Below are 144,179 nucleotides of genomic sequence, written 5' to 3'. Positions count from 1 at the left end.
AAACAACTGTAACAAAATATTATGAAAACCTATATGCCAACAAATTGGACAAGTTAGAAGAAATGTATAAATTCCTAGAAACAAATGACCTATCAAAATTAAAGTAGGAAGATATAAAAAATTTGAACAAACTAATTACCAGCAATAAGATTGAATTAGTAATCAAAAAAACTCCCAGCAGCATTGTCCACAATAGCTAAATCGTGGAAGGAGCCGAGATGACCTTCAACAGATGACTGGATTAAGAAGTTGTGGTCCATATATACAATGGAATATTACTCAGCTATCAGAAAGAACGAGTTCTCAACATTTGCTGCAACATGGACGGCACTGGAGGAGATAATGCTAAGTGAAATAAGTCAAGCAGAGAAAGACAATTATCATATGATTTCTCTCATCTATGGAACATAAGAACTAGGAAGATCGGTAGGGGAAGAAAGGGATAAAGAAAGGGGGGGTAATCAGAAGGGGGAATGAAACATGAGAGACTATGGACTATGAGAAACAAACTGAGGGCTTCAGAGGGGAGGGGAGTGGGGGAATGGGATAGACTGGTGATGGGTAGTAAGGAGGGCACACATTGCATGGTGCACTGGGTGTTATACGCAACTAATGAATCATCGAACTTTACATCAGAAACCAGGGATGTACTGTATGGTGACTAACATAATATAATAAAAAACATTAAAATTAAAAAAAAATAAAGATTAAAAAAAAAACTCCCAACAAAGAAAAGCCCAGAATCAGACAGTTTTACATGCAAATTCTACCACACATTTAAAGAAGAGCTAATAACTATTTTCAAACTTTTCCAAAAAAATACAAGAGGGAGGAAAACTTACAAATTTATTCTATGAGGTTAATATTACCCTGATACCAAAACCAGATAAAGATACCACAAAAAAAGAAAACATCGATAAGAGAAAGATAAAAACCATATGATCATTTCAATAGTTGCAGAAAAGGCATTTGAAAAAGTACAACATGTATTCTTGATAAAAAAAAATAAAACACACACACACACACACACACAAAACCCTCAACAAAGTAGGTCTAGAGGGAACCTACTTCAACATAATAAAGGCCTTTTGTGAAAAACCAATAGCTAACATCATACTCAATGGTGAAAAACTGAGTGCTTTTCCCCTAAGGTCAGAAGCAAGACAAGGATGTTCACTCTCACCACTCTTCTTCAGCATAATACTGGAAGTCCTAGCCACAGCAATCAGACAACATAAAGAACTAAAATGTATCCAAATTAGTAAAGAAGTAAAACTCTTTTATTATTTGCAGACAACATAATACTATACATAGAAAACACTAAAGTCTCCATCAAAAAACTACTAGAACTGATAAATAAGTTCAGTAAAGTTGTAGAATACAAAATCAATGTATAGAGATCTGTTGAATTCCTATATACTAATAATGAAGCAGCACAAAGAGAAATTTAAAAACAATGCCATTTACAACTGCACCAGAAACAATAATCTAGAAATAAACTTAACTAAAGAGGTGAAAGACCTGTATTCTGAAAACTATAAAGCACTGATGAAAGAAATTCAAGACGATGCAAAGAAATGGAAAGACATTCCATGTTCATGGATTGGAAGGAAAAATATTGTTAAAATGTCTATACCATCCAAAACAATCTACAGATTTAATGCAATCTCTATCAAAATACTGACATTATTTTTCACAGAACTAGAACAAACAAACCTAAAATTTGTATGAAACCACAATAGACTTCATATAGCCAAAGCAATCTTAAAAAAGAAAAAGAAAATTGGAGGTATTACAATACCAGACTTCAAGTTATATTATAAGGTAGTTGTAATTAAAACAACATGTTACTGACATATAAACAGACACAGAAATCAATAGAATAAAAAACCCAGAATTAAACCCACAATTATATGGTCAATCAATCTTCAACAAAGGAGAAATGAATATACAATGGGGAAAAGTCTCTTCAACAAATGGTGTTGGGAAAACTGGACAGCAACATGCAAAAGAATGAAACTGGACCACTTTCTTTTACCATACACAAAAATAAACTCAAAAATTATTAAAGACCAAAATGTGAGGCCTGAATCCATAAAATCCTTGAAGAGAGCACAGGTAGTAATCTCTCTTACATCAGGTGTAGCAACATTTTCCTAGATATGCCCCCTGAGGCAAGGAAAATAAAAGCAAAAATAAACTACTGGGACTACAGCAAAATAAAAAGCTTCTGCACGGTGAAGGAAACAATCAATAAAACTAAAAGGCAACCTACTGAATGGAAGAAGATATTTGCAATTGACATCTCTGATAAAGGGTTAGTATCCAAATGTATAAAGAACTGATACAACACAAGACCCAAAAGATAAAAAAAAAAAATCAGAAGACATGAACAGATATTTGTCCAAAAAGACACCCAGATGGTCAATGGACACACGAAGAGACGCTGAGCATCACTCATCACGAGGGAAATGCAAATCAAAAGTACAATGAAATACCACCTCACGGCTGTCAGAATGGCTAAAATCAATAACACAAGAAACAACAGGTGTTGGTGAGGATGTGGAGAAAAAGGAACTCTAGTGTATTGTTGGTGGGAATGCTAACTAGTACAGCCACTGTGGAAAACAGTATGGAGGTCCCTTAAAAGTTAAAAATAGAACTACCTACCCTATGATCCAGCAATCACACTACTGGGTATTTACCCAAAGAATACAAAACATGAATTCAAAGGGAAACATGCATCCCTATGCTTATGGCAGCACTATTTACAATAGCCAAACTATGGAAACAGCCCCAGTGTCCATCAATTGATAAATTATCCAAATAAAGAAGATGTGTACACACACACACACACACACACACGCACGCACGCACACGCACAGACTGGAATATTATTCAGCCATAAAAAAGAATAAAATCTTGCCTTTGCAACAATATGGATGGAGCTAGAAATTATAATGCTAAGTGAAATAAGTCAGTCAGAGAAAGACAAATACCGTATGATTTCACTCATGTGGAATTTAAGAAACAAAACAGAGCAAAGAAAAGAAAGAGAGAGAGAGACAAACCAAGAAACAGACTCTCAACCATAAAGAATAAACTGATGGTATTCAGCCAGGCAGTGGGTTGGAGGATGAGTGAGATAGGGGATTAAAGAGTACAATTATTATGAAGAAAGAAAGGAAAGGAAAGGAATGGAAAGGAAAGGAAAGGAAATTAAAATAAAATAAAATATAAAATGAAAAAAATCAGGAAGCTAGTAGTCATTGACCAAGTACTGACCATTCTGGGACAATTGGTGCAGAGGCTATGATTTAGCTTCCTGGACTGGTTATTGCAGACTTCTCTCCTATTATGTGGTCTGGTCATTGTCCATGTATGTATTCAGTCTCCCCATGTTTAACCACCGCATTTTGTCTGATCTTACAGCTACTCGGGGCCCCCCCTCAGGAGCCTTTGTGTCCCCAGGTTCTAGACCTCCATGGAGGACTCCCATCATCAACTTCGTGTAGTTATCTACAGCTGTGTAACAAACTACTACCAAAATTTAGTGGCTTAAATCAATATTCACGATCACAGTTTCTGTGTATCAAGAATCCAGGTGTGGCTTAGCTGGTCCTCTGGTTTAGGGTCTCTTACAAGTATGCAATTAAGATATCACCTGTGTCTTGTCTGTTTGGGTTACTATTAACAGGATACCTGGACTGGGTGGCTTATAAATAACTGGGATTTATTTTTCACAGTTCCAAGGGAACTTGGCTGGGAAGTCCGAGATCAAGGTGCCAGCGCATTTGGTGTCCAGGAAGAATGTGTTTCCTGGCTCATAGACTTAGGTCTTTTTGCTGTAACTTCACATGCCAGAAGGGGTGAGGGCTTTCTAGAGTCTCTTCTATAAGGGTACGAATCCCATTCATGAGTGCTCCATGACCGCATTACCTCCCAGAGGCCCCACCTGCTAATACCATCATATTGGGGGTTCAGATTTCAACATATAAATTTGGTGGGGAGGAGACACAAATATTTAGTCCCTGGCATCCCAGTTCTGTAGTCATCTTAAGGATCAACTGGGGAAGGATCCACTGCCAAGTCCACTCACAACTATCCCACTTACACGGTTGTTGGCAGGATTCCGTTTTTTAAGGCTCATTGGACTGAGGGCATCAGCTCCTCACTGGCTGTTGGTTAGAGGCCACTTTCTGTTCCTTGCCTTGCCCTTTGTTTCTCTCCATGGGTCTCCTTAGTCCACACCATGGCAATTGTTTCATCGGAGCCAGGAAACCAAGAAGAGCCAGAAAAAGAATGCAAGCCAGACAGAAATCAGAGTCTTTTGCAACCTAATCTTAGGAGTGACATCCGATTGCTTTGGCCATGTATTCTATTCACTGTAAGTGCCAACTTTAAACCATCAGGAGGCAATAGTTAAGCCAAAGCATTTATTTAGGATCAAAGAATTGCAATTCAGGGTACACAGATTTGGGCAGCAACCCAAATAGCAAAAGTCAGAGGCTTTTAAAGACAAAAAGGTAATGCATGTATAAGTTGTTTACAAAGAATTTTGCTTGGTGTTGGCGGCAGAAAACTATCTGGGCTCACCATAGTTGGTTGCTAAGCCTATCGCTAAGCAAAAGTCTGTTACTGTAGCAAGTGGCAAGCCTTCTTGCTTGCACAGTCCTTGAAGCATTTGCAGTTGGGCCCTGTTCAAAAGTTCATGGTTCCCCCCGTGAGGATATGCATAAGACCCATCTCTTTAATGGCCTCCCACTTTCATTTTAAAATCCCTTGTCATAAATGACTCCCTTTTATTTTACCGTTCTCAGAAGCAAAGTACTAGGTCCAGCTCACACTCAAGGGGAAGGATGATGCAAGAAAATGAACATGGGGATCATTGGGGGCCCTCTTGGAAGCGATCATAAAACTCTGTCAAATAAAGATCAGACCCAGATGAGTAAGAGACTTCATTGGTAGGGATTATTGTAAGGGGAGAGAAAGATTATTGCAATAAGGAGGACACTGACCAAAAAATGAGCAGGCATCTCACGTTTGGGAAGTTTTCTTTTATAAAGCAGAGTATACAAGGCTAGAAAGAACCCACGTCGTGAAACGGGATGAAAGGAGCTACTACCTGTATGAAGGTATGGCAGTTCAGAGAATGTCTTACCCTGAGGCCAGCCTCTCTTCCAAAAGGCCCTTTAAGGAAAGGCTATATGCTGGCTGAAGTGGAGGGTGGGCCAAAGTTCTGGGCCTGAGAGAACCAGAGAATTGTATCCTAGGGTCAGTTATCAGCGTTTTGTTCCTATTGTTCAGTGGGGACAAAACCAGTTCATTTGATCATTTATGAGGCCAAGAATGGGAATTTGGATAATAAAGAGGGTACCCAGGAGCCTTATCCAACTCATACCAGAAGGATGGTTCTTTGCTGGATGGTTCTTTGCCGTTAGGTCATTTCCAGGAACACAAAGGGTGAGGAGATGTCTTAAGCTTCCCTGCTTTCCCTGCTCAGGTCAAATTCAGTATTTTCTTTCCCATCCCTCCTGCTCCCAGCATGGGGTGCTCCCACAGAGGCCAGCCAACCTTGGTTTGGCTCTGCGCCTCAGTTCTTTGCTCAATGGGCTGCTTCAGGCAGGATGGGGAGGAAGAAGGCCAAGAAGAGGAAAGACAGGGAGACATCTACTGAGCAGTTGCAGGTGTCAGGAGTGTCTTAAATGCCTTTTCCACATTGCCTCATAAAGTTCCTCTTTAGCCACTTCTGGTTCTCTCTCACCCGTCCTCCAGGCCCCAGCCCTGACACGCCCCACTTCCCAGTCATGAACTCAAGCTGCCCCTCACTACTCAGGATGCCGCTGCCATTCACCCCCTTCACTGCCTTACTATTATTTATAAATAATTCCTAGACTGAAGGTTGAGTGACCCACGCCCTTTTGCCAGTTCCTGGGCCTTCCATTTTTTTTTTTTTTATCTGTAAAAACTGAGACTGGAGAAGAAAACACCATGTTGGGTTTATAGAATCTTAGATTTTCTGATTCTCAGGTGACCACCAACCACTGGAAAACAGCCAACTCTCAAATCCATCTCAGAGAAGGAAATTTTCTTAACAATGGCACTTATCAGGCGCTTCTCATTGTAACAGAATCTTCTGCAACATTCTACCAAGGCCATCCCTCCTCTGATCCCACCACAAATAGAGCTCCCTCCTGCCCCATAGCAAATGCTGCCTGAGGAGTTTCTTATCTCCTTTCCACAGTATTCAAGAATTCCTTGACATTCAAATTACTTCTTTGTTTCTCCAACTATACCCAACTTCCTGGCACCTACCATAGTGTTTTATTTTATTTTATTTTATTTTAAATTCAACCTATCCAACAAGGAAGTCATTTCCTACAAAGAAAGCCACGAAACACTATAGATGAGAGGAAATGCAGAATGTAACAAAGGAAGGTAATCCCATAATAATGCTAAGAGCTGCTTGGCCTCGGGGAGAGTGAAGCTCACTATCTGCAAAATCACTGCTTAGAATACAGAAGTGGAAAGCAAGCACATCCTAAACCCTTTTGTTTTTTAGAGCTGTAAAAATCTATTGTGTTAGGAAATAGGCTTCTGTAAAGATTAACCCTCAGCTTCCACGTCAGTAGAGGCAAACCTTGTTTCATTGTGCTTTGCAGATAAATTTTTTACAGATTGAAGGTGTGTGGTAACCCTGTGTCAAGCACGTCTGTTGGTACCATTTTTTCCAACAGCATTTTCTTACTTTGTGTCTCTGTGTCACATTTTGGTAATTCTCATAATATTCCAAACTTTTTCATTATTATATTTGGTATGGTGATCTGTGATCAGTGATCTTGGATGTATTGAAATTATTTGGGGGTACCACAAACCTTGCCCACATAAGACGGTGAATTTAATTGATAAGTGTTGTGTGTTTTGACTGCTCCACTGACCAGTCATTTCCTGCTTACATCCTATCTCTCTTCCCTCTCCTCGGGCTTCCCTATTCCCTGAGACACAACAATATTGATTTAGGCCAGTTAATAACCCTACAATGATCTCTAACTGTTCAAGTGAAAGGAAGAGTCGATCTTTACAGCAAATTTCACTGTTGTCTTACTTTACGAAATTGCCACAGCCATCCCAGCCTTCAGTAACCACCTCCCTGATCGGTCAGCAGTCATCAGCATCAAGGCAAGATTCTCCCCCAGCCGAAAGATTACAATTCACTGAAAGCTCAGATGATTGTTAGCATTTTACAGCAACAAAGGTATTTTTAAATTAAGGAATGTACATTGTTTTTTAGACATAATGGTATTATCTCAAGCTAAATAGACTACAATATAGTGTCAACATACTGTTTAAATGCACCAGGAAACCAAAATATGTATTCAACTGATCTTGCTGTAATATTCACTTTTTTATGGTGGCTGGAGCCAAACCTGCGATATCTCCAAGGGATGCCCATACACAGTAACAAATGCATTATTGTCTCCATTGTGTGAATGAGATTACCAAGTCTGGGAGCACACTCAAGGTTACAGAGCCTGTAAGTGGCACAGTGGTTTACAAGCCAGCCTGACTCCAAAACGTGTGCAATGAGCCCATGTACCCTGAGTGCTTCTCCCCTCTGCTACCCCCCCCACCCACCCAGTGCTGTGTATTCCTGGAAGGCATGACGATATTTAACAATTATTTGTGCAACTTACATAGTGCTTTGTACATTATCAATCTTCAATAAGTGTTTAGAATTCTAGACCTATGGAAACCTATCAGTTGGAAATGGTTTCAAGAGCATGTAACAGAAAATCCAAGTAACAGGGGATCAGTTAAGTAGGGCCTTGTTTTGGTCACGTAACAATGTTTTGCTCACCTGGAGGTAGATAGCTGGCTTAGGTTCAGCAGTTTAGGACAACATCTCTGGAATGCTCTTGAACTTTCAGAATGGGTGTTGGGTCAGACAATAGGCAGCGTTGGACACAGGCCTTTAGAAGGCATCTGGTCCCAAACCTTCATGTAACTGGTGAGGGACTGCAGCACACAGAAGTTAACTAACTTGCTCAAGATCTCACAGCGAAGTGGCCAAGCTCAGGTTTAAACCCAGACTCCCTAAACCATGGTCTTTTCTGCTTCCAAGAATTGATCCCCCTGGGATCCTGCTATCTACTAGAACTAACCTGATAGTGGATTTTAAATTGGTCTTTGATCACCCATATCCTCACCAGATTAATGGATTTATTTATAACCTAACCTGAGATTTCAATGACTCATTCCCAAGCAGTGGTCATAATGATGGAAACCACACTTCCTGTGTCATGCAGAGTGAGGAGAGGTCATTTGGAGGCCAGGGTTGGCTGTGTCTCCTCAGTCATATAAAAAATTGGTGACTCACTCAGGATGTCCATCTACTGAACTTCTGTTCAATCTTCTAAATCCAAGTGTGCTATAATAAAGAATTTGTCTCATTTATACCCAAGGTTCCTGGCATGGAGCCCCCAAAACCCTTGGAATTCCATGATTGATAGCAATGTTTTGTTATGCTACTGAAGTGACTCATGGTCGGCCCCTTGATAGCTTCAGGCTGGGGCTGATCACCATAAAGTCCAACTCATGATTAGGGGTTTGGAACTTTGGGCCATCCTAACCTCTGAGGAAGTGAGGGGGGCTGGAGATGGAGTTCAGTCACATGCCAATGATGTAACCAACCATGCCTCTATAAGAAAACCTCAATAAAAACTCTGGACACCAAAGTTCGGTGGAGCTTCCTTGTTGTTGACACTGATATGCCAGAGGGTGATACACCCCGACTTCATGGGGAGAGGGCACAGAAGCCCTGCATTCCTCCCATACCTCACCCTATGTATATCCTTTATATTAAACTATAATCATAAATATAGTGTCTTCACTAGGTTCTAGTGAATTATCCTACCTGAGGGAGCATGGGCACCTGTGAATCTGTACCCAGATAGTCAGAAGTGTCGGTGGCCTGGAGGCCCCTGGAACTTGTGGCTGATGAGGGCAGTCTTATGGAGGAGTTTGCCCTGAACCTGCAGGATCTGTGCTCACTCTGGGTAGTTGGTGTCAGAACTGAATGGTAGTGTACCCATTGTTGTTAAACAGGTTGGGGTGGAAATGGAATACCAACTCAGAGTCACCCCCTCCTGGATGCCTTTCCCTCTCCAGACAGGCATCCAGGAGGACAGCCAACCCTCGCTCTCCTGTGCTACCTTAAAATAAGCTGTATTTATCACACTGTATAGTGATATATTTATATCTTTGTTAATGCCCTCCAACAAGATCATTAGCTCCTAAAAGAAAAAGATTCTACTCTATCAATTTTTACCTGTGTTTTTTTTTAAGATTTTATTTATTTATTTATTTATTTGGAAGAGAAAGAGTGAGGAAGTGAGAGAGAGAGCACAAGTAGCGGGGAGAGGCAGAGGGAGAGGGAGAAGCAGACTCCCCACTGAGCAGGGAGCCTGACATGGGGCTCAATCCCAGGACCTCGGGATAATGACCAGAGATGAAGGCAGACACTTAACCCACTGAGTCATGCAGGTACCCCTTACATGTGTTTCTATAGTACTTGGCAAATATGAGTGCTCAGTCCATTTTTAATGACCTAATGGATAAATGGATGAGTGTGTGACACTCTCTATTCAGCACCCCTATCTCTCTGCCCTTGCTTTGTTCCTCATGCTGTCCCGCTTCACTCTTTCTTGCACACACCAGGATAATTGTTCCACATAAGCACCACTTTATCATAGCTGCTCTTTGTTTTCTGCTGAAGAACAGAGGCTGCCTGCCACACAGGACGTTAATTTGTTTGTGTCTCAGGCGCCTCAGTGGCTCAGTCAGTTAAGCGTCTGCATTCCACTCAGGTCATGATCCCAGGGGCCTGGGATCAAGTGTTGCATCGGGGTCCCTGCTCCATAGGGAGTCTGTTTCTCTCTCTGTCTCTTCCCTCACCCGTTTTGTCTCTCTCTCAAATAAATAAATAAAATCTTTAAAAAAATGTGTTTGTGTCTCTGAGCCCTATGCCCAAATGACAAGTGACTGGCAGGACATGGCTAGCTGAAGAGCTGGTGGGTTCACAGGTTCTGAGCATCTCTCAGGCACTGTTCCCTGCTCAGTCCCCACCCTCACTGCCCTGAAAATGGAATGGTGTTGTTTATAATGATATCAGTTACTGTAAGAAGTAGGTGCCACCCATGAAACATCTGGAGCACAATAAGAAATAATTAAATAATCATATCCTAATCTCACCAAGACCCCCTCACCCCACCTTGACTGCTCTTCTGCTCCCTTGCCATATTTGACTTGGCCCATACCTCTCTATGAAGTTCTAAGTCTCCTCAATCCACATCTGAGAAAGCAGGACACCAGCCTAGGTTCCTCAATCTCTTCCACACCCATGTGCGTGTATCTAGCATCAGCCCCTCCAAGGCTTGGGGAGGGAATCATGGGCTGGAAGAACTCTTGTTCTTTTCTCTCCCCTTCTCCATCTTCACAGCATGACAGAAGTTTCTCCTTCCTTTTCCTATGTGACAGGAGCTCACTCTTGTGTCATTTCTTCTTTCTTCCTTGCTCTGTGGTCTTCTTTCATCTAGGTGATGTTTACAACGCCTTCTCTAAAGCAATAAGTCTTATGGCCAAAGCTTAATGCCTTTTTTTTTTTTAAGATTTTATTTATTTATTTGACAGAGATAGAGACAGCCAGTGAGAGAGGGAACACAAGCAGGGGGAGTGGGAGAGGAAGAAGCAGGCTCACAGGAAGGAGCCTGATGTGGGGCTCGATCCCATAATGCGGAGATCACGCCCTGAGCCAAAGGCAGACGCTTAACCGCTGTGCCACCCAGGTGCCCCAAAGCTTAATGTCTTTTTAAATAAAGATTTTATTTATTTGTTTATTTGAGAAAGAGAGAGAAAGAACGAGTGGGGAAAGGGGCAGAAGAAGAAGGAGAAGCAGACTCCCTGGTGAGCAGGGACCCTGACGCATGGCTCAATTCCAGGACCATGAGATCATGACATGAGCTGAAGGCAGGTGCTTAACCAACTAAGCCATCCAGGTGCTCCCCCCACCCCCCCGCCGCAAATCTTAACGTCTTAAGGGCCTTTGAGGATGGAAATAATATCTCTAAGAGGAGAAATACAGAAGTCTTTGTAAAATATTATCTGTGTTATATAGACATCTAACCAACATTTATTTCTAGTTACTCTGTGCTGGGCAATCAAGAGAAGTCTAACCGAAAGGTAAGACATAATTTCCTCCCTCAGGCAGCAACGAGTAAATGGGAGAGACAGACAAGTAAAGAAGTGAATACAATCCAGAGAGTTTGAGGAAGACCAGAGTTCTGAGCTTTCACAGAAGAGGGAATCCTAACCCAGACTTTGGGGTCATAAGGCAAGGGGCATGATCCTGAGCTGATTTGTGAAAGACATGTAGAAGTTCAAAAAAAAACCTTTGGTAAATAAGGGATAAAAGCAGGAGCATCTGTCTGTGCAGAGGTCCAGAACGTTAAGGAACTTCAAGTCAGTAGTTTGGCCTAGCAGGAGCTGAGGCAGGAAGAGAGGGAAGAGGTGAGACTCTGTGAGCAGGTAGGCTTTTGTAGGCAATGAGGGCCAGCAAAATGTTTTAGTCAGGAGATGACAGGCTTAGGGTTTGACTGCTTAGGATGAGGCTCTTGAGAAAGGGAGAGAAAGATGTTTTTTCTTCTAATGTGGGAGCAACTTCATCAAAAAAGCAATGGGGGCTCTTCAGTGTAGTTTTAAGAGCCAAGGTGATGTTGAGGCAGGCAGTGTCCATCCATGCCCAAGGCAGCCTCACAAAAGAATCTAAATCCCTTGGTACCCACAGTTTGCTCCAAGGCAATGGCCTTCAAACACATTTAGGGCAGATGCCCCTACACAAATCAATCACAAACTAAAACAAAAGCCTCGAGAATGGGAACAAACAGAGATGCAGAATGGGAAGAATAAAGCTTCAAGGTAATTGTCAAGAGTAAGTGAGTGAATAGAAAGTCCTGGCAGCATGGTCTCCTCCAGAGTCTTTGTTCCATCAATGTTAATTCACGTCTCCTTCCTTTCTGAGCTATACTAGGAATCTTATAAGTGATAACAAGAGTCGCCATGTAACCAACATTTATTGAACATTTATCGAATTACAAAAGAATAAACACTTTACATGCATTATTTCATCCTTACAACCCATTTCACAGGTAATGAAATCGAGGTTCAGAGAAGTTAATTGAGTTGCCTAAAAGCACACATGGGTGAAATGGATTTAAGCCCATTTGTCTAACCCTAGCAGAGCTGTGGCATTAACCACTACACCCTCCTGTCCCTCCTGGCTTCAGAGTCACAGGATGAGACAAATCCCCAGCAAAGAACTCTTCACTGAGCCCTACTTCCCCAACAAGCACCTCTGAGGAAAGAGATTTCTCAGCCTTCCTGAGAAAACGATCCCATGTCCTCAAGCCTCACATTCACTACTCAGAGAACTCTCCTCTGTCAGAGCCTAATGGCTTCTTGCTCTAATTTCAACTCATTGTTTCTTCTTTCGTTTAGTTGGTAAAGCTTAGAATAAAATGGAATTGAAGTGTTATTTCAAAATACTTGTGTCTCCATCCTTCGTAAAAAACCACTCCATCCTTTTTCGGACTTGTTGGCAACAGTGATTTATTTCTTACTTTCAAGACCATGCTCTAGCTAGTAAAAATAAAAAAAAAAATTTTTTTTTTGGCTGGCAGGGGGTGGGGGTAGCAAAAATAAAAATTATTCATTGCCAAGGGAAAGAAGCTCGAAAATCATTTTTCTTTGAAGAGAATTTGGGAAAAAAAGAAAAAAGATCTAGAATGCTGTCCAAGCTATTGGTTTCTTCTTTGAACTTTTTTTTTTTTTTTTATATAAGTGCTGTGCTTTTTTTCTCATGCTGAGGTTTGAGGGCAACTTCACATCCTACATATGCTCAGATTAGTCTATTTCTAGCCCCCTACAGTTCTAATGACAAACATTCACCAAACAACATATACTGAACCTTCACTACTTTACCTGAAAAAGAAGGGAAAAAAAGCAAGCTGTTCAGGTCTCCTTCTCACAGGACAGCAGATCCTTGATATTTTCAAAGGGGTGTTTCCAAGACTTTGGCAAACTCCTAGCAATGACTTTTGTGAGAATGTTTAGACTGGTACCTAACTGCCCTTTAAATTAGTTTAGTCAAAAGTCACATGTCTCTTATATACAACCACACAATCTATGTTAATTAAAAGTTTTTATTTTTCATTCAAATTTTATCTTCCACCTAATAAACAAATTAGGGCTAACTGGACACTCACTGAAAATGCCATAAAATCCCCTTTACCTTGGCCCCCCCACCCTTTTCTTAGAGAAAGAGAGTGCACAAGTGGGGAGGGGAGGAGCAGAGAGAAAGGGAAAGAGAGAACCGCAAGCAGACCCCACACTCAGCACGGAGCCTGACGTAGACCTCGACCTCATGACCCTGAGATCATGACCTGAGCCAAAATCAAGAGTCGGATGCCTAACCAACTGAACCACCCAGGCGTCCCCCACCCTTTGCCTTTTTTTATGGATTGGTCCTGTTCACATTAAAAACCTGAGTCCTTCCTAAGGCATCCCTCCTTAAAGTAGCCTGAACTTCTAATCTCTGGACAATCACAACTACTTTCTCTTAGAATAAGTGTAGGAAGCTATTTTGGTCATTTTTCGAGGTAAGTAATCAAAATAAGTGGTATAAATGTAACAGAACAAGAAAGGGACATTTAAGCAGATCATTCATAATAATACTTGTTATGGACTGAATTGTGTTCTCCCAAATTCATATGTTGAAGCCCTAATCCCCAGTGTGACTAGATGGAGATAGGGCCTTTAGGGAGGCAATTCAGGTTAAATGAGCCATAAGGGGGGTAACCCAATCTAATAGGACTGGTATGTTTATAAGAAGAGGATGAGACACCAGAAAGCATCCACGCTCTCTTCCCCCCACCCCTAGCTGGAGCATACAAAAGAAAGGCCATAGAAGGGCACAGTGGGAAGGGGGCTATCTGCAAGCCAGGAGGGGAGGCCTCACTAGAACTTTGGTGGCACCTTGGCCTTGGACTTGTAGCCTCCTGAACTGTCATAAAATAAACTTCTGCTGCTTAATGCACCCAGTCTGTGGTGTTTTATTATGGCAGCCCTAGGAGACTCATACAATACCGCTCGAGGGAATGAAAATGATTATGCAAGCAACAAAAGAAGGAAGCGTCCAGGAGAAGTGAGGAGGTGCAGAATTGTGAGCTGATTACTCGTGTCTTATGACAGGGAATCAATAGATATTGGAGCAAACTGATAATCAAGAAAGGGGAATTTTGAATACATTATTTAAAGTTACAGAGGTGAAACATTGAAGAATGCTTCTGCTTCAGTTAATAGAAAATTGCACATTGAGGGTTGAATAAATAGTTGTTTTTTCTCCCCATCCCTCATAACAAGCAGTGCAGGGGCAAGTAGTTGCTGGTATTAGTTCAGAAATACCCATTGTCAGGGCCAACATCACCATAATTCTCCTGGCCTTCTCTTCATTTTTTTTTTTAAGATTTTATTTATTTATTCGACAGAGATAGAGACAGCCAGCGAGAGAGGGAACACAAGCAGGGGGAGTGGGAGAGGAAGAAGCAGGCTCATAGCAGAGGAGCCTGATGTGGGGCTCGATCCCACAACGCCGGGATCACGCCCTGAGCCGAAGGCAGACGCTTAACCGCTGTGCCACCCAGGCGCCCCTGGCCTTCTCTTCATGATCACAAGTTGGGTGTTGCAGCTCCAGCCATTAAGACCTCATTCCAGACAGGATTAGGAAGTGAGGGAGAAGGGATTGCACCAGCAGACTAGCTTACATTTTTGGCCAGAACTGTAACATGGTTACCCTTAGCTGAAAGAAAGAAGGGGCTTAGAAATGGGTATTGCATTAACCTTACCTACACATCTGTTACCAGAATGGTTAAAAGTAGTGTCCTCTAAAGTGTGAGGCCATGGGTAGATGGTCAGAGACTTTTGTTTCTATTTTGATCTTTTTCACGTTCAAAAATTTTTAAAACTTTAAAATTTTGAAAGCTTTGGAGGATGAAAAGAAATCATGCCTCAGGTTTGTAAATTACCACATGTCATGGACAACTTGGGGTGTGATCGTTGAAGCCACAAATTTAAAGCAAGGACTGCCAAGAATCTACTTGGTGTGATGTTTCCTGGGGTAGCTCAGGGAGGTTCCAAATTCATTTAGCACCTCTGAGGGTCTCATAGCCAGGTATTGAAGCCAGCCTCCTTGAACTGTCTACTCCGGGCCTGCATCATGGCTACTAGGTAATTTTTGGCAAGACCACAACTACATAGAATAGTGGTCAAAAGCATGGCCAGTGGAATTAGAAATATTTGGGTCTGACACCCACTACATACTTCTTACCAGTTGTGAAATTAGACAAATCACTTCAGCCTCAATTTTCTGCGTCTGTTTCCCTGCTTTCAAAATAGAGATGATAACACTTCCTAACACTGTTTACAGTGAGAATTCACTACTGTTTTGCTAGCACTTAGAATGCCTGAAACAATAAATATTTGTTGAATACTTCCTGAACCTTTTCATTCACAATTTTCCTAAGAATTATCATAACGTCTGAAATGGGCACATCATGTTCAGTTTATGGTGACTCTCAAGTAAGTTTTTAACCTTCAGTGGACTAAATTGCATATTAAATTGCATCTCTCAAGTTGTTAATGCATAACACATAGAAGCTGGTTTTAAAACACATTTTAAGAAATTCTTATGCAAAGTGAATGATTGAACTTTCTGTTCAAAATGTGTGCCTGGGCTGATGCAGGTTGCTCTCTGCCTACTACAAACACCTAGCAAAGTTGTTCAAGACTAAGAAATGGAAAAATCCAAATTCTGTAAAGAGGGAGTAAACTGAAAGCTAAGCTGGTAAGAAGGAGTTGATATCAGAACTGCCCATGAGAAGGGCGCCTGGGTGGCACAGCGGTTAAACGTCTGCCTTCGGCTCAGGGCGTGATCCCGGCGTTGTGGGATCGAGCCCCACATCAGGCTCCTCTGCTATGAGCCTGCTTCTTCCTCTCCCACTCCCCGTGCTTGTGTTCCCTCTCTCACTGGCTGTCTCTCTCTGTCAAATAAATAAATAAAATCTTAAAAAAAAAAAAAAAAAGAACTGCCCATGAGAATATCAGGATTGACTACATATTTTAGATGCTGAGGTTATACTGGGGTCAGGGCTGGAATTTCCTGCCTGAAGCCGGAAGCCTATGAGTGGCTGCGCTCTCAGACTAAATGGTGGAAGTGGAACTAGGAGATGGAAAGCCAGGGGAAGTGACATGGAAACTTCCCACTCATTCTGGGCCAAGGGTTGAAAATAGAGTTCCCCACAAGAAATTGGAAATCTAAGCCAACTCTACGCTTGGATGTGGGGCCAAATTCACACTACTCGTGGGGTTTGGAAAGCCTATGCTGAAAATGACCTTACAAACTCATTCAGAGTGGTAATAACAGAAAATCTAGGTTGGATTAATCTTTTTGTATTAACAACTAAAAATCTGGAAAAATATTTTAAAGCAACTTTAGAAAGGCATTGGAGAGGGAAAAAAAAGCAGGTAGAAATGGGAAAGAGCTCACTCTTGATATACAATGACAACTGGTGTGATTTGGGAGTCAGAGGCTTTTGTCTACAGACATTCCTCAATTTGCATGAAGCTCAGGGTGGCAGAAAGCCAGAACCTTCCTCCTTGAGATAGCACAAAACAAAGTTCAGGGCTTAACGGTGTGACCAGAAATTTATGGGCAGAAATTGTGGAGAAGAAGAGTTGCAGAAGGAGTAAAACACAAAATCCTAATGTAAACTGAGCCCAAATCCTTGGCAGATCACTAAGCCATGCATGTGTTGGGGAAGCCCTGCAAAGCCCAGCTGTTAAGCAGCAGGTGGACATTGAGGGGGTTGAGAAGAGATTTTTTTCTGCTGGACACCACAGGGGGTATCAAGGTTACTGCCTGCTGGACCAAAATAAGAGAAACAAAACTCTTCAGAGAAACATAAAATCCAGAATCTGTTCAACATATCATTGTAATATTCATAATGCAGTCAATCAAGAAAAAAAATCACTAAACATGCAAAGAAACAGAAATACATGACCCATTCTCTAAAGAAAAATCAGGCAATAGAAACCAATTCTGAGATGACCTAGAAGTTGTGCTCAGCAGACAAGAAACTTATTTAAAACAGCTACTATTGGAACTACTCAAATATTTTACAGGAAAATATACTCATTGTGAATGAACAGAGTGTTAATCTCAGCAAAGAAATAAAAATTATAAAAAATAATCAAATAGGGGAAGGACAGGACCTCTGTAATGGTGGCATAAAAAGTTCAATTTCTTTTGAAGATAAAAGTTATAAAATGGGACATTATTTAAAATAATTTCTGTTCTATGAAAGATAATGTCAAGAGAATGAGAAGACAAGCCACAGACTGGGAGAAAATGTTTGAAAAAGACACACCTGGCAAAGAACTGTTACAAAAGCCTCTTTAAATATAATAATAAGCAAAGAAACAACCCCATAGAAAAATGGGCCAAAGACCTTAACAGACACCTCACCAAAGAAGATACACAGGTGGCAAATAAGCATATGAAAAGATGTTTCACCTTGTCAACAGGGCAATGCAGTCAAACAAGAATGAGTTACCACTACACACTTAGAATAGCCTAATCTGGAACCAATTAAAAATTTTAAAACTGAAAAATACAACATCTAAAGTCCATGCCCAACACTTTAATTCACTATGGCAGAAGAAAATCTAGTTAGTATAAGAAGACAAGAAAATGATATGATAGTCATGTATATTACAAAGAAGAAGTAAAGCTGTCTTTATTTGCAAATGACATGATCATGTACACAGACAATTCTAAAGAATCTACAAAAAAAAATCTACCAGAATGAATTATTGATTTAGCACAGTTGCAGGAGAAGAGTTCGATATAAAAAGAAAAGTTTTCTGTATCTTGAATCAACAGAAAGGAATGAGAATTCCAGAAGTGATGGCCTAACAAATGCCTTTCGGGCCCAACAGAGGCAGGGAACTTTAATGAAACATAAAATTAGGTGGGAAAAGTGCTTCAGCAAAACTTTGTATGATAAGGAAAAGAAGAGGTTCCAATATCCCCCAGAAAGAAAATCACGCCTCTCACTGATAAAATTGCTTTGGATGGATAAGGACTGAAAATGTATCCAGGATTTCTGAAGCACAGAGCTAGGTAATTCTTCCTTTGAAGTGACTATGTCTGGGTTGAGTACCTGTACTCTTTCAACAGCTCTGCAGAGACTTCCCAAGGGCCCTCCCATGCTTTAAATCCCATGCCTGGAATGCTTTAAATTTTTGCATATTCCATAACTTGCAGCTAGCTATCCTTATGTGTCCCAGGTTCTGGCAGACACAGTCACAGAAGTGAGCTATGCAAAGGCGACTTCAGTAGACCTGGGAAGACCAGTGGGCTGAGTGAAGGTCAATGAGTTCTTCTCAGAAACACTGAGCTTGAGGCATTTGGTTGATTTGTGGCAACTGCAGCAGAGATTCTACAATGCTGGGTGGTGAATGATTGTCAGTTGCCTCGGTGGGTTTCTTCTAGCCTTGTCCCATGGAGTAATGGAGCATTTCTCTTGGCTGCTGTGCTTCTGCTTTTAAAACATCCCAACTAGGTTCCCTAGTGTTCCTGAAAATCTTCTCTCTCTGATATCCTGTAAAAATGGCACTTAGATTTAAACTAGCTAGCGTGGGTTCTGTTTTCTGTAACAAAGACATTGATTACTGAAGAATTTGTTCCAGAACTGGTGGCAGGCTATAGACTTTCAAAGAAATGGGGATCTGGAATTAGTTATCTTACTTCATGGAGTTTGAAGGCAGTGGGGATTGGGCTAGCATTACAGGATGAGGCACAGGTGTTCTAGAACATGTTTTGGCTGAGCAGTCAAATGATCCACCGTGGTCACTTGGAATGAAATGCATATTGAAAGCAAAGCTTTGGTGGCCACAGCAATTGACCCTTATCATGGACATAAGAAATATATGAGTTGTGGGGACCTGGGTGGCTCAGCTGGTTAAGGGTCCAACTCCTGGTTTTGGCTCAGGTCATGATCTCATGGTCGTGAGATCAAGCCTTAGGTCAGGCTCTGCATTCAGCATGGAGTCTGCTTCAGATTCTCCCGCCCCACCCCCTGCTTCTCCCCCTGCTTATGCTCATTCTTTTAAATAAATAAATAAATAAATTTTAAAAATCTTTAAAAAAAAGAGAAATATATATGAGTTCTAATCTGGGATGGATGCTTCTAACTAAGTTATAGTAGTTTTGTTTTTTGGGTTTTTTTAAATTACAATAATTTTAAAAAGAAAACAATACGCTGAGAATTTTACATCAGAGAATGAGGGATATTCTACCATTGTCCTGAAAGACTTTCCTGTATCTCAGAACTGCAGGACCAATGTAGCTAATAATAGTGGTTAATCAGACACAGTGGGCTGCCAAATTACAACAGAGTTTCAATTCACAGCCTTGTTTTGTCTCTAATGTGAGAGTTAAGGCATTAATAGGGGAAGTATGGCATCCTGAAAATTGGAATGGGAATATTTGTGGGTATTCACATGACTCCAATACCCCCACAATTCACTGAGCCTTTCTTGCTAAAGAAGCAGTTGCTCCTCTCCATCGATGAGGCCAGCCCACCCTGATTACAGACCTACAGTAACCTCATCAGAGAACACCAGAAATGAAATGTCAGGCCTCTTCAAGTTCCAGTGCTAATGCTAGGGCCCAGGGTGCCATAAGGGGCCATTTACAACAACAAACCCAGAGGTGATATTACACACCAAACAAACTGTATGATTTAAATAATTGAAATACATAAACATGGAAGTAACATACATTAGAATGGATGATCAGAGTGCTAGAACAGGGAGGAAAGAATAAAAATGTAAATTAGGCTGAATTTATCAAATTGGGAAAACACACCAGAGATTCTGGAGTCAGCGGGTTAAGTTTGGGCTGCTGTGAATAGCTATTTGTTTTTGATATGCAATTTACATTCTTTTTTTAAAAATTGTGATTAAGGGGCATAGGTGGCTCAGTCAGTTAAGCATCTGCTTTCAGCTCAGGTCACAATCCCAGGGTTCTGGGATTGAGCCCCACATAGGGCTCCCTGCTCAGTGGGGAGCCTGCTTCTCCCTCTGCCTGCTGCTTCCCCTACTTGTGCTCTCTCTCTCTGTCAAATAATAAATAAATCCTTAAAAAAAGAAAAGAAATTTTAAAAATTGTAGTTAAAATACATATCATGTTTATATGTATAATGATATTCTAAAATATTTATAATACTTATAAATACAGATACTTACCATCTTAAGCTTTTTTTAAAGTAATATAAGACCAAAAAAAAAAAAAAGAGCACATGGTTCTTTTTTTTATTATTCTATTTACCACGGTAAGTGATGTTTACCATCTTAATCATTTTTAAGTGTACAGTTCAGTAGTGTTAAATACATTTATATTGTTGTGCAACTAATCTCCAGTACTCCTTTCACCTTGCAGAACACCAAACTCTATACCCATTAAACAATTACATATTCTTTCCTCCCCCAGCCACTGGAAACCACCATTTTACTTTCTGTTTCTATGAATTTGACTACTCTAGGTACCTCAGAGAAGTAAAACCATACAGTATTTGTCTTTTTGTTACTGACTAATTCACAGAGCATTATGTCCTCAAGGTTCATCCATGTTGTAGCATGTGTCAGAATTTCCCTCATTTTTAAGGCTGAATAATATTCCAGTGTGGGTATATATACCACATTTGTTTATCCATTCATAGACTGAGGGACACTTGAGTTGCTTCCACCTTCCAGCTCGTGAATAATGCTGCTATGAAGATGGGTGAACAAATATCTCTTCAAGACTCTACTTTCAAATCCGTTGGATTTTAAACCAAAAGTGGGATCTCTGAATCATATGGCAATCTATTTTTAATGTTTTGAGGAATTCTCATACTAGTTTCCCTAGCAGCTGTTCCCTTTTGTATTCCCATCAACCATGTATAAAAGTTCGAATTTCCCTACATTCTCTCCAAACTGGTTATTTTCTGGTTCTCTGATACTAGCCAGCCAAGGGTGGTATCTCACTGTGATTTAGATTTGCATCTCCCCTAATGATTTGTGATGTTGAGCATCTTTTCATATGTTTCTTGGTATATTTTCCCTGGAGTAATTTCTATGCTAATCCTTTGCCCATTTTTTAAAAGATTTTATTTATTTATTATTTGAGAAAGAGAGAGAGATAGTAAGAGAGAGCACAAGCAGGGGGACTGGCAGAGGGAGAGGAAGAAGCAGTCTTCCCGATGAACAGGGAGCCTGACCTGGACTTGATCCCAGAACCCTGGGATCATGACCTGAGCAGAAGGCAGACTCTTAACCGACTGAGCCACCCAGGTGCCCCTCCTTTGCCCATTTTTAATTGGATTTTTTTGTTGTTCTTGTTGAATTGTAGGAGTTCTTTATATATTCTGACTATTATCTCCTTATCGAATATTTGATTTGCAATTATTTTCTCCCATTGCATAGGTTGCCTTTTTACTCTTGTCGATTATTTCCTTTGATGCACTGAAGTTTTAAATCTTGATGTAGTCAAATTTATCTTTTATTTTTATTGCCTGTGCTATTGGTGTCCTATCCAAGAAATTACTGCCAAATCCAATGTCATGAAGATTTGTTCCCTATGTTTTTTTTAAGAGTTTTATTGTTTTAGCTCTTATATTTAGGTCTTTGATCCATTTTGCATTGATTTTTGTATAAAGTATGCGGTAAGGGTCCAACTTCATTCTTTTGCATATGGATATCTAATTTACCTAACATCATTTATTAAAAAGACTCCTTTCCCCCATTGGTCTTTGCACCCTGGTTGAAAATCATTTGACCATATATGTGAGGGTCTATGCCTGGCCTTTCTGTTCTATTCCATTGGTCTTTATGGCTGTCTTTTCGCCAGTATCACACTGTGTTGATTACCACAGATTTATAATAAGTTTTGAAATCAGGAAGTGTGAATCCTCCAACCTTGTTCTTCTTTTTTCAAGATTATTTTAGCTATTTAGGGTCTTGAGAACGGTTTTAACTAATTTAATAAGCAATAATAATTTTATAATTAATTTAATGATCTGCTAGGTTTCTATTGTCTCTGGGCTCAGTACTGGTCTATGCCAAACAAGCTTGAGATGTCATAAATTCCTTTACAAGTTAGGAGAAGTAATGCAAAGACTTTGAGAAATAGGAATAGTGCGGTGGATTTATTAGGTATGGCCCATGCATCTACCCTTAAATATGTCCTCTGAGAGGGGCCAGACCTTTCCAAGTCATAGAGAAACATACTACTGAGAGAAATGCAGACATATGTAAAGGTGCTAGAGTGGATCTTTGCCATGTATCAGAAATGATTATGAGGATGCTGTCTTTGAAATGGACTTCCTAATGTGAGTGAGGTTGATGGGATTGGATTCTGGGGTGGCAGAAGCCAAGTAGTAGTACTCACCTCTAGCGACACAGAGAGTATGGTTACTATGAGAATCAGCAGGGTCAGCTCATTAATCAATGATTTGGCCCACAGGAACTTCATAGTGACTACATTATCAGAGGGACCTTGAATAAACAGAAGGACATTCTACTAAGGTACTACTTGATTTGTGTAACAAAATAAAACAAAAAACATCTGTAGGTCTGGCAAATGGAGACCTAACTTTAGCTACCACATTTGAAATCAGAGCCCCTCATTTAATTTCCATACCCAAGTTAGTTTACAGATCATGGATCCCTTGAATAAAGAAAAGACTATGACAGTATCACTATAAGTGCTATAGTTCTCCCAATCAGCTTCTCCAAAGGGGCTTATGGAATGATCAATCTGGGGATAACTGGACTGGCTTTTCATTCACACCAACTCTTAGAGATGAAAAAAGCCACTGTGGTCCACAGGTGAAAGTAAGAACTTGTAAAGGTCAAGTGATAAATGGAATTTTGGCTTGTGTCACACTCATATGGGGTCCATGGGTCTATCCTGTGGCTAATTCCTGAGTTCCAAAGTGTAGAGTTGGAATACTTAGCAACCGACAGAATCTACACATGAGGTCAGTTACAGTAGAATCAAATGGAAGCCCCCGAAGCTCCTCTTCCCAGTGAAAATATAAACCAAAAGCAATGTCATCTGTCTGAAGGAATCACAGAGGTTGTGCCAATATTAAATACTTCATAGGGGCAGAGGCAATGATTCTTATTATAGCCATTCAACTCACCTGCTTGGTCTCTACCTAAAATAGATCATCAGGTTACGTACATAGGACAAGGAATCAGAAAGTATTCAATTTCTCAGCAGAAGTGCTGGAAAGTAGGTGAGCAATGCTGGTAGGCAGAAAAATGGCCCCCCACATCCTGATTCCCAGAACCTAGGAATATGCTCAGGCAAAGGAGAGATAAGGTTGCAGATGGAATTATGGTTGCTAGTCACTGGTTTTAAAATAGGAAGATTATCCTGGATTATTCAGGTGGATGTGATGTAATCACAAAGGTTTACAAATTACATCCTTGTAATCACCTTTGAAAAGCGGAGGGAATGAGCAGAAGAAGAGAGAAGGAAATGTGACTTTAGAAGGTCAGAGAGATGTCATGTTACTGGCTTTTAACATGGAAGAAGTGGTCCACGATCCAAGGAATGTGGGTGGTCTCTAGAGGCTGGACAAGACATGGAAATGGATCCAACCCAGAGCCTACAGAAGAGAATGCAGCCCTGAAGACACCTTAATTTTAACCCCATGAGACCTGTGTCAGATTCTGACCTACCTACAGAAGTGTAAGATAATAAATTTGTGTTGTTTAAGCCACTAAGACTGTGGTCATTTGTTATGGCAGCAATAGAAAACTAACAGAATGTCTTCAAAATTCAGTTAGTTTCTATGTACCTTTTCTTGGGCAACTGCTAGAGAATGTGGTCTTTCAAAATAAAGGAGTAAAGTTAAAAAAAAAAAAAGAGGAAGACAGGGATCTAGGAAACTGCAAGACCTAGCCACTGGGTAGAGGTGAAGGGGGATCCTGGGAAAGCAGGTGTTCTACAGACAGAAAGAGCTGCTAGTCCCGGGAGGAGCAGCTGACAGCCCAGAAGGTATGGAGGAGAGGGGTTGGCAGACACTCCATGTGCATGGTCAGGTCACAAAGGGGCTTTTAACTCTTCTGAAAAATTGGGAAGGAATTAGTGATAGTGACATCAAAAAGTAAGCCAGAAACGAAGAGGAAGTTTTAACTCCAGAAGTGCAAGGTTGTTTGTAAAAAGGAAATATAATTGTCATACCCTACTTGTCTTGGAAGCGAACTCTATTTGTGTGTTTTAATAATACAGACATAGGGGTAACTTGATTGGAAGGATACAGGGAAGAAAAATAAAGGCTTGGACCTCTAGATCTCCATTTTTATTGGTTTACTGCTTGCTTGTTTGTTTATAGACTACAGAGGCACAGAACTGAATTAATCATAATCCTTGGTTTATGGCTCCCTCTTAATGTTGCTCCAAAAGAAAGCTAGAACCTCGACAATTACTTATAACCCATCACCGACATGTCAACCCACACCACTTCTCCTCCTCTCAAGTAACCAACAGCCTAAATCCTGTATTCATGATCCCTTTGCCTTCTTCACTTTTAATCTGAGCGCTTTACATTCATGACGAGTCTGAGGATAAGGTTCCTGCCAGGCTAGAAACAGGAGGAGAGAAGAAGCTATTAACATCAACCTCTTTGTACCCATAAAGCAGCAAAGAGCTTATTCTCAGCAAGAGAGGCTACAAAGTCTCAGAAAGGAGAGTGAACTCCAGGGCTTTCTCACATTAGAATATTCTTTAAGTGCCATCCAGCATTGCACGTACCTTATTGGTTCCCTCTTTAGCTACTCCTTGAAATGAGAGAGAATGGCGGGGGCAGCTACACAGAGATGCCAAAGGAAGATGCTAATGACCTGATCTCAGCACTACGAGCATCTTTTACCACCTACAGGCAAAACTCTAAGACGAGCTTATTTTCCCAGTAGATGTTCCCCTGACATCTTCCAGATTTGCCCCTAGCCCCAGACACTCTGGTATGCCTCCTATTATCCTAGAGCCTGTACCTTGGAGAGCTGCACAGAGGCCCTGGAGGCATGCACATCATACCAGTTTGGAGCAGTGAGGGTTTTAGCTGAGTTCTGCCTGTGCCATCTGAGGACCCCGAGGCTAAAAGACAACTGTTTGCCTTGGCAACCTACCATGGTCGGTCAAGCAGGGCACCAGCAATCTGGAAGTCACTTACAGTCTGTTTGGAAGATATTTCTAACTAGAATTGAGTTCTCAAGGCAGCATGAGATCCTGCCTGTACTAGAACCAAGAACTCATTGGCCATGGAGCTGTGAGGGCCTCAGGGTCCGCCTAGTCAAGCATTTCCAAAACATGTAACTCAAGCACTTATTTTTAGGATGGCTAACAGGTTTTACCCCCAAAGTGTCTCAAAATCAAGGAAATTTGTAGAATGTTGAATTAAAAACAAATCAAAATTCTTTTTCTACATGCTTTCTCAAAATCTAATTTCCCAGAAGGTAGCGTTTTCCCAATTTTGCTGTGTGATCTATAGCTGAGCCTGTCTCCTCAACCGCAATATAGAAATGATACCCTAGAGGATTGCTGTGAGGGTGAATGAGATCATGAGCTGAGAACCATTTAGCATAGTATCTCTCATATTAGGTGTCAGCAAATCTTACTTCCCTTCTCCTTTTCATTTTTCTTTCAAGTCTTCTCCTAGATGCAGTAAATTACCTCTATATACAACCTTCCGTGATATTATGTGATGCTGATTTCCTGGGCTCTGGGTGGCATCAGAGTAATTATGTATACCACGAAGGCCCCTACCCAGCTTACCTGGTAGGACAAGGGGACCCCAGGCCCAAGGGGGCAGAAATCCTGGTCAACACAGGAATGTGGCATCCATTGCACACTGTGAGTGGCAGAACCAATCCCAAAGCTCCAGGGGCAGCTCCGCCTCCTCCCGAATCACCAAGGACTCATGAGTGGAGTCCTGGGTCCTCAGCACAGATTCATAATCACCAAAGAGGGGACGTGGCAGCCAGCTCAATGGAAGAAGCCCTAGACTGAGATCAGAGGTTTCCAGCTGGCTATTTACCCTAGCCAAATCATGTCTGTGCTTCCTCAGTTGTAACACGCAGCGGTGTGGGCAGATGGTCTTCATGCTCTCTTTGTGATCCACATGGACCCCCATTTTAAAGGTTACCAACTGTGGTTTAATCAGAAGTCCAAGAAGCATAGTCCATGCATCCTAAATATATTTTATTGAGACTGGAGCATTTACAGTAAAGTACTCATTATGACACATCAGAAAGACTCAAGTTCAACAACTTTTACATTCACAAATACAAATTGCCTTTTGCTCTGAGGCACACAGAGAACAAGGGGAATGGGGGAAGACAAGGTACTGATGGGAGACCCAGACCTAATGGGCCATCTGTGGGTCTTCCCCTGCAGAGAAGGGCCTCCTCTGACTTGGCAGCATTTCTAGATGCCCTCAGCAAGAGGAAAAGTGACGCTTTCCCCATGAGTCCAGAGCAGGACAAATTATCTGTAGTCTTGCTGATTTCCTTTCTGGTTCAAAGAATTTCTATGGCAGCATTAAGATGAAACCATTAGCTACTTGACATCACAGAGACAGTAGGCACAGGCCTGGAAGCATTCAACCTGAAAAATCCATCTTGGGATCCATATGGCTTAGAAGCCTCTCTGTCCCATGAAAGTCAAACATTTCAAACATTCTCATAAATAGAGAGAGTAGGAAGCAGATGATATGACCAAGTTCAGTTTCAATGAGCAGTCAAGAGACCTAAGTGAACCTTGGACAAAGCCCTTCTCCCCAGACCTCGGTTTCCCACTCAGCTCCATATCCATGTTTGCTTTCAAGATCTATCTGGTGCTAGAAAGAAACCTAAAACCAGTGTGCAAATGGCAATTGTTTAGGGTGGGTGAATTTAGTTCTATTCTGCCTGTGTCTCCTGGGTGACAGTGAGTCACTCAGGACCAGACGGAAGGTGATGAAAACAGTCTCCGGAATGAGATTTCTCTGGCATGTTGAGTCCTTAAGGACTATCACGGTGTCATAGGTTTCTGAAGGTGACATGTGAGCCGCCAGGGTGATGTTGACAAGTGAGTCGTCTTTGGGGAACTGGCATGAAGAAGCCTTTTTATTCAGACAACACAGAAAAGTGGCCTGTCTAGACAGCTTGGGAGGATTTGAAGTGTCTAAGTGCAATTATTTCCGGCATGTTGGAGAGCCTGCCCCATCATCTCCTGTAAAGGCAGGGCAATGTTTTACCACCTCTTGTTCCATGTGAGTGCAGGAGAGAAGGAATTATGCCTCTGAGATGAGTTTTGTTCCCCGGCTCATCACGATGGCCGCCATCCGAGACGAGGTACTTCATCCAGGCCTTTCCCACCACTGGCTACAAGATGAGGGCAGTCTGTTGGCTCCATGACAGCCTTCTCCTTGGGTTCCTCTCCCACCTCTTCTTCCACTTCTTCTGGTGGACACCACTCCTGGGTAACAGTTCTCTGTTATGCCCTGTTTCTTGCTTATCTCTACATGGAAAACTGTAATTCAGAATGGAAGGAAGAGTGCGCACACACACGCACACAAAGGAAGAAGTTGCAGATAAATCCACAGCATATTAACGAAACTCATCACCGTTGGTGGCAGAAGGGGGTGATTTTTGTTTTCTTCTTTGTGCTTTCCTAATTTTCCCAAGTTTTAATAATAATTCTTCTTTAAGAGAACTCAGTAATTCCTCTTTATTTTAAGGGACCAAATTGGTTCTTTCTTGTCATCTATCCAGCCAGATGCCACACCATTGTGATTCATCCTGGCACAGGTCTTCAGAAAGTGAGGCAAAATAAACCTTCCATGTCAGCGGTGGCTCCCTCACTTTTCACTGGCCAATGAACCTTGTTCAAGTACAGTTCTGTGCATTGGGGTCACACTCAAAGTATGACTCAGTTATCCTTTATGAACATTCGGTGGCAGGGAGGATTGTTAGGCAGCTGGCTGAGTCAGCCCTCATGTGGGCTGAAGCTGTCCTGGGTTTGCTGGCTCAGGGAACCAGGGTGATACACCTCACAGCATTTCTTAGACAGGAATTCATAAACACATGTCTAATTGGTATTTGTCTTTTAGTTTTCACATCAAATGGGGTAGGAGGCTAGACAGTGTTTCCTAGGCAATCAAGGGTCCTATGGCTTCTATAGGACCTTGTTTCCGGCACTGTGAAGGTCATGTGTGAGAGGACAGGCTTTTTTCCAGGCTCTGTCCTCAGGCCCTTTTACAACCTCAGCTGGAGACAGAGCCCTCCCCCTGCCTCTTCCCACCACCCTCTAACTCATTGCCACAGTGGGCTCCACAGAAGACAGGTCTGTCTTCCCAGACTGGAGTTGGGAGGAGGGCAAGAGGTTGCTGGCTAGTGGAACCCTCCGGCCACTGCTCTTCTCTGTCCAAGCCACCCTGAAGGAAGGGACTGGGGAGGGCGGCCTTTCCTCCTGGGGCTTGGGCAGCCTTTGGCACATGCTCAGTAATGCCTTCAGCTCAACCCTAAAGTTCTCGTTGAGCCAGCAGTAGATAAACGGGTTGTAGCAAGTGCTGCTCGTGGCAAGCCAGTGGAAGGCGAAATAGAGGGCATTGTTGGTGTGGATGACCTTGCTGGACAGGAGGAGGACATAGCAGTTGAGGGGGAACCAGCAGAGGGCAAAGAGGACCACCACCAGCATCAGCATCTTGATGGTCTTCTTCTTCTTACGCCGTAGGGCCAGGTACTGCTCTGTGGTCACATCCCCAATTGTGTTGCACAACCACAGCTTCTTGGCCACTCGGGCGTAGGCCACGGAGATGATGAGGAGGGGTAGGATGTAAAGCAGGATGAAGGTGGCCAAGTCCAGGTACTTCCAGAAGAGGTCAGCTGGCTCAGGGAAGTCTGGCAGGCACAGGGAGCGGACAATGTCCTCACTGGTGGCAGGGGAGAGAGGGAGAGACAGAGACAGAGAAACAGAAAGAGGCAGAGAGAGAGAGAGAAAGAAAGAGGAGGGTTTGCCATTAGCGTGGAAAGGCCTCATCCCAAGAAGCACTGCCCTTTCTCCCCCTTGGGCTCCTGGCACATCCCTTAGAGTGCTTTTGCTATAGTGCAATTATTTGATACATTTCTGGCTCTCCGACTAGGCTGGGAGTTCTATAAAGATAAGGAAAACACCTGCTCTCTCTGTGTCCTCTTAACCTTATATTATTCTTGGCCTATAACACAGACCCAGTAAATATTTGTTCAATGAATGAATGTAACAGTGGTATTCCTAGTCTTAGAACTCAACCTGAGAGTACAATGTACTCAGGAAATCTTGGAATTCCTCATTTTACTACCTACTTTCATTCCAGAGGGGAATTAAGGAGTGGGGCAAAGACATGATGGGTTTTAAGAACGTGAGTGGCAAAGCCTGAACTAACATACCTTCAGCCATTCATGTAACAAGTATTTATTTTTTATGGAATGCACCTGGTCCTCTTTGAGGAACCCCCAGAGCAGGGTTAAGAGTGTTAAGAGTGTTAAGACTCTGCAGATTATGACCTGCTGATTGAGGAGGCACGAGCCACCCATGCAGGGTTGGCAAGTACCTCCCTTGGCATCCAACCTCCCACTTTGGCGAAGTGAAAACCCTAGGGCCATTTTGATGGAAGGTGCAGTTTCAATACACTCACACAAAGGAAGCAAAGTCACAAGATTTATTACTTACAAATACAAGAATGGAGGCACAGGGAGCTGGGGAAAGGGCAGTGCTCTGTCCCGGGGTCATGAGCAAGCAGGAGACAGAGGGCAGGGTTGCAAGCACCTATGCGTGGAAGGTGGTTGGGGCGGCGGTCACTCATTTTTCACAGCCTCGACTCTGAGTGGTCATTTTAGGAGGTGACCCGGGAAAAACAAGGCAGGGACTTGTGGTGGGAATCCTAACCCCGTGTCCTAATCTAAATGTCCAGACTATGGGTATGAACAGGGTTGTCATATTGCAAAACGTCTGAGCAGCAACTCAAAATGGCTGCTTTCTCCTCACACCATGTGGCTTGTTGCTCTTGTCGTATGTGCTGGTGGCCATCACTACTAAAAGAGAGAGAATTCTCTTTGCTTTTGTTAGCAGGAAAAAAACACAAAAGCCCAGCTCCCCATGTGTACGGGCAGATGGGAGTCTGAGTGCTCGGGGATTTGGGTATGTGATTCATTTCAGTATCGTAGAATTTGGGAAGGGAGCCTTTATAAATTACAGTTGACCCTTGAGCAACATAGAGGTTAGGGGTACCGACCCCTGCACAGTTGAAAACCCATGTATGACTTTCGACTCCCCCCAAATTAAACTACCAATAGCCGACTATTGACCGGAAGCCATATTGAAAACATAAAGTTGATTAACACATATTTTGTATATGTATTATATACTGTATTCTTCCAATAAAGTAAGAAAAAGAAAATGTTATTAAAAGCAGAAGGAAGAGGAAATACATTTATAGAGCTGGGCTGCATCAATTGCAAAACCCACACCGTTCAAACGAGTGTTGTTCAAGGGTCAACTGTGGCTGAACCAGCCTTCAGGGCTTACTCTCTTGACCCTGCCTGTGTCACAGAAATGTGTGTTTTTAACTGCACCCCTCAGGAGGAGCAGCACATGGCTACCACACCAGCACTGTACCCCCCTCATCCCCTCAGATCCCCTCTACTGGTCTGGAGCGCCAGGCCGCTAGCTCCCGGCCAACCCTGTGATCTTGTAGGTGCCGAGCTTCAGGGGCCACTGAAATCATTTCCTACAGATCCCCTAAGAGCCAGAATAAGAGCCAGAAGGGGCTGGGAGTTTCCATTTTCCCCAGGGAAGCCTGGAATAGGAAAGCCCCGCTCCCTTGCCTCAAGGCCGAATGCACTCTGTTACCTTTGCTCTAGAGTACCCTGTGCAGCTGGCTGTGGCTACCCAAGCCATCCCTCCAACCCCCAAGTTCCCCCTTCCCTTCATCTCTCTCCACTTGCTATCCTGCGTCACCACTCCCTCAGCCATGACCCCTGTGAGCACTTCCTTAAAATCACAAAGCATGACCTGTATCTCAGGGTCTGTTTCTAAGGAACCTCATCGAAAACACCTATGGAACTGATGAAAATCACTCAAAGCTCATTCATTCATCCATTCATTTATTCAGTAAGTAAGTATGTGCTGAGGGCTTGTTATGTGGAGACAGTAAGTCAGGTATTAGGTGACAGGAGGGCAGCAAAATCAGACATGGCGCCAGCTCTCCCCAGCCTTACAGTCGAGCCGGGGACAGCACCTTCAGTGAACTAGTAGCACACACGAGTGTTTAAGTAAAAAAAAAAAAAAAAAAAAAAAAAATGAAGTGCTTTGAAAGAAATTCTCGTTCTGTGAGAGCATATGACACAGAAGCCAGAACGGGACGTAGGGGAAGTGGAGCTTCCTGCCTCGGACACACGGACACGGGCATGTTTCGTCCACAGGTCGGGCGAGGGAATTCAAACATCGCCACTTTAGACAAGGCCCGCGTGACCTTGAATCTCAGTCTGTGTGCGTACACTTCCCCAGGGAAAGAAATTGTTCGCTACTGCCTCGACCTTGCAGATAAACTGGGTGGAGAACAAGGAGGGAGCTAAAGTTGTTGAGAGGAAAAGAGGAGAAAGAGCGGAAGGAATGCCGCAGATAGGCCCGGGCTTGGAAGCAGGAGGTCGGGAGAGAGACAGAGCCAACAGCGGCGGGCAGCACGTACTGGGGAGCTCGCAGGCAGAGGGGCTCAAACTCCCCTCTGTCAAAGTCCTTGGAGGCCCCAGGCTGCTCCTTGCTAGTTAACTCACCTGTACTTTTTTTCTTTTGAATTTTTTTTATTTTTATGTTAGTCACCATACAGTACAGCATTAGTTTTTCATATAATGTTCTTTTTTTATAATAATTTTTTATTATGTTAGTCACCATACAGTACATCCCTAGTTTTTGATGCAATGTTCCATGATTCGTTAGTTGCGTATAACACCCAGTGCACTATGCAATACGTGCCCTCCTTACTACCCATCACCAGCCTATCCCATTCCCCCACCCCCCTCCCCTCTGAAGCCCTCAGTTTGTAACTCACCTGTACTTGAAGGTAAATAATTTCTGGCAGATGGCGTGTGGGAGTGAAAAAAACGTAGCCATGGTCCAGATGACTGTGACGTAGATGACACCTTTTGTGATGGAGATCCGGGGTTTTAACGGATGCATGATGACCTGGAAAACAAGGAAAGTGTGCATCGCCGGCTGAAGAAGTTCTGAAGCAGACGGAATCCTGTGTGGCATCGCAGTAAGGCAGGTAAGTCCTATTTCTCAAGAGGCACCCCTTCTTTCAGGATGAAGCCCCTGGGCTGCCCCGGCCCCACAGCTCCCCTCCAGGGTGTCGGCTGGACTCAGAGGTCTCCTGTCGCTCATATGTGGCAGAACCAGGGTGCAGCGAGGGGACGGGGCAGGGGTGGAGTAGGAGGTCCGCTTGTGTGACAGCCACAAGGCCAGCAGAGGAAAAAGCCATGGTCAACTCCACCTTGGGATCTGATCACGCCCTGCCCCCCCCCCCAATTAGGTTATGGAGGGCTCTGAGAGGGTCTGAGGTGACAAACGTGGAGAGGAGACTCTCCCCACCTGTCATGCGAAGTTGCACTGACATTTATTTAAGGGTTCACAACACTGGTGATAAAATTCTTTGATTTCTTTATTTAAACTATTGCATTTATTGCTAAAATTGCAGTGGGGTCCGGTTTTCCCATGCCTATAGTAAAGCTGGGTTGTAGGCTTTGGGCTGAAAGGCATCTTGGAATTTCTACAGTATGACAATCCATCCTCCTGAAAGGTTAAAGTCAAGACTTGGGAATTTCAAGGCATCCTCATTTTAAGAGTAAGAGCATTATTTCTTGAAAAAGGCATCCTGAGACGGGTGACTCCAAGGTCAGGGGGAGAGGTCATGAAGAGCTGCCACCACCAAAGATGTCGTCCAAGGATACAGTGAACACTCTGGCTGCATCCCCCCAAATTTTTCTCGTTTTTTTCTAGGTTTTATGGGAGGAAATGACTAGGCTTTAGAAGCTGCTCAGCACATCCCCCTTCTGGATTTTGCCATCTCTGCCCCTCACGCTCCCTCCTTGTTCGGATTGCTGAAGGAAGTGAGAGCCTGGGTCCGAGGCCTCGACATCACTCGAAGATTTCAATGGCTTTGGGACAGGGCCCTATTTCTTGGGTTTATGTCACAGCAATGTAGTCAATGTGGGCAAGACTTATCCCCTTGTTCCTCAGACTGACCCGTCTTTGGCCCAAGGGTCAACTGTCCCTTAGCTATGTTAAATGGGTGTAAGCACAGGCCAGGTAAAGGTGATCCAGAGTCCCTCTTGTTGAATGAGGGGAGAAGGTTAAGAAAAGGCAGAAAAATATTTGTATGCAGCCTTTTCAGATTTTCCCCAAAGCATTTGCAATATAAATGCCAAAATGATGGAATTTCAGGGCCAAAGAAATCTCATAGTTTGCCAACCCCAGATCCCTACCAGATGATGAATGTCCTCTAAAACACCCCTATCAAGTGTCACCCAGCCCTTGCTTAAAAGGGGCCAGGAAATGAAACTCATTACCTCCACAGGCAGCTTTGTTGTGTTAGAAAATTCGTTCTCATACTGAGCTGTGTCTTTGAATCTGCATCTTTGAAGCCTCTCTCCCTTGGTCTTTGTTTGCACCTCTTGGAGCTACTGAGAATAAATCCTTTGTCCTGCTGGCTCTTATGATGCTGGCCTTGTAGGTGCCCCTGAGCCTTCTCAGAGTAGCGGGGGCTAGTGATCAGAGCAGAGGCTTGAAGCCAGACAGACCTCAATGCTAATCCTAGCTGCATCATTCACCAGGCAGGTGATCTTGGGAAAGCTATGCATGCACTCTTCTGAGCTTCCATTCCTCGATTCAGCACAGACCTAAGGCTGCAACATGGATTTACTATGTTAGCACCTGCGAGGTTCTTGCCACGGAGCCATCCTCTTCCAGGATAGGCACGCCCAGGCCCTCGTTGGTTTCCTTAACCATATCCACCCATGTGCGTCTGATGGGGCAGGACAGTGAGCAGGGCCTTCCTGCCCTACCCTGAGGCCTGCTCCTGCCGCCTGGACACCCGAGCTTGTCCTCCTCAATAACTGGGAACAGGGAGTATCTATCTCCCTTGTCTCTTCCCTGCAATGATTTGCCAATCTCCTTCCATCTGCGATTTTCAGGTTTGCTTTTCTACCCCTCAAACAAGCTCATTAACTTCTGAGACACAAAATGGAAGCAATGAGCCTTTGTTGGAACAAACTGGGAATAATGACTTTTTGTAGCACTCAGCACACATGTTTTAAAATGCCTCATCTAAGTGCTCTTACTGGCCAATAAGAAGACAAATACACTTAGTGGAAAATGTGCTAAACAGTGTCGTGAGGGACCCTGCAGTTCCCTGAGAAGCAAAGCCTGAGGGGGAAGGAGAGGGTGTAGGGGGTAGGTGCCCTCACCTGGTGGCGATCAACAGCAATGGCCGTCAACGTCAGTGCTGAGACGTGCAGGGAGCAGTACTGGGCAAAGCGGCTGACATGGCACATGCCTTTCCCGAACACCCATGTGCTGTTCACAAAGCGGACCTGGAAACCAGCCCACAGAGTCAGAAGACAAACAGGCCTTGACCCTGACACCCACCCCCCGTGGCCTCTGAGGAGTATCCCTCAGGAGGCTTCTTCCAGCTCCTCCCTTCTTCCATTCTACCTACTCAGTTGTGGGTCACCCATGATGTTCTCCAGTGTGACTCACTTTCAACCACTCGATTCAACAAAACCTAATCATATTGCTGGAGCCAAACCTTGTGAGGTGTCAGGAGAGCATGGGAATCCGTGGACTTTGGACTTGGACTTGCTGCCTCTGCTAGTTTCTAGCTGTGTGACTTTGGGCAAGGTATATAGTCTCTCTGAACCTCAGTTTCCTTATTTGCAAAACAAGGCTTAAAAATCTCTACCTTGTAGGCTTATTGTAAGGATGAAGGTTTTAAAAAGTCTATAAAGGGTAGAACACCATGTCCGGCAGATTGGTAGAAAGATATTATTAGAAATAAATAGTAGCTATTTTTCTGGTAATAATAAAATCCATTCTTAGCCCACATGAGTTCAGACTTAATAGGGGAGACACATCTGAAAAATCATAACACAGTGTGGGGGCTGTGCTCTCTAATGTTGACTAAGCAAACCTTGCAATTTCATCGGGGAAGGGGATCGAGGGGCCTGGAGAGGGGGTGGGCAGGGTGGGGAGAAGACAAGCTCCAGGACAGCGCGGGGCCATGGGAGCAGGCCCAGGCCTCGTCCCACATCACCCATGGCTGCCTGTTCACTCCCTCAGCGCTCCAGCCTCTCCTGAGTGATGCCCCACACCCAAGAAAGATCAAGCGCTGATTCTGAACGAGTCTGGGGAGAGCACTCAGCTATCTCAGGCTGCAAGAAGGAAAGCATTCAATGCCCTACAGAAGGCCTGCACGAAGGGCATGGGGGCCACAAGGTGGGGTGGGAGGGGGCTGACATAGAGAGGAAAAATGATAGAGAAAGAAACAGAGCAAGTCAGTTGGACAGAAAGAATGTCATGCGGTGATTTACAACAGAGGATTTGCCCCTTACGACTGTCACCCGGGACAAGGCTCTTAGGCTCTATGAGCTTCGCTGTCCTCATGGGTAAAATGGGCGAACCATTGTCACGAAAATCAAACAAGAGGTAACACGCGGAAAGTAGGTAGATCAGTGCTTTGTACAGAGGAAGCACTTACCACGATGAACTACCCTTGTTATGATATATGCGACACTTGAGAGGAGCTTTCAAGAGTAAGTAGCCTTTGTAGCTGGGGCGGTACTTGGCCCGCAGTCGGAAATCCCAGGCCCTGTCTGAGGAATAAGCAGTGGGATGGTTTAGCCGGACCGTGTGGAAGAGAGTCGTGAGGGACGATGAGTGTGGCCAGATGCTGAACTAGGACAGCAGACCGTAGCTTTACTCTCTCTGGGGTTGGCGGGTAGCAGCCATACAAGGCTTTCGAGCAGTCCGTTAACATTATGGAGCTAGACATCCTTAGCGACTCCTACTTCTCACCTCCCACATTCCATACATTACAGAGCCAACCAGGGCTGCCTCTCAATGGCTTTCAAATCCATTTCCTCTTCCCCAGTCCCAAGGCCCCGGCCCTCGTGGAGTGCCCCACCATTTCTCACTCGGACCGTTTACAGCCTCCTAGCGGCTTCCCCTGCCCTCCGGTCTTGTCCACTTGCCATTCAGCCTTCACACCACTGATGGTAATTTTCTTAACTAAAAATCAGATTATTGTCACCTTCCCACTTAGCATCACCTTGGCCCTCAGGACAGACCCAGATGCCTCTGGAGTATCCAGGCCCATTCCCAAGCTGGCCACAGCCTTCCTTTGTGGCCCATCTCCACCTGTCTCCAACTCCCGCACACACCCCCACTGCGCTTCCTGCCTCACTCCTCACTCCAGCTGCCACCGCTCCTGCCTCACTGCTCCAGATCCATCGAGCCACTCAACATCCCCTCAACACACCATGAGCTTTGATGCCCTTTGCCTTTGTTCTCCGGGTCCCTCTGTCTGCATGGAACGTTCACCTCGACCTGGAAAACTGCCCTTCCAGGCCCCTTTGAAATGTCACGTTCTTTGTACAGTCTCCTTTGACCCTCTCCTGGGCCTCTGGCAGGATGGAGTAAGTGATTCTCTCCTCCAGCTCCCACCACACTCCGTGCACGCCTCTGCCATGGGAATTGTAACTGTTTGCTTTTCTCTCAATGACCAGAGCTGAACTTCATGCTCACCGTCGTGTGTAAAGCGGACAGGAAAGGAGACCAGGGAGGAAGAATATTGTCACCAGCTTGCAGGAAGACGGGATGCCTTACATTAGAAGACCCTTCCCCAACCCTTTCATCATCCCTGCTGGCCAGCACCTTGTAAGCTCTGACAAGAGTTTAGATTGGGGCAGTTCCACGGGTCAGGTTCAAAGCCAAGCTGTGCTGGGTTATCTTGGGAGGAGTTCTGGGTTCTCAGGACCCTGCCACTTCCTCTCTTGCAGAATCATCCAACGCAGGACTTGTCAGGTCTCAGTGACAGCCTAGGCTGGGGTCCATGGCTTCTCTCCCTCCCCTCTTGTGTCTGCTGAAGATTCATTCTGCATCCTTCTCTGGGCAGCATTTCTCATCCTGGGTGGCCCAGCCCAACCCCAGCATTGCAGACTGTCAGGATAGAAACCAAGGGTTGGGGGGGAAGCCAAGGGGAGCCAGGGATAAACTCTCTTGTGCTTCAAGGTAACAGGGGATAGGGGATGGGGTAGGTATTGGAAGCCCTTTTGTCCTTGGTTAGTGACGAGAAGATTCTGAGTAGCCAGGAGTCGATACATATTAGCTGGCCAGAGAGCAGGAAAAGTCCATGGTTTGGAGTAGTGGAAGCTTAACATGGTCCTCATGAGGTGGCTTAGTGGACAGACCCCTGGACTTGAGTCAGGAAAGTAATTCTTATCCTGGCTCTGCCAATTACTAGCTAAGTGACTTTGGACAAGGGACTGAACCTCTGTCTGTGCCTTAGTTTCCTCATCTGCAAAATGCAATGTTCTCATAAGTGAGGACAAAAGAGAGACTGTAGTTTTAAAATGTGAGATTCGGCAGGATGTTCACACAGGTGGATGGACTCGTGGGAGTTCACGCTCTTCCTTTGGCGTGTCTATTATTTCTAATTGAGAGTGTGTGTGAGACAGACAGAGGTGTGAACAGATACTACTTTGGTAATAACTCACATAACAATAAGGTTATTCCATAAAGTGAAAAAACATAACTCATGCTACAGAACCCTAAGGGATAACGAACCGTCATTAGACTGTTCAGTCCTAGCCCTCACATCCCACACTACCCGGGAGCACCACACTCCCAGGTCACGGAGGGACGGAAATGACACCACTAAGCCGAGCAGCCAGCATGTGGAGGGGAGCCTCATCTGCCGCCCACGTGCACGTGCCCCCAGCCTGGTCCTGGGACCCAAGCCCACCTCATCCCCATCTCTTCCCCAACACACACTTCCTACCACAGGCTCACAGTCAAACCACAAAAGAGAAAGGCAATTTAAGTGGTCCAAGAAAATGCACGTGAGTTTCCATTAACAATTAGTAGTTGTTTGATATTGCAGCTGTGGCACAAAGCAGCATCTTAGGGTGGCGGTGAAGGGGGGCACTGAATGGGCTGGACTTCGGGGATGAGGGGTGACTTAGCAATCCCTGCCAACATTTCCAGGAGCTTCCATATACTGCTTGATATCAAATAGCCCAGTGCCCAATGATATTAAATAGGAAGTGGTCATTCGCTCCTGGGTGACTGCAGACACTCCAGTCATTGACCCCAGTGCTCCCAGCTGCAGAAGCTCAGGCTCAGAAGGTGATGAGACAGAGACAGAAGAGAGAGAGAGAGAGGACAGAAAAACAAAACCACAGACAAGGACAGGAAGAGAGGGAAAGGGGAGGATAGAGACTGGGAGGGAAGGACAGTCACAGGGAGGGAAAAAGATGCAGGCACAAAGAGAAAGAGACAGCAAGGAGGGACAGAAAGTCTGCGAGACAGAACAGAGGAGAGAGTTGAGACTTGAGCGAGGAGGGCAGAGGGGAAGGAGCCGGAGAGGCGCAGCCAGCCAGCCCCAGGGAAGCCGGAGGAGGAGAACTGTGTGGCCCGAGGAGAGGGGCCGGGGGAGCCGGACGGGAGGGCACGGAGGGCCGAGGAAGTAGAGCCGCGCCCGCCGAGGCAGGCGCGAGCCGGGGCCTCACCAAGGTGAAGGGCGTGTTGAGCAGCGTGATCATGATGTCGGCGACCGCCAGGTTGACGATGAAGAGGCTGGTGGCCGAGTGCATTCGCTGGTTCTTGAAGATGACATGACAGACCAGGACGTTGCCGAAGAGCGAGAAGACGATGATGAAGGAGTAAGCCACGATGAGCAGGGCTTTCACCGTGGGGTTCTGGGACTCGGCCCCGTAGCGCCTCCGGCCCACAAAGTTCTGCCAGTCGGAGAAGCTGTAGTTGCTCCAGAAGAAGTGCGAGGCGTTGGGCACGGCCAGGGCCGCCTCCAGGCCCGGCTCGTCGGCCCGGCCCTGGGGGCGCTCGGCGGCTCGCACCAAGGGGAGCAGGCAAAGCAGCACCCCGCGCGGGCCCATCCTGCGGGAGCCCCGCCGCCCGAGCCCGAGCCCGCGCCGACGTCCGCGGGGAGGGGAGGGCGCGCGGCTGCGCTCCGGGCCGCTGGCCGCACCTGTCCGGCTCTGCGCAACACCGCGGCTCCGGCTCCCGCTCCCACTCCCGCCCAGGCTCCCGCTCCCGCCCCGGCTCCCGCCCCGGCTCCCGCCCCGGCTCCGGCTCCGGCTTCGGCGGTGGCGCGCGCCCGCTCCGCCAGCTCCCGGCCGGCCGGATGCCCCTGCGGGAATGCAACCCCGCGGGGCTTGCAAGGCTCTTTACCCGGCGCGCCCTTTCTGGCGCTGCACCCCGCCCGCTCCCACGCCGGGAATGCAACCCCGCGGGGCTTGCAAGGCTCTTTCCCCCGCGCGCGCTCGCCCGCTGCCTTCCTGGCGCTCCGCACCCCGCCCGCTCCCACGCCGGGACTCAAACTCTGCCCGGCTTCCAGGGCTCTTCCCCGAAGTCACACTCGCCGCTCCATCCCGCCTCAGCCTCGTTACTGTCAAAGGAGCAGGGGCGGGCGGAAGCCGCCCCCGGGGGTGCCTGGCGACCGTGGCGGGCACGCTGTCAGGCTGGGTGTGCGGGCTCCAGGCGGCTCCCCGAAACCGGGATGCGTTCCACCCGTTTCCGTCTGAGCCTCAGCCGGGCGCGATTTCCACACGGCGGCGGATCCCTGAGTCTGGCCGTTTTCGAAACAGGGCGAGCTTCTCCAAGCCCCTTCACGGACCAGACTTCAGATTTGCTGGAGCGCTTCCTAGGTTTTGTGTCCCTACATGTATTAAAACAAGGAGGGGGGGGGGTTCCAAGGAAACTCTTCAAAGCGGGGCAATCTGCTGACAGGATCAAAGAATCAAAGGAGATAGTAGCTCTGTGCCTCTTCTTGCCACAGAAGCTTTGAAGCTGTAGTTAGGGGTATATTACCCCTGTGTTCGTTCTCTGCCTGCTTCACAGGAAATCTTGGTATCTTGCTCACCCGTTTTCATTCCCACTGTGTAGCGTCTCCCAGTCACCCCAGCCCGGCCACCCACCGACCCCATCCTGTGGAGTCAGGTTCAAATCACAACTTCGTCACTTCTGAGCTATGAAATCCTGGGCAAGTTTTTTAACTTTCCTGGCCTTGGTGAAAAGCTTTCCGGGACACCTGGGGGGCTCAGTTGGTGAAGTGTCTGCCTTCAGCTCAGGTCATGATCCCGGGGTCCTGGGATTGAGCCTGGTTTAGGGCTCCCTGCTCAGCGGGGAATCTGCTTCTCCCTTTGCCCGCCACCGCCCCGCCCCCGCTTGTGCTCGCTCTCTCTCCCAAAAAAAATAAAATCTTTACAAGAAAAAAAAGCTTTCCTTTCCTTGCATGTGAGGTTTCCAGAGACCCCTGTAGGGATCTCGCTCTCTGGTGCTAGATATGCAGTATTCCATTGACTACTTGAAACTGCGGGCCTCACCCCCATTCAAATGGTAAAGGTCAGGTAGACTGTTATTGTAGCATTCACCCTGTTGGGACTCCAACAAATGACTTAAGCCCAGGTTCCTTCTGAGAATTCCACTTGGCCCAGAGGAAAGCCTGCTCCTTTGTCCCACGGGAACCCTGGAGAATGGGCCCCTTGCCCCAAAGTCTTCTTTTCTCACGAGGTCATGAGGAGAGGCCCCAGCCACCTCTCACTTTGGAACTTTTCCGGGAAAGTTAGATGTCAGCTTCTGTACCCTCGTCAAGCTTCAGGGATGCAGTTCAAGCTCACCTCCTAATAAGCAGCTAGGAAATGGTTTAAGTGTCATCATAATAAAATACAGGTGCACTTATCCAGGTGGGAGGGAGTTTGGGAAGTCTTCCCAGAAAAGTGATACTTTGGCTCAATCCTAAGGCACCAGCAAGAGATAGGTCACAGAGGAGGAGGCAGAGGGAAGAAGATGGAGTATTCCGTGAGGAAGGAACCATGGTACACGCAAAGACATGGAGGTGAGTATGCTTGTGGCACATTCAGGAACTGCAGGAGTGATTTGAACGCTTTCCCGAGGGCATTGGAAATTCACAGAAAGGCTGTAAGTACAAAACTAACAAGATCAGGTCTGCATTTTAGAAAGAACACTGTAGTGACTTCCTGGGAAATAGAGGGGCTGTAGCCAGAGACAGGAGGTTTGGAGGCTATTCAAGTGATGCAGGAGCAGAGGTGAGACCTGAATCAAGGTGCTGGCAAGGGGAGGAGCAAGGGTGACAGAGATAGGAGGGACAAAGCATAGCTGATTCCCAAGTTTTCAGTTTGAAATCAAACACAAAAAACACAAAAGATCCTCCTGTGACCTCACCCTCTCCTGGAGCTTTGAGCCTATCTTTCTCCATTATTTTATCAGCAAGTTCAAAGGAGTCCACTCCTGTCTCCAGTTTTCATTTCCCATTCACTCTTTAGGCTACTATGTGTAGGGGAGAGGATGGCGAGCAGATATCCTTCAATTCTGCTGATGGACCTGGTGGGTCCTGCAGGATTAGGTGGTCAGAGGGATTAGGTGACTGGTCCTAGGAGAAGGGACAGGGGTGCCAAGCAGATGAAGTAATGGGTATTTAGCTCTAGAAAAGAAACCAAGAAACTGCCTGTAGCATGTAATTCAAGAGCTTGGGTAGACTTGATATTCTACTGAGGTGACTTGGCAAGAGTCAGGGAGGCAAGGCTGGACTGTGCTGGTAATTTAGAGAACAGAAGCCTACTTAATCACACTGTGCGCACTGTTGAGAAAGAATGAATGCACAGACTAAAGCTAGTCAGCATCGAGCGCAGAGAAAGGAATCAAAGGTAGGCAGTGTCCTTCCAAGCACTGTCTTGCAAGTACCCTGCTCGGTGGTCTGCGACGGGCGCACTAAGCTAACGCCTTCGCTTTGATTCCTTGCTCCCCATGCCCACCTTGTAGATGTGAGGGCATTTATGCCAGGTGCCTGAAACCTTGTCCCCAAAAGACCGGGTGGCATGTTTTAGCTCTTAGCTTTCCACAGAAGCAAACCCTGAGACAAAGATTCTAGAGCAAGGGTTTATTTGGGAAGTGAAGGCAAATACCAGTAGGGAAGTGGAAAAGCAAGACAAGGATGGGAAGGTGGCCAAGAAAGAGTCTATTGTCAGGCCAGCTACTACTGTGAGCGACTGGAGCTTCATCCTGTTGGGAAATCCATTGTAAAGCATACAGGTCAGCTCGCGGAACCAGTGGACAAGAGCTGGATACCCACCCACCAACTCCTGTCAGTCAGCGGTTAAGGCCGCTCCCAGGGGTGTGATAATTCTCTTGTACTCCTGGCCATCAAGTAGGCAAGTAAACACCGGTGCTGGTAGTTGGAAGTTGGACTGATGAGCTCTGAAGGGGTGGAGGCCACTCACAATATCCAAGGTTAAGCACAAACTCTAGAATCACTTCCTCTTCCTCTTCTCTGGGCATTTGGCTCTCCACTCAGCCTCCTAAGTTCCCAGCGCCCAGCTCTCCTGGCCCCAATTTACCCTCAACTGTAGCAACAGCCCAGTGCTTAATGAAAGAAGAGCATCCCCCCACCCACCCCACATCAAGACTAGGTTTTAAAAAGAAGTTCCTTCCTCGGGGACTTTAATGGTTCTGTAACATTATCATTTGCTATTATGAAGAAGATTTGGGAAGACACAAAGGTGCTCTTACAGAATGAGACAGCTCCTTCCTTTGTGCATTCTGAATAAAACTGAGGACACCGTGTGTAGTCAGGATGTGCCAAATAGTAATTATATTTCTGTCTCTAATAATAGTCACACGTATTAAATATACTGAAAAGCAGAGAGTTTAACTCTTTCAAAAGGACTTGAGACAAGAAAAATAGTAAATCAGCTCCCCAGCATTCACAAGACAAAGAATTATAGAATAATAATACCGCACAGAGGACTCAGAAGGAAGCGTTTGTGCGCCTCACTACATCAACAGTGCCCGCATCGCAAGCAATTGCTCCTTTAACCCCAGTGTCACTTCCTAAAAAGGTCCTACTTGAGTTAAAAACTCCCCACACCCACAATTCTTTTCTGGTGCCAATCATAGTGGCAGAGGGGAAGAAAGAACAATTAGCATCATGTCAGGCACATGACAGTCACTCGAAGTTGACCTGTTTTAATGGCAAAGGTGGGATGTCATCATAGTGTAGTTACAAATGAATCAAGCAGACCTGAAATATGAAGTATGGCTTAAGAAATTCCCAATAAAAACACGGTGTGTGGGCATGTTACCCTCGGTTTCCAAGTACACTGGAAATATTCCAGTACACTGGAGCCATAGGCTAAAATGACGTATTTCAGTGACGCCTGGGTGGCTCAGTCGGTTAAACGTCTGCCTTCGGTTCCGGTCATGATCCCAGGGTCCTGGGATGGAGCTCCCACATCGGGCTCCCTGCTCAGCGGAGAGTCTGCTTCTTCTTCTTCTCCCTCTGCCTGCTGCTCCCCATGCTTGTGCTCTCTCTCTGATAAATAAAATCTTTTAAAAAATGATCTATTTGGGATAAGTAAAAGGAAGTACACCCAAATTCCACAATTCGTGGCTCCAAATACTTCTGTAAGTTGTTTGAACTTACTCTGCACTTTTACATAGGAAGTTTTATAAATGATGGAGTGGGTACTGGGCCAACTCACAACAGCCCATTTAATCCATACAGTAGACAAATGGTAGCATTAGTTGTACCACCACAGAACTCCTACTACTGTTGGTGCTCCAGAGTGCCATTCTCCATTGTCTGGTCCTCTTGAATTAAATGTGCCCCTGGGTGACCTCAACCATCTCCATTGGTTGAACCATCACTCACAAGTGACTGCAAGATCTGTATCTCTACTTACCAATCCTCTTGAAAGTTCCAGGTTATTATACATTCAACTGTTGCCTGGACATTCCCACTTGGAATACCCCCACACACTTAAAATTCAACATGCTCCAAACTAAACTCATTATGTCCTCTTCTTCCCTCACTTTCTTACACTTGCTCCTTTTCTTGTTCCCCTTTTCACCGTGGTTAGAATCTTGAGGTCATCTCACAGCCTGTCCCCCGTTCATGATGCTATTGCATTCGAAGATGCTATTTCTGTCTAGAATCATCCTGATTCCAGGGCCAGAAAGACTCCTCTTCACTGAAGACCTAGCTGAAGTGTTCTCTCTCCTGTGAAGACTCACTGACCCCCTTGATTTCCACAACCCGAGAACAAGCGGTGTTGCTCTATCTATTCAGTTAAAAGTGCTCTTGTAACTTGACATCCATTCTCTGATGTGCATTTCCCTTGTGGTACTCTATTTGTGACTTATCTGTCAGCTCTTCCAGGCCAGGATGGTGTTATTCCCAATGTCACATCTTAGAGCCTTGCACAGTGCCCAGACAGGGAAAATGGTAGTATATATTGTGGTAGACATTGGACCTGGAGTCAGACAACCCAAGAAGCAAGACTTAGTTTTTCTGGGTATGCCTTTTGCTATCTAGTAGGATCCTGGGGCATATCTAAGTTTTCATCATAGAAAATTACATAAACCTTCATCTTCTAAACTCAATATAAAACCTAACTTCTGTGAAAATATCTCCTGATTCTGTTGCTAGTTAACAACTTAAAATGAGGATTCCTTCGTTAGATCTCTGAGAAGGCAAAGAGAAGATAAGATTCCTCTAACAGGTGGAGCCATGGAGTTCATGTTTCAAAGAGGTTTTCTGTAATCCTACAGGTTGAGTCATATTTCCTAGCACAAGCTCTAAGTCTATGCTCTTAATTGCTATTGAGCTATTTTTTCTACTTCTCTTTTATTTCTGCTGTGTGCTTTGTTTCAAATCAGATCCTTAGAAAGTGAAAGAAAATTAAGCATGGTATCTAAACTATTTGGTTAACACTGTATCTTATGGAGGGAGGAAGGATGTTTTCTGTTTTTTTGTTTTTTAAATAATGCCAAGTAAAAATATTTCTAGAATGCATCACTGGATCTGCAACTCATTTTCATAGGATGTAAGTAACAACTATCGTCGATCTTACACTCTTGAAAAGTGTTTTTTTTTTTTTTAATTGTCACTTGAGGTCATTAGCTTTGAAAAAAAGTTGTCTTTTCTCATATTAATTTTGTGATTTCTATTTTAGAAAGTTAGTACAACAATAAAGACAAATTCTAGCAATTACGGTTGAAAATTCAGCTTGCGGGCAGTGGAATCAAGGAAGTCTGTGGTGTTTGAAATATGACGATCACAGAGGAAGAGTTATACACAGTGAAGTAAACAAGTTGGATCTAAATGTAAAAGTCAGATCTCGACCAGCCTGGAATTAAGGGCTTACCAGTAATAAAATCTACTTTAAATTGTGTGGGGAAGATGACCACACTACTTATACGACACCTAGAAAGTTACTTGCTAAATAAAGGATCTTAGCAGCAAGTGACTTGAAACTATAAGCATACAAAAAGAGTATGAGCAAATTCCTCTGTAACTTGGGTATAAAGACAGACTTTCTAACTAAGTCCAGATGACGGGGAAAAAAGAAAAAAAGAAAGAAGAAAGAAAAAAAAATAGGACTACATTAAAAATAAACTAGTGCATTACAAAAAATACTATAAGCAAAATCAAAATACAAATAACAAATTGGAAAAAATTGGCATTATTAGACAAAGGGCTAATATCCTTAATATAAATTTTTTTTAATCAAAAAAGAAAAGGGAACTAAAAACCTTAGAAAAATGGACAAAACACATGAACAGGCAATTCACCAAAAATGGATACAAAAATGGCCCTTAAACATGTTTTTGCAAGTTCTTCATTCATAATAACAAAACTGCAAACTAAAAGTCCAGTGAGATACTCATCCATTAGATTGGCAAAAAATCAAACGCTTGACAATAAATTCTGATGGCAAGGCTGTGGAGAAACAGGCAGTCTCACACATTGCTGGCAGAACTACAAAATGGTGCAATCTCTAGAATAGAGAATTTGGCAATGTTTAATAGAACTACATATACATTTACTCTTTGACCTAGTTACTCCAACTTCTAGGAATCTACTCTTGAAGATATACTTCCAAAAACATCAAAATACTAACACATGAGATGAGTATTACTGCATTATTTGTGTAATTGTAAATGTTGGAACTACTTAAATGCCCAAATATGAGAGAATGATAGTGTAAACTATGGTATTTAAACGCATTTGCATACTATGTGGCTATGAAAAAGAGGATCTTTGTAAAATGACATGATTTCCAGCACAGATTATTCAGGGAGGAAAAAAAGAGTGCGCGTGCGCACAGACACACACACATTTTTGTGTAAGAAAGAAGGGAAAATTTAAAAATACACAAAACTGCTTATTTTAGCAAAAAGAAATGCAGAAAGAGTAAACAGAATGGAATTGCTTACCTACAGTTGGTAGAGCAGAAAGGAGTGAAAGGGTTAGGGAAGGGAGATTCTGAGTACACATTTTGAATGGTTAGACTTCTGGAAGCATGTAAAAGTTCTAGGTATGAAAAAATAAAATTAAATCCTGGATTAAAGGGAAAAAACGTACTATGTAAGGAAATTATTGGGACAACTGACAAAATTGGAATATGGACTATAAAGTATTAAAAAATAAATAAAATTTTGGGCACCTGGGTGGCTGTTAAGAGTCTGCTTTTGGCTCAGGTCATGATCCCAGGGTTCTGAGATCGAGCCCCAAGTTGGGCTCCCTGCTCAGCAGGAAGCCTGCTTCTCCCTCTCCCACTCTCTCTGCTGGTGTTCCCTCTCTCGCTGTGTCTCTATCTGTCCAATAAATAAATAAAATCTTTCAAAAATAAAATAAAATAAATAAAAATTTAGTGTTAAATCAATGTTAAATTTTCTGAAAGTCTAACTGTATTGATGTCATGTAAGATAATATCCTTACTCCTAGGGAATATACATTAAGTATGAGGGGTAAAGAAAGGAGCATTACTCCTTGAAACCTACTCTCAAAAGACTGAAAAAAAATTGTATTTATGTGTGTGCATATTCACGTATGCATATGAATGTGTATGTATGTAATATACACACATATATGAATAATTTTTTAAATGACAAAATGTTAAAAATTAGTAAATCTGAGTAAAAGTTAAAAAACTTCTCTATTATTCTTGCAAATCTTCCACAAAATTCAGTATTATTTTAAAATAAAAATTAAAAAAACATGATCTAGGGGTGCTTGGGTGGCTTACTGGTTAAGTGTCTGTCTTCAGCTCAGGTCATGATCTCAGGGTCCTGGCACTGAGCCCCAAATGGGCTCCCTGCTCAGCAGGGAGTCTGCTTCTCCTTCTCCCTCTGCTCTTCCCCCACCCCGCTTGTGCTCTCTCTCTCTCAAATACATATAAAATGTTTTTTAAAATTAAAAAAAAAAAAACCATGATATAGCTTTAAACCATTACTAAAAAACTCTGTATCGAGACTGGGATGCTAAATCATTGGGGGCTTTTGTCTATGATGGATGGATAGATGGACTGACTGATTTCAATATTTATAGTAAGGCATTTTAATAAATGCAAAATGGATACCTTCATTTCAGGCATCCTATTTCCAGACTGTCATAGGACCAACAGAAACACAGTTGTGCCTCTCACCCTATTAAGCAATGGCTTTTTGCCTTTGGCAATTTGCTCCATGTCCAGATACACCCTGTAATCAATTCAAATGCACTAATAGGTAGACTGGAGTTATATTTATAAGCTTACAGTTGAGCAAATACTGATTTTTAAATACAATAAACACGAAACCTTTGAAACTAAACAGGAGATGTGATCAAGGGTACTTAATGCAGTAACGCTGGTACGTCCACGTGAATCATCGGGACTGCAGAGTGGCTCTAAGCAGCAGAAGAGTGTGGCGCAGGTCAACCTGCCTAATACCCACTGTGCTTCTTTCAGTTAATCAACTATCACGTGCCAAGAGCCCTTTGAAAATCATCTTACCACTTTTGATAGCAAGGCACACAGATTAAACATTCTTGCATTTGACCCAAATGGAGTGCTAACATTTCAGTCCTGCGTTGAAAAGCAGCAGTTAGTCCTCAAAACAGACAATGGTGGTTTAACTAAAAGAGGTTGACAAAGCAGATGTGGAAACATCAGCATGTCAAGCACCAAGCTGAAAATACACCTTGATACAGGGACTAAAATATTTGAATACATAATTGGGGGTTCTAATTCAACAATTTTTGTCAGTAATCATGCTAAAGTAATTGGAGAAATATGTACCTAATTGTTGGGAGTTAAGTCTGGGGAGAGGATTACAGGGAAATACACAATTTTTAATACATATTCCGATTTTTGAATTTTAAAGAATATACATTGCCTTTATAATTTAAGAACAGCTAAAACTGGATCTAGTGAACGAACAGTAATGTTCAAGATTCAACTGGCTTTACAGAGATCAAACTAAAATTCTAGTGTCTTCAGACCCAGCTAATGAACATTGAGTTAAAGAGGATTAAAAGGGATAAGCAAATGACAAAATACAGACATTTTTCATTCAAGAATATGGAAGCTCGTTGGACTTAGAACACAAATCTTTATTCTATAAAACTTTTACAATAATCTTAATGGTAATTAGCTTTAAAAGCTACAGAACACCATGAGTTAAATGCATGATAGATTTAAAAAATCAGAGTACATTGGGGAAAAGTTATTTTTAAATATAGTACATTTCAAAAGACAAATTTTACAATGGGAGACTTTTTGATTTAATTTTCCTAATAAAGGGGTTTTCTCTTTGTTTATTAAAACATAAAATAGTTTCTTCTTGAACTGATACTTGCAAAATTGATCAAACGGGCAATTTCCTTAGTTACGGGCGGAGCCAGGTGAAATCTGTAAAGCAATTTACATCTAAGATTAGAAGGCTAATCTGGTATTACTGCATAGGCTCAGTATTAGTGCATAGGTTCCAAATGTGCTGCAAAACTATACCAACCTCCTCCTTTCAGATTTGCTGCTGCACCATCCCATTTGCCATCTAACGGGGGAAGCACCACCTTGTGGCAAAAATAAAAGCTTCTCAATGACAGAAGTCAAGACTGGTTAGCTGGAGAGAACACTCAGTGGGCTTCCGGGGCACTAGTGAGTCTATTTCTTGACCTGCATAGAGATGCCATGAGTGCTCACTCAGTAATTCTTTATTAAACCACGTGACTTGTCTGTTTTTGTACTCTGTAATTTTAAAACTTTAGGGAGAAAAAAACGATTTCTATGTACCTGAATTAAGTCATATGCCTAACTGCTTGAACTTTCTAAGCACCAGTCCTATTTCCTAAAATTTCCTAGAACTACAATGCATTCTTAACCTTGTAAATGCACTGCTATATTTTTATGATAGGAACAAAACACCAGAAAGAGGCATATTCTTTGGTAAATGAAGGAAGGATTTTTCCCTCGGAATGTTTTCATCGCTGCTCTCTCGGCCTCCCAGAGCAACTGCACGTGCTCTGCGATCGTCTGGAATCACCTACACACACCTGTACTAACGTGTCTGAAAACCCAGAAAACCCTAGATTTTATGGCATAGATACAGAACAGCAAAGCTGTATGGCATATTTATGTTAACAATATTCAATCAGAAAGGATTTTCTTTCATGTTTTATTTACCATATTGAAGTGACACAAACTGTTAACAAAATGACTTGGATTTGCTGAGAATTTCACTTCTCTAACTGCCATGGAATCACCTTTCTTAGGAGCTATCGACACGACATTTAGTACCTTTGTCATACCATGGAGCAATTTTTCGAGAAAAAGTCGTCTTTCTTCACAAGAACCTGTCAGCACGCTTTCGTGACTGTCTGCTCTGCGATGACCCTCAGGCAAGCACATCTTGGTGGCAGGAGAGAAGAGCCATGAGCTGACACTGCCCTGCATGCGGGCAGCGCTACATTGCCCAGATGCCGCCACCCAGACCGTCTTCCACTCCACATGGAAAGCAACTCTCATTCCTGGCTTCACTTCTGTGGGGAATAGTAAAGATGTCGGGACATGTACCTGAGAATATTTCACAGGACAACGCTTTCACTTAGTTAATGCTGTCTGCTCACCTAATCTTTATGATCAAGTTGGGTACAGAAAATGTTTTTTAAAAAATATTTAAAACAGATGTTTTATCCCAACATCCCACAGAATGTTATATCCCAGTTCTTGACCAAGGCCATTTCAAAGGGCTATAATATGGAGAAAGCCACATGCAAATGTTCTTTTATAATTTGACATAGTCCAGGTGTGACCATGCCAGTAATCATGAATATTGCTCAGTCAAGTATTTAATTCTACAAGTGAAGAAATGTCAGGCTGTTGGACCACCACGATCTGTGACTTCCCTAAGGAGTCTTTAAATACAGCTACCTCAGAGATGAAAAGAAGAACTTAAATCTGAAGAGGTCAAATTGTTATGTCCTCCCCTGAACATCAGTGAAGAAACACAAGCTTGCCCACGGCCATACCCCCTCAATGTGCCTGATCGTGGAAGCTAAGCAGGATTGGGCCTGGTCAGTACTTGGATGGGAGAAAAAAAATGGACTTAACAAGGCTGCTTCATTAAGATTTCCGGAACTGGCCATGTCTGATGTTAAGATAAAATATTATTAATATGAAATTCTGGCACAGATAGTCCACAGAAGTTATATTTCAATATTTTAATCTAATCCAATGTTCAACTAATTACTCTATCTGAAAAAGTTCTACAATATTTTCTAAGAAAAATAAAGTTAAGAATTAGGTTGGTTTTTTTTTTAAACTTTTCCTTGTAGAAATAGATGAGAGAGCGCTAGAATAAGAGAAAGAGAGAACCATGAAGAATGAAGAAAATGACTAATGGGAACCCGATGGGAACACAATATTTTAAAAACCTTTAAAACAACTAAAACACAATCTTTTAAAACATAATCTTTAAGAAACCTTTAAAAACAACTAAAATCAAAAACAATAAATCTGAGATTTTTCTCTTTTTTAATACAAATATATCTAATTCTTCAAAGCATAAGGTGCCTCTAACATTCTAAAGTCTCAGTGGTGGACACTATCACAAGCTTTAGAAAAAAAACAATACATAGTAATGAACAGCGAGCTTAGGCACAGTTTCACAAAGACTGTTTTACCTTCAGGAAATCCAGAATCTCTAGAAATTATTAAAATTATAAAGAGGTCAAATTTTATAAGGTGTTTTCCTCAACTGTGGCTAAACTTAACTACATTAAAATACTCATAGTCTTTGATCATGAAGCAGAAACATATAGTGATAGATTTCTTTTAATCCTTACTCTCAAGAATGGTATTTAAGCAAAGCCCTCATTCCATAAGACGTTCACTAATATATGTGAAGAAAATAACATTCTGATTTTATAGAGCAGCCCCAGGTAATGTTAACAACTAGATTAAGAAATAAGGAGAACCAGTATTATCCTGTATGTCCTTGAGCTAGGAAGCTTCTCAATTAAAGGAGTCATGTTCAGGAAATGATACTCAAAAACACAAGTCTTTACATTAAATTTCCCTGTTAAGTAAGTCTCTTTCAAATTCTTTAGTTAACAGCAATACTTTAAAAATCGTCAACTGTAAACTCTTAGCTTGCAATGTTTTGATTCTTCCTGAATCTTGAAAACTTCCAAGTTATATTAAATATATTATCTTCTGTTTCTTCTTAAAGAACTCATGTTCATAAAAGGATCGTCATCGTCATCCTGAAATGACATACAAATGTTATGTGAGTGACTGCTCCATGCTTCACTCAGACAAGACAGATATGCTCACGGGTAAACAACAATACCCATAAAAGCCATTTCCTCCTTTCACAAGAAGACTTTCATTATTCTATTACCTTTATAAATATGAATAGTCTGTTCATTTAGCTTTCCTCCCTTCCCTAGTAGCTATTTCACCATGGAAATAAGTCAATTAAATTCTTAGCAAGCACTGAAAATAATTCATCCTGATATGTGTGTGTGTGTGTGTGTGTGTGTGTGTGTGTGTGTGTGTATCCCTACAATATATACCATATGTATTTCTCTCAATTATTAACCTTAATAAAGGCAAATAAGGTATGGGTAAGCCAGGAAAATTAATACTCTTCAAGTCATTTCTGTTTGCTTTTTGAACAGGTTTTTTTCCAATTACATTTTATTACTGGTGTTACCTAATGTTCTGGAAACTCACCCCCCAAAATAATGAAGGCACATGACCTAACTCAGAAATAGCTATAATTCTTATTTCCTGTTACTCATTTCATGCCAGCAGTAAACAGCTACTCTCAGGCTGCTGCAAAAAACCACCCAGCAAATCAATCTTCCAAATATCTTTCTGGAAAAAGATGCAGTATGAAGAGTTCTCATGCTGGAATGAGGCTGAAGATTATATGCATAGTAAGAGCAGACAGGAATACCAGATATTAGAATTAGTAATTTGCTTAAAGAGTAGGAAAACTAACAAACCTCAGGTAAGCCCAAATTATAAAATTTGATGAGGATAACTTAGAATTGATTCTTACATATTCTCTAGCTAAATATTCAGAAGAAAGCAAATCTGCCTGTAAATTTTTTTTCTTTTTTAATTAATTAATTAATTAATTTGAGAGGGAGAGTGAGCGATGAGAGTACAAGCAGGGGGAGTGGCAGAGGGAGAGGGAGAAGCAGGCTCCCCAATGAGCAGGGAGACCGATGTGGAACCGAGATTATGACCTGAGCCGAAGGCAGATGCTTAATCGACTGAGGCACTCAGGCACCCCTGATTTATGATTCTTTTAAGACATTAATAAAAAGGGATAATTATTTGGTATTAGGATTTGTTGGTGATATCACCATCAACAAATTCAAATGTTAGCTAAGTTAGCTATCTCTAGTGAGAAATGAATGCCTTGAAAAATACAAACTCACATTTATTGATTCATTTTCTGCTATTAACAAAGGCAGAACTTATTAAAAACCAGAGATAAATCCAACTTAAGGCATAATAATTTGCTAATTGTTCTTCTTTGCAGTTAACATGAACTATATACAAATCTTTAACATTTAACATGTCTATCTAGACGCTTGGAATGAACAAATGGGTCCACAACTGCTTGCTTCCCTCCTGGAGGCAACACAGTAGGTATTTCACAGGGAGCCTGAGCTTATGCTGCCATTTTTCTCTGCAGCCTACTGCTGGTGAGTCCTCTCCTCAAGCTGGCTCAAAACCACAGCTGGATACAGGAACATGACAGCAACAGTTGAAGTTCAAAATGAAAGGTGTGAGTCACATGCTACAGCAGGGATAAACCTGCAGGACATTATGCTAAGTGACATAAGCCAGTCATTAAAAAGATAAATATTGTGACTCCACTGACAGCATGTATCTTGGGGAGTCCAATTCACAAAAACAAAAATTAGAATGGTGGTTACCAGGGGCTGGGAGGAAAGGGAAATGAGGAGTTGTTCAATGGGTGGAGATTTTTAATTCTGCAAGATGAAAAAATTCTGGAGATCTATTTGCACAACAAAGTGAATATACTTCACACTAGTGCACTGCACACTGAAAAATGTTTAAGATGGCAATTCCTTTTAATAAAGATTTTATTAATTTATTTGAGAAAAGTACAAGAGTGAGAGAGAGAGCATGAGCAGGGACAGAGGGAGAGGAAGAAGGGAGAAGCAGACCCCCGCTAAGCAGGGAGCCCAACATGGGGCTTGATCTCAAGACCCTGGGATCATGACCTGAGCCAAAGGCAGATGCTTAAGGGACTGAGCCACCCAGGCACCCCTAAGATGGCAAGTTTTACACCATATGTTTGTACCACAATTAAAAAACTTTTTAAATAAAAATAAAGAAATGGGGTGCCTTGGTGGCTCAAGTCAATTAGGCGTCTGCCTTTGGCTCAGGTCATGATCCCAGGGTCCTGGGATCCAGCTCCTGCTCAGCGGGGAGTCTGCTCCTCCCTTTCCCTGTGCCCCTCTCCCTGCTTGTGCGCTCTCCCTCTCTCTAATAAAATCTTTAAAAATTTTTTTTTAAATCCCCAAAGTAAATAAAAATAAAGAAATGAAAGGGATTATAGAGCTAAGAAAAACATGTGAAAGCAATTCAACAAAAACTAGCCAAGGCCCCTCAGCTGGCTGCCATGGCGGAACGGGAAAGGCCAGGCTTTAACGCCGCTGAACCAACGGATGAATAAAGCCAAGAGGCGAGTCTTGAGTCTGCCTCTTCCCATTCCTTCTCATTCAGGTTAGAAGAGATTTGATCGTTTTCTGGCCCAGACAGAAATCAGAGTTTCTTTCACACGTCCTGCCATGTGGCACTTTAGGCAATATCTGAACACCTCTGTAAATGAAAATCACCACCACGTACATTTTATATATGAAATGTGTAAAGCATATAGTGAGTACTTAATATTTTATTAAAGTAACATTGAAAACTTCTAGAATATCACCACTTCTCCAAATATAAATGACAGAAGCTGAGAAAAACTATTCTGATCCACAATTAATAGGGCAAATTAAGTAGGAATTCAGTGAATATCATATTTTAAAAATTGGCGGGCCTTTTATATTTGAGTATTTACATTTACAGGTACTCAACAAATGCTACTTGTCGACTCTGAACATTAAGTACAGTTCAAAGGAAGGTTATCAATGCAAGTATTTTAAAAAATAACTTCAAGCAACTAGCTTAGCAGTCCTTATTTAAATTTTATAAACAGCTAAAAATAGATGAGATTTAACAATATTACTTTATTACCTCATCAGATTCAAAATCAACCCCTTTAGCTATCTGGCTCTGGGACATGCGCTTGCTTGATGATGATGTGCTCGACCACCTGAAGCAGAAACATGGAAAACACAAAGAAAATGAACCAGAGAATTCATAAGCCCTTTTAAGATAATTTTTCATTCTAGTAGCAGCCATGAATAAAAAAAGCTGATACCTTCCCTTCAATCTACATTAGAGACAGTAAAAACTTAATGGTGAGGAAAAGGACTCTGGGGCCAGGGTCTGAACTCCAGTTTTGTCATTTATTAGTATGTGGCTTCAGACAAGTTACTTAGCCCCGCTGCCTCAATTTCCTCATCCATAAAATGAGGATAATAATTTTTCAGAGATTTACTGTGTTAATATACTAAAAGACTTAGATCAGTGCCTGACATATATTAAACACTACACCGATCCTTGCTTATTATAGTGCCTAGCATACATTAACATGCCTCTACTACCATCCCCCACTCCGGAATACTTTAACACTGAAATATTTGTGTTCAAATACCAGTATATGCTTCTGTAACAAGATAAAGGGATTTCAGGAGAGGCTCACCACTTTCTAGGGCTGCCTCACTGCTCATATTATTCATGTTCAATCCAAATCAAATAGCAAATATATACTGAGTGCTTGCTCTTTTCCAGGTACTCTGATAGGTCCTGGGAAATATCAGCAAACAAGATCATGATTCCCATCCTTATGAAGCCTAACTTGTGGTAATGAACTCATATTCATATGTCTTTTTATCAGTAAGAATTCTAAATCCTCTTCGATCAGGCCACTGTGGCCTATCCAACCTGCCTGGTTTTTTACTGCTTATGAACTAAGAATGGTTTTCCCATTTTGAAATGTGGTACATTTAAATGGTTATACAAATACCTATATAATATCCTCAATTTTGCCTCTTGGTCTGCAAAGTCTAAAATATTTACCATCTGGCCCTTTGAGAAAGTCTGCTGACTCCCATCTTAAAGCAGCATTAGCTAATAATTTATTACCATGCTTTGGAATGTTATAGCAAGAGAAGTACGTCTGAAGGTCTTGTCTGGACAAGGAGGTTGAGAATCAAGAGGTCATGTGTCAGAAGGAAAGAAAAAAATCACAGGTTCTTCTGCATAAAAGTAAAGGACAGGAGGATCTGTCATGCAAACTTGAAGGGCAACATGGCTCTGAGAGTAGAGATCAAGGATATTTATCAAGTGACCCATCTGGGACGTGCCGTGTGCCCATCTCTCTATACTTGACCTAAGCAGGAACTCGTAGTTGCTGACTTGTTTCTATCTGTGACAGGAAGAAGCAGATCATCAAAAGCATAAAGCCACAGTGGCAAGGTAGCAAAGTTAGGTGAATGCGTTCTTTTTGGGGGTTGGGCAAAGGGGGGGCTTATGGAAGGAAACACCCACTGAAACCCGACTCTGCTTCTGATGTCTCCCCAAATAACCAATAGGGTCCAGAAACAAGCCAGTCATCTATGATGGACAGTAGCTTATCTGATCATAGCAAGAGTCCTGAGTTCTGCATCAGGGAACCCCACAGACCTACAGATCTCACCTATAAAGGATCCCCTATCCTTAGAAGTCAACAGTGGGGAGGGAAAGAAATGGTTATGCTGTTTTTATTGCTGGGTTGCATAAATGGGCCTTGTCCTGGATATGAGAAAAGGTTTAATTTGATTTAGCTTCATGTGGAAGGCTAAAATAAATAGAGAGGGTGTGTCAAACTGAGTGCCAGGAGCTGTCAGTTTTTTCCCTTTTTGTTCAGATATCATTTGGGGCCATAAACGAGAGTTCCTGTCTAGAGCTGTTCAGCCAAGAAGTCAGTTGTAGCAGCGTTATAAGCACAAGGTAACATGTTAAATTAGCCTTATGTTGTGCCTGGCACATAACAGGTGCTACAAAAATGTGAGTTCTCCACCACTCCAAGGTTGAACGGAATCCTCTCAATCTCTGCTCCTCTCCCCTGGCCCCATGGGGCTGGGTCTTCTCTTATTCGCTGTTTTGAGGGAGGGTCCTCAGTTTATTTGCCACCTCTATCGAACCTGAAGGGTCCTCTTATTCCTAGTACAAGGACAAAGTTAGCAACAACTTTTCCAGGGAAAAGTAGGCTTTCTGTTACCCATCTGGCAGAAGGGAGTTTTACAACTGGAAGTTATTTCCTTTTTCAAGTTAATTGCCAGACATATTAGTGCCTTTATTGCTTACCATTCCTCCTGTTACTCTTGTTCTATTTTCCCTAGCCTGTTATTTAATTTATTTAATAAACACTTACAGAGCTGTTACTGTGTGTCAGGCACTGTACTTAGCACTTTATAAATATTAACCCACTTAAATCTCATAACCCTATGGGGTAAATATAATTATATTCATTTTATAAATGAGGATACTGAGGCACAGAGAAGTGAAAAAAACTTGTACAAGGCCCATACCTAGTAAGTCGTAGGGCTTAAGAACCATAAATAATCAAAATAACCATACAATCCACGCCATTAGTAAATAACGCTTCAAAACCCGCCTAAATTATGTCATTCAGTTGCTGTCACCAGAAACACAAATCTACCGTGGCTGATTTCAGATCTGCTGCCAAAATGTTAATTTCTAAATTGCCTCTCATCATTTAAATGGTTCTTACTGCCTGCACAACAGTTTGAGAGGTAAATCTATTATGCTCCGAAGTGACAGCAGAGACAGGTCTGGAGCAGAATGCCTGGCTGTGTGACTGGCTGGGCCACTGTAGGTAAGTCTCTTAACCTCCTGTGCCTCACTTTCTTCCAAGGGACAATGGGGATAATGTAGTTGTAGCTTCATCCCCCTCCTGGGGTGCATGTGAGCACCACACAAGCTAATTCACATGCAAAGGCTCAGAAGAATACACAATTCAGTTATTCGTATTACCTTACGAGTGAATAGGAAAGCAACGGACATTTATTCTACTGAAAAGTAGACAACCCAAAATGGTAACAAAATCAAGATACTTTTCTTTAATACCCTTAAAATATATGTCAAACATACTAAGATAGTATTTTCATTAGTCCCAATAATGAAAAATAAGGACCTCATGCAAGGTAAACTTCTATAATCCTCTCAACTACTAACGCACTACAGGAAAAAAAAAAACAACAACTCGGAAACCTACACTTGTTTTTTGTTCGTGTGTGTGTTTTAAATATTTTATTTATTTATTTGATAGAGAGAGACAGAGCACAAGTAGGCAGAGTGGCAGGCAGTGGGAGAAGCAGGCTCTCCGCTGAGCAGAGCGCCTAAAGCTGGGCTTGATCCCAGGACTCTGGGATCATGACCTGAGCCGAAGACAGACTGTCTGAGCCACCCACGTGCCCCTGTTTATGTTTTAATTCACAAAGATAAGAATGACCAAACAGGTACTGAAAGGGACTCTCTCTCTTCGATGGACTGAATAAATCTCCTTTCAATAAATCTCCTTTTCCCTAACCAAATTTGTGTTAGGTTTCTATTGGACCAAAGAACCAAAGGAGTCTTGATTAATATAGGACTCAAATTTAAGACTGTAACTCAAGACTAAGAAATTCTACCCCAATTATCCTCAACTATAGACCACAAATACACAATCTAACCGGCACCTGAGCCCGTCTTGCTATTTTGCACTCCTTCTACCAAGGCCGGCACTGGCTTTGGCAACCCCATACTCTTCTGCGTCTTTCTCATTGCTTCTACTTTTCCTAAATTCTAAAAGTTAAAACCCAAGTACTGGAACACAAGCCCTCTTTTCTAACTTCTCTTTTAGGGTGATAATCCATTCCAATGGCTTCAAGTTAAATAACTGTATATCAGTTATATGCTGTTGAGAAGTAAATTTAGGTATCATTCAAACCTCTTATCTGAGCTCTGGACTCATATATCCAATTGCCTACAACCAATTCCTTCATATAAATTACACAGGCATCTCAAACTTCCCACGTCTAAAGCAGAACTTCTGATTATCTGCCTACCATCCCTTACAAAAATCTGTTTCTCTTCTTCTATGCCTTTCTCAGTGTATGGCACTAGGTATTCAAGTAGGAAACCTGGAAATCAACCATGATATCTCATTATCCTTCACTCCAAATATTCAATACACCCTGACCTCTGTCGTGTCTACCTCCCAATATACCCTGAAACCGTCTACTCTCTTCCTTTCCCCTGCTACTCCTCAGTGCAAGCCTCTGTCATCTTCTGGGGACTACTCACAGCATGCTCCTTTCAGGTCAGCCTGCTTGTACCCTGCCTCCTGTGCTACAGGGATCCTTTATAAACGTAAATCAGATGGTGCCACTACTCTCTCAAAATCCTTCCATGGATTCCCTGCATGTATAATAAAGTCCAAATACCTTACCCTGCTCAACTGTTCCTGCCTCATGATGTACTCCTGCCTTTCCTACTCCTATCTCAAATCCCTTCTTTTCCATGGTTTAGTCACTGGCTCCTAAACTACAGCAAGGTTGTTTCTTTTTCAAGAGATGAAGGATCTGTACTCCAAAACTACAGAACACTCATGGAAGAAATTGAGGAAGACACAAAGAAATGAAAATGAAAAATGTTCCATACTCGTGGATTGGAAGAACAAATATTGTTAAAATGTCTATGCTACCCAGAGCAATCTACACATTTAATGCAATCCCTATCAAAATACCATCAACTTTTTTCACAGAGCTGGAACAAATAATGCTAAGATTTGTATGGAACCAGAAAAGACCCTGAGTAGTCAAAGGAATGTTGAAAAAGAAAACCAAAACTGGTGGCGTCACAATTCCGGACTTCAAGTTCTATTACAAAGCTGTAATCATCAAGACAGTATGGTACTGGCACAAAAACAGACACAAAGATCAATGAATAGAATAGAGACCTCAGAAATGGACCCACAACTCTATGGTACTAATTTCTGATAAAGCAGAAAAGAATATCCAAAGGAAAAAAGACAGTCTCTTCAACAAATGGTGTTGGGAAAATTGGACAGGCACATGCAGAAGAATGAAACTGGACCACCTTCTTATACTAGAAACAAAAATAACCTCACAATGGATGCAAGACCTAAATGTGAGACAGGAATCCATCAAAATCCTAGAGAAGAACACAGGCAGTAACCTCTTTGATCCTGGCCACAGCAACTTCTTGCTAGACATGTCTCCAGAGGCAAGGGAAACCAAAGAAAAATGAACTACTGGGACTTCATCAGGATAAAAACTTTTGCACAGCAGTCAACAAAACTAAAAGGCAACCTACAGAATGGGAGAAGACACTTGTAAATGACTTATCAGATAAAGGGCCAGTATCCATAACCTCTACAGAACTTATCACTCAACACCCAAAAACAAAAAATCCAGTCAAGAAATGGGCAGAAGACGTGAACAGGTATTTCTCCAAAGAAGACATACAAACGGCCAACAGACACACAAAAAAACACTCAACATCACTCAGCATCAGGGAAATACAAATCAAAACCACAATGAGATACCGCCTCACACTAGTCAGAATGGGTAAAATTAACAAGTCAGGAAAAGACAGATGTTGGTGAGGATGTGGAGAAAGGGGAAACCTCCTACATTGTTGGTGGGAATGCAAGCTGGTGGAGCCACTCTTCTGGAAAACAATATGGAGGTTCCTCAAAAAGTTAAAAATAGAGCTACCCTATGACCCAGCAACTGCACTACTAGGTACTTACAAATATATACGTGTATGTATATGTATATGTATATGTATATGTATATGTATATGTATATGCATATACATATCTCGGGGGGGATATATTTTTATAAAGATACAAATGTAGTGATATCAAGAGGTACCTGCACCCCGATGTTTATAGCAGCAATGTTCACAATAGCTAAACTACAGAAAGAGCCCAGATAGCCATCAATAGGATGAATGGATAAAGAAGATGGGATGTATATATACAATGGAATACTACTCAGCCATCAGAAAAAAAATGAAACCTTGGGTATTATGCTAAGCAAAATAAGTCAATCAGAGAAAGACAATTATATGATCTCACTCATATGTGGAATTTAAGAAACAAAACAGAGGATCATAGGGGAAGAGAGGAAAAAAAAAGAAACAAGAAGAACCCAGACAGGGAGACAAACCATAAGAGACACTTAATCACGGGAAACAAACTGAGGGTTGCTGGAGGGGAGGGAGGTGTGGGTATGGAGTAAACGGGTGATGGACATTAAGGAGGGCAGGTGATGTAATGAGCACTGGGTGTTATGTAAGACTGATGAAGCACAGACCTGTACCTCTGAAACCAGTAACACATTATACGTTAATTAACTGAATTTAAATTAAAAAGAAAAAACAAACTAATAAAAAAGAGAGAGAGAGAGAGAGAAAGAGACTCCATATGTGCTTTTCCCTCTGCTTTTTGCAAGGCCAAGTCCCTCAGTAAGATTTCAGCTTAAACCTGACCTCAGAGACCTTCCCTGATCTCCCTTTCAAAGCAGATGTCTGTGGCCTGTGACATTACTCTTTATTGCTGCACCCTGATAATTCTGTAGGGGCCAACGGGCAGGCGACCCCAACATGGGTTACTTTGGCATGACTATTATTTTGAGTTAAAAAGCAATAAAAACTCAGCAGATTCAGAAAAACCTCTTTACTTTCCCCTCCAATGCCTATATAAAGGATTTAGATATTGGGACCTGTTCTAGGAAGAGAGTGATCACCATAGATAAGTAACTACATTATGAACTAGGTATGGTAGACAGGGAGGAACGTAGCAAGGCTGTTTGGTTTGATCAAAGTCCTCTCTGTCCTACTGATTCTGAGTGGTAAACATTTGTTTACCAAGCATTTACTCTCTTTCATCTTCCTGTGAATTGCTTTCTTTCCTGTTAATGTCCAAGATCCCTACACCCCCTTCTCCTTAGTTCAGAATGACATACATACCTCATTTTGTCTGTCTTAGGAATTTCCACGTTTGTGTGGATTCCCCCTATGTACGAAATTAAATTTGATTTCCTCCTATCAATCTGTCTCGTGTCAATTTGGTTCTCCGCCCAGCTAGAAAGACCTTGAAATGCAGAAGAAATTCTTCCTCCTGGACAATTTCTTTTAAACATTCTTACACACCTGTTGAATATCCCCAAATGTTACCTACCTTCTTTGTGAAGTCTTCGATGACCTATTCTAGAAGACAGTGTCACTTCCCTTTAGATTTCATTACACTTGAATAAAACATTTACTTTGTTGGATTATTAGTGCCTTGTAATTAGCATACTGCTAAAGTGGAAATTCCTTGAAGGAAGGAGACATTTCTTCCATATTGCTACCCCTAACTCCTAGCATAACATGTAACTGAATAAACATATGGATATGGAACTACACATACCAATTTTCCCAACACAGACCCTTAATTCACATAAAGCCTACATTTTCAGTGGGGTCAATATCACACCCAAGGAAGAAAACTGGTTCTAGGAGATGGGGTAGGTGAAAAATCTGAGATACTACAATGGTTTTGGCCTTTCCCAAGCTCAATCCTACCCAGCAAAATTTCATTCTTTAGTATTTATTTCTCTTATTTTAATTAATTTAAATCTAATTTAATTTTTATCCTTAGGTAATAAAAACAAGGTTGAGATCATGAAAACAAGGGTGAGAAAAACTGAGGTAGAGTTTTTTTCTCATTCTCCCCCTTATTGCTAACAGCTCCAGCTCAGGTCATTACTCTAGGCTGTCCTCCTCCACCCCTCTCCTACAGATGCTTCCTATCCCAAAACCTCAGCTAAATGTCACTCCCTCTAGAAAAGCTTTTTCTTCTTTCATAGCCCATAATTCTTGCTCTGTTTTCCAAGGGACTATGAGCACTCACACCTAGTCTGTATCATAAAATTTCACACATAATTATGTACTGACTAATCATCCTTTAATGGATTGAAATGTGTTCATCTCTCTTTTCCACTATAACTTAGTTACCTAAAGGCAGTAACCATGTTAAAACATTTATTCTGTCCCCCATCAGACCTAATATAATGCTCACATAGTAAATTAGAAAAAACAAGCTCCTGATTATTTTCTTAAATAGAAATTTTCATTAACTGAGCTTCAGTTAAGCAGCGTCCACCTAAAATACTAACACAGAGAAAGGCTAACAGTGCTTCAAGTCAGGCTTAACAGCAAGAATAGCAAAACCCAAAAGGGACGGGAAAAAGCACACAAGTACTCCAAAGGCAGGAAAAATCAATGTGGTCCTCTTTTTAGTGTTTGGCACAGCACCCTGTGTAACTCAGTATGTAAAAATGTGATAATGAAGAAGAGAAGCTGAAATCAAATATTAAAAAAAAACACGAAACTATTTCCTGTTAATTAGAGAGAACACAGAACTCCATCAGGAAAATCCTTGAGTAATAAAGGCAAAAGGAAACCAATTACAGGTTCAGTTTCATTGGAAAACACCTACAATAATGCTGCATCACCTCTATGAACGAGCCTTTGCTCTATTTTTCACTTCTCTATTTACGTGACCAGTTGAAAATAAATCTGTTAAACTCCTATGGCATAGAAAAACGTACAGGTAGAGTTCTGGATAATTTTAAATTTTTCAGAGGTTTCTTCTTGCAGAAAATCACTGCACCTACCTTTGTTCTGTTTTTGAAGTGGTAGGAAAAATGTCGTCTTCCACATCGGACTCATCCACCTCAATCACCTAAGGGAAAAACAAAATAGTGACTAGTTTTTAGGGGAACAGAATTTATCTGAATAAAAATAAATAGTTGCATCTCAAAAAACATTTTTTTAAATATACAAAAAAAAAAGTCAGAAAAGGGAGCAGAAGCCACATAAAAAGCAATTGTTAAAACTGAAGCTTTGGGGCACCTGGGTGGCTTAGTTGGTTAAGCGTCTGCCTTTGGCTTAGGTCATGATCTCAGGGTCCTGGGATGGAGTCCTGTGTCAGGCTCCCGGCTCAGCAGGGAGTCTGCTTCTCCCTCTGCTCCTCCCCCTTCCTCCCTGCTCATGCATGTTCTCTGTCTCAAATAAATACATATAATCTTAAAAAAAAAAAAAAAAAACAAACACAACCTGATGCTTAGCCTGACCTCCCTCCAGTGTCACTCTTCAATCACAAATGGTATTCTATACATGTCTGAGCTCACTTTTCTTCTGGACACCACGGCAGCCGGGGTACCTAGAGGAATATGCGGTTAAACTGACTGGTGAGTGACTCACACAGGGTCATGTGCACACAGTGCCTGGGGTTTTCTTGGGTTCTAGTGAGGAGTCAGACCATTAGTGTTCCATTTCCACTTTAAAATTCGGTGTAAGACCATGTGGGAAGTACTGGATATCTATCTTTCTATTACATTTATCCCGGTTAAACACCATTTGTTAGTTTTAGGTCCCAGTAGATATTTGTTAATTCTTTTTTTTTTTTTTAAGATTTTATTTATTTAAGAGAGTGACCAAGAGAGCACAAGCAGGGAGAGCAGCAGAGGGAGGCGAAGAGGGAGAAGCAGGCTCCCCGCAAGCAGTGACCCACCCCCCCATGCAGGGCTCCATCCCAGGACCTTGGGATCGTGACCTGAGCTGAAGACAGACGCTTAACCAAATGAGCCACCCAGGCACCCCGAGATATTTGTTATTCTTGATTCTATCATCCAAAATACTCCTTATCCCTCTACATTTTGTGTTATCTTGACACTTAATACATATATTTGCTATGTCTTTAATGAATGAGGCCAAGGACAAAACAGTGAAAAAAGAGCACCTGAGATCTCCCCCTCCAGGCTGACATTGAACTATTAATAAAAAATTGTTAAATGTAGTTGTCCAAGAAGCTATGAATCCAGCCAATATTTCTGCATTTTGTCATAAAACTATCAGAAGATTGTCTTATGTGCCTTGAAGGAATCAAATGTATTCAACACTCCTCCAATCTACCACTGTGTAACCACAATCAAAAAATGAAAAAAAAAAAAAAAAAAAAAAGCTGGTTTAGCACAACTTGTTTCTTCTGAACTCATGTTCCTTCCTTACAAGAGAAAAATCCAGAAAAGAAGCTACCTTGTGGATGTGTTGATTTTGCTTTTAGATGATCTGCAAGTGACAGCAGGCAACAGTTGAACACAAATAATAAAATGGAGCTCAGGATAAAAGTTATTAGCACTGGTACCCACATATCAGCAACAACAGGAAGAAGGGGTAGGGGTGGGGGGGAGATGAATTTAAGGGAGATAAAATGACAAAATGAGAATCAGAAAAGAGAAGTTTCCCGGAAAAGGAGGGTGGTCAATTGTGTCACATACTCAGAGACGAAGAATGAAATTTGAGAAAAATGCTGCTGGGGCAGGTATGATATAGAACATGGATTCTCAACTGGAGGTGATAATAACTATTATTCTGGAAACATGGACATATCTTGAGACATTTTTGATTGTCATAATTAGGGGGGCTGCTACTGGCATCTGGAGAGCAGAGGATAAGATGTTGCTAAAAACCCTACATTGCAGTGGACAGCCCCTCCCAGTATGACTTACCTGGTCCAAGACTTATCTGGTCAATAGTGCTGCTACTGAGAAACCCTGACACAGAAGCAAGAGCACTGCCTTAGGCGTAAAGACATGTGGGTCTTGAAAGGCAGGTAATAGAAGCATCAAGACCATATAAAATCTTGGAATCCAAAGGAAGTGCAGAGGGCCTATATGTTAAATCTAGAGCTTAAGACAGAGGTCCTTTCACTCTGACTGCTTAGTTTGTCTTGAGGCTAGCTCCAGCCATGAGCGAACAAGCCACAGTATTATGAGAAGTAACAAAAGGAAGCCAGATTTAAATAAGACTTCTGTCTGCACTGAACTCCAGTCTCCAATATTACTATTTCATGCATGGACCTTTTTGGCTCAACACTGTTAACCATGAAAATATTACTGGAAACATACACTTATGGATTTCTAATCATGAGATACAGTATTTAAAAACAAAAACAAAAATCCTAGAAGCCCTCGTCTGGATAATCCATAAAATTCTTTCCAGCTTTAATGTTCCCCACTTTTTCTTCTTTTATTTACTTTGTAGATCAAAGAATTGACAATTCATAATGCGGCGGGGAGCATAAATTATTAACACACAACTATAAAACTTTTTATCTTACCTCTGAATAATTCTTAGTAGCAACATTTCGGGATGGCTGCTGTCTTGCAGACTTAAAGGCTATAATGTGAAAGAATAAACATCCATCATGTTATTCTTAAAATAACTGAGAAAAATTTGTACGTATCTTTAGCTGAAGATTTTGCAAGCTCTATCTATAAAAATCCATGATCGCCAATTATAAAACATTTATATTTTTTAAAATCTAAAGGGAGGTGGAATTATATGTTCAAATAAATCAATGCCGAGCTGCTAGTCTCCTGATTTCCTGGCTTATTCAAATATAATGACAGGTGATGTTCATAAATACACCTACACTAAAAATATTTTATAGAAACTACATGAAGGATAAAATCTAATGGATTAAACTCCAAATATATTGTAAGCCTCCTCATGTCTTCTTTCTCTTACAGTTGGCAGTACCTTTCCCTGTGGCTATATTAGGAGCCATGTGGTTCCACTAACAGCTTTCTTATTCTCCTCTACTGTGTTAGCCATATTCAGTATCTAAGAAAGAAGAGGAAATCCTAGGAAACAGCGTAATCTTTTATGCTATGATAAAACTTCCCACTAAAATCTTTACATTTCAGCTTTAAAAACTTATGAACATGAAGTTTAGCTAACCCTTTACTTTCCCCAAGATCAAAACCATGATACTATGATTTTCTAATAAGAAATATGTCTTTGGTCTTGGTCCCCATTTCTGCCAGAGCTCCTAAAACCCTAGGAAATTCCTAAGTACTAAGAGCCAGGAAAATGTCTTTTGCTATGTTAATGAAGTGACTTTTGGACCAAACCTAAAGCTGGGGGCTGGTTGCCAGGGGAACCAACCAGGAAATGGGGAAATGGAGGTTGAACTCAGTCCCACCCCCATGATTTCCAAGGAGACACGGGGACAGAGGTTGATTCAATCGCCAATAGTCAATGATTTAATCAATTAATGGTAATGAAGCTGCCATAGAAACCTAAAAGAGGGGCTTGGCAAGCTTAGAGGTGGTAAACCAGAATGCTTCCACATGCCAGGCTGCTGGCCCCCAAACTCTCTGAGGATACAAGTCCTTTGTTTGCAACCTTACCTTTTGTATCTCTTTATCTGGCTGCTGATTTGTATTCTTTGTAATAAACCAGTAATTTAGTGAATAAACCAGTTTCCTGAGTTCTGTGAGCCGCCCCAGCAAATTAATTAAACCCAAAGAGGGAATTAGGGGAAACTGATTGACAGCCAGTCAGCCAGAAGCACAGCTAGATTTGTGACTAGCCTCTGAACTGGAGGGAGGCGATTTTGTGGAACTCAGCTCTTCTTATCCTGTGGAATCTGATACTACCTCTGGGTAGACAGTGTCAGAATTGAGTCAAATTGTAGGAAACCCAGTTGATGTCCAAGAATTGCTTAGTGGCGTGAGGCAACCCACCAGCCTATCCCACTCCCCCCACACTGAATTGGGTGTAGATATTTAAAATCTAGAATAAATTTCAAACTGCCAATTAGAGTTTTATTTTCTCCTAAGCCTTACCAGTTTCTTAAATAAAATAATGTTTTCCCCCAAGACAACCCCCAAACCAAACAGAGCAAGAGGAGAAAAAAAGACTAAAGGCCTTGAAAAGCCAAAAGCTCAAAGAAACCCACAAAGTCCAAAATTCTTGCAGTCTGAAAACTCAGGAATTGTTCTCCCTAGCCTAAATTTATGATTTATGATAAATTCCTTTGGAAACTTTATCTCTGTTCCCCAAGATACATGCTGGCAATCATCCCCCAAGTGTATGACCCACCAATATACATCTGAAGGGTCTCATGACGGAGTTTTTACTAAACAGTAATAAATGACCTTTCCTAACAACAGCTAGCCCCCTGAGGATCCTGGAAACCTTATTTCCAAAATACCTGGGAGGCTTACACTATCCCCAACCCCCTCTCAACTTGAAAGTATATAATGGGCCATTCCTCATGATCTCCGTGCAGCTTTCCGCAGCTCTTTCTGCCCACGGCTCCTGTCCCTGTGCTTTAATAAAACCACCTTTTTGCACCAAAGACATTTCAAGAATTCTTTCCGGGCCGTTGGCTTCGAACCCTAACATCTTTCCTACGTCATAAAATAGTGTTAATAATAATTCATAAAAGAAAATCTTTGCAAAGATAAAAAGAGGTGGTTAACGGAAACGGTTCTGCCAAGTGCCTAGAAGTAGCAGGTATTCAAATAACGTAGCCAGTGGCAGGAGACGCAGATGCAGCGGTGGCCGGGCAACGATAAACTACACGCAATCGCAGAGCCTTCAAAGGGACTCCGCGCTTAGTCACCATCCTCCGCAGACAAACTTCAAGGGAAAAATTTGGACTGTCAACTCTTATTTACAACTGCTGCTGGCTGGAAGTGTAATATCTACTGTTCCCAATAAAATTCCAGTACAATAATAAATCTCTACACTCCACGGGCTTGTAATAATAGAATCATACCGTTATAGCTCTCTTCATACCTCCATTTACAATAGGGATTTGGAAGTTTCAGTTTTAAAGGTGCTTTTGTCCCAACGTTACAGTAGCTATAGTTAGTACCCCATGGTTATTTTGTCAGAAACTTAACACCAAATCTAACCTAATAGAAATGTTTTACATGTATGTGTTAAAAAGTCTATTTCACGGGCACCTAGGTGGCTCAGTTGTTAAGCGTCTGCCTTCGGCTCAGGGCGTGATCCCAGGGTCCTGGGATGGAGCCCCGCAACAGGGCTCCCTGCTCTGCTGGGAGCCTGCTTCTTCCTCTCCCACTCCCCCTGCTTGTGTTCCCTCTCTTGCTGGCTGTCTCTCCCTCTGTCAAATAAATAAGTAAAATCTTTAAAAAAAAAAAAAAAGTCTATTTCACTTTTCAAAAAAAGTCCCAATGTCAGAGACAGTTCAATTGTAAACCATCAGACCAAATCAATTTACATAAAAGACAAATTTAGACTAATATTTATAAAACATCCATTTTCATAAGTTTATCTTAAACACTGCCACAATACTAATAGCAGCAATCATTCTTTGGATTCTTACTAAATCCCGTGCTAAGTAATGTGTGAGTTCACCCATGAGTTCACCCATACTTGTGACTACTCTGTGGAGTTAGTACTACACTGCCAATTTTACAGCTGAGGATCTGAAGCTTATGGAAGAGAAAGAAACAGTTTACGCCTCCTGGGGGCTTAATACGTATACATACTACGCCAAATAGTCCACATATATTTTCTCATTAATCCTCAAAAAAACCCAATGAGATAAATGCAATCACCCCACTTACAGATGAGGACACTGAAGATGGAAAGCCTAATTAATGTTCTGAAGGACACATAGCCAGTAAATCAAGAAGTCAGAATTCAAGCCAATGGCTGACTTTAGAAGCATGCTTTTAAACTTAAAGCTATCCAATCTCTAAGTAACTTTTACTCAGTCATTCTGAAGTATTTAATGAGTATCTACTACAGCCAGGCACTACCCATACCATGATGAAAAAGAATGACTCCGCCCCTGTTCTGCCATTGTTCGTGGTGTAAGGGCACAGAGCCAGCCAGTGAAGAGCTGGCTGACCATACCAGGTCTAACTCCAAAGCCCAGGTTCTTAACCACACCATCTGCTGCAAAAGGCACCACAATCAGATCTTCTCCTAAACATAACTCAGGAAATCTTAATTAAGTTTCATATTAATTTGGCTTACTTTTTGCAAATGAATATTATTACTTTTAAAAAAGGGATTATTTGTGAACATTTTAAAGCACTGTAACTAGTCTCTTGTTTTCTCTATACAAACAGAAGCTTTCTTCCACATTATCAATGGGTAACACAGCAGGGCTCATGAAAGAATATCTGTGAAAAGTCTCACAGGCATAGTAGTTCTGAAAGGAGCTGAGGGTAGAAAGTGAAAAAAACAATGCTCACAAAAAGCCCATGAGATATAAAGTTCTAGATGCAAAGGAGGCAGCCACATGTGAGTTTTAAAGAAAGAAAATAAAGGTAAAACCTCTGTTATTTGTTTACTGTGGGCTAGGTTGTCAGACAAACACTGCTGCTCAAAGCAACTCGAACTGTTCATCAAACATACAAAAAAAATTCTAATGGCACTGAGTTGCTCATCACATAAATAATTAACAGGCCAAAACAGAAGAAAAGCTCAAACTCAGAGGCAAGCAGAATCCTTTTCCCTGGAGACCTGTTGACCTGGACAAATGTTCACACTGGTTTTGACAGCTCTGTAGAGAGAGGGAAAGAGCTACCACAGGTTAAGGCCGGCTCAAGGTGGGGGGCCTGATGCATTTCCTCCCTACCTTAAGCTGGGACCCCAATGGTTAAGGAGAGAAGCAGACGTAAACAGGATTTTCCAAGTGCATTATCAGCTGGTCGAACCTCAAGTCACAAATTTAAACGTAGTTTAATGTGGCCCAAGACTTGCGGTGTCCCTAGAAGCCTGGAGGAACAAATATGCATCGACTCTGGGGGAACTTAACTTCATCCCTGATCCCAAATTATTCCTCCTGATCATTCTTAGGGACAATAGATAACAAACATGCAATGAAACAAGTCACCATAAATGAGCACCAAAAGAAAGAGAAATCAGAAAGGGACAATAAAAAGAGGCCAAAGACATTCAGACACTGGGTTATTAGACACAGAATACAGAACAAATATCCTTACTATGCACATACATATGCTTAAAAACATCTGCAGGGATTTTTAAAAATCACACAGCGTATTTCAAAAGAAATAAGTGGAATTTCTACCCCATCAAAAACAATGAAAATAAATTCAAAGGACAGTTTTAAGAACAGATGGGCAGGGGGGCTTGCTTGGCTCAGTCCATAGAACAAGTGACTTCTGATCTTGGGGTCATGGGTTTGAACCCCATGTTGGGGTTAGAGTTTACTTAAAAAAAAACAACAAGAGTTGGGTGAATTGGAAGATCAAAACAGCACAGAAAGATAAAACAAGGGAAAATACAAGAGATTAATAGTCATGGGAGGACAGAGTGATTCTTACATTTATTTAAACTGAAGACTCCGAAGGGAGGAGAGAAAGAGCACAGAGAAAGGATTTTCTAGGAATGATGAAAGATACCAATTCACAGTTTCATGAAGTCCAATAAATCCTAAGCAGGATAAAAAGAATCTCCTACCTAGATTCCTCAGTGAAACCAGAGAACACCAAAGACAGCCAGCTGGAGGAAAAAACTGACTACTCCAAACAAAAAAAGCAAGTTAACTAATAGTTCATTTCTTAACAACAAAATGGAAGCCCAAAGATTCACTTTAAGTGATTAATTCTGCCCACTGGTGCCAAGGAAAGCTTAACATAAAATAGTTAAGCCAGGACAAAAAAAGGCAGTTTGGGGAAGGTAAAGGGGGGGGGATGCCTTTGTGTCATATGCTAACCAACGTCTGGTGACTTAACATGGAACCCTACGTATTTTTTTCACTTTTCTTTTCCTTTTTTTTTTAAAGACTTTATTTATCTGACAGAGAGAGACAGCCAGCGAGAGAGGGAACACAAGCAGGGGGAGTGGGAGATGAAGAAGCAGGCTCCCAGCGGAGAAGCCTGATGTGGGGCTCCATCCCAGGATTCTGGGATCACCCCCTGAGCCGAAGGCAAACGCCTAAGGACCAAGCCACCCAGGCGCCCCTCACCTTGCTTTTCTATCTCCCATTGTTTTTTTTTTTTTTTCTAATAAGTAACATTTTGTAAAGGCCTACTATGTGCCAGACTCTCTGCCTTTCATCTTCAGAACAACCCACTACGTAGTCTCTTATGTAAACGAACTTAGGAGTCTGAGTGATTTGTTCAAAGGCACAAGGCTCTTCCATGTTGAACTCTGCCTGGATCCTTTCTATGCTGCCTATTTTTCCCCTTCTCTGCTTTTTATCTCCTGCCAAGAATGGGAGAGAACCTTTTTGGACGCCACTTTCTAAAAGACAACATGCTTTTGAAGTCAAGATGAGAATCTCGGTTGGCTCTCCTCAAGTACTGAATAATCACTTAGTAAAAAATACACCAACAGGGGCGCCTGGGTAGCTCAGTCGTTAAGCTTCTGCCTTCGGCTCAGGCCCTGATCCCAGCATTCTGGGATCGAGCCCCACATCAGGCTCCCTGCTCCCCTGCTTGGCGGGAAGCCTGCTTCTCCCTCTCGCACTCCCCCTGCTTGTGTTCCCTCTTGCTGTGTCTGTCAAATAAATAAGATCTTTAAAAAAAAATACAGCAACAGAACTTTTTAAAAATTATTATTATTATTTTTTCAAGTAGGCTCCATGCCCAGCATGGAGCCCAACACAGGGCTTGAATTTACAACCCTGAGATCAAGCCTTGCATTTCTCCCTCTGCCGCTCCCCCTGCTTGTGATCATTCTCTCTCTGTCAAATAAATAAAATCTTTTAAAAAATTAATTACTAAAAATTAAAAAAAATAAGTTTCTTTAAGAGTCATTTACTGGACTTGTACTATTGATAAATTGTTGAACTCTAAAACAACAACAACAACAACAAAGAGTCATTTACTGGATGTGATGTTTGTATCCTTCCTTCAATGTCAGTTGCCAACCAAAAAATGTCAAAGACTTCCTCTGATGGTGTCACAATTCACTTCCTTCTGTGGCGGTTTACTCTATCTCCACATTAATTAGATACATTATTCTGTATAATGCAAAGACCTCTCTACTGAGAACCAGTAGCTAGGTCTCTAATCTTACCCTGCTCTGGAAACTAGCAGTACAGTTGACCCTTGAACTCAGGGGTTAGGGGCACTGACCCCTGCGCAGTCCAGAAATCCCCCTGTAACTTCTGACTCCCCTAAAACTTACCTACTAATAGCCTATTATTTATTGGAAGCCTTACTGACAACATAAACAGTTGATTAACACTTATTTTGTATGTTGTTTATACACTGTATTCTTATAACAAAGTAAGCTCGAGAAAAGAAAATGTTAAGAAAATCATATGGAAGGGAAAATACATTTACAGTACTGTATTCATCAAAAAAACCCCACATATAAGTGGACCTGCGGAGTTCAAACCCATTCTGTTCAAGGGTCAACTATACAGTGGTTAACCACTGGTTCTGGAGTCTGGGGAATGTGGGATTAACCCAAGCTCTAAAATTTACTAGTTGTGAGACCATGGGTAAACTGCTATCTTTTCAAAGTCTCTGATCCCTTTTCTGTAAAACAGGGATAATGTAAATATCTAACCACAGAGCTTTGAGAAACATGCAATAACTCTTTCATAGACATTAGCTATTATGAGTATCATCTTAAATACAAATCATAGGACTTCCTTGTGCTAACCACAGAGCCGGAGAAAAGCAGCATAAGAAAGTAAACACTATACTAAGAAGCAGCACTTTCTCTCTTGATCATTGCTGACATACTGACCAACTGACTCACTTTTCTGTCTTCATGATCCCTCCTCTATAAGAAGGAAATAATCAAATTTGTCTAAAAGTATGGGATTAAAAAAAAATAATTTTTAAGGTTCACCCTCTTCAATAGCTTATGAATGGCAAAGACCTTTTAAAGAATAATTTATCTTGTAATCCTAATAACCCTTTTGACTCCCCAGCGATGGCAACACAAACCAATAAGGTTTCCTAATGAGGATTTCCTAGGTCTTCCTATGTTGGGATTTATAAATAACTGCTAGATAATCATTTGTAATCCATACTCACCATCTATAATAGACATGTTTCCAGATGTTGACACAGTGGTCTTTGAACTTCTGCTTCGAGTAGAAGTCTCTAGACCAGTGCCTATTGTTAGAATAATGAGCGGTCACTATACAATTCCATCAGTAGCCAAGGTTTTTTTTTTTTAAGACAATGCCAAAATGAAATGTAAATAAAGTTATGTCAAAGTATAGTTTATGTATAAGAAGTCAAAGACATATATATAACAAGAAACACATAGTCTAATCAACTTTCAAAAAACTATACTTAAACCACATTTGGTTCATACTCTTCCACTCAAAATTTAAGGAAACACTGTGTCAACTTTAAGGATAATGAAAATAAATTATCACCAGAGTATGAGGATCTCTTTCCTTGGAAATTTTTAACTTTCAAGTACTATTTTACCAGCTTAAAATTCCTATGGATAAATATTTAATAAAAACAATTTAAAAATATTCCTAGAAACAAATTTATACAATGCATCAGGAAGTCACTGGATAACCAATTTTCTATTATTTGGATGATTCAATGACAACAGTCCCACGTTAAATATAATGATGGCAATTCATGTTAATTACTGCTTTAAGAGATCAAATTGTTTTAGGGTAGTTTTCTTTTTGAACGAATTTTATGAAGCCACAAATGCCCATATGAATGTGGGCATTTGTATCTTAGGACAGTAAAAAAATAATAATGTTTATGACTTGGAGTTTCTTTCTGCTGCCAATGGTCATTAGGTAGTCATTTTCCTCAGCAGCTCATATTTGCCTATTATTTTATATGTGTGAGAGTAAATAAGACGTTAAATGTACGCAAAAGGTACTGTGAGAGGAGCGTAGTGAAGTTCCTGAAGAAATGTTAAGAGTCATTAAAACATTACATGCACGTGGCCATTAAAATTTATTTAAATAAACATACACATTAGAACTGTATTAAGGAGTGACTTTACGCATTATAAAAACAAAATTTCAGAAAACTGCATAACTTAATTTTGACGACAGGAACACAGTCCTGTGTGTCCCATTCAACTGCCAAGTCTGAATATGTGTGAAAGCCAGAACTTAATGCTAACCTCTTCCTCTCTGAGACCCTCCTCTCAAGGCTGAACTCTGCCCTCTTCCTCCTCGCCGGCCTCTTCCTCGGCCTCTTCCTCTGTTGGCTGCTGCTGTGACATCCTCATCAGAGTCATCGGCCATCTGTTCTGCCAAATCTATACTCATAAGATCCTCAGCGCTAAAGGCGGAAGCAGAGTCTTCAGATTGAGATCTGAGGGCTCTGGCCCTTGTCATAGCCTGAGAGGGAAAGTGGAGAAAATACACATTAGTAGATAATGCAGCATCCTAAGTCATTAATCTGGTCATTCAGGTAACATTTAATATCATGAAACTGTCTACACTATTATTTTCACTAATCATGCTATAAAAATGCCAAGCAGGAGAACTCCCCCATCTATCAAATTCAATTCCTATGATTTGTCAGATCAATCTGCCATACTATCTGTAAAATGAGACCTTTTGAAAAAGTGTGCTGAGAACGATAACATTTCACAGAATCAAAACTTTTAGAACAGGTAAGAATACTGGCAATCACCCCTAATTCAACATCACCATTTGTAATAGACTGTCATCATTTGAGCTACTCTGTACAACGGGCTCTTAATAAATAAGAAAAATGGTTACAAAAAAATGGCTGTTATCTCTGGGTGATAAAATTTCACGGTGCTCTTGTTTTCTAATTTACAAATATTATAAATTTTCTACAATATAGTTTTCTAAAATATTACTTTATAATCAGAAAATCATGAGCAATAATCTCTTATAAAAATTAAGGAAAATTAAGAATAAGAAGATAAAAAGAGGGGCGCCTGGGTGGTTCAGTTGGTTAAGTATCCAACTCTTGATTTTGGCTCAGGTCATGATCTCAGGGTCGTGAGATGAGGCCCTGCATCAGGCTCCATGCTCAGTTTGGAGCCGGCTTGTCCTTGTCTTTCTGCTCTTCCCCACCACCTTGTGCTCTCAAATAAATAACTATATAAAATCTTAAAGAAAACAAAACCGAGATAAAAAGAATTAAGTAGAATATAACAACTGAAGGCCTAGAAAAGAATAAAAAGCTTAGGACCAAGAATATGCCACAAATTTTAATTTGATAAGAAACTGCCTAGAAAAGACAAGTTTGAGACTTAATGAAATATTTTAACTCTGAAATGAATACAGATTTTCCAGATAAAAATAAAATAAAAGCAATGCTGCCCTGGGTGCTTCCCTTAAACCAATCAAAATGTAGTTGAGAATAGAAATGAGACATAATATTCTCAATAAAATTAGAAAATAGCTCCAACTTCAAAACACAAAATCTCTGAAGAACTAATGGATATAATGAATATCTGACCTAAGGAATAGAGCTCTGTAAAACTGATCTATATATCCTCAGTGACCATGACTAGTCTCTCTTGCTTAGAATAAAAAATTCTGGGTCTAAGAATAGGTAGGTGGAGCATTTCTGAGCTCTCTGTGATACCATGAACTAAAGAGAGGCAAGGCTAAATGAGGAGATGAGAACAAAGCACGTAGGGTAGAAGTAGGAGTGAAGTGGGAGGTGGGAGATAATCCAGCCGCATCCCAGCCGCATGAGGATGATCTCAGTTTAAAGGAAGTAACAGCTTAATCATGGCATGAAGAGCTCAGCATAACATTACCATGTAAAAAGAAGAAACTTCAGAGAACATAACAAAAAATACAAAGAAAAAATAGCAGAAAAAGATTTCAGCTCATTTTTCTTGTTCCAGGTGAAGTACAGTCAATCCTCATTATTCCAGGATTCTGTATTTGCAAATCACCTACTTGCCAAAATTTATTTGTAATCCCCAGAATACTCCTGATACTTTTGCAGTCATGTGTGGACCTGTGCAGAGTGCTAAAAATTCTGAATCTCCTGACACACATGTTCCCAGATGAAGACGAATGAAACACTCAGCCTTCCTGTTTCAGTTCTCACACTTTAAACAAGTGTCCTTTCTGTAGCATATTTAGTGCCATGTTTTTCATATTTTTGTGCTTTTGGCTGGTGATTCAATGTAGCTGAAGTGCTGTCCAATACTCCCCAGAAGGCTGTGATGTACCTTACAGACAAAATATGTGTGTTCAATAAGCTTCATTCAGCTATGATTATAGGGTTGCTGGCTCTAAATTCAATGTCAATGACTCAACAATATATATTAAAACAGAAACACACATGAAAAAGGTTTGTACTGATCAGCGGATAAAAATGTTGTAACCAGTAGTTGGCAGGAACCCAATCCTGTATTTCCCCTAAGAGCATACAGTTGAGTATTCACTAGTTTAGTGTTTGCAGTGACAAAGACCATAAAGAAATAACAAGAACCAGCTGTACTACATTTTCTTACAGTAAATTTAAAGGGAAAAAGGAGACCTAAATTACATAATTAATAAGACAGATCTAATTGATGTATGTTGAACTTTCTACTCTGTAAATAAATATATACTTCTTTGCAAGACCTCATGAAATGTTTAACTAATACATCATGGGGTGTTAAGAAAAATATCAACTAAGTTCTAAATAGTAAAGGCTGTTATATAGTCTAATTGACACGAATAAAATAAGAAATTAATGATAATAAAACAAAAACACCTGCCTCCAAACCATAAAACTAAAATTGTAGAAATCTAGAAAATAATACAAATATTGTATACCAAAATACATGAAACAAAGCAGTGTTTATAAAGGAAAATTACAGCCTGTTAAAAAAGAATGAATGTAAATAAGTAGATTTGATATTTAAAAAGTTAGGACAAATAAAACCCATCCAAAGGCAATTATGAGAAATCAATAAAGATACAATCATAAATAAATTTTAAGCAAAAATCCATTAAAATTAGTACTAATTTAAGAACTGATCCTCAAGGACAAAGCCACATTGATAAAAATCACTAACTTAATAAAAAGGGAAAAAAAAGACAAATATACACCATTAAAAATCTGAATGGAGGGGAAAAAGGATTGAGGGAAAATTAAAAGAATCCTGACAAAATTCTCTTCAATTCTAAGTAATTTGAAAACTCAAATGACCTAAATGGATCCAACAACAGACATACAGTCTCAACAGACTAATAATAGTATCAAAGACTAAAGTGAGAAAATTGTTAAAGGAACAATATCCCCAGAAAAGGAACCATAACCAGAAAGTTTCACAGGAATTCCATCAAATCTTCAAAGAACAGATAATTCCACTATTTCCACAGTACCAGAGCAAAAAGAAAGCAAGTTTCCAATTTCTTTATACAAAGCCAGCAAAAACTGACAAACAACTGCAGGCCCGAAAAGAAGATTACAGGATCTTACTTATGAATATTAAAGTAAACAAAGAGAATCCAGGAACATATGGAAAAACCAGGATACCCATTACCAGAAGGTTCACAAAGGGGTAACAAGGATGGGGCAATGACAGAATATGTTTTAATGTAATTCGCCAAATTAATAGAATGAAGGAGGAAAAATCCCACACGCCTAACTCCACAGATGTCAAAAAGGCACTTAATTCATCACCTGTTCTGGATTTGAACAAACCCCAAAACTCTTCTTTTACACGACAAATACCCTAAAATATGCTACCCCCTCCCCCCCACATACTGTATATGCACACTTTCCTGTGAACGCTCTTACAGAAAGACCAATGCCCTAGGCACAAAAACCAAACCAAACACACATTACTGGGCAAAGAACATGACCAGGTGTTTCATGTAAATACAAATGGTTTATAAACATAAAAATCACTGAGTCACTAGTAACAAAAGTAGTACGGGTTAAAAACAATAGTAAGAAACAGTTTCCTCACCCCTCGGATTTGTAAAGATCAAAAGACATCATAATTTGTCATGATGACAAGGATGTGGGGAAATAAGCACTCCCAAATACTGGTGAGAATGCAAACTGGTGTCACATCTCTGGAGTGATATGGCAGTATCCAGCAAAAATTTAAGATGCATATGCCCTTTTATGATTATTTCTTGAAATGAATTACCCACCATCGTTTCCAAATTTTATACCTTCCCTTTGTCTAAATACCATACCTTCATTTTATCATTTAACATTACATTTAACTATTTTAACTCCACTTTTCTGTGCAACAGACTCTGGAGTTTATGGATATATGTGATATATGTTACTTCTAAGAATAAGCAGTGGAATTCTAACTGAGCTCAGGAGTGTAGGTCCAGAGCCATCGTTAAGTGCAGGTCTAGAGCCACTGATAGGACAATATTTCCATACACTTTTTTGTGAGATTCGAAAACCTACTATCCAGGTAGTACACCTTTTTTTTGTTGTTTTAACTGTGACAAATATACATACGTAAAATTGAGCATCTTAACCATTTTTAAGTGTACAGTTCATTGGCATGAAGCCATTCACACTGTTGTGCAAAATCACCACATCCACCTCCAGACCTTTCTGGTCATTTCAAACTGAAACTGACACTCCATACCTGTTAAAAAATAACTCCCCATTCCCTAACCCCCCTTCCCCTCATTACCACTATTCTACTTTCTGTCTGTACGAATTTGACTACTCTAGGGATATCATTTCAGTGGAATCATGTAATACTCATCCTTTCACCTGTCTTACTTTGCTTAGTATGTTTTCAAGGTTCGTCCATATTGTAAAATTATTGAGCTTCATTCCTTTTAAGGCTAAGCAGAAGTCCATCATCACACATATACACCTCGTTCTGTTTATCTGTACACCTTCTGATGTCCATTTGAATTGCTACTACCTTTTGGCTACTGTGAATGCTATGAGCATGGGTGTACAAATATCTGAGTTCTTGCTTTCAATTCCTTGGGGTAAATACCTAGAAGTGCAATTGCTAAGTCACATAATTCTATTTTTAACTTTTTGAGGAATCATACTATTTTCCACAGAAGCTTTTACATTCCCACCAGCAATGCACGAGGCTTACGAAATTTCTCCATATTCTTGGCAACACTATTTTCTTTTTTGTAATAGTCATCTTAATAAATGCAAAGTGGCTTTGTGGTTTTGATTTGCATTTCACTAGTGATGTTGAGCATCTCATGTGCTTATTGGTCACCTGTTTATCTTCTTTGCAGAAATGTCTATTCAAATCCTTCATCCATTTTTTAAGTTGTTTTTTTGCTGTTGTGATTGAGTTTTAGGAATTCTTTTTATGTTCTGGATATTAATCATTTACCAAATACATGATTTGCAATTATCTTCGCCCATCCTAGGGGGTGCCTTTTCACTTTGTTGACAGTGTTTAGTATTACAGTTTGAAACAGAGTTATCAACCGTGCCTCAAATTCAGGTAGAACACAGGAAACCAGAGGCTGGGTAAACTATGGACTATGGGCCAGACTAAGAATAGATTTTACATTTTTAAAGGATTGTTTAAAAAAAACAAAACAAAACAAAACCAACCACATACACAGAGAAGAATATGTGACAAAGACCACATACGGCCTGCATAGCCCAAAATATTTATTGCTTGGCCTTTTATCTAAATGTGAACTTATAGTTAAAGAAAATACTTAGAGCTTTTCAATGTGAACAAGAGGTTTTAAAGCCTCTTGGAAGGACTAATGCTTTTGTCTGTTTGTTTAAATAATTTAAACACGGTACTAGGATTCATGTTCTGACCTAAATGATTCTACATGGCTGGGAGTTACAGCTCAGGAAAGTCTCAAACTCCATTACAAGTCCTAAATAGTATGCTAAGCATAAAAACCATTTATAACATCCTATGGCAAGCTGACAAATTACCTAGGAAACCCCGATTACCTGCTAAAGTCTTAAAATATAGCTGAAAAATCTAAACCCAAAAGTGCTTTCTTCTGATAAACTCCCAAATGCAATTTGTCATGTCCTCTACTACCTTCCTTTTATAAAATATTCGCTCTAATTCTTTAAAAGACTAATGAAAAACTGAGCTTAGGGGCTCCAAACACAAAGGGCATGCCAAGAACTATTTCTGCCATCTGTTAAGTTGAAATGGTTAAGTTTAAATGACCTAAGAACTAGGAGTCATTTCTTTCTTCTAGTATTCATTCTTGCTATTTAGCAAACTCTCTTCTAACTTTAAGGGTGCTCTGTAAGATGAATACAAATATAAATATGGGAAGGGATCCCTAATCTCTAGCTTCCTCCTCTTAGCTCCCCAAAACCATCTTGTAAAACACACAGCAGTTGCATCTATGCTTCTGAGGGACACTGATTTTTTAAATTCTGTACATCAAAACTTTCAGAAATTTCAGATTTTTAGTCATTCATTAGCCATACATTATATTAACATTATTATAATATAAAGTTCTGATAGGACACAGTATGGTAGAAAAGTCTAGACTTGAAGGTAGATATAGGTTCAAATCCCACCTCACCATGTATCCTTTACTGTGCTCTCACTGTCATTTGTGAAATGGAAACTGAAATTGTGTATGTGACACATGTAGAAAAAATCCAATAAGTGAAAATTTAATGAATACCATTTGCCCTTTCCCCTTTAAAACAGTAATGAATAAAACCAAGTAGGTAATGCGTTCTGCTTTTTCCACTACATTTATGTAGGGGAATGACTTTGACATCGGGAATGTTGAATGTGAAATTCAGTGGATGGCGAGAGCTTTTAGTTCTATAATCAAGTACTGAAAGCTATTAATGAAAGGGAAGAAGGAGGCAGGAAAAAAACTGTAGTCAGTACTGGTACTACTGCTGCTAATGCTAGTAATGTTGAAAAATTCTCCATACTACATGATGGAGACAGTGTAAGTTGTACAAAGGGAAGAAACCGGACACAAAACTAGACACTGAGATTATCCTTGCATATCCTCTCTAAAAAATGGTTCTTAACTGAGTTACTGTACTGCTCCTATTTCTACATATTCTAATGAACGGGGACATAATTTTTTGGGGGGTGACTTCCCCATAGTAAACACAGGGCATCAAACTTTTGTAGTACGAGAAAAGAAAAAAATAACACCCAAAATGCTATGTTCCTATTCCTTAATATTCCAGGTAAGGAACGTTATTGGATCAGCCTAAAATCCTAAGTAGCCTGTACGCTATGACAGACGATGAAGTAAATCAGATACAGACTTGGAGATTTTATTTAAAAAAGAAAGAAAAAGGTCTGTCTCATGGCTTTTAGAGATGGCACCAAAGAATATTTGATAACTGATTTTTCCTCTGTCAGGATTTAAACTGCTTCACATGAAAGGCTGCGGTATTACCTAGTGGTCATCAGTAGATCAACCACTAAACAGGGATTCCTTTGGAAAAGAGGTCAGAGGAAAAAGGAGTAAATTGAGAGTCCCATTCTCCTTAGGCAGGGTTCTTTTCCTTTTTAGTGTCCTGGGTACTGACTTTTACCTAAGAAGTGTGCTTAAAACAAGGCAAAAAATATTTAAAGGGCAGGGGTGGGGGGGAGAAGGGTGTCTTATTAATTCTTTTTTGCTTGCAGCAGAGAAAATAGTGGAAGCTATAAAAATTAATTTGAGGGATGTGTCGAGTGCTCTGGCTCTTGCCAATTCACCGCCTGTCAGAGGCAGTTCTGAAATACTTAGGAAAATGTCAATGGACTAGTAAGACTGTTAATTCAGCGAGGGTGACCCTTTAAGGTCATGCTAAGGTTTAATATTTTTCTTTCTACATATGTCTGCCTCACCTACTAAACCGAGAGTCTCTGCTGAACACGAACCACACATTTTCCATATCTGTATTGCTAATGCAAAGTAGAATGGCTAGGCTATAACGGATACAAATGAAAGCAATAAAGACAAAATCCCAACAGTAAATAGTTATGAGATAACCTTTAAATACTAGATGGCAATCATAAAACACTAAGGACAATCATGGGTGCCTGGGTGGCACAGCGGTTAAGCATCTGCCTTCAGCTCAGGGCGTGATCCCGGCGATCCGGGATCGAGCCCCACATCAGGCTCTTCCGATATGAGCCTGCTTCTTCCTCTCCCACTCCCCCTGCTTGTGTTCCCTCTCTCGCTGGCTGTCTCTCTCTCTGTTGAATAAATAAATAAAATCTTTAAAAATAAATAAATAAATAAATAAAACACTAAGGACAATCAGAAAATAGAAAAATATATTTCAACTGTGAATTCACCAAGTACCAGATAGAGGCCCGAAGTTTCAGTAAATGGTTGCTAACCAGAAGTTCCTAAACTGCAAAGAGACTGAGAAAGACAGCATGGATAGTGATCAAGCCCATTTCAACATTTTAGAAAGCCCAGTGGACACTGCATATTTATCTTTGGTAATATTGCTAGCAAAACTCAAGTTTCTTCCTTTTTGCCCAAAATAATATCAGCTCAGTAGGGTAAAATTTCATCTTAGGCTAATAAGATGCTCTGATAGCAATTATGTATTATTTTGATTACTAAGGGCTCTTGTTATATATGCCCCCCGCAAACACACAATTAAATAAGTTTCAGACAAGAGAAAAAGGATAAAAAGGGGATATCAGCAAGCCGAATACTGGTAGTCTGCACTGGTATAAATCAAAGGCAGCTATCCTCAGCCAATCCCTGCTCAGTTCTATCTACCAAAGCAAGGTCCCATGGACTATTCTAAACAAACCTACTAGTCATTCTAGCTTAACAAACTGACATAGAAGCACAGTAATTTACACGAGAAATTACCTCTCGAACTTCATCATCTTCTTCATTAGTGTTTTTTTGTCTGCTTTCTCTGAAACGGCGTACCTGTGTTAAAACAGTAAATCAAAAAAGTTGCTTAGTCCTATCATGGAAATATAAAACAATGGGCTACGACTCATTAAGAAATGCTTTCCATTACAACATAAAACTTGGGAATTTTTGTTTCATATTTTTATTTAAATTCTAGTTAGTTAACAGGTAGCGTCATACTGGTTTCAGGAGTAGAATTCAGTGATTCATCACTTACATATAATACCTAGCGCTCATCATAACAAGTGTCCTCCTTTTTTTTTTTTTTTTAAGATTTTATTTATTTATCCGACAGAGATAGAGACAGCCAGCGAGAGAGGGAACACAAGCAGGGGGAGTGGGAGAGGAAGAAGCAGGCTCATAGCGGAGGAGCCTAATGTGGGGCTCGATCCCATAATGCCGGGATCACACCCTGAGCCGAAGACAGACGCCCAACCGCTGTGCCACCCAGGCGCCCCAACAAGTGTCCTCCTCAATTGCCATCACCACCTAGACCATCCCCCACCCACCTCCCCCCATCAACCTTCAGTTTGTTCTCTATTGTTAAGTCTCTTATGGTTTGCTTCCCTCTTTTTTTCTTCCCATAAGTTCATCTGTTTTGTTTCTTAAATTTCACATGAGTGAAATCCTATGGTATTTGTCTTTCTCTGACTTATTTTGCTTAGTATAATACATTCTAGCTCCATCCGTGTTGTTGCAAATGGCAAGATTTCATTCTTTTTGATGGCTGAGTAATATTTCATTATATACATACACATCACATCTTATACTACCATATTTATCACAATTATTCTGATGGCTAGGTAATATTCCATCATATATATATCATATATCATACACACACAAATACCACATCTTCTTTATCCACTCATCAGTCGATGGACATTTGCAGTCTTTCCATAGTCTGGCTATTGTTGATAATGCTGCTAAAAACATCAGGGTGCATGTGCCCTTTCAAATCTGTATTTTTGTATCCTTTGGGTAAATACCCAGTAGTGCGAAATTGCTAGGTCATATTTTTAACTTTCTGAGCAACCTCTATACTGTTTTCAAGAGAAGCTGCACCAAAAACTTGGAAATTTAAGGAGTTTTGTTGATTGATTAAAGAAATCATATTTTCCCAGTGACTTACATTAAAATTTCAGAATTGTACTCTAAAAATATATATTGGCCCTAAGCAAAACTGTATTACCACCTGCCAAAATGTTCCATGTCACTGAAAAATGGTCTATTAGACTGCAAAAGAAAAAAACTCTGATACCTATGAGTGTTATACTTCAGTAAAATCGTTAAAAACAAAAATCTCTTCTTTCAGAGGCTTGAAATATTACATGGCTCAAATCATTCTTAGACACTTGGCTCTAAGACATCCAGGAGGCTCGCTAAAATAGTATCTGCGGGCAGCTGGGTGGCTCAGTAGGTTAAGCGTCCAACTCTTAATTTTGGCTCAGGTATGATCTCAGGGTCCCGAGATGAAGCCCACATACATCTCTGCACTCAGTCTCTCCCTGTCTGCCCCTCCCCCTGCTCACATGTGCATGCTCTCTCTCAAATAAATAAATCAATCTCTAAAAAAGTAGTATCTGAAGTGGGTGGGCCTCTGGAAATCATTTTATCAAGTCAACTACTAAATGTTTACTGTTTGCTGACAATGGTCCTGGAACCAAAAGGGAAACTAGAGATTTTAAAAAAATTCCTGCCCAACAGGCTCTTATATAGTATAGTTATGAAATTAGGGAAAAGCTCTATTTGCTTAATAATTTACTTAGCACCCCTTTACTGGGCACCCATTATGTGCCAAGCACTATTGTAGGAACTGAGAATCCAACAATGAACAAAATAGCTATGAATTCTGCCCCCATGGAGTCTAGGATCGTGTACCTGTGTATGGAGCCAATAAACAAAAACAAAATAAGAAGTTATATTGTGTTTTAGAAGGTGCGCCAGACTGAGTTAATTTACAGCTAGACTAAGAAAGCTCTGTCATCTCTGGGGAGTCATTTATTTACTGATGGTTCTCAACCTGCATAACCAGTTAGAAGCATGGCTTGATTATGAGACCAGAGGGGTATAAAAGATCCCCTGGGAACTTCTGCACAAATCTTGGTGTGTTCAATCCAGGGACCACTGTGTGCAAATAAGGACATGAGAGTTCCTCACAGGTATCTAATGCCTGCCCATAATCTCTTTCTTGACGCATCATATCTTTTGCCTTTAAATAAAAACCTTAAATAAGTATGCTCAGTGGAGTCTTGAGTTCTTCAAATATTTGAACCTGTGAACACTTTGCAAAAGACAATAAGTATGCAGAGAAATAAAGCAGGAAGAGGGTGAGGAACACTGCCGAGAGGTCACATATGAATAGAATGATCATGCAAGGCCTCACTGAGAAGGTAATTTATGAGCAAAGGGAATGAATTTTGCATAACTAGGAGAGAATATTCTAAACAAAGGAAAAAATGTGCACAAAGGCACTGGGGGAGGGGTGCTTGGGTGGCTCAGCCAGTTAAGTGTCTGACTCTTGGTTTTGGCTCAGGTTGTGATCTCAGGGTGGTGAGATTAAGACTCCACATTGGGCTCTGTGCTCAGCTTGCTGTCTGCTCGAGATTCCCTTTCCGTCTCCTTCTGCCCCTCCCCCTGCCCTAAATAAATAAATAAGTAAATAAAATCGTTTTTTAAAAAGGCATTGGGGCAGAATGTATGGTATGTTTAAAAAAATAGCAAGGAGGTTGCTGTGGCTCAAGTAGATACGAAGTTAAGAAAGTAACAGAAAGCCAGACTGAATAGGGTCTTGTAAAAAAAACTAGAAGCACATTTCTTTAAGTCAGGAGTGACTTGATCTGAAATGTTAGTATCACTGACAGCTGAACTAAGGACAGAATGGGGAGTGGAGGAAGGGCACAGGTAGAAAAAGGGAGACGAGTTTGGAGGCTATTAGAATAATCTAAGTGAGAAATGGCAATGCGATGGACCTCTGGTAGTGATGGGAGACTTCAGAAGTAGTCAGATTCTGTATACATTCTGAAATAATGCCAAAAGGACTTCTAGACAGTCAGATTCCAGGTGCCATAAAGAGAATCTACACATAGAGCAAAGACTGAAAATCAGCAATTCAGACTGGGAATGTTAGTGGTTTGAGGTGTCTATTAAACATCCAAGTAGAAATGTCTAGCAGACTGCTGACTGCAGAAATCTTGAGCTGAGAGAGGTCTGAGCTAGACTTTGGAAAATCACCACCAGACAGAATTTACATCCAGGCAGCTGGATGAGATTACAAAGGGAAAGTGTAGCCGAAGAAGGGCTCCAAGGACTGAGTTCTGGGGACTTCCAATCTAAGAGGCAGGAGACATGCGAGAAACCAACAAGAGAAACTGAGAATATGCACCATTAGACAGGAAGAAAAGCAGAAGAGTGTGAGGTCCTAAAGCCAAAGAGAAAAAGGTTTCAAGAAGAGTTCAAGGGAGATTTAAGATGAACCCACAGTGGATTTAGCAATGGAGGTCATTGGTAACTTCGATGTGAGCAGTGTCACTGGAATAACGGGTCAAAACCCCCGGATGATGGGTGGAAGAGAAAAGGGAGGGAGAAAAATCAGGGCAGCAAATACAGAAAACTCTGAAGCAATTCTGCTATAAAAGAGAAACAAAGAAGATGAGTAGTAGCTAAAGGGAAATGGGAGTGAAGAGGGCTTTATTGTTTAAGCTGAAAGAAATGACAGTATCTTTGTTACGATTCAGTGGAGGGGATAAAAACTGTTTTTAAAAATGGCACAGTATGTGACAGTGCTCTAGGTAGTATATACCAGATCAAAAGTGCTAAGTCGTTCGCAGAAATGAGTCAGTAAAAATACTGAGTAGGTACCATGTGCTGCCAGTGTTCTGGGACTTTACATGTATTCTTTTGATCCTCACGACAATCTTGAAGGAGTTTTTTATTATTATCCCCATTTTACAGATGAGGAAATGGAGGTGGAGAGAGGTTTAAAAACTCACTGTTAGTTACACAGGTAGTAAGGGTTTTGATTTTGAACACAGGTGGTTTGGTCCAGAGTCCACACTCTTAGCTACATCCCCCCATCCCTTATGCACCCTCTCAGGAGTCATGATAGCTCTCCAGGTGGGGATGCTGAAGTTATTTGCTTTTGTGTTTATCTGTGTGTGTTTTTTTGTTTAAGTGTAGTTTTAGGTTCACAAAAAAACTGAGAAGGAGGTACTGAGATTTCCCGTATACCCCCCAGCCCCACAGATGCATAGACTCCCCTATTATCAACCTCCCTCCACCAGAATTGGTACATTTGTCACAATTGATGAACTTACACGGCCACATCATAATCACCCAAAGTCCAAAGGTGGTGGTGGTTGTTGTTTTTAAGATTTTATTTTTAAGTAATCTCTATACCCGGCGTGGGGTTCAAACTTAAAACCCCAAGAGCAAGACTTGCATGCTCCACCGATGGGGCCAGGCAGGCACCCCCGAAGTCGAATTTATATTACGGTTCACTCTTGGTGTGCTAGGAGTCTGGAAAACGGTATAATGACATGCATCCACCTAAATTACAGTATCATACAGGGCAGTTTAACTGCCCTAAAAATCCTCTGCACACCTATTCATCCCTTCCCTCGCTCCTCACTCAACCCCTGCAACCTCTGATCTTCTTACTGTCTCTATTAGTTTTGCTTTCTTCCAGAATGTTGCACAGTTGAAATCATACAGTTTGTACGATTGTATAATTGATGATGTTGTATAGTTGAAATCATACAATCCTTTGCAGACTAGCTTTTTCACTTAGTAATATGCATTTAAGTTTCCTCCATGACTCTTCACGGATTGACAATTCCTTTCTCCTTGGCCTAAATAATATTCCCAAGTCTGGGTGTTTCACAATTAACTTACCCATTCATCTACTGAAGGACATCTTGGTTGCTTTCAAGTTTTGGCAAACTATGAATAAAGCTGCTATATACACCTGTGTGCAGGTTGTTATGTGAACATAAGCTTTCAACATCTTTGGGTAGATACCAAGGAGCACGACTGCTGGATCATATGGTAAGAGTACATTAAGTTGTTCAGGAAACTGCCAAACTGTCTTCCAAAGTGACCATACCATTTTGCATTTCCATCAGCAATGCGTGAGCATTCCTGTTGTCCACATCCCCACCAGAATTTGGTGTTGTCACTGTTCCAGATTTTGGCCGTTCTAATAGGTGCATAGTGGTATATTTCATTATTAATCTGCATTTCCCTGATGACATATGATATAGAGCATGTTTTCATACGCTTATTTGCCATTTGTACATCTTTGGTGAGATGTCTGTTAAGTTCTTTGGTCTGTTTTTACATCAGTTTGCCTATTTTCTTACTGCTGGGTTTTGTTTTGTTTTAAAAGATTTATTTGAGAGAGAGAGAGAGGAAGGAGGAACAGAGGGAGAGGGACAAGCAGACTCTGCACTGAGCATGGAGCCCGACTTGGGGTTCAAGTGGAAACCAAGAGTCGGACACTTAACCAACTGAGCCACCTAGGCGCCCCTTACTGCTGAGTTTTAAGAAGTCTTCGTATTTTTTTGGATGATAGTTCTTTATTAGATGTGTCTTTTACAAATATTTTCTCCTCCAAGTCTGTTGCTTGTCTTCTCATTCTTTTGACACAGTCTTTCACTGAGCAGTTTCTCATTTTGATAAAGTCCAGCTTATCAATTCCTTCTCTCACAGATCATACCTTTGGTGTCGTATCTAAAAAGTCATTGCCACACAAGGTCATCTAGATTTTCTCCTATGTTATCTCCTAGGAGTTTCATAGTTTAATATTTACATTTGAGTAGGATGGTCATGTTTTATTTCTGGTACCTAACGGAGAAATGCATCCCTGCCAAAAACTTATGAACCCCATATAACCAGAGTACTTGGCCTGGAATATTACTAGTTGCATACTGACATCATAAGGCTCTAAGAGAACCATGCTGACTAATTAAAAGCACTAAAATCAAAGTCAAAGGGAATGAGTTTTAAAAATGTTTTGTTCTGCTTAGAGGGAATCTAGAAGATACAGAAAATGATCCCCTATAATCTCATTACCTGAACATAACCAATGAGAATGTTTGGAATATTTTCTTTCATTCTTTGCACGTACACATACACTTGCATATAAACTAAAAATCACTGGAATCATACTGTATATAGTTTTAAATCTATTGCGTTCTTTCCCTATATAACATTGAAAATATTTCTCCACCTTCTTCAAAAGTATGATTTTTAATGCTGCACAGTATCTAGTGTGTATGTGCCAACATTTACTTCATCATACATTTTCCAAATTTTCCCACTGCAGACCACACTCAGATAAATTACTCCATACACAAATTTCCACCTCACTGTTGTCTTGGGAAAGGGATGAGTTAAAGGACAAATCTTAAGCCTCTTGATATACACTGACAAACTGCCTTCCAATGCAGCAGCTCAAACTAGACACTCCCATGAGCAGCATACTAAATACTTTTCTCAAACTGCCGTCACTCTGACAAATAACAAACACATCTGAGTTCCTTTGAACACCATTTTCATATGCTTATTACCATTTGTATTTCTTTTGTGAACCACTTATTCATGTCTTTGTTCATTATTCTATTGAAATGTTTACTACTTTTCTTAACATTTACTAAGGTACTTGAATATTATGAGTATCAACCTTTCTTGCGCCCACATAGGAATATGTTCTTCATGTCAATACATTTTGTTTTTTGATAATCTGACATGCAAACATTTACAATTTCTATGCAGTCAAACCTAAGGGGCTTCTCCTCTGATCCTTCTACTGCATTTATGCTTAGAGATGAATTTGAATTTCTAGATAAAATTCAAAATCTCAAACAAAACCTACTAAAAAATTGAAAAGAACATAGTTTTCATCCTGTAAGGTTCATTTTAAAGCATTTTCATGATATTCAAGAGAAGATGCTATCTATGGAGAACAAAGCTAACATTTAATGGGTTTCAAGCATGTTTAAGATTCTGTTCCAGACCTTTTCTACTTTAATCCTCATTTTACAAACTCAATTTTGTAGATGAGGAAACTAAACAAATCAAAGAGGTTAAACAGTGGTTTAACAGAAAGAAAGTCAGCGCTGCTCTTGAGGAAAGAGTGTCTAACTAGACTTCTCCACCCCAAATTGGTTACCTCTTCATCGATCTTATCTTCTAGGGCATCAATATGACGCTCCTTAAGAAATCGCTGTGTTTTTTCCAACTGGTATTTCACTAATTCCTCTATGGCGTCTTTTTCTTCCTTGTCCACAAATTCTTGTACTGCTTCACCCATCCCCCTTTCTGTTAGAAGTGAGAGCTGCACATTCTGTAAAAGAGGCACAAATCACTGGATGCAGAAATCAGTATCTATTCCTTACCAAATAATTCTATATGAGCAAGGAAAATCAGGGTATAACGTCACCAGGGAAAAAAGACAAAAAAGTTATCCAGTTGCTGAAGGGAAACAAAATAAAACGAAACAATGGACAGTAAGTAAGCCTACTAATAAATTTTATGGGCCAGAAAAAGCCACGTAAAAATAAGAAACAGGAGTAGTGTTTAAGACAGGTGGGAATGTAGAGGCCTGAGTGGCTGGGATGTAGAGTCCTGAAATGCTAGCTGATGATTAAGAGATTAGGTTAACTGTGTAGTGGGCACAGTAATGGCCCCCTAAAGATGTCCACATCCCAATCTCTGGGCTGTGAATATGTTCGTGGCCAAGGAAAACTATGGTTGGTTACGGATGGAATTAAGATTACTAAACAGCTGACTGTACAATCAGGAGATTATCAGGGACTATGCAGGTGGGCCCAGTGCAATCATGAGCATCCTTAAAAGTGGAAGAGGGAGGCTAAAGGAGGAGTTAGAGGGAGATCTGACTGGTGGAAATGGCCAGAGAAATCTAACATTGCTAGCTTTGGAGGTGGAAGGAGGCTGTTAGCCAAAGAATGTGGACAACTCTAGAAACTGGATAAGATTTGCCCCTAGAATCTCCAGAAAGGAACACAACCCTACTAACACCTTGATTTTAGGCCAGTGAGACTGGTGTCAGATTTCTGAGCTACAGAACTGTAAGATAACAAATGTGTGTTATCTTCATTTATTAAGTTTGTGGAAATTTGTTTCAGCAGCAACAGGCAATTAATAGAATCAGATCTTAAAGTGACACAAACTCATAACAACGAAAGTAGCTTCACCATCCTGTGGCTGTCTTATTAAAGTAGTTCTGAAACTACATCTAGACGCAACAGAGGTAAATCCTGGATTCAGAAACATGCGGTAGAGATAAAAAGGAAGAGCAAAACAACGCCACCTATAATAGCCACAATAATAACACCATTAATTAAGCACTGATTTTTCGAGATGAAGAGTAACCGGAAGTAAATGTAATTAATTGTTGTCCCACTTAGTTCATGGAAACATTGTGAGGATCCCTTTTGTTTGAAGTATGAATTATACATATCCCAAATTAAAGTCAGTTATCCTCAGAGAGCCATTCTTCAACATGTACGCCGTAATTAAGAAATTACCTTCTCTGCAGTCTGAAAATACTGTTTTACAAGGTCTTCGACTCTTAGGGTTGTTCCTTCTGAAGGTTTTGTGATGAGCTTCCCGAAGTTGATCTCTTCTCCTAGAAAAAAGAAGTCCGTGGAAAAGTAGTAGCTTCTGTGACAGTGTGAAAGTGCCCAGACTCATGGCAGGTTTGGTCAGTAGAGGAGGTTTGGCCAAACTTGATTAACGATCAGCTTGCTCAACATGGTAAATTTTGAGGCAAAAACATGGCATCATTGTTAACAGCTGCAGTCTTTTCCTGAAAACGTGTATCTCTTTGTCTATCTCTAAGTCTTATGTCTCCTACAGCTATTCTCAAAGGATGATCTTCAGACCTCTGATCTCCAAGACCATTTCAGGGGATGTTCAGGGACAAAACTCCTTTCGTAACAACACCAAGATGCTATTTACCTGTTCCGCTCCATTGCCATTTGCCCTGATGATACAAAAGCAATTATGGGTACAACTGCCGGTCCCTTATTATAAATCAAGGCAGTGGCTTGGAACTGTACAACATTCACCACCACAACCACACAGCTCAAAGCAAAACAAGGAAAGTCAGTTTCACTTAAGAATGTCCTTGATGAAACTGTAGAAATTATTCATTTAATTAAATCTCAGCTCTTAAGTATGTACCTTCTTAATATTCTGTGAGACAAATGGGATGTATGCTTACAGCACTTTCGCTGCATTCCTAACCAGGACAGCGGTCTCAAAAATAGGTAAAGAATACAAAGAGTACTGGGTAGGAAGCCAAGAAGCAGAGAGTCCAGGACCTACTCTGCTGATAACCTTTGTTAGGAAAATAAATATTAACTGTCTAGTGGATGTTGGACCTGGCCATGAAAACACAATGGTGAAAAGACAGGATCCCTGCCCACAAGAGCAAATGATTACAACAATGGTGGGAAATGCTACGAGAGGTAAAAAGACAGTATGGCACACAGAGAAGAAATAACCTAATTCTTCTCAGAGAAGATTGAAAATAATGTAGCTATCATTTGAATCAAGTCTTGCAGAATGAGTAAGATTCACTAAGCGAAACAGGGAAAAGAAAAAACTACTTGAGACAGAGGGAAAAATACGTGCCATGGCTTGGAGGGTGAAGAGGCACAACGTGCTGTGTGCCTTTTGCAAGGTGCTGAAGACAAGTGAACAGAAATCTTTTTCAAATCTCAGGACAGTAGAATTAATATGGCTCCATAAGTACGATGACTACATTTTACGATGCCAGACACTATGTTTAGACTATTTAAACACATCTATCATCTAATCGTCACCACGATTCTATGACGAAGGCTCAGTCACTATCCTGATTTCACAGACAAGAAGATCAAACATCAGAGGGCTTATGTAATTTGTACAATGTTACACAGGTACGTGAGAAGTAGAGCTGGCCAAAATAATAAAAAAATGCTTTCAATAAAACACACAAAAGGGTTATTGCTTCCATTTAGCAATTTATGTTTAAACCAAAAAGGAATCATTAGAATAAAACTGATTATGATGAAACTCAAGTAACAACGTACTAGTTCTATATTCTGTATTATTATGAACGCTACACCCATGAAATCTCAAGGGATTGATAAGGATGGACAATTAAAGTAAACCACTATCAATAACTAGTTAAAATTCATAGCATAAGAAAGTAATTATCTGATAAGGATTTTTTTCCTAAAACACTATTTTATGAGTTCCACTTAAATATCTGAATGAATATTTCAGGTTGAATTAACAGCATACAGAATTTGGTCACAATTTGACACTGAAAATCGAAGCTCATTAAATCTCAGTTAATAAAAACTGAAATAGCTTTACCTATAAAACAAGGGCCATATTTTTCTATAAAAATTCTCTGACTCAACAGCTTAAAGAAAAGGCTCTATATGTAACATGATCAACATTTCTTATGTAAAAGCACTATTTCAGCTGGATAGCCTATTTTTATAAATGCATTTCAAAATAAGGGCAATGAGTTTTTATAAAATTTAATTACAAATTAATTATGTGATCATGAGAAACATCAAACTATGAGATACCTCTTATTCCAAAAGACTGGAGTCTTCCTAAATCCTGTATACTCGAAAGTTGAAATACTTGATGCAGAATTTGAGTACATTGTCTGAACAATAATGTATTGTCAACAATATATACTTTGAGCAATAAATCTTTAAAATCTGTGTGCACTGTTACTCAGCAGCACTGTTTTTAAAAACTACATCTGCAGAGAAAGGCTTCCCTTTCTTTACTGTTACCCACAGGTTTAAAATGATTACACTCTAATTTTTAGAAGAGATTTAATTATTTCAACTGCCAGCTTAAGATACCAGAAATAATCATATAGAAATATTTTCATCATTTTCTACTTCTTTTACTAAAGAGAGATTTTTGTAAACCCTCTAAAAAGCAGTTCTTAATTTGTGAAAATAACTAGCTTACCCGTGTTTTCCTTTTGTTCTCTATGCCTGAAAAAATGGATAACATCTTTTGGATTAGCTACCAGATCCACAAATTTCTGGCTAAAGCGAAGAACACTGAAAGGCTCAAAACCTCCACTATAGTCCACCTGGAAATACAAAATAAGTTATGAAGGCCTAGAAACAACAGTTTACTAATTTCGTTAGTTATGTTTATGCTCAATACTTTTAAGGTAATAAATTAATGTTCTATAATTCATGTTAGAGATCATGATGGTGTTATACTTTTTATTCTACTGAGAAAACAAAGCTTCAAAGGTTTACGAGCTTAACGAGACATTTTGTTCGATGGACCCAAGATACAACAAGAATTCCCACAAGGTCTGAATGATTACATCTCCCTATGGTAACATTAAGAGCCTAGGCACCAGGAGTACCACCTGGAAAGGAGGTGAAATTTCTAAACATAAAGTATTTAAACTTTTGAAACAGGAAGAAAATTCTCCACTAAAATAAAATGCCAGCCCTAGATGCATTAGTTAATTGGTCTATCATCTTAGGGATATACTTTCACACTAACAAAGAAATGCTCGGAAAATCCACGCAGGAAAAGAATCCAATGTGTTAGCTTTGAGAAATGATTACCTTCAAAGCACGTATCTATTCAGATGTCACAATCCCACTCAAAGCAGGCTCTTTCTAAGTTAAGAAGTTTAGAGTCATACAGAGACCTTTCCAAAGAGAAATGCATACTAGAATTTTTTCCCAAGAGATATATTATTTTCCTAAACTAGCTGTTCTAAACACAGGCTCCGAGAACCAGCACTGTACCGCATCACTGGCCTATCCAAACTCCCCTCACCTCCACCCAGTTTACACTATTCATCACACTTCGCACTGGCTGGCATTTTGTTCATTTATTTGCTACCTATTTTTTATGTCTCTCCTCACACCGCCACCTCCCATAAGCCCAATAAATTCAAAACCTCCTGTTTTATCGTCACTGTGTCCCCCAGCATGCAGAACAAAATGTACTCCAAAAGTATTTGTTTACTGAATCATAAAGTTAATGAGGGTCCCTGAGTTGATACAATGTTACTTCTGGACTATTAGTAATGAAAATATCTGTTCCTTTGTTTCATGAATGATTTAATAATTCACTGTGTTTAGGAAAAGAAATGCCAATTTTCTCTTTAACAGTGCTTGGTTCTAATGGTATTAGGCAGACATAGATGAGAAACATGGGATCTTTTGCCCAGATAAAGGGAAGTATGTGGTTCTCCCAAAACAACTGTGTATTACATCTCTACAGCAACCACATTACAAAAACAGAAAATACTAAATGCTTAGGCTATGGGGTTTCCAGAAAACTCTTCATTTTATCAATGATACTCCAGCTTAGGTTGATTTATAATTTTCTGCTGCTAAGAGTCACAAAACTTGTCCATTAAGCAAACTTTACTGAGGAGTTCACAATGTGCTAGGCACTCTAAGGACCAGGGAAACAGCCATAAAAAACGTATAATCTTGGTTGTCGAGAAATTCACAAGCTGACTGGGAGGACAAACATGTAAATAAATAAGTACAAGCAGAATGGGAACAGTGCTTAACAAGTACATACAAAGCAGACCGAGGGCACAAAGGTAGAAGCACTGACTCTGAACGGAGGTCAAGACAGGCTCTTGGAAAAGGGAAAAGCTTTAAGTGCATGTTGAAGGAGATGCTATGGAAGGAGAGAAGCACATTCCACAGAGCAGGGTCAGCGTGGGTGAAGGTACGGAAGATTGAAATAGACTCCACTGGACCCAGGGAACACTTTTAGTCTAATGTAGCTGGAATTTAGAAGGTTCTGGCAGAAAAACGAGGGAGAAGCCAAGGAGGTCGGTTTCGACCAGGTCATGTAAACCTCTGAATGCCGTGCAAGACTTGTTCCTATTAGCACTAGGAGATCAAGTCATTTTCAGCAGAAAAGACATGCAAGACTGTATTTTACAAAGATGAATTTGGCATTAGTGTGAATAGGCTACAGGTGTGTGTGGGGGGAAGAAACTGAAGGCAGGGTCAGGAAGGAAACTGCATTTATAGGCCAGATAAAAGAAAAATCAGGGCTCAACTTCAGCAACAACAATGGGATAGACAGAAAGGACCAGATTACTTACTGTGCAACAGGTAATATTTAATTCATTTTGATCTTGTAAATCTATGAGATAGAAACCAAGGGACAAAAGACCCAACTGCTCAAGGTCACATAGCTAGTAGTGGCAGAGCCAGAACTGAACCCAGGCATTTAGGCTCTAGACTGTACTCTTTATCTTCACACTAAATATCCCAGAGCTTCTTAGATTTTAATGTGCATACAAATATCTTAGGGATCTTGTTAAAATGCAATTCGATGGGTCTGATGTAGGGCCTGAGATTCTGCATTTTAAAAAATTTCCCATGTGAGAATGAAGCATGAGAGACTATGGACTCTGAGAAACAAACCGAGGGCTTCAGAGGGGAGGGGGGTGGGGAATGGGATAGGCTGGTGATGGGTAGTAAGGAGGGCACGTATTGTATGGTGCACTGGGTGTTATACACAACTAATGAATCTTGGAACTTTACATCAAAAACCAGGGATGTACTGTACAGTGACTAACATGATAAAAAAATATTATTATAATAAAAAAATAAAAAAGTAAAATAAAATAATCTCATTGAGAATAAAAAAAAATTTTTCCCATGTGAGGGGCACCTGGGTGGCTCAGTCGGTTAAGCTTCTGACTTCTGATTTTAGTTCCAGTCGTGAACTCAGCGTTGTGAGATCGAGCCCTGCAGTGGGCTGCCCACTGGGCATGGAGTTTGCTTGGGATTATTCATTGCCCTCTGGCCTCAGCTTCTCTCTCTCCCTCTCTAGAAGTAAGTAAGCAAATAAATAAATAAAAGCAGTAATTGTTAAAAAAAAAAAAAAGTTTCCCAGGTGATGTCAGTGCTGCTGTTTTGATTATTCCTTGAGTATCAGGCTTTGTGTGCGTGTGGCGGGGGGGCTCTTGGGCCTCAACAAGGACATCTAAGCTGGAGGTAAACATGTGGGCATCATCACTCTATAGCTGGTCCTTAAAGCCATATGCCTAGGCTGAAAAGAAGGCTAAGAGAGAGCACAGGTCAAACACAACTCGAAGAAAAGAATGTCAAAGAGTGATTCAGCCAGAAGAAAACAAGCTACTGGCTTTGACAACTGAACGTCATCTTTTCCACCTGAGATGGTAGCGTCAGAGCCTTGGTTACAATGGACTGAGGAACAGAATGTTAAATGAGCAGTAAGAGCTATGTATTTCGAGAGGTTTGGAAGAAAATAAAAGACAAGGGCAGAACTAGCTGAAGGGAAAGGCACAGGGACCAAAAAAAAAAAAAAAAAAAAAAGGTTACTTTTTATATGATGGAAATGAGTAAGCAGGTTTACAGGCATAGGAAGTGCTTCAATTTCTTTAAATTTTTTTTTCTTTTAAAGATTTTATTTATTTATTTGACAGAGATAGAGACAGCCAGCGAGAGAGGGAACACAAGCAGGGGGAGTGGGAGAGGAAGAAGCAGGCTCCCATCGGAGGAGCCTGATGTGGGGCTCGATCCCAGAATGCTGGGATCACGCCCTGAGCCGAAGGCAGACGCTTAACCGCTGTGCCACCCAGGCGCCCCTCTTTAAATTTTTTAATACTCTCAAATACTTGATTCTTCTAACATATTTCTCAAGCACTTGCTATATGCCAGTATTGTTCTGAAATCTTTGGATACATCAGTTAACAAAATTCACGAGTTCCATGCTCTCATGGAGCTTACAGTTTTGTAGTTGGGGACACACAATAACCAAAATAAATACACTGCATATAGTAGGTTAGTAAGATGTGTTGTGGAAAACAAAGAAAAGAACAAGCAGAAGAGGGTAAGTGAAATCAGGAGTGCTGGTGAGAAGATATGGGGGTCCCATCTCATTGGGGAGGGCCTCACTGAGCAGACAAGGAGGGGAGAGTGTGAGAGCAGAGAACTGCAGGAGGCCACAGGGAGTGAGGGGAGAGATAGTAAAAGATGGAGCCAGACTTGGCCAACCTATTAAATAGAACAATAGACTATTCAGAAAAAATCAGGAAAAAAAAAATCAAATTTATTAGAATCAAACTATGATTAAATCAAATCCTGACAGCTTTATTATTTCTGGTGCCAGATGATGATTGCTCCTATTACTGTATATACTCTCCTTACTAATTTAAAAAACAAATTTATGTTAACTGTATAGTACTATCCTCTGAAAATCAATAAAGTTTAATTTATCTACATAGGACTTACTCGCAGTCGTATAAGAGGCTTCTCTGGCTGTTGAGAATTTCCCAGACGTTCTCGCTCAGCATTTTCAAGCATTTCTTTAATCTCAAAATAAAAATATTGTCGTGACTTGGGGGAAGGATACTACTGGCCTCTGGCGGGTAGAGGCCAGAGAGGATATTGTTGAAATCCCACAATGCAACCTAGCACAACAAAGGATTACCCAGTCCAAAATCTCAGTTGTGTCAAAGCTGAGAGATCTGACGTAGACCTCACCAATCAATCCATTTTCCACCTCCCAGGGACACATACGTGACCTCAGTACAACAGAACTCAGTGCCAGGAGTTGATTTGGAACTACTGGGAAAACAGGCTCTTTCAGGTTTAAGGACATTGTCAGTCCAGGGGCCACCCTGTGGACATACCCTCCTCAGGGTGAAGCGTCAGACAGCTACCTACAAAGCAGGTGTCATGGGGGCTAAACACAGAAAAAGAGACAGAAACTGCAGTCTTAATGTAAGCTTTTGGGTCTAATCCTCTTGAAACCAGCAAACTCTACAGCTTTTCACCTATGTGAGTTATGTGTTGCTGGGAAGGCCATGACACTGGGTGAGTGATTTCATCTACGGTTCAGTTCCTCTTTCCATAAAACGATAGAATCTACGTACCTACAGCATCGTTGAGTGGATTAAATGCAAAATGCTGTCAACAGTGCCAGAATATGTAAGCAATCAATGAATATCAGTGACAATTGTAAGAATTATAGCAACCGTAAGCAATGAACAGTATTGCGCTGCTGATTTACATATCAGTAAGTGCATTCGCACAATTTCTGCAGCAGTTTCTTCTCCACTTCACATTCTTCCATCTCCAAGACTAAAAAGAAAAGGTCTTTGATACAATTAAACTCATTTATGGAACAACAGTGCTTCCTTGTGGGCTTTGTGAGACTGTAACAAGTCTAAAAGACTTCCCTTCCTCTATGGAACTATTTAATTCAAGGTAAATCATCTCTCAACTAAAGTAGATCTCACTGACCCTTATCTAGAGGAATTACCTTCTCCAAACAGAAGCTCTGTATGGCCTGGGTTACTTTAGGGTTATCCGGGTTAAAAATGTCTGGGTGATCAGCCAGAACAACATCCTCCATGAAAAACTGTCGTACTGTGTGAAGAGGAATCTTCTGCATATTCATCTTCCTTCCTTTTATACGCAGCAAACCAACATGTCTGAAATGAGGGAAATAAAAGTCTAGTCACACTGTAAATTTTCTCGGGAAAATGTGCACACCAAAACTACGTTATCTCTAAGTTTCTACAAAATATTTCTCTACAAAATCATATTCATAACAAATTTTTTTTGACAAGTTACTGTTATATCACAGGAAAAAAAATGTCAATATTCTTCCCCAGAATAAAATCCACTCATCCCTCCCTGACTGAACAGACACTCTAGTGAGGGAAGACAGACAGAGACAGTAGGTAGGACACAACACTACCAGGACTATGACCGTAGTATCAATAGGACAGACTATCACACATATATGGATTATCTGTGAGTATATACGTACACACACATACATAAAATGAATTAGCAGAACTCTGAAGAAAAAAGCCAAATTTACATCCTACTAACCAGAGTCTTTAAAGCTACTATTATCGTAACAATCAAAATCTGAGTGGATTCAAAAGGTGAAATCCATTATAAAAATTGGGCTTAATCGCCATTAACTACTTTATCATATAATTCCCCTAAAGAACTAAAAGAAATGAGATATGTTATAATGTTGCATTTATAACCAGAAAAACCTCAATTAAGTGGCTTTAGGCGAATTTGTTTATAAACAGACTTTGTGAAATTAGTAAAATCATCATCCATAGCACTCTAACCTGAAATTTAATTAGTAAAAATGCTAGCCCTGAATATGCGTAATGAGCAGCTAAATCATTAACACCATTGGGATATCTCCTGTTGAAAATGCCTGAAGATCTGGGAAAATAGTAAGACTACATCAAATAACCATCTTCATAAAGAAATCTATCATATAAAAAACTATCAGTACACTGAACCTGTAGGATGATGACAGCAAGAAATTTTTTTATTTTAATTGATTTGGAAAATATAACAATTACTTACTTCTTTACAGCTTCTCCTGGGGAAAGAGAAGTAACCACTGAACTTCCAGGTTGTGATACATAAAAGAGTTGTTGTTCATTTTTGGTTGGAGCTATTTTACACTCATGTTCATGGCCCCAGATAACAAGATCAATGAAGTCATCCAAAAATTGTTCTGGAATGAAGTTAGTATTTCCGTGCTTACTCCTATACCAAGATTTTTAAAAGTAAATATTAATGTCCAGAGATACAGAAACGCTTCATATTAAGAAAAGCTATACAGATCTTTCTTTCTCATTAAAGCCTTATTACATCTCTTCTTTGTGCCAGAAACTATTCAAGGGATTAGGGGTGCAAAGATAATACCTAATTCCTGCCCTCAAAAGGTTTACAAACTTGCAGGACACAGACAAGCAGGAGCCACAAAAGAGAAAATGGTCAATTCTACACTGAGAAGCAGACTGCAAAAGGCTTTAACAGAGGGAAAGTCAGAAAAGCATGAATTCCATCAATAGTGTCGCTGAGCAGAATGAAAACAAGGAAGAGCTGGAAGTGAGATCAGAAAAGCAGCAGCATGAGCTCTATCGATAGTGAAAACATACAAAATGGTTTGATTATATACATAGAGAGAGAAAGAGAGAGTGAGTAAACGAAAGTAAGTTAAGTCTAAACTTTGTAGAATAAAAACAAATCTCTAAAGACGTCCAGCCATTTTTTAACATATAAGAATGGGAGTAACAATTTCAGTCTTACATAAGAGATGAGTTTTCAATATTAAATAAAATATTGTATGAAGATTTGCAAACTATGGTTTTATACCTAGACTAGTTGTTATTATTGAAAGATACGTGAAAACCCAAAGTGAGGAAAGACAAGAAGGAAGTTTTTCCCTAACACCGACTTTATCATCACTGGGAATGTAAGTAAAAGTGTTCAAATACTTCAACCTAGCATTCACTTACGGCAAATCAGTATTCATTCAACAAATATTTCCTGTTTGTCTAGTCTGTGCCAGGTGTCCCAGGCCTCTTCTAGACACCAAAGACACAGCAGGGAACAAAGTTCTTGCTGTAGTTGGGGAACAAGCAATAATGCAATATGTACATGTATGTGCATGTGTACTCACATAGAATCTGTCAGGTGGGCATAAGTGCTGTAAAGAGAAATAAAGGGAGAAGTGACACAGATCAGGAATGCTACTGTGCACAGGGTGGTCAGGCTAGGCTGCCCTGCCAGGTGACACATGAGCAGAGAACCACGACGAGGAATCAAGCATGCAAGGGAAGAAGTCCCAGGCAGAGGGCTGAGTCCTGGGCAGAGTCCTAGAGCAGAGCGATGGCAGAGGTGTTGAAATGGGAATGTATTTGGCAAGTTCAAGGACAGCAAGGGGAGGAATGGCAGAGCAGAAGGAATGCAAGGAGGAGCTGGAAGTGAAATCAGAGAAGCAGCAGGCTCATGTATCTCGGGATGCTCTTATGTCTACCTAGGGGAGGACATTATCACAATTACTGAAGAAACACAGAATAACTCAAACACTATATGATGCAATTGTGCTTTCATAAAGCACTGACTCTTTCACGCAAGAGGGGATTAAGCTGGTGAGCTGACTCTAATTTGTGACTTAGAAGTTGACCAAACATCCCTGTGGAAATATTTTGCATGACAAGGTGCTCTTCTGCTTCACAGTCTTTTTTTTTTTTTTCAGCCAAAGAAAGAAACCGGCCCATATACAGACACAAACAGAAATAAAATAAAATGTAAAAGGCTCATGAAAAAGTCACTCACTAGGACAAACCCTGTTTTTTATACTCCATGAAAGCAATAAAAAAGTACATAAGAATGCAGAGGGTGACAAATGAGTGTAACAGTATTAACAGTATTACGGACGAACTGCCTAATCACGCTGCAGGGGGTGGGGGAAATGGAGCTGGCCTAAGTGACCCTAGAAGGGCTGTTCTGACTAGATACAGTAAGGCTAAAGACTAAAGTAACTTACATAAACACTGTACACTAGTTGGCAAATTTGTTTCTCATGGGTACAGGTCAGCAATTTTTGAAATTACCTTACATGTCAACCAAGACTGAAAAAATTAAGTAAATATATTATAGATAATATGATCCAGGTTTCTAACTGTTAGAGAAAGAACTCCCAAAAAAGGAAGGGAGAAGAAAAAAAATGAACCCTACAAGGCTGGATTAGAGTAAGTTCAAACTCATGCTTGCATGTGTGTTTTTACAAATACAGATGCATATGCATGGGTTAGGATATAAACATGTATTTTTTTTAACTCTGATCACTGAGGGCTAAGAGAGTCCCAGCAGCAACAAGTAAACACGCAACAAGCAAACCTGTATCTGGGTTTCTAAATACGGTTCTCAAATAAAGGCAATCAGGGATCCTTAGAGAAGTGATTGATTTTAGGGCTAGGGCAGAAAAACACAAGATGAGCCTGCAGCATCTTGTAGTACCAGAAAGTGAAGGACATGATCACAAATAAATAAATAAAAAGGAAGAGGGCATGTTGAAAGGACACAGAAGCTAATATAAAAGAACCCTCAATGGTCAAAACTAGAACAATCTGAACAACAACAACAACAACAAAAAAAACTGATAGTATTGGATTATAATTCAAAGGATAAAATAAATATCCTTGAGTCTATAACAACATAGATAAATAAATGAATAAATCAACAAGTGAGAAGGGACAAATCCTCCTTACAGAAGAAATTTCAATTAATAAATGCAGAAAGAATGAGAGAAATTAAGAAATAACAATTCCAACACCACAGTATTTGTTGCTAGAAATGAAATCCACCAAAGGATGCTAAAATTAGCAGGCAGAATTTTAAGGCCAAACAGGATATTCAAATACTCTGAAAGTATTTTTCCCAAAAATATTATTACAAAATGGAAAATGGGACCTTGACATTGGAGCAACCTGGCACACACCACTTAATCAAATGATCAATGTTAATATCACCAGCAAGTAGGCATTATCAACATCATGCATACACCCATTCCTGAGGCTGCCATTCCACCTCTATTTCTGGCTGAAGTTCTTGGAATCACTTAGATTTTTCCTTCTGACTCTTCCCTACTTTGGGAAAGTAGAGTGTGTAGCAGAACTGGGAAGCCCTGAGCAAGAAAAAGAACAAACTCCCAGTGGTGCAAAGTTATAGGGAGACTGCTCTTATTAAAACTCTGGCCTGCTCTTCCTTCGAAACTCACTGTTTGAGAGCGTCCATAAGGCAACAGAAGGCTGCCTCATGGAACCTTTCCTCTCACTAAGCACTTAGTGGGTTTTAATACCAGAGTATTCTGCATTGATTTCTGTTTAGTAAGTAATAAATATAATCGGGCCCAAATCCCTTTGGATTCTTCCTTGTAACATCTCAGGTTTGTCTCTTCTACATCAGTTTCACCGCCGTCATTTCACTACCGTCATTCCACACTGTAACTGCAGTCATCACACAATAAATCTTGCATTGAGTCTTCTTTCCTTTCAATCAATCCCTCACACTACCAACAGATCCAACTTCTTCAAAATACTAACAAAAGACAGTTGATCTTGCTATATTTAATATATTCTAGAAAAACACCTGCCTATACACACCAGGAGATGCATGTAACAATATTCATAACAAAAAGGTTTAAAAAAGCAAGACTCTGGAGATAACATAAAATATTCACCAATACAAGAAAAAGTATAACTGTACAGATCAGTGAAAATTAATTATGCTTTTAAGCATCAAAATGGATGAAACTTAGTAATAAAACATAATAAGCCAGCTGCAAAATATACAACAGGGTTCCAGTTGTACCAAAACTAAATAAAATACTCATGATAGATATGTGATTAAACGGTAAAGAAAAGCAACAGACTGATTAAATACAAATTAAAAACTGTGCTTCTCTCTGGGGTCTGTGGTAAGAGATGGGGTCAGGGAAGTGCACAGGATAATGTACTGGTAATGTCCTACTTCTTTGCTGAATTTAAGAGTATTCAATTTTATGGTTATTCTTGCACTTTATCCACGTCATAAATATTCTTTACAGATATCATTTATTAGAAACAATTTCAAAATGCAGTCGAAGCACATGTAAGTTATGCATGATCCTGCACTGACAACTTTCAAAGAATAAGGAATATTTTACGGAAATACAGAAGCCTGGAAACAGAGATTTGAGGAACCTCACCACTTGACTCAAAAATTTTTTCCAAGAATACTTTTACCTGTTCTGATGAATCACAAATAAGTTAAACCAAGAGTTCTCATCTTCTTTTGGTCTCAACATTGTTACTTTTTTATTGACGAACATTCGATAGAGCCTTTCATCTGGAATGGACCCTAAAACAGACATTATTTTAAAACCGGTTTCTTATTTGGTTTAAAAATGAATGTTTTGCTTCTAAACTATGTGCTTCTCTAAGTATTTCATTTTCTTATAAGAGATATATTTGAAATCTGGAATCATTATTTACAAATGAGTATGTTCCAAGTTCTTGCACGACAGCTGCTGAGAAGACACTTGTATTTAAAAAATGTTTCTCATGTCAGGCATACATACCTTCAAAATCTGGAAAACATGGAATGAAAATTTAAAGTTTTCTATGCTTAAAAGGAAAAACAAAGCTGGGGGTATCACAATGCCGGACTTCGAGCTGTACTACAAAGCTGTGATCACAAAGACAGCATGGTACTGGCACAAAAACAGACACATAGACCAATGGAACAGAATAGAGAGCCCAGAAATGGACCCTCAGCTCTTTGGGCAACTAATATTTGATAAAGCAGGAAAAAACATCTGGTGGGGAAAAGACAGTCTCTTCAATAAATGGTGCTGGGAAAATTGGACAGCTACATGCAAAAGAATGAAACTTGACCACTATCTCACACCATACACAAAAATAAACTCCAAATGGATGAAAGACCTCGATGTGAGACAGGAATCCATCAAAATTCTAGAGGAGAACATAGGCAGCAACCTCTACGACATCAGCCAAAGCAACCTTTTTCATGACACATCCCCAAAGGCAAGAGAAACAAAAGATAAAATGAATTTATGGGACTTCATCAAGATTAAAAGTTTCTGCACATCCAAGGAAACAGTCAGAAAAACTAAGAGGCAGCCCACGGAATGGGAGAATATATTTGCAAATGACACTACAGATAAAGGACTGGTATCCAAGATCTACAAAGAACTTCTCAAACTCAATACACGAGAAACAAATAAACAAATCAAAAAATGGGCAGAAGATATGAACAGACACTTTTCCAATGAAGACATACAAATGGCTAACAGACACATGAAAAAATGTTCAAAATCATTAGCCATCAAGGAAATTCAAATCAAAACCACACTGAGATACCACCTTACGCCAGTTAGAATGGCAAAAATAGACAAGGCAAGAAACAACAATTGTTGGAGAGGATGTGGAGAAAGGGGATCCCTCCTACATTGTTGGTGGGAATGCAAGTTGGTACAGCCACTCTGGAAAACCGTGTGGAGGTCCCTTAAAAAGTTAAAAATTGAGCTACCCTATGATCCAGCCATTGCGCTACTGGGTGTTTACCCCAAAGATACAGACGTAGTGAAGAGAAGGGCCATATGCACCCCAATGTTCATAGCAGCAATGTCCACAATAGCTAAATCGTGGAAGGAGCCGAGATGCCCTGCAACAGATGACTGGATTAAGAAGTTGTGGTCCATATATACAATGGAATATTACTCAGCAATCAGAAAGAATGAGTTCTCAACATTTGCTACAACATGGACGGCACTGGAGGAGATAATGCTTAGTGAAATAAGTCAAGCAGAGAAAGACAACTATCATATGATTTCTCTCATCTATGGAACATAAGAACTAGAATGATCAGTAGGGGAAGAAAGGGATAAAGGAAGGGGGGGTAATCAGAAGGGGGAATGAAACATGAAAGACTATGGACTATGAGAAACAAACTGAGGGCTACAGAGGGGAGGGGGGTGGGGGAATGGGATAGACCGGTGATGGGTAGTAAGGAGGGCACATATTGCATGGTGCACTGGGTGTTATACACAACTAATGAATCATCGAGCCTTACATCGAAAACCGGGGATGTACTGTATGGTGACTAACATAATATAATAAAAAATCATTATTAATTAAAAAAAAAAAAAAAAAAAAAAAAAAAAAAAAAAATAAAGTTTTCTATGCTTAAATTCTTACTAAAATTTCCAATAATATGGTTTTTCACTATATTTATTATATATACTTTCGATCTAATATACACATTATAAAACAGAGATGTTAAAATAGGATGAGATAAAAACATGTACTTAAAAATAATATTCTTATAAATTATTTTTAAATAAAGATATTATGCTTTTAATAATATATGACTTTTAAATAATTCTTCTTGTACCCCCAAAGGATCACCTTAGTCTAGTAGAGAAGGCCAACAAAAACAACTTAACACACAAATTACACTTTTAAATACTATAAAACGGAAAAACGATGCTCAGATGGCAAATACCAGCGGGGGAACAAGTTGCTACTTTATACGGTCATTAGGGAAGGCCTTGGAAGAAAAGCCAATAATGCAGAAGCTAAAAACCAGAAGAAGTCTATCTTCTTAAAGAGAATTTATAGAGTGTGACCAATGGAACAGATGGTGGAATGCAGAACATATAAGCTGGAAAAAAAAAAGTCAAGGCATACAAAGTCCAGGGCATTAAAAGGAGGATCTACTTAGGTGTTGGAAGCCTTGAGAATGCTGACAAAATCTGAAGTGAAAAATTTGAGGGGAAAGGGCAGGGCAGTTTAGCCAATTAGCCTCGAGAGGTCAGGGTGTTTGCAGACAGGAAAGGAAGGGGCAAGCAGGAAGAAGGGCAATCAGTGACACCCCCCGCCCCCGACAAAATCTGTAAGTCTTCTGCCCTAAAGTCTGTAAGAAGCCTGAGAGAAGCTTGTGGGACACAGAACCTTAGGGACTGGTCAGTTTCCCTGTAGGCTGGGGAGTAGAGAAGAAACGTGAAATGAGGGAATCTGCTAACTGTAGAGAGAAGGGCTGGGGTGAGAATGTGGGGTGGGGGCTGGAATCCAGTTAAGGAGAAGAGAACAAGATGAAACAAGAGTTTGGGAGAAAATGGATGACTTGAGCGATGCCCCAGGCGGTGCCTGAGGCATAATGGGATCCGTCTTAGTCTGAAAGTGGAAGATCATCCATTTTCTGCAGCTACGATCCCTAGCACTGCAGTCATTAAAATACCTGTTCAAATCTTTTTAAAAAAATGTGTTTCACTTCCTGCTCTACCACTTGGGAAATCAGATATAACACTTTCATCTCATTTTCCTTATCTCTAAAATATAGATAACCATGATGCTTTTCTACTTTTTAGAAATCATGAACACTGGACAAAGACTATAAGCTCCCTAGGGTAAGTATTTAAATAAACCACCCATTATTCTTTTAAAAACATATATAAAGAGGGGCTCCTTGGGTGGCTCATTTGGTTGAGTGACCTGCCTTTGGCTCAGATCATGATCTCAAGGTCATGGGATCTAGCCCCATGTCATGTTCCCTGCTCAGCGGGGAGCCTGCTTCTCCCTCTCCTGCTCTCCCTGCTTGTCCTCTCCCTCTCTCTCTGGCAAATAAATAAATAAAATCTTAAAAAATACACATACACACACACACACACACACACACACACACACACATACACACAGAGACTTGAATGAAGTAAATAAGGTCTCCTAAGGCTTCTATTATACTAAACTCACCCCAAAAATATAAAAACTGCAGGATGAAGTTGTTTTCTGATTTCTCTCAGGGTACTTTAAGGTTGATTTAACATGGAATATAATTTTTATAATTATACACAATAAAAACAGTAAAGCTATTACATTCATAAAACAAAGCATATCAAGCTGAACTTAATCCAAGGAAGACTCAACAAACAGACTTTGAATGTACTCTAAAAATATTCTTTGATCTTTGTTTATATGGAATCAAACCTAGCAAATAGGTTTTTACCTACTGGACATTAAATAAATTGTAGATAGCCAAATTGATAAAGCAAATATTCTGAGCATTACAGATAACAGCTCTGGACTAGCACTGTCTAATAAAAATATAATGTGGGCCACTAACGCAGTCCAAATATGTAATTTTAAATTTTCTAGTAACCACATTAAAACAAGTAGAAACAGGTGAAATTAATTTTAATTTATTTAAGCCAATACATTAATAAGGTATTTTACATTTTTTTCTAAGTCTTGGAAGTCTGCTGTGATTTTATATTTACAGCACATCTCAATTCAGACCAGCTGCATGTCAAGTGCTCAATATCTACATGAGGCTGGTAGTTACCGTACTGGACAGTCAAGCTTTAGACATTCCAAAGACTTCCAAGATACCAAAATGCAGCTTTTCTAATTACTCTATAATTCTAACATTCAGGATTCTATACCTGAGTCTAAAATAAAGAAAAAAATTCAACAACAGAAACTAAAGGAATTTTTTTTTAAAACTAAAACTGCTATTAAAAGAAGTATCAAGGGATAGTGGTCCTTATTAAATACTAAAAAATTTCAACCAAAACCTTCTGGCATTTTTTAGTCACTCACCAAGAATAATTAGATCTGCCTCACTTTTTTCTAAACAGCAACAAAGTTAATTTCAGAATCTGATTTCAGTTGCTGTTTAAGCAACTATTTATTGACATAAATAGTAAAATAAAACCATCTTACCTAAGCCATATAAAGCAATTTTTGTGCTTCCTTTTTGGAGCAAAACTGGACTAATGTCGATCTTCTCCACAGACACTGAACGTCCAAAGTGATTTACAAATCCAGCACAACTTAAAATATCCAGGGCACACAGTGCATCTGCCTATGCAAAATATTGTCAAAGAATATTAATGTATATCTAAAAATAAGTAATCTACATATCGTATTATTACCTATTAAAGTATATTCCATATACTACTTACTAAAACATAGATTAGGTAGTGTCTCCTCAAAACAAAATTACAGTAGTAAAAGTATTTTCTAACTTTCTTCAATTACAAATGACCTACTGCAACTCGAACCACATGCTAAATACAAAGTTAACATTTCATCAAAACTTAAGATGTGGGACACCTGGGTGGCTCAGTCGGTGAAGCGTCTGCCTTCGGCTCAGGTCATGATCCCAGAGTCCCAGGATAAAGCCCCACATCAGGCTCTCTACTCACCAGAGGGGCTTCTCCCTCTGCCCCTCCTCCTGCTCATGCTAACACACTCTCTCCCCCAAATAAATAAATAAATAAAATCTTAAAAAAAAAACAACAAAAAACCAACAAAACTTATGAAGTCTTGGCCACCAAAAACAAAAACCAGGGGCACCTGGGTGGCTCAGTTGGTTAAATGTCCCACTCTTTTTTATTTTTTTAAAGATTTTATTTATTTATGTGACAGAGAGACAGCCAGCGAGAGAGGGAACACAGTAGGGGGAGTGGGAGAGAAAGAAGCAGGCTCCCAACGGAGGAGCCAGATGTAGGACTTGATCCCGGAACTCCGGGATCACGCCCTGAGCCAAAGGCAGACGCTTAACGACTGCGCTACCCAGGCGCCCCAAATGTCCCACTCTTGATCTCAGCTCAGCATTAAAAAATAAATAAATAAATAAAAACCAGCCCTGAAATATGCGCTTTGTAGTGTTAAGCAGACCTCTTAAGCCATGGGGGAAAAAACTACATAGCTAATGATTTATGGTATTAATGATCAGATAAAACAAAACAAAAAAATACTTGAAGTGCAGGACCGCTATTATTACCTTCCCTATCAAACAGGCAATAAGATGATCTAATTTAGATTTGAAACTACTGATGAGAAATCATTTCCTACAGCTAAGATTTTGAGCTAAGATACAAAAACACCAGGTAAACTATAAAGCTTTATACAAATGTTAGGTATTTATCCCTACTCCTGGTTACTTATTGTCAACCTCAGCACTAATGAAATAAAAGCATACCTCACACACCAATTATTATTCCAGATTTTAAAAAATTATCCAAAAAGCAGTATAAAAGCTTATATGAATGATACAAAGTCAATTTGACTTTCTGACTCAATTTGACTAAAGATTTCTGGGAAGGACAAGAATGCTTTCCACAAACTAAAGTGACAACAAACTGTAATGTAAGAACCCAATAATTACCCCTGTAGGATCGTCGTGATTGCCGTGAATACTAAACACTGGAATAGAAATGTTGAGATTGTCATCTTGGTAGTTCACCCATGGAAACCTTTAAAAAAAAAAAAAGTTAATGTTTCTATAAAAGACAAAAGCTGTTTTTCCCGATATCCTCCTCTAAAAAAGTAATGCAATTACGGGCAAACTGGATGATATAAGTTGGCAGAAGACCACTAGCTTGGAGCTTTAAAGAAATAAAATGCCAGGCAACGATTCATTTCAAGTTTGAACTATCTCAAAGTATTACACTTTAAAGAAAACACTGTAATATATGGTATTTGTGAGTTATATAAAAGATAGGCACACCTGACTAATGGGGAGTAAAAAAGCCTTAAGAATTTCGAAAGCCTTTGCGTTAGGGTTATTTGGAGAAGGGGGAGGGAAGGAAACATCCACTTTGGAATCCGAGATTCAAAATTCCAGTTCTACACTTACTACTTGTGCAATTTACAAGTCTCCCACCTACTCCTGCCCCTAATCATCCAGCAACTCTTCTCAGAGGCAAATGCAATTAGCAACTTCTAGTGTATCTTTGCAATAATATCTTATACCTTCATTAGCAAATAAATGCATCTCGTTCCTTCTTACACAAATGGTAGCACAATATAGATTTCTGTACCCTGCTTTTTCATTTAACACGTTTTAGAAACCATTTTGTATCAGTACATAAAAAGGTTCCTTGTGCTTTCTTGGGCAAGACAGTACTTCAATTGAATGAGCTACCATAATGTGTTTAAGTAGTTACGTAACTAATGGACATTTAGAATATTTCCAGTTTTTTTACTTTACGAATAATGCTACAATGGGTAATCTTGTACAAAGTTGCCCTTGTCAAGTATAAGAAAATATCTAGAGGAGAGCTAGATCAAAGGATGCACATGCAGTTGTAAATTTGGAAATACTGCCAATTCCCTCCATAGAAGTTGGACAAATTTACACATAATACAACAGCAATTCATGAGAGACAACTTTTTCCCTTTATTCTATCTACATAGTAAGTTACCAAGCTTTTAAATTTATGCCCATGGTTTTAAACCCTAGTGGCATGTTAGAATCATCTAGGAATCTTTTAAGATATAACAATGCTGATGACACACTGAGAGAGTAATTGATCTGAAGACCGTCATCAGTATTTTTAAAAATATTTCTAGGTAACTACAATGTGCACCAGAATTGAGAATTACTGATCTATGCCAATCTGACAGGAGAAAAATATCTCAGTAGAGTTTAATTTTGTATCTTTCTTATGAATGAATTGTTTTGTATTTTTCATATTCTTATATGTTTAAATGACACTTTTCCTGTGAACTATATATCCGTATTCTTTACCTACGTTTTTATTAACTCTTGGATTTTTAAAATTGATTTGAAAGAGCTATTTATCTATTGGGGAAATTAGACCTTAATTTGCAATGAGTTATAAATATTCTTCCTAGTTGAACTCTGACTTTCCATTTTGTTTGAGGCAGTTTTTGCCAAGCACAAATTTACTTTTACAAAGAAAAACATCAATTTTACTTTTACGGGTTCTCAGTTTGTATCATACACAGAAAGGCCTTTCCCACATCTAAATTTTTAAAAAATAACTAACAGTTTCTTCTAGTACGTTTATTGAATAATCCATATTTTTCCTGGAGATATGAGACACCACCTTCTTCAAATACTAAATTCCTACATGTGTTGAGGCTATTTTTGGAAGCTCTATACTCTTTCTCTTATCTGCCTGTCGAGTCGTGAGTCTTATCACATTTTTAATTACCGCAGCATTGTATTTTTTCCAGTTTTATCATGAAATAATTGACATACAACAATGCATAACTGTGAGGTATACAATGTGTTATTTAAAACACATATATTGCAAAATAACCGTTACAGCTAACACTCGCATCATGTCACTTTCCTTTTTGTGACAAGAACATTTGAAATCTACTCTCTCAGCAACTTTCAAGTATAAAATATTACCAACTATAATCACTATGCTGTACATTAGATCCTCAGAATTTACTCATTTTGTAACTGAAAGTTTATACTCTTTGATCAACATCTCCCCTTTTCCCTCAAGCCCTGGCCCCGGTTAACCACCATTCTAGTCTGTTTCTGAGTTCAGCTTTGTTAGAGTCCATACGTTAAGTGATGCTACACAGTATTTTTGTCTGACTTATTTCACAGCGTAATGCTCTCAAGGTCCATCCATGTTACAAACAGCAAGATGTCCTTCTTTCTCATAGCTAAGTAATATTTCATGTTCATATATACATGCCACATCATCTTAATCCATCTTTATCCACTCATCCATTGATAGGCCCTTAGGTTGTTCCGTATCTTGGCTACTGTGAATAATGCTGCAATGAACACAGAAATGCAGATTATCTCTTCAAGATCCTGTTTGCATTTCTTTTGGATACATATCCAGAAGAGGATTGATTGATCATATGGTAGTTCTATTTTTAATTTTTTGAGGATCCACTACACTGCTTTCCATTGTGGCTTAGTCAATTTACATTCCCACCAACAGTGCACAAGGTTCCTTTTTCTCCACATCCTCTTCAACATTGGTTCTCTCTTATCTTTTTGATGACAGCCCTTCTAACAGGTGTGAGGGGATACCTCATTGTGGTTTGGATTTACATTTCCCTGATGACTAGTGATTTGGAGTACCTTTTCATATACCTGTGGTTATTTGTAGATCTTCTTTAGAAAAACGTCTAGTCAGTTCCTTTGCTCATTTTTAATTGGATTGAATTTTGCTATTTTTTTTGCTATTGAGTTATGTAAGTTCTTTACATATTTTGGATGTTAACTCCTTATCAGATGTACGACTTTGTATTTTCTTCCATTCCATAGGTTGATTCTGTTGATGGTTTCCTTTACTGTGCAGAAGCTTTTTAATTTGATGTAGCCCCACTTGTTTATTTTTCCTTTTGCTGTCAAATCCAAAAAATCACTGCTAAGTATGATGTTAAGGAACTTACTCCCCATGCTTTCTTCTAGTTTTACGGTCTCATATTCAAGTCTTTAATCCATTTTGAGTTGATTTCTGTATATGGTATAAAAGAGGGGGCAGCCTCATTCTTTTGTATGTGGCTGTCCAGTTTTCCCAGTACCATTTATTGAAGAGACTGTTCTTCCTCATTGTACAGTCTTGGCTCCCTTGTCATAAATTAATTGACCAAATATGCATGGGTTTATTTCTGTGCTCTTTAATCTGTTGTAATGACCTATATGTCTGTTTTTATGCCAATACCACACTGTTTTGATTACTACCGCTTTGTAATAGAGTTTGAAATCAGCCTCCACCTTTATCTTTCTTAAGACTGCTTTGGATATGGGGGGCCTTTCGTGGTTCCACACAAATTTTAGGATTGTTTGTTCTATTTCTATGAAAAATACCATTAGAATTTTGATAGCAATTGCACTGAATCTGTAATCACTTTGGGTAATAAGGACAGGTTACCAATATTAATTCTTCCAATCTACACACATAGAATATCTTTCCATTTTTTGTCTTCACTTTATTTCACCAATGTCATACCCTTCAGTATACAGACCTTTCACCTCCTTGATTAAATGTATTCCTAAGTATTTTATTCTTTTTTCCTTCTATTTTTTTAATTTCTCTTTCTGTTAATTCATTGTATATAGAAATGCAATTGGTTTCTGTATACTGATTTTGTATCCTGCAGCTTTACTGAATTCATTTATTAGTTCTAACAGTTTTTTGATGAAATCTTTCAGGTTTCTATATATAATATTGTCATCTACAAATAGAGACGATTTCACTCCTTCATTTCTAATTTGGATGCCTTTTATTTCTTTTTCTTGCCTAACCGCTCAGGCTAAGACTTCTAAAATGATGTTGAATAGGAAGGGTGAGAGTGGGAATCTTGTCTTGCTCCCCATCTTAGAAGAAAAGCTTTCAGCTTTTCACCACCAGATATAATGTTAGCAGTGGGCTTGTCATATATGGCTTTTATTACGCTGAGATAGGTTTCCTCTATGCCCACTTTGTTGGGGGAATTTTTATCATAAAAGGATGCTGAATTTTGTCAAATGCTTTTTCTGCATCTATTGAGATTATTGTATAATTTTTATCCTTTGTTTTGTTAATGTGGAATAATACAGTTTCATATCTAATGAGGCTAGTCATTATTTAGCAGTCTTTCAGTTTCTCTATTTTTTTCTCTTATCTATTTTTCTATATGAACTAGTAAGTAAGAAGGGGAAATTATTCAGAATACAGCACAAAGAGATAAAGTAATGGACAAAATAACAACAAGGTTAAGAGAGATAAATAATATTTTAAAAGAGAAAGAACAGGAAATAAAGTCTGAAAATGTAATGAATAAAAATTTCCTAAAATTGCTTAAAAAAAAATCCTCAGATTGAAATGCATGATACCCAACAGAACAATTAGAACTAAATCCACAGATATATATGTCATAGTAAGACTGTGAAATGCTAAGGAAAATTAGAAAAACTTAATAGTTAAGTTTTCTTAACTGTTTTCTTTCTGCCAGTTACTATTCTAAGCAATTTTCTTATTAACTCAACTACTTCTCACAACAACTCTGTCAGATCACCACTATTGTTTTCCCATTTTATAATTATAAAAGTAAGATAGAGCAAAGCCAGGACACAAATTCAGATGGTCTTATATCAGAACCTATGCTTTTAATCACTATGTTATACTACTTAAATGATAGCAACTAAAATGATAGCGGACTTCTCAACAGCAACCAAAAATGAGAGTTTAGGACTCACTGACACTCAGTGAAAAAACTACTGAAAACTGTACTTCAGAAAGAAGAAAACGGAAGCCAGAGATAAAAATGAAATAGAAGAAGCAACAACAGTGAGCAAAGAAATAGGTAAACAGGTTGCAAAGGTGGATGGAGCAGTTTAAAAATAGCATACAGTTTAAAAATAAGATGAAAGAAAGAAGAAAACACTCAAGTTCTAGATCTGAATAGAAGACAGTAAAGATACTGATCAGAATTCATAAAAACAAGGCTGTATGTTTAAAATTACAGTAATCTTTTAAAATCCAGTTCTATACTAACCAAATTATCAATCCAGAGTAAAGTTAAATATAGCCATTTTCTTACATATAAAAATCTCTAAAAATTTCCCTCCCAACCTGAACTTATTTTAAAAATATAGATAAATAAATAAATACAGATAGGTCTGTTTTCATGCGTCAGTACATATATGTGTATTTCTTAGCTCTGGGGACTGAGAGAGCCTAGATGCAGTGACAAGATAATAGCAATGTGCAAGCCCAGCATCTAGATTTGGGCTTTTAAATATCATTCTCCAATGGAACCAGGGCTCTCTGAAGAAATGGATGGGTCTAAAGCTAGGGAAGGGAAAATAAAAATTTAGCCTGGAGCATCTTCTAGCACCAAAAAGTAAGAGGGGGGAAAGGATGAAGGTATGTCAAAAGCAGATAGGAACCCATCTGAAAAAGCATCCAATGGCTAAACTGAGAACAAACCATTTGAGCAACAAAATAGGTTACAATAGTATTAAATTATAATCCAAAGGAAAAAAATGGGTTCATATTGATATAAGCAAAAAAATAAGTGCCTACTGATAGACAGCTGAGTACAACAAATGCGGGATAAGGGACAAATCTTCCTTACAGAAGAATTCTAATTAATAAATGTAGGAAAAATGTGGGAAACAGAAAATCACCATTAAAACACCACAGTTATAACTACTATAGGCAAGAACCACTGGTGAATGCTAAAATAGAGGACAAACTTTAAGGAAATACAGAATAGGTGCACAGCCTCAAAATATCTCCCTCAAAATAATTACTAATGACTACGATAGTTTCAATATGCCCATATCCTATGACACTCCTTCCTCTCTCTAGGAAGTGGAACTTAAATCCCTCTCCTCTTTGAGTGTGGGCTAGACTTAGCAACTCATTTCTAATGAACAGTGTATGAAAAGGGAAAAATCCTAACTTGACAGCAGGGAACCCTGGCAGACACCACCTTAATCAAGAGATCAAGGTTATCCTCACCAGTAATAAGCCATGCTGACAGCATATACTCTGGATATGCTATGAGAAGGGCACTTCACATCTGTGGAATATTCTTTCCTGAAAACCCACAATCCTGGTCTAGTCACGAGAAAAACCGAAATTGAGGGACAGTCTATAAATATAAAATAGCTGACCAGTATACTTCAAAATTGGCAGGGAAATGAAAGGTAAGAAAAGACAGAAACTGGCATAGTCTGAGGAGACTGAGAGAACATTTCAACTACGTGCAGTGTGGTATCCTGTACAATGTTTAAGAAAAGATATGAGACTATCTTTACAACATGGGGTTCTAGGTGGATATTGTCAGTCAGTCCCCAGGAACAAATCTTAAGGAGAAAAAAAATGAGGTATCTGACTAAAATTTAGTATTTGTCAACAAAAGTCTCCACAAAAAAAGTCAAAAGACAATCCACTGACTGGAAAAAAAAAATAAAGGCCTAACAAATGTTTAATCTCTAGAATATATAAATAACCTCTACACATTCAAAAGGAAAAGACAAAAATCCCAATTTTTAAAATGGGCAAAGATATGAACAGGACCCAAATGTACAATAAAAATGTGAGAAGATACTCAGTCCCACAATTAGGGAAATACAAATTAGTACAATGATGTACAGAAAATTCAAAGAATTACACTTATTATGAAAATAACTTTTTGTAAAAGTGAAATGGCTAATTGTTGAGGTGTCTTTTACAAAAAATATTATACACAAGGAAACATTCACTTAAGCATTTAAATATACTTACTTACTAAAACCAAAGTTGACTGACTGATCGCTGAGAATTTCAAACTGTACAGGACGATCACCCATGCAATATTTTCTTAATAACTCAAGGCAGGTATGTAATGTTTTTCTTGACGGCTTATTTTCATGAAAAAGATCACCACCTAACAAAATAAAATCCACCTAATCAACAGAAAATAGTGTGAAAATTAGTATGTTTTCTGGGTAAAAATGTCAAAACTACAGATTAAAGAGGTAGAAAAAAAAATCTCATAAAAGATACTATTGTGTATGGAGATTTAAAGTTTTATAATTTATTTATTCAAGGGGCCTGCCAGTCTGTTGATTAATCTGACTCCAACTCAGGTTCCTAGGCCACCCTTCAAAAACGCCACCTTCAAATTATTATACCAAACCTCTGACTCATGCTACCCGAAGTGATCATTATTTCTTTTGTTGTTGTTGTTATTCAAATCAAACAGATTTAGCACTTTAACAGCACCTATGGACAAGACAGCCAATTCAATTCAGATTATTCATTCAATTCATTCAACAATTATTTAGGGCTCCTATAGGCACTGGCACCTAAGGAAATAGCAATCTACAAAACAGATGATGTCCATGCCCTCATTAAACACTGACAATGTGCAATTCCCCGTACTGGGCCCTGAGGATACAAAATGGATAAAATACAATCTCTTCCCTAAATATGTTGAGTCAAACTCAGACATGCAACAGAATGGATATGTAAACACACCAGGAGCAGCAATGACATCATAATCAATTCTAACTGAAGGGAAAAAAACCTCATCTGAGGGCAGGGAGTCCAGAAGGGATATGCCAACACGGTGGCATCGGAGTTGCACTATAAAAAGTAAATGAGACTTTAAGGAAGAGCATTCTAGGGGCGCCTGGGTGGCACAGCGGTTAAGCGTCTGCCTTCGGCTCAGGGCATGATCCCGGTGTTATGGGATCGAGCCCCATATCAGGCTCTTCCACTATGAGCCTGCTTCTTCCTCTCCCACTCCCCCTGCTTATGTTCCCTCTCTCGCTGGCTGTCTCTATCTCTGTCGAATAAATAAATAAAATCTTTAAAAAAAAAAAAAAAGGAAGAGCATTCTAGAAACAAGAGAGAAGCAAGAAATTACACAGAAAAAGTCCAACACTCACACTTTCAAGAAGTGTATAATTTACCTAAAGAAACTTGATTAAACTCTTACTTATACAAAAGAACCCAGCAGTACAGATCACTTGGGCTACAGCAGTGAAGGGGGGAGGAATACAGCACCCCCAAAAGAGGCACTTTGGCATGTGGACTGCTTTGAGCTAAAGGCAGTTAAGACTCGGCAGACTCAGGAAAAGCTTTTTTTTTTTTTTTATTGTTTTACCCCCCTTAACTGCCTGAAAGAATTTAGACAGGGGCCCATACCAGGAAGAGAGCTATTATCAGAGATAACTTTTTATATCCAAGAGACTTCTCTACACGGTATGGAAAACATTTGTTCTTCCCATCTTCCTATGAATTATCTTCCTCCCCTTTAAAGCCCCAGACCTCTACCCCCTTTCTCCTTAGCTTAGAATGGCAATATAAGTAAGCCTCAATTACTGACTGTCAGGGAGTCTAATATTTTTATGAGGCTCCTGTACATACAAAATTTGTTTTGCTCCTGTTCATGTCTCTTATGTCAATTTAATTATTAGGCCAGCCCAAGAACCTAAAAGAAAAGAAAGGAAAAGTTTTCCATCCTACAGTAGACAGAGAAGCTGTAATGAAAATGTGGGACTTCAGCTAGGTCTTCAAAAATGAACAAGATTTAAGGAAGGAAATGATCACAACAGTAGGAAAAAACAAAACAAAACAAAAAACATTTTGAGGGGGAGGGGGAATAGTGATCTAAATGATATAGTTTCACTTTCGCACCATGAAGAATTCCGGAGGCTGGGTACACAGCAATGTGAATGTGCTTAATGCTGATAAAGTGTACACTTAAAAATGGTTAAGATGATAAATTTTGTTATTTGTATTTACCACAAACTAAAAAAAAATTTTTTTTTAATTTTTAAAAGCTGGTTTGTGACTCCAGGGAACACTAAAAAGGAAACAACCTGCTTCTGTGGTATTCCTGCCAAAAGTGAATCTAATCATGAGGAAATATCAGACAAATCCAACTGAAGAATATTCTACAAAATAACTAACCTCAACTCTTCAAAAATGTCAGGGTCATGAAAAGACAAAGGCAGACTGACAAAAGGCAGATTAGAAGAAACTAAGGAGGCATGACAATTTCATGCAAAATGTAATCCTAGTTTAGGACCTGGACTCTACCATCCTGCCCCCAAATTGCTGTAACAGACATTACTGAGACAATTAGCAACATCTTAAAATTATGTAACAGTACTGAAACAATATTAGTTTCCTGGTGTTGATAACTGTACTGTGGTTATACATGCAATTTACTCTCAAATGGTTCAGAAAATCTACCCCAGTTCACGCTCTCATGCTCTCTCTCTCAAATAAATAAATAAAATCTTAAAAAAAAAATGGTTCGGAAAAAAAGTGTGCCTGTGTATATGTAATGAGAGAGAATAAAACAAATGTGGTAAAATGTAGGAAAATCTGGGTGAAAGGTAAGGAGAGGAATTCTTTGTACTATTCCTGCAACATTTCTGTGAGACTGCTATTGTTTCAAGATTAAAAGTTAAAAAAAAAAAATTCCAAGGAATCAAGGAGTAGAGATAAGGCTAGTTAGTGGCATGGACACACAAAATAGGGGACTCAAAGTCAGGAGAAATTTAGATTTCAATAATAAGAAATACTAAATACAAATAAAGGGTAACAGTAAATATACATCTGGAAGTACCAGCATGGGGCTGTTCGGGAGGGGGATGTTAAAATTAAGGAATGCAGGAAGGGAAACAAGGAAACAGAAGGGAAGCAAAGGACAAAGTACAAGAAAGAAGGTTATGCTCAGGAATAGAAGTATTTAGTACCTAAGAGAAGAAAGAAAACATGACTCTCCAGCAGGAAACAGACCTTCTTTAGCTGCCAAGTTTCTCTGCCCTCAGGGAAGGAGGAAGCCATCTTAAAAGGCAATAGTATTAGACATTCCCTCATTCATTAACAAATTTTTAAGAGTTACTTACTGCTTGCTAGATCCTTCCTAGATTTTAAGATAAAGCATGAACAAGCAGAAAAGATTTTCACTCTCATGTTGACTTTCTAGTGGAAAAGATCGATAAACAAGTAGACAATTCAACATATTATTTCAGATGGTGTTATGAAAGAAAATAAAGAGTAATTGAAATGTTTGGAGATATCCAGGAAGACCTCTCCAAAAAGGTAAATAAAATGTGCTCCAAGGAGAGAGAATCAGACATGCAAAGGTCCCAGAGTAGAACATGCCAGTGTGGATGGAGCACAGTGAACAATGCAGAGCTGTAGAAGTCTCCCGGCAGGGGCCAGATCAAGTTAAGCCTTGTAGTTTGAATTTTATTTTAGATTCAGTGGAAGGCCACTTGAAGATTTTAAGCAGCAGAGTGATATGATCTGACTGATGATTTTAAAAGTTCACTTGTGCAGCTATGCTGAATAGATGTAGGGAAAAAGAATGCCAACAGAAAGACTAATGGGGAGCTACTGCAGTCCAAAATAGGATAATATTTTGGGCTAAACATATAGGCACAGAAACAGAGTTTCCATATACATTCAGGAAGAAGAACCAAAGGACTTACAGAAAAACTGAACGAAACTCTGAGGAAAAGTCAAAGTTGAAGAAACTAATTTGTAAGTGCTAAGCATTTATGTTTACTCCCAAGCTCTCTCCAGAAATGTCCAACAGGTCATTTCAATGGCTTGCTGGAATGTTGACCTGAATGTCCTATTGGAATCTACAACTCAAAGGGTCTAAATCAGAATTCATCACCTTCCCACATAAAGAAGTACCTCTCCCTTATTTAGAAGGTATTCCTATTATTGGTACTACCATCCACCCAAATATAACATACTCTACTTTGTCCTCCCCCTTTCCTTCAACTCTACCCCTCAAGTATGCAAATCCAATCTTTAAATACCTCTTGTATTCACTTCCTCTTTTCCACCCCATGCCATTACTTTAAAAGTCGGCTGGTCTCCAATTCATGCTCTACCCTGTTGCCAGAAGATGTTTCATTGAATTGGGTACAAACTCCTCAATCTGGCATTTGAAGCCCTCCATTAATGCAGCTCAAACAGCATTTTTAGTCTTTCAGCACGCTAACATATGGACTACTAATGAGCCAAACTGACCTGTTGTACCCCTAACAGATCTCATACTGTCTCACCTCTATGCCCTTCTTCCTGCTTCCTGTGAAATGTACATTTTCTACGGTCTTCACCCATCAAAAGCCTACCCTTCCTTCAAAGCCCGAGTTAAGTGCCACCTCGTTCATTAAACTGATCTTGCTATCCTCTATATGTGATCTCTTCTACCTCTAAACTCCTGGAAAGGCTATTCGTAAGTTTCTTATGGTTCTTACCACATAAGACCTGGCATCTGAGCATTATGGACGTTTGTTTTATCTCACATACCGGTATCCTCTATGTTCTTGGAAAGCAAAAACTATGAGTCATCTTTCCATTTCAAACAGAAACTGCCACAGGATCCTGCACTTAGTAAACACCCCATAAATACGTGTAAATTTTTACACACTTCTAACAAACTAGCTCCTACCTGAATTAAGGTCACAAAGCACTTAAAATCCGTTTTGCGTTTATAGTATATTGATATTTAACCAGGCAATGTGAGCACATGAGCCTAAAAACAAACCTCCAACTTTAAGAAAGGAAAAGAGTCTGCTGACGAGGGGAGCATAGTGGAAACTTAAAAAATGTAAACCAAACTCACTTCATTTTCCTGGGCAAGTCTTAAAATTTCATCCAGTGTTACAAATGTATCCTTTCCTCTGACTGCATCTTTCTCCATAAATCCCAGATGAATATCTGTTGCAACTAAGATTTTAAATGTATTTCCATCATCACTATATAAAAAAAGAACAAACATTTCAGATAATTCATTAAAAGATGCTCAAGCAGATTAAAACCTAAATTCAGAAGATAAATAATAGTAGTTATACAGTGAAGTCACTTTTCTAGCTTTAAAATAGGTCTGAAAATTTGAAGCGTTCAACAGATCTACGTTACATAGTTTGCCTACAGCTAATTCAAAACAGAATACACATGAATTTTAAAAAGATTCTGTGACTCATTTCAAAAAAGTATAACCTTATTACAACTCCAGTTTTATACACTCCTTTGGACCCTGGACCTAAAATCTCCATTGTTTTCCAATTCTGTTCCGTCCCAAAATCCCAAGAGGATTTGACTCCACGTCTAAACTTGCTATTTATCTATTTTGTACTCTGCCAGGAAAATCAGAGTTGATTATTAATTTAAAAAGCCCTTCCTCTTACTTTATAAGTAGATTTTATCCCAATAAACTAGTAACTTACATTCAAGCCCCTGAAGGCACTTGCTTGATTCTATTCCCTATACAAAGTTAGTGTTTCATTAACAAATCTGGCCAAGTAACAAAACAGAATTATTTACAATTCCATTTGAATTTGGTAGTATTCAAAGGTACTCTCAGTTGAAGCAGCAATGTAGTAGTTATTAATACCTTCTTCAGTTTAATGAAACTTTTAACTTTCTCTAAATACTCAGGGTGCCTGGGTGCCTCAGTCAGTTAAGTGTCTCCCTTCAGCTCAGGTCATGATCTTGGGATTAGGATTCAGCCCCAGGGATCCCTGCTCAGTGGGGAGCCTGACTTTCCCTCCCCCCCACCCCCCACTGGAGCTCTCATTCTCAAATAATAAAAACTTTAAATTTTAAAAAAAACCTTTCTTTAAAACTTCTGTATCTGTGATCTCATCTCAACTTCCACATGTAAAGAAGTAGGTATTACTATCTCTGAAAAATGAGAAAACTAAACAGAAATTAAATGATTTATCACACAACTAAGTGGAAGAAACAGGATTTAACCACTCGGTTTATTTTCACTAAAACATAATGAACTTAAAAAAACTTTCACATATATCTCCAAAATTGAAAGCTTTATAGATGAGATTTTTCCAGAAAAGATTTCTCTTCAGAAACTTCGAAAATGATATATATGCACACAGTTCTAACTGCTACATACACACAGGCTGATCAGAATACTTTCAAGATCACATTACCCTATGCTTCCATAGCAATTTATAAAATATTTTCAAATGAATTCTCAGTTAAACATCTAAATTAACCTGAGAAAGGCAATTTTATTCCAATTACATACATAAAGTGAAGAAATTGAGGCAAGTTTCAGAGAATTGCTAACCTGCCCAAGGTGACACAGTATTAACCAAGGAACTGAAATCAGGGTGAAAGACTCCAAATCTAAGGCTTTTTCCACATAACTTCTGATTCTTTGATTTTCATTTTACTCAAATTCATTTCCAATTTATTCAATGCTAGAGCAATTTACTACTCTAAAAATCTGCTTAAATAGGTTTGCATTGACCAGTAAGACGTCCTCACAAAAGCTCAAGAATATTGATAGCTTCAATATTTTAAGACAAAATCTTAGAATATAAACTACATACTACAGTAATATGCCAAATTACTGCAAGACCTCAATCTATAGCTGTATATTATCTTTTAGTCAGTAAACATATAATATTAATTTTCTAACAATCTAAATATTCTTTTTGATGAATAACATTTCTGTTCACAGGCAAGCTATTTACTGCTAATTTTTTAAAGTAACTTTTCGTTCATGGGGATCATAGCTGATGGGCCTTAGAAATCCAAAGCAACAAAAATGATTCCAGAAGGCAAGTTCTTACAGGGCATCTGCAGGACTCATTTCTGTGGTCAGTCCAGTTCCTCTGGAACCAGTTTTCTCTCCAAGTACTCCCGGGTAGTGTGATCAAATACGTCAGAAAACTCACTCGATTCCAAATTCTAGCAAATTCTAAAAGCAAAATTACATTACTGTAAAACACATTATTTCAAAAACTATCAATTTTAGGAATCTCATTTTCATCTAAGCACCTACTGTATTTTTATTTTTTAAGAGCTCACAATAGAAAACAGCACATCTCCAGTACCATTTTAGTTTCACCACTATGATTAAACTATGGGAAACTAATGTTTATTAGATAAATGGACAGAAAGGGTCACATCCAGTAGTTCTGGTTTAACACAGAAACAACTCTGGATGTGCAGAAATGTTTAAATAGCAGCAAAGCCTACCCTGGAGCGTGGAGAAAATCCCATATTTCCTGCTCAACCACAAGACTGTTTAAAGGAATGGTCCAGTTTAGGAAAAAAGAAAGGCCCCACCTTTAAAAGTAGTGTAAATAAACAGAAACACGTGCTCCGCGGAAAACGCCCGGCGCCCTATAGACAAGTGGAAATGGCCAAGATATTTGGGGAAATAACCCCTTCCACGTCCGGACTCCTGGTTCCTTCCAGATTCTAAGCCTCAACACACCGCCCCCCCCCAACAACTGGACTCTTTGAAGCCAGAACCAGAATCCTCAAGGACTTAGCCGACCCGTCCTATTCTTTCCAAAGTGTCAATCCACTCAGGGCTTCCGCCCGGGATCCCACAAAATAGAAGGCGGTACGATTCCCAAATTACCCCAAACCTACACTCTCCAAAGCCCCCCGCCCTCACCGGACCCCCAGGCTATCTTTTACCCGGGAAAAAGGAGCGGGATTCGTGAGAAGAAAAGCAACAGAACCTCCTAAACCTGCGTGTTGAGAACCCGCTGGGCCATAAACCTGAATTAGGCGGGAGAAGATTAAAAAAAAAAAAAGGCAGCTTTTTCTCTCGCGATACCTCATTGATGACGTGCGCTTCAAGTCTTCCTCGGCTCTCATTGGCTGCCGAATGCCGTGAGGGATCGGGGAAAGAAGCGGCGACGCCCCGCCCTCAAGCAGGAGCCAATCCTGAGAAGCCGAGGGACGACCCCGGAAGCGAGGTTCGCGAAGGTGGTGTTTCCCTTCTTTAAGGTGGGTAGCTCTTGCTTGTCCGGGACCGCGATCCTTGGTCCCCTCGCGCCACCTAAAAACTACTGGGCCCTAGGGGGCGGGTCACCTGTCGACCTTGGCTGAGCCCTGCAGTTCAGGTCGCGTCGTGGGTCCGGCTTAGGGCTGGAGCGGCTTCTCCGCTCTTGGCTGTTTGGAAGGCCGCAGGCGCGACTCCGGGCCTGGGAAATGACCAATCGGTGCCAGAGGGCCGGGACTGGGGGCCTTCTCCCTCACTCCCACTCCCCCGAGTTAGAGCATTCGGACCCTTTTACTCTCTCTGCTTCCCCTTATTTTCACCCCTGGATCCCGGGGTTGGCACGTCTGTACTGCTTTGTGATGATAGCCGAAAGATACAGTACAGTAAAAAAAAAAAAAAAAAAGTGAAACTTTTGAATTACAAAATCAGACCTTTTAGTTCCATTGAAGCGTCCCTAATCTAGGGCACGTTTTAATATGTCCGAAGTTCGGTGCCTTCGCCTGTAAAATGGGGCTTATGACCGCATCTGTCACAGAGTACTTGTGAGGCGTCGACATGGTTAGATCTCTGTCGAAATGGCTTCTTTTAAGAAACATACTCTATTTTCTTCCTGGTGGAGTACCGTCAAGTAAGAATCTTAATCGATTTTTTAAAATCCTGAATCAGGGAGATGCACCTAGGTTAGACTCTTTAAATTAAATCTGTCTAAAATTAAAAAAGAAATTTTGTGTGTGAGTTATTGTATCTGGAGCAGTAAATTCAGAATTTATTTTAAAAAGTGGGGGGAGTTTTATAGAAAGGAAAGGGGAGGATAATATATGTGCCTTATTGGTTCTGTATTTGATATAATTAAATGAACTTTATGGTATCTGTTCAGAGTGTTTAATGAACTGATATGTGATCATTTTTGTGTTGCAAGGTTCAGGGATTAGCTTGATAGTAAAAAAATGAGAACCCCAATAGGAGTTCCTACATACAGATCATAAATAACAGAGAACAAACTGGTGATTGCCAGAGGGGAGAGTGGTGGGGAGATAGACAAAATGGGTGAAAGGTTTGAGGAGGTACAAACTTCCAGTTATAAAATAAGTAAGTCACAGAGATGAATAGTACAGCATAGAGAATATAGTCAATAATACAGCAAGTATAGTCAGTAATATAGTATACTGTGGTGAGCGTTGAGTAATGTATAGAATTGTTGAATCACTGTGTTTGTACACCTGAAACTAATATAACACTATATCAACAATACTTCGATAATAAAAAGTGAAAATTCCAAGAGAACTAATAAAACATAAAGCAATTCTGATGGGGTCTCAGTAGACTCTGAAAAGCTGAGCATGACTTGGAAATCCTTTAGTACAGTCATTACATTTTACAATGAAGTGACAGGCCCAGAGACATTATTAGTCATGAGTGATAAATTTAAACTTAAGATTAGTACTTTTGGCACTAGTAATAAAATCTAATGCTACATTAGGATTGAATACTATTAAACTTGTGAAATTAGAAAGAAATTAGTATCTTAAGGGAAGACTAACTCTGGAACTTCTCAGAATCCATTCCAGACGAAATCAATTGATAGGGCTTTAATTAAATTTGATTCCACAAATATTGATTAATGCCTTCTGTATAAGCAGGATATAAATATAAGTTAAATACGGTCCCTATCCTTAAGCTTATAATCATCTAAGGAAATAATTAGTGCTGAAATAAGGCAATAGGTAGAACAAAAAAAGCTGATAGAGAGAAATCTAATTTGGAAGTTCAAAGAAAGTCTTAATGAAAGAGATAACATCTGAGAAGAGCCTTGAAAGACTGATAAGATTTCAAGAAATATAATCGGGAGCCTGAGAAATGGTATTTTTTAAAGATACTTGTTAGTTATTTGCATTTTTAAAAATTGGTTAAGATTTAATAAGCTGTGTAACTCTTTAAACTGATGCTGGTTTATAAATTAATGTGGCAGCTTAGTTGAATAAATGTCACTTCCTTCAAGAAGCCTTCTCTAATCCCTTAGGACTGGGTTAATTATAACCCTCTTGTATACTCATTGTATCTGGACAAAGTCCTGTGGTAACACAGATCTTGCTGTTGTTGGCAGTCACCTCCACTAGACAATAGCCTTCGTGAGCTAAGACATGGATCTTGTTCATTAATGAACCCCAATACCCAAAGACTGGCACAGACCAGGCATCCTTTCATATTTGTTGAATGGAGTGAATGACAGCCGAAATTCAGTTCACAGCAAGAAGCCAACTAAGAACTATATTTGTCTATCAATGAATGGGACTCCTTTTTAAAGCGATGAATTTTCCCAAGCCTGAAATTATTAAAGTAGAAATAGGATAGTTATAGATGTTATAATAAAGATATCTGCATTGATGAGAGATTTGTACAGATGTCCTTGGGGCTATTCCATCTCTAAGAGTGCCTGATTCTTTGAAGTAATTTATTAGAAACTAAAAGTTTTTGTTTCTGCTTTACATCATCTATGTGTCTAGTTTATAAAAATCATGAATGTGCCTGTCTTTTTAATTATGATTTAAAAGCTTTAAGCATTTATCACTCTTAGTATAATACAATAGTATCAGAACAAACAAAATAAGGAGTTTTAACCATTAAAGGTATAGATAACAAATCTCAGCTCTGGTATTTAGAGAATGTAAAGACTACCAATAAAACCAAAAAGTTTAGACAGGGTTTATTGTGTATGTTTGCAAGATTTATCTGTGCTGTTGATAAACAGTTACTGTCTTGCTAATAATTTTTGTGTTTGTGTTTCCAGATCTTGATGGATAAAATACAGCAGACATAATTCATCTCTAGAAAGATTATTTATACCCTGGCATTTGAAATGTTTTGTATTTAGTGTCATAGTAAAAATGGAAAAAGGGAAAGTAAATGATGATGGAAAACCAGACCCAGAAAATTCCTTGGACTTTTCTGAACACTTTAACCAACTTGAATTGTTGGAAACACATGGACACCTTATTCCCACTGGTACCCAAAGTCTCTGGGTAGGGAATTCTGATGAAGACGAGGAGCAAGATGAAAAAACCGAAGAGTGGTATCAATTGCAAGAAAAAAAGATGGAGAAAGATCCAAGCAAATTGCTTCTTTGGGCTGCGGAAAAAAATCGGGTAAAAAAAAAAAAAATTAAAGAGGAAACCATCATATAGTAGGAAAAGTATTGGATTCAGAGCCAGAAGACATGCCCCTGAACCTCTATTTGGTTTGTAACTTTGGGCATATCCTACCATTCCTGAACCTCTATTTTCCTACCTATAAAAGTGGCCATGATAATACCTGTATCTTTTATACAGGATTTGAGGATCGAATGAGGCAATGTCCATGAAAGGACATAGTAAGTCACAAAGCATACTATTGGGTGTTATTTGGAAGTTAAAGGGATAATAATAAAGTTAGCAAGAAATCACCTATATTTTTAGATCATTTATATTCAGTCATTAAGATCATCCTAGAGACAACTATCATTTAGAAGAGGGAGGATGGGAATTAACATATGTTGTTTTGAATGCCGACTATACCATGCACTTTACTACATTATTTGATTTAATCCTCATATATCCCCACAAGATAAGTAATATTCTTCCCTTTTACAGTTCAAGAAAATGGGATTCAGGAATATTAATTTGCCCAATATCATCTAAGTAGCATCATCAAATGTATTCTTCCCACTCAGCCACGTCTACATTTTACTAAGTTCTTCCATGTCAGTGGTAGTAAATTAATACCTAAAAGTCTTGCATGTTTGGATAACTTTTTCACCCAGGAGCACACTGCATCCCACCAGAGATCCAAAGACCAAATTGAAAATCACTTCCTGAAAACATGTTTCTAAAGTTGTTTTAGTTTGAAGGAATTGAGCTCCTTAATCTCTGGATTTCCTTGTTACCATTGTATTCTTCAGATAAAGAAGTTTATTTTTCAAAGTTTTATGCACTATGTATATTGGTGTGATAATCCTACTGTGGAAAAATCAGTTATTATGTTTTCACTAATGAAGTATAAAATATTAAATACAATTATAGTCTGTATTACTCATCTAGAACTAAAGCTTTTATGCAATGGGCCTTAATTGGACCAGGAGTAAATGTATGATAGTCATACATTCAATATTGATATTTGATATTCAGAGAGTCACATTCTTAGAAGCAAGAGTGTGGTCAACACTAACTTGTTCATTCTTAAGTCTGTGGCCCTCTCTGCCCCCAAAAGAAATCTTTAATCATTTTTTTCTTAAAGTCATCTGCTAAGTTTTTATGGAACTTAAATAAATTTACCACCACTAGACAGTTTAATCTTCTTCATTTACTGTTTTGGGTCCAGTTGGGTTTTGAAAAGATCCCTTTTCCTTCTCAGCTTACTACAGTGCGGAGACTACTGTCCGAAAAGGCCACTCACGTGAACACGCGAGATGAGGATGAATACACGCCTCTTCATCGAGCAGCCTACAGTGGACACTTAGATGTGGTGCGTGAGCTGATTGCCCAAGGGGCAGATGTCCACGCGGTGACTGTGGATGGCTGGACACCCTTGCACAGTGCTTGTAAGTGGAACAATACCAGAGTAGCTTCTTTCTTACTCCAGCATGACGCAGATATTAACGCCCAGACAAAAGGCCTCTTGACGCCCTTACATCTCGCTGCCGGGAACAGGGACAGCAAAGATACCCTGGAGCTTCTCCTGATGAACCGCTACATCAAACCAGGTCTGAAGAACAACTTGGAAGAAACTGCCTTTGATATTGCCAGGCGAACAAGTATCTATCACTACCTCTTTGAAGTTGTGGAAGGCTGCACAAATTCTTCACCTCAGCCATAACGGTTCTAATAATTTTCTTAAGTTTCCAAGTACCAGTGCCTCCTTTGTGTGAGATAGGAAATATCCCCATGATACAAAGTTGACATCAAAAGTTTTACGATAGAAATGCAGTGGTACACATTCTAATGCCCTTCCAAGTGAAATGCCTAACCTCGATGTCAAAATGTATTTGAAAGTTGTTTGGATATATCTTTACCGATCTATGTGGACTTTGTAATTTTTATCAGAAATAATTTTAACACACTTATACTCAAAAACTTGTAACGGGTTGTACAGAAAACTAATGATATTTTTGGTGCTGATCCAAGAGAAGTGTATTTTTAAATATCCCCCATCCTGGATCTTTGTGGAGTATTTAGTATATTGACATGTATTTTTATAAGGTGAGGTAACTTGGAATTTAATTTAAAAATCTCAAGTATACTGGTGCAGTTCAGCCATTTTCTCTACATCACTATAGCCATTTGCTTTCATTTTAAACCATCAGAACTAACTTATTAGTGACTTGAATTGTCAGAAGTTTAAAAAAACATTTAAAAAGCTTAGATCTTTGTCTTTTAGAGCATAGACCATTTTCAGCAAAGTAGTCAGCTAAAGAGTTTAGTCCGTGAATGTTATATACTGCCTCGGCTACCACAGCTCACACAATCCTGTGCACAGTCCTACCTCACCCTGGTCAACCCACATGATCCTTCTTCCATTGGTGAGTCAGCATGACCTTTTAGACATGCACACAACTCTACCTTGGTCCAAGAGATCCTCATATATCTGCTCGCCAATTGGTTTTACCTGCCTAATCCTGTTGTTCGGGGCACTGCTCAGATGGTCTCTCTAGTTCACAGGAAGTATTGATTTTCCAAGGTCCTCCTTTTATACAAATCGTACAAAGGCAAAGAGACAAGGGAAAAGGAATTCTAACAGTGAAGGGATGGTGATTATATTGGGGCTAGAACCACGAAGTGGCTCAGGCTATAAAAAGCCACAGTGTGGATGGTGACACAAGCATAAATATTCAGAAAAAAATAAAAAATAAAAGTTTTGAACAACAAAAATGGCACCAATTCTTTTTTTTTTTTTTTTACCAGCACATGTCTTCCTCAGATCCATAATCTGTGTATTCATTGAGCATACATTGATTGAGCAACTACTTTCTGTCTCTCCAGCAGGAGTTTCCCACTGACTAGCCTCTCTGTGACTATTCCCAAACGGTTTTCTCTTCTTAACATCAGAGCTGACATCCTATGGGAAGGAAACTAAACCAATGGGCCTTTTCTTCAGTTACATATTCACCAAGGTTTGTCTTTTGGAGCCAGCCCATGTGATCCAATCACTCTAGACTAACTAATAATGTTATTTAATCAAATATGTTTCGTGGCTTTGGGGTTAAAAAAATTGAATCATCTCAGAAAAGTTAATGTATGAACTGAATCATCATGACAAACAGGATGCAAGAATTAGGAGGGCTTTAATTCTGTGATCTCTGGCTAGGGGATGCTTCCATTTCACAGTATCAGTGTCTATAATGCAAGGGATTTGGCAGAATGTGTTGGGCCCAGGGTGCCTGGATGGCTCATTTGGTTAAGCATGTGACTCTTGATTTTGGTTCAGGTCATGACCTCAGGGAGATGAGATCAAGCCCTGTGTGGGGCTCTGTGCTGGGTGTGGAGACTGCTCAAGATTCTCTCCCTCTCTGCCCGTTCGCCCTTCCCATGTGTGTGCACATGCACACTCTTTCTTAAAAAAAAAAAAAAGGTGACCCAGTTTAGGGATACCAAATGACAGGTACAGCTGACAGGCAATGACAATAGAATAGGACCCCACCTATCCTAGCAGACTGCTAAACGAGCTACCTGCTTACCTGAAAGTCACAGAGTCCATGGCTCCTTTCTTACTTTGGAATGAGTTGCATCCATGATTTGTTGTAAGCTTTCCACTTAAGGGACCAAAAGAGGCCTCCTCATTTATGATAAGGAGCTGAGATGTGACTCACTACTCCCTTGGTTTCAGTCATCATTCAACCAGAACTGAGGAGCAAACTCCACATTTAAAAGAAATCCCTTCCATCTCTCAGGGACAAATTTGTATTGTTTGCTTCCTTTGTACTTCCTTAGTATTTACTAGTGTTTCCTATCCACAGAATGCATTCATTAATCACGCTTTTGACTCTCTTACTTACCTGTACCTTCCAGTTTGCTTTAAGAAGGAAACCGCCCCCCCCAAAAAACTCAGTTTGCAAACACAATTTTCTCTAATCTGAGAGAGTTTATCCAAACACTTTTTTTAAAAAAAAAAATCTGTCTTTCATAACTATGGGCTTAATTTTGATTTGCTTATATGCCTAAGGAAAGGTGAATGTCATTATTCAAAGAACACATCATAGTTCACAGGCTCACAGTGAAATGAGTTGGCTTTGCTTATCTATGCTTCTCCAGGGAGCTTTCTGACCCACAACCTACCACGGTGATGGGATTTAGAGTCTTTATTCTGTGGGTGTAAAAGCATTCATTTATTTCTATTCATTGGCATCTATTATGACAAAAATCCAAACACCTCCATTCCTGGAAACACTGTTTATCCCATTTTCGAAGTTCCCTTTCAGGCATCAGAGGTCTCCAACTGAAGGGAAAAAAACCCCAAGGAATAAGAAAAGAAAAGAAAAAAAGGATTTTAGCAAATAATTACAAGGACTGAGAGGAAATGAGATTCTGAGAGAAAATGTGTTTTCCTGTATCCAGGTCTGAGAAGCTGAGAGTGGCTTATTTTTTGTTCTGTATACTGCTCCTCAATGCCTATTACCTGAGTTCCTCTAAATTCATACCTAATTTTTCCCCCTTTCAGGCTGAGTCTTATTAATGTTGAGCAAATGGAATAAAAGCACAAAAACACTCATATTTGGCTCATCACTGATTATCCAGTCAACACTTAGGTACATCTAATAGCCATCATTATGAATTTAATGACATGGCCACATTTGCCGGTGGGTCTCAGAGGAGGAGGATTTGTAGGCTAGCAAATCCGCTTAATGAAATAAATATAAAATCTAAAAGCAAACAGCTACCCAATTTGTTGATTTTTCTTCTCTTCATCACGTATATTCAGACTTTCATCGACTAGATGTACAGTCTTTGAAAATTAGGCAAACATCATTGGAGAGTTAATGCAAGTCGATAAGGAGCACTGTCTCCTGAGCAGTCACTGGAGTTCCGTTTTCGGACACAGATGCCTTAAACAGGGACGATTTTTAGGAATCAAAACAAACAACAACAACTACAACAACAAAAAACCAAGGGGTGCCTGAGTGGCTCAGTCAGTTAAGCGGCTGCCTTCAGCTTGGGTCGTTGATTCCAGGGTCCTGGGATCCAGCCCCACATCAGGCTCCCTGCTCCGCAGTGAGTCTGCTTCTCCCTCTCCCTTTACCCTCCCCCCTGCTAGTGCTCTCTCTCTCAAATAAATAAATAAATAAAATCTTAAAAAAAGAAAACAAGAAAATGAACCTGCCTTTCTTTAAAAAATCAAGTGCCTATCAGTATTTTCAAACCTCAATGTAATAATTCATGAAGAAAACATATCCTGATTGAAGCGACCAACTCTAGGACCAAGACACAGCTCTGTTGGGAGAATCACATTAAGACTGGATACAAAAATCAGATCCTTCAGGGCACATACCAGAAAAAAGCACTAGAGTTCAGATTTGCTTTGACATGCTTTTGTATGTTTTTTATTTGAAGATATGCAAAGCCTATAAGAAGAATCAAATGAGAGAAAAAAGTATTAGGGTCTTTATCCATTCTTTTGATTTTAGTCTGTGCCCTTGGACACAATGAGAAGGTTTTGGGTCCCATCCAGAAAAGTAGTTGAATGTCAGCATTCCTCACATTATTGACATTGGAGCCAAATAATTCTTTGTTGTGGGGAGCATGCTGTGCATTGGAAGATGTGAGGCAGCATCCTTGGCCTTGACTTATTAGATGCCAGCAGTACCTTCTGCCCCCTCTCCCTGGTTGTGACAAATGTGTCCAGACATTGCCAAGTATTCCCTGCTGTATGTAAGGCAGAAGATTTCATAGTTTGGCCAGCCTCAAGGTTGTTTTATTAGAATGTAATTAAATTTTATTTGATGTACATGTTTTCTTTATAGTCCAAATATTCACCAGTATACGTTCAAGAATTAGATCATCATTGATTCTATTTTAAATTTTTAGTATTTTATTAATGAGATTCTTTGAACACATTCAAAAATTGGGATAAAACATGCAATAAAAAAAAGAAAACTCTTCAATACTGAGTATCATTCGTAAAAACAGTCCACTTCCTACTCCCAGCTTTGGCTTCTAGGAAACTTACTCCTTTGCTCAGATGAGTTTATTTTTAGGGAAATTGTCACTTCTGGATATTAATGGGTATAATAATCCAATCCTGATTTTTAATAGGTTGCACCATTATAACTAAATTTTTATTGCATTGCTGGATAAAATGCTCTTAGGTAGATACACAGGCTTTTTACTTCTAGAAGGGAGAAGAGAAGCCAATGCCTTCTTTCAGAGAAGAAAGAAATGAGGAGGGAGTTAGCAGCTTCCAAGTGTAAACAGCTGGGAAAACAGCAGATAATCTCTTAATGTCATTACAGATCTAAAATTTTAGTTTGGTACTTACACATAAAAATAATATGGTATAATTTTTTTGGCAATTACTTTTACCTTAAAAATCAATTCCAAGATGAAATGTGTCAAAATCAATGTAAAAAAAAATTCACATCTGATCATCAGCCTTTCCCAATCATCTTTTATGTAATGCTCAAGTGACATAGTCTCATCTGATCTTGTTTGCAAAAGTTCTTACATGTCCAAGATGTGATACACCAAAACACTGTGATAATATTAATAGCTAACAATTGAGTGCTTGCTGTATGCCATCTGTGCTATAGGCATTCACTAACATCTCATGTGAGCCCCGCGATAACTTTTGAGTTGCCCTTGTACAAGTCTCTTGGGCTTATGGAGGTTAAGTAAATGACCCATTGTGATGAACTACGTTTCCAGAAAGCTCATGTTCAAATACAGCTTTTCATCTGTGGTGTCCTTGAATCTTAATATCCATGTACCACCAATTAGTCTATCAAATAATCACAACAAAAATTCCACTTTCTTTTAAATTGTTTTGTTAGTTTATTTATAGTAGTGTTTGGGGACGTAAAAATTACCCTTATTAGGAGCAAATTGCATTTTATGGCATAAAACATTAAGCAGTTCCTAAGTCATAAGAGCGAAAGCAATTTTTAAAAAGAACAACAAAGCTGGGGGATTTACACAACCTGATTCAAAACGAACTACGAAACAGCAGTATCAAGACAGTGTGGTATTGGATAGACATGTAGATCAGTAGGAAAAAAGAGAATCTAGGAACAGATCCAGATATAAATGGTTAATTAATTTTTGACAAAGTTGCCAAGGATTGCAGTAGGAAATTCTCTTAAAGAAATAGTGCTGTGTTCCAATTGAATATCCACTTGGGGGAAAATTAACTCATTTATAGACAGCAGAGCAGTGGTTGCCTGGTGACAGGGACAGAAGTTGGATTGCAAAAGGGCAGGAAGAATCTTTCAGAGGACAAGGAAATGTTCTATATCTTGTTTGTGGTGGTAGTTTTATAGATGTATGCAACTGTCCAAGTCATTAAGTTGTGTTCCTTAAATGAAATGTAGGTTTTTGTACATAAGTTATATTTTAATATAGTCGATTTTTAAAAGTAGGTATCCAGAGATGAAGAGTTTCATCCTTGTGTTATTTTCCATAGCAAGCAGGGGCATATGAGATCCTCTTCACTGAATTCTAGTGGTATAACTCTGGGCGCTGCAGAGTCCTGTGAGTCAAAGAAGGAGGAGAAGAAGAAGGAGGAGAAGGATGGGGAGGGGAAGGGGGAGGGAAGGGGGAGAGGGAGGGGGTTAAGGAGGTGAGGGAGAGGGGGAGGAGAAGAACAAGAAGAAAAAGGAGGCGGGGAGGGGAGGATGTCGCCAATTCACTGAAATTTTACAATCCCAAGCAAAAAGCCCTTTATAACAGGAAGAAATGTTTTCTCCATTAAATGATAGAGTAGGAAACAAAATAATTACCTTAAAATAATTAGTCCATTTGACAGCATTCAACAAATTTGAAAGATGGCTTAGTTACTATAAGAACGACTTTGTTGGCTTTTTAAATAATTTAGACGAGAACTGTTAGAATCTAGAGTAGGAAATCAAAACGGTTATTGAATCTAATTCTCTGAAGAAAAAACAATAACATTAAACATCCATTGCTTTATTCAGTTGCCCTGTTTACTAAGCAGAAGACAGACTGAGGTGACTTCTGGAGATACACTTAAAATCTGTAAAATTAAACACAGAATATGAAACTTGATCCATCTAGCTTTTACTAATATACCATTAAGTAATATAAAGCAATATATTAACTCTGGTAATATATTAAGCCTTTATTTCTTTGCTAAAGTCTGTATGTTTTTACATTAAATAAAATATTTTTTACAAGAAAAATTTAGTCTTGGGGTTTGCCTCCATCTAGTGGACATGTTGGTCTTTTACATGTAATTGAAAAAAGGTATAAGCATCCTGGTTTTGTAGTTCATTTTTAGTTTTTTGGAATTAAAAAAAGTAAAGAAAAATGGTAACCACAATTCCAAGATAAAATAGTAGGTATTACACTTATTTTCATCAGAAATTGATTCCCGAGAAGATTTGAGGTGGTAACATAATTGAAAACACACGTATAGTAAGAAGAAATAGAAAATCAAAAGCCATTTAGGAGGAAGATGGAAATAAACCACCTAAATTAATATGGTACTACAATTGACAATTATCCCCAAGATTTTATTGGAAACAGAAAAGAAAAGAAACCAGTAACTGCGTAATTCCTTATTATGTGATCAAAGTGTACCACATTGTTTTTTAAGAATAAAAATATTTCCAGACTAATTTTTTTCTAACTAAAATATGCTTCATTTTTGTATAACTCTGCAGCGGTATAGAAAACAGAGGAAAGTTCAGAAATCTTGGCGAATTCTACAAAGTGAACATACCCACATAACCAGCACCCCAAAAGTCTACTTTGTGCTCCCTTTCAGAGTTCCTTCAAAGGTAACCACCACCCTAACTTCTATCACCATCATTTCATTCTGCCTACGTAAACAGAACTATTTATTGTATATATTTTTGTTTGCTTCATGCACTCAACCTTACATCTGTGAGATTCATTCATATTTTTGTACATAGCAGGGGTTTGTCCCTTTTCACTGCTGTCGAGTATTCCTTATGTGAACACACAATAGTGTATTTATTGCTGTCTTTTGGAGGGCCTTTGAATTGTTTCCAGTTTGGGGCTTTTACAAATGGGGCTGGCATAAACATTCTAGGATATGACTGGGGTGTACACAGTATAGGTTTTTGTAAACTTGCATCCTAGTGTTAGGACTGCCAGGCAACAGAGTATACCTATATTCAGCTTTAATAAAAATTGCCAAAACTGTTTTCCAAAGGGGTTGTACCAATATACACTCATAGCAGCAAGGAATTAGAGTTCCAGTTGCTCCATATCCTCCCAATCCTTGTTACGGTCACCAGGTTTGTTGTTGTTTAAACAGCTATATGTATATTGTCATGTATCTGGTGACCATATATGATTGGAGCTGTTTCTAGACTCTATTTTTTTCTGTTGATCTCTCTGTCCTTCAGTACCACAGTTTTAAATCCGTAGCATGAATAGTAAGCCTTGCTATCTGGTAGTGTAAATGTTCCAACTTTGTTTTTATTCTTCAAGGTTTTTTTTTGTTTTTGTTTTTGTTTTTTTGCCATTCTTGGCCCTTTGCATGTACACTTCAATATGAGAATGTCCTTGTAAGTTTCTATTTTAAAACAATTAAGATTGAGATTGGAGTTATAGTATAGATCAGTTTGAGGAGAATTAACATGATTATAATGTTGTATTATAATTTTTAAAATTTATTTTTATCAAGTTTTTTTAAATTTTAATTCCAGTATAGTTCACACACAGTATTATATTAGTTTCAGGTGTGCAATATAGTGATTCAAGAACTCTATACATTATGCAGTACTCATCATAAGTGTACTCTTTAATCCCCATCACATAGTTCAGCCATCCCCCCATTCAATTCTTGAATATGATTTATTTATGTATTTATTTTAAAATTCAAGTTAGTTAACATATAGTGTAGTATTGGTTTCAGGAGTAGAATTTAGTGATTAGTCACTTACGTGTAACACCCAGTGCTCATCCTAACAAGCGCCCTCCTTAATGCCCATCACCCATTTAGCCCATACCCCCACCCACCTCTCTTCCAGCAAGCCTCAGTTTGTTCTCTATATTTAAGAGTCTCTTATGGTTTGCCTCCCTCTATGATTTTGTCTTACTTTATTTATTTATTTATTTATTTATTTATTTATTTATTTATTTAATATTTCCTTCCCTTCCCCTACATTCATCTGTTTTGTTTCTTAAATTCCACATATGAGTGAAACCATATGATATTTGTTTTTCTTTGACTGATTTATTTTGCTTAGCATAATATTTATTTGTTGCTGTACATAAATTAACTTTTTAAATTTACTTTTCCTTATTGACTGTGTGTTGTGACCTTAATACAATTATTAATTCTAATAGGTTTTCTGTATATTCATTTGAATTTTCTTTATGTAAATCATGGTGACAGAAAATAACAGCTTAATTTCTTCCTTTGTCTTTCTTTTATTTTCTTAATGCAGTAAATTATGTTGCTTGATTTTCAAATGTTAAACCAACCTTGCATTCCTAGTACAATCACTTTATTACGATGTGCTAACCTTTTTTTGTTAACATGTTGGGTTGTTTTGCTAATATTTAATTTAATATTTGAATCAATCTTCATGAGGTAGATTGTCCTATATTTTTACTTTTTTGTAATATTCCTTCAGATTTTGGGTATAAAGGTGAGTTGAAAAGTGCTAACATTTTTTTCTAACTCCTGGAAGAATTGGATAGGATTGGTGTAATATCTTTCTTAACTATTTGGAAGAATTCAGTAGTGAGACTTCAGGTTTTCTTTGTGGGACAGGTTTTAATTTGAACTCAACATCTTTAATAGTTCTGTTTCTATAATTACTTCAATTAAGGTTATATTTCTTCTTGTGTCCATTTTGGCCAAGTTGTGTTTTTTAAGTCATTTTTCTGCTTCATTTAAGTTGTCAAATTTACTAGCATCAAATTATTCATAATATTTTCTTACTATCTTTTTAACGTCAAGAGGACATTAAGGAAACATTCAATAAACATGTATGAAGTGAAAAAACAATGCAGAAAGAAGTGGAGCTGCCTGAGATAAAGGAGCACTTGCTTGGTCCCCAGGAAATCCTGTGGGTCCTGTGGAACAGTCTGAAGTCTATTGAACTAGATGATCTCTAGGCTTCTCACTGTTCCAAAGTTTTATGACTGTGATGTTCAGTCAGCAGTTAGTAATGCAGGATTGGAGTCAGGATAAAGACTGATTCCGTAGATATTTAAAAGGCACTGCACCTAAGGTGATAATTAAAGTGTTGGAATTGAATAAACTAGCAAAAAGAGAAAAGAACAAAGAGAAAACTTGAAGGAATGTCTGCATTGATGAATTTGGAATTCTGAAAAGAATGGAGACAGCAATGGGGACATGACTGCTAGAGAAGTAGGCAGAAAGCCAGGAAAATGGGCAGTTTTGGAAACCAAGAGGAGACTTTCAATAAAAATGGATCATAAAGCATCATCAAATGCTATTAGAGAGGTCATGAGACATGAAAAAGCCCAACTTGATTTGGAGATTAGGAGGTACTTGGTTACCTTTAAGAGACTGAATTCAATAGTGGTGAGAATGGAAACAGAATATAGGAAATAAAAGAAGTGAATTGGAGATAATGTTAAGTGAAATAAGTCAAGCAGAAAAAGACAATTATCATATGGTTTCACTCATTTATGGAACATAAGAAGTAGGAAGATCAGTAGGAGAAGAAAGGGAAGAAGAAGGGGGGGTAAACAGAAGGGGGAATGAACCATGAGAGACTATGGACTCTGGGAAACAAACTGAGGGCTTGGCGGGGGGGGATTGGGATAGGCTGGTGATGGGTATTAAGGAGGGCATGTATTGCATGGTGCATTGGGTGTTATACGCAAGTAATGAATCATGGAACTTTACATCAAAAACTAGGGATGTACTGTATGGTGACTAACATAATAAAAAAATTATTAAAAAAAATAAAAATAAAAGAAGTGAATTGGGTAAGCAACTGGAGACCAAATGTGAATTATCTTGTCAAGAACATAGGCCACAAAGGAAAAGAAGTAGAATAATATAAACCTGGGATATTTAGTATGGCCAAGGGAAGGATATATACATATTTTTGAATAGAAATGGAACAATCAGTATAGGGATGAGGAAAGAAAAATCAATACACAGAAGATAGATAATAGAAATCTGAAGGAGTTTCAAGTAGAAGGGAAACCTATAGAATGGAACAAAATATTTGCAAATCATATATCTGATAAGGAATGTATATCCAGAATATATAGAGATATTTGCTCATCCATGTTCATTATATCAATATTCACAACAGCAAAGAGGTGGAAGCACCCAAGTGTTCATCGACAGATGAATGTTTTATACATATATATATATATATATAAAGAAAATGTAGCATATACATAAAATAGAATATTATTAAGCCTGGGGCACCTGAGTGGCTCTTGATTTCAGCTCAGGTCGTGATCTCAGGGTCCTGGGATGGAGCCCCGTGTCAGCAGGGAGTCTACTTCAGGATTTCTGTCCCTCCCTCTGCCCCTCCCCTCCTCACATAAATAAATAAATCTTCAAAAAAATATTATTATTGAGCCTTTATAAAGAAGGTAATCCTGTCACATGCTACAATAGAGATGAACCTTGAGGACATTATGCATACTATATGAGATATCTAAAGCATTCAAACTCAGAAACAGAAAGTAGAATGGTTCTTGCCAGGGGCTGGGGGAAAGGAGAAATAGGACTTGTTGTTCAATGGGTGTAGAGTTTCTGTTTTGCATTATGAAAAAATTCCAAAGATCTGTTATACAACAATGTAAAGATACTTAACCCTTAAAAATGGTTAAGGTGGTTAATTACAAATGTTTGTGATTGTCCAAACATTGATTGGTCTCATAGATTGATTTTACAAGTAAATATTATAATACAAACTTATAAAATAAATATTTAAAAAGATAATTGAGCATTTGACTCTTAATTTGCTCAGGTCACGACCTCAGGCTCCTGAAATTGAACCCTGAATGGGCTCTGCACTCAGTGCGGAGTCTACTTAGTATTCTCTCTCTCCCTCTCCCTCTGCTCCTCTTCATGCTCACACACTCTTTCTCTCTTGAATTATTAAATAAATAAAATCTTTTAAAATAAAGATAATTGACTATTTAAACAACAATGTTAGCATTTTTTTACAGAGTTTATAACATCTAAAAGTAAAATATATGTGACAATTATATAATGGCTGAAAGGGAAGAAATGCTATATGTAAAGAGGTATATTATCTCTTCAAGGTAGCACATGAAAGTTAAAGATACATACCGTAAACACTAAAGTGACCACTAAAATTAAAAAAAAAAAACAAAGAATTATTGCTAATCTTCATGATAAAAACACTCAACAGATTAGGAGTAGAAGAGAACTTTCTCAACCTGATAAATGACATCTATAAAAACTCAAAACTAACCTATTTAGTGGTGAAAGACCGCTTTCAATCTAAGATAAAGTCAAGACAAGGATGTCTGTTCTCACCACTTCTATTAAACATTGTACTGGAGGTTCTAGCCAGGGCAATTAGGCAAGAAAATAAAATAAAAGGCATCCAGATTGGAAAAGAAGTAAAAGTATCTCTATTTGCAGATGATATGATCTTGTATATAGAAAATCATATGGAATTCACTGAAAAACTATTAAGACTAATGAGTTCAACAACACTCCAGGATATAAGATCAAAATACAAGAAATAATTGCATTTCTAAAAGGACCAATGAGCAAACTGAAAATTAAGTTATGAAAACACTTTAATATACAAAACCATCAAAAAGAATAAAACACTTTGGAATAAACTTAACGAAAGTGCAAAACTCTTGGTCTGAGAACTACAAAACATTATTGAAAGAAATTAAAGAAGCACTAAATAAAAGGAAAGACAACTTATATCGATGGATCAAAACACTTATTGTTAAGATGGTTACATTCTCCACATTGATCTACAGATTCAATGCAATCTCTTTCAAAATTCCAGGTAACTTCTTTACAAAAAATCAATAAGCTGATCCTAAAATTCATATGGAAATGCAAGGAACCCAAAAGAGCCAAAAAGTCTTAAAAAAAAAAAAAAACGGAGTTGGAGGCCTCACACTTTCTGATTTCAACACTTACTAGAAAACTGTTAATCAAGGATAGACATATAGATCAATGGAACAGAACTGAGAATCCAGAAATAAACCCTCACATTTATGGACCATTGACTTTTTTTTCCTTTTTTTTATAATAATTTTTTATTATGTTATGTTAGTCACCATACAGTACATCCCTAGTTTTTGATGTAATGTTCCATGATTCATTACTTGCGTATAACACCCAATGCACCATGCAATATGTGCCCTCCTTAATATCCATCACCAGCCTATCCCAATCCCCCCCCGCCCAGGCCCTCAGTTTGTTTCCCAGAGTCCATAGTCTCTCATGGTTCATTCCCCCTTCTGTTTACCCCCCTTTCTTCTTCCCTTTCTTCTCCTACCAATCTTCCTACTTCTTATGTTCCATAAATGAGTGAAACCATATGATAATTGTCTTTTTCTGCTTGACTTATTTCACTTAGCATTATCTCCTCCAGTCCCGTCCATGTTGCTGCAAATGTTGTGAAATTGTTCTTTTTGATGGCCGAGTAATATTCCATTGTATATATGGACCACAACTTCTTAATCTAGTCATCTGTTGAAGGGCATCTTGGCTCCTTCCACGATTTAGCTATTGTGGACAATGCTGCTATGAACATTGGGGTGCATATGGCCCTTCTCTTCACTACGTTTGTATCTTTGGGGAAATACCCAGTAGTGCAATTGCTGGATCATAGGGTAGCTCAATTTTTAACTTTTTAAGGGGCCTCCACACTGTTTTCCAAAGTAGCTGTACCAACTTGTATTCCCACCAACAATGTAGGAGGGATCCCTTTTCTCCACATCCTCTCCAACATTTGTTGTTTCCTGCCTTGTC

At 39.6% G+C, this 144,179-nt stretch overlaps 3 protein-coding genes across 16 annotated transcripts; 1 reads left to right on the top strand and 2 right to left on the bottom strand.

The window, feature by feature from the left end:
* Window positions 1-26,404: 26,404 nt before the first annotated feature.
* GPR83 (G protein-coupled receptor 83) lies at window positions 26,405-39,408 on the bottom strand. The gene is made up of 4 exons (XM_045790848.2): window positions 39,025-39,408; window positions 34,705-34,830; window positions 32,292-32,425; window positions 26,405-29,138 (listed from the first exon to the last, which is right to left on the bottom strand). The coding sequence occupies exons 1-4, from the start codon at window positions 39,406-39,408 to the stop codon at window positions 28,514-28,516; spliced, it is 1,269 nt and encodes a 422-aa protein (XP_045646804.2). The 3' UTR covers window positions 26,405-28,513.
* Window positions 39,409-48,905: 9,497 nt separating this feature from the next.
* Window positions 48,906-125,857, bottom strand: MRE11 (MRE11 double strand break repair nuclease). Of its 13 annotated transcripts, none has more exons than XR_015726966.1 (22): window positions 125,726-125,857; window positions 124,867-124,994; window positions 122,892-123,024; window positions 118,031-118,191; window positions 111,196-111,283; window positions 109,746-109,887; window positions 105,249-105,363; window positions 101,035-101,220; window positions 99,956-100,127; window positions 98,923-99,003; window positions 94,625-94,751; window positions 92,164-92,264; window positions 90,786-90,959; window positions 83,567-83,629; window positions 74,956-75,175; window positions 73,884-73,964; window positions 66,212-66,270; window positions 63,705-63,772; window positions 55,102-55,180; window positions 50,113-52,079; window positions 49,328-49,388; window positions 48,906-49,224 (listed from the first exon to the last, which is right to left on the bottom strand). XR_015726966.1 is itself a non-coding variant. In XM_045790778.2 (20 exons), the coding sequence occupies exons 2-20, from the start codon at window positions 124,884-124,886 to the stop codon at window positions 52,023-52,025; spliced, it is 2,127 nt and encodes a 708-aa protein (XP_045646734.1). In that variant the 5' UTR covers window positions 124,887-124,994; window positions 125,726-125,857; the 3' UTR covers window positions 48,906-52,022. The 13 variants fall into 13 exon arrangements, 5 of the variants coding, with proteins under 5 accessions (XP_045646734.1, XP_045646733.1, XP_045646735.1 ...); XR_015726967.1 differs by having other exon boundaries at window positions 50,124-52,079; XR_015726961.1 differs by having other exon boundaries at window positions 49,328-52,079.
* Window positions 125,858-125,976: 119 nt separating this feature from the next.
* On the top strand, window positions 125,977-131,306 carry ANKRD49 (ankyrin repeat domain 49). 2 transcript variants are annotated; one of them, XM_045790784.2, is made up of 3 exons: window positions 125,977-126,040; window positions 128,824-129,178; window positions 130,422-131,306. In XM_045790784.2, exons 2-3 carry the CDS (start codon window positions 128,921-128,923, stop codon window positions 130,881-130,883), a joined length of 720 nt encoding a protein of 239 aa, XP_045646740.1. In that variant the 5' UTR covers window positions 125,977-126,040; window positions 128,824-128,920; the 3' UTR covers window positions 130,884-131,306. The 2 variants fall into 2 exon arrangements, with proteins under 2 accessions (XP_045646740.1, XP_045646739.1); XM_045790783.2 differs by lacking the exon at window positions 125,977-126,040 and adding an exon at window positions 126,142-126,663.
* Window positions 131,307-144,179: the final 12,873 nt, after the last annotated feature.

This window comes from Ursus americanus, chromosome 16 (assembly GCF_024610735.1).
Source record: "Ursus americanus isolate L20-20 chromosome 16, mUrsAme1.1.p, whole genome shotgun sequence".
NCBI classification, from domain to species: domain Eukaryota; kingdom Metazoa; phylum Chordata; class Mammalia; order Carnivora; family Ursidae; genus Ursus; species Ursus americanus.
The sequence above is the reverse complement of the archived record's forward strand: the minus strand, read 5'-3'. Positions and strand labels throughout refer to the sequence as shown.

What these genes read in the sequence shown, in the direction of transcription:
- ANKRD49 (XM_045790784.2), top strand. Translation starts at nt 128,921, where the DNA reads ATGGAAAAAGGGAAAGTAAATGATGATGGAAAACCAGACCCAGAAAAT. An exon ending in GGGCTGCGGAAAAAAATCGG is followed by an intron (nt 129,179 to 130,421) that starts GTAAAAAAAAAA and finishes TTTCCTTCTCAG; the next exon opens with CTTACTACAGTGCGGAGACT.
- MRE11 (XM_045790778.2), bottom strand. Translation starts at nt 124,886, where the DNA reads ATGAGTCCTGCAGATGCCCT. An exon ending in GACTTGCCCAGGAAAATGAA is followed by an intron (nt 118,192 to 122,891) that starts GTGAGTTTGGTT and finishes TCTGTTGATTAG; the next exon opens with GTGGATTTTATTTTGTTAGG. An exon ending in CCAGGAGAAGCTGTAAAGAA is followed by an intron (nt 100,128 to 101,034) that starts GTAAGTAATTGT and finishes CCCTCATTTCAG; the next exon opens with ACATGTTGGTTTGCTGCGTA.
- GPR83 (XM_045790848.2), bottom strand. Translation starts at nt 39,408, where the DNA reads ATGGGCCCGCGCGGGGTGCTGCTTTGCCTGCTCCCCTTGGTGCGAGCC. An exon ending in TCAACACGCCCTTCACCTTG is followed by an intron (nt 34,831 to 39,024) that starts GTGAGGCCCCGG and finishes GCTGGTTTCCAG; the next exon opens with GTCCGCTTTGTGAACAGCAC. An exon ending in TTATTTACCTTCAAGTACAG is followed by an intron (nt 29,139 to 32,291) that starts GTGAGTTACAAA and finishes CCCTGCCACCAG; the next exon opens with TGAGGACATTGTCCGCTCCC.